This window comes from Mesoplodon mirus, assembly GCF_964341445.2.
Source record: "Mesoplodon mirus genome assembly, chromosome: X".
NCBI classification, from domain to species: Eukaryota; Metazoa; Chordata; class Mammalia; order Artiodactyla; family Ziphiidae; genus Mesoplodon; species Mesoplodon mirus.
In genome coordinates, this window is record NC_138981.1 from 111,867,796 (window position 1) to 112,011,974 (window position 144,179).

Here is a 144,179-nt window from a genome sequence, read left to right on the forward strand (position 1 = left end):
TTAATTTTCTAGATGACTAATAATGTTCAGCACTTTTTCATATGCTTATTGGTCATTTGGATCGACTCTTTTATGAAGTGTCTTTCAAGTATTTTTCCGATTAAAAAAATGAGTTGCCTGTCTTTTGATCACTGAGTTTAGGAGTTATTTATACTGGATATGAGATGTTGTGGGATACATGATTAAAAATCTCTTCTCCCAGCCTGGAGCTTGCCTTTTTGCTCTCTTAATCGTGTCTTTTAATGAAAATAAAAATGTTCTCAATTTAATTTGTTTTTTCCCCAGTTTTATTGCGATATAATTGATGTAATATTGTATTAGTGACGTGAACTTCACCTCAATTAATAAAAAAAGGTATTCTGACTCCAAATAAAATTCTCTTTTCATTTTTTAAGACCAGATGTTTCTCTTGGGAGAGTAGAAAGATGAAAGCACGTTTTGGTTCAACATAAGTGAGAGTGTTCAGAGTTGTCAAAGAGTGTAAGGGGCTGACTTGTGATCTATACTTACACTGGAAGCATTCCAGCAGGGACCGGACAACTGTCTATAATGAATATTGTAGAAGGGACCGCTAAATCTCCTTCCAACTTGAAGATTCGAGGATTCTATTCTCTTGAACAGCTTATCTCTTGGAGAGATCAGAATTTGAGCATAACACAAGACAGAGGCTAATCAAATATTGGTCTGTGTGGTAGAGACTACAAATAGAAGGCGATAATGTTGGAAACAAACTAAGCAAACTGAAAATGTGTTAAATAAAAGTGTGCTATGTGTTTATAATGCTATTTTTAAATTCATCTATTGTAGATCTTTTAAAATAAGTCATTTGAAAACAGTGCTCCTTTTTAACAAAATTTACCTAGGTGGTTGGTGAGATTAGCTGGTAGTGGCAGTGGCTGAGGAGACAAAAGTGCAGTGCAGTCTCATAGAAAAGCTAAGATAGTGATTTGGTCACAAAGAGAACCAAAATTCTACAAGGTTGAGCAACGTGGATGTGAGGGACAGGCCCAGGCCACAGCCACAGCTGGACATACAATTCATGTCACTGGAGAGAGTATAGTCCTTCCAAATAAGAAAGACTCTAAGCTACAACCCCCTTAGTGTGGCTGAAAGGGAGTACTTTGCTGAGACGTAAATTTAAGGGTATTTGCATTTTGGAATGCATGTATGGGTTTCTCTCATTATCTCTATATTTAGTAAGGAAGTTTCTGAAGGTAACAAGGGTATTATTAAAGGTGTAAGCAGTATAGCAGTGGTTAAGAGCCTGGGCTCTGAAGTCAGAACTGAATTTGAGGTCTTAACTTCTTAAGACCTCAGTTTTCTCATCTATCAAAAGGGGGAAATAATAGCACCTGTCTCATAGGGTAGTTGTGCGCACATGAAGCTCTTGGCAGCACCCTTGGTAAGCATTCCATAATGTCAGCTAATACTATGTGTGCTGCCTGAATAGATTCTTTTTGTAGCCATGTGTTAGCCACTTTAATATAAAATGTGATCAAAGGTCAAAATACAAGAGTTCAAAAGGCATAGAAAAACCAAAAAGTTTCAATTTTATTACAAGTTTTAAATTCTGGGAATAGTTTTTTAAAAAAAGAAACTTATGCTAATTTCAGCCCAGGGCTAATTTTTTTTACAGCCAAACTAAGAATTACTACAAGGGAACATCAATGCAACAAACAAGTAAAATTTGCAAACCCAAGTCACAAACTTGCTAACAAAGTTAATGACCATGGTAATGGATAGCACCAAAGAGCAACTGATGCCTCAGTTAAATTTGAAAGAAACAATGCCTTCTCTAGGGCAGAGAAAATGCAAACAGTTCTGCTTCAAGAAATTTGCATAGAAATAGAAAGTGCTAGAGCCTTTACCACAAATGAAATTACAAAGCCTCAACACGTTAAATTCAACCCAAGGAGCACCAAATGCTAAATTGGAGCCAAGGTATGACACAAAACATTTAATTTCCAGCTATGCAACTAGCAAGGTCACAAGAATTTCAGGTGTGGAAAGGCACCCTAGGCAAGCTCTTGAAAGACCTGAATTTGATACCACGTAATCTTAAAACAATGCAGACATTCCTGTAAAATTTAAATTTTAGAGGGCACCATAAGGCATCAGGGTCTCTTCTCAAAGTCACTCTTGATATTCTGTCAGCAACAATCACATCTTTATGATCTCATTAATGACCTTTCACAGATCTCTAGCCTCTACACATACAGCGGAACCCCCAATATCGTGGGAAGCCCTTTCAGTTTCGCCCTGCTTAACGTATTTGTAGAATGACTTTTAAGCCCAGCTGTGGCCTAAATGGTGTGAAAGGGACTACTCCCTGGGCATCTCAACACTTCTCTTCACCCTGAGCTGTCTCCCAGGCCCCTCTCTTCCACACCTGCCCCCGTGGTAAGACTCCAGAACTCTGGGATTCTGATCCAGACCCCAGGGAACCTCACCGACACCCACCTTTGGAAGCTCCACTATTCCTCATCTCCAGCTCCCCCTGGTGGGGTTCAAAGTGACAGCTTGGTGCAAAGACTTGCAGAAACAATGATTATTTACAAATTCGTATTTTGTAGACCTTTCCTTAATTGAACACCTGTGACTTTTACAGTCGCTCTCCAGACCCTTTCCCGAGGTGTAGAATATGCGAAGCAAAAGGACATTTTATTTCTACAGGAAGAAAAAGGATTAACATACATAGTAACTGTGTCCATCAAGAGTAATTTGTAATCAGAAAATGAAAAGACAAATGCCCCAGAAGCCTGCATCTTATCGACACTGCCACTTTCCCAAAAAAAAGAACCTCAGAAACAAGTCACTGGATCTGCTTTCAGTGAATCAGGAGTTCCCACATTTGTATTCCTCCATCTTTGAGAAAAGTACCAGATGAAACTGACCCACCCCTTTTTGTGTAAAATAGTAACTAACTGAAATCACATCTCCACGCCCTCATCCACCTGTTCAATGTCAAACAGTAGCCAGTTCCCTTGAAGGAGACTTATACATTTTGGTATTTCTACCAAAAGAATTGAAATTTTCAAGCAGAAAAAAAAGTTTAATTACAAGTAAGTGAGTGGCAGCCCAAGTGAAGCCCTTTTACTATGATTTCCAATTTTCTGTTCAATCCACACTGCAGAGATACAAGGAAAGCCACCATTTTGTTTCCTAAATTTTATTTAAGAATTCATACAAAGTACTCCAGATAACTGAGTTTCAATCCTCATCTTCCTCCTCTTCTTCATCTTGATTAATCTGGAAGTAACGTAATTCGTAACTTTCTTTGCTGTTAGCAACTACGCGTAACCAATCACGGAGATTATTCTTCTTCAAATATTTTTTGGTGAGATATTTCAAATACCTTTTGGAAAAAGGCACCTCGGAAGTTACAGTGATCTTGCTTTTGCTTCTTTCGATTGTTACAACACCTCCTTCGAGATTCCCAGCTTTTCCATTCACTTTGATTCTTTCCTGAAGAAACTGCTCAAAATTGGCCGCATCCATGATTCCATCTTCTACAGGATGGGTACAGTCAAGAGTAAACTTCAGGACCTGCTTCTTTTTTTTGTCCCCCTTCACCACAAGCTTTTTCACTGGCGCCATCCCCGCAGCGGAGGCAGAAAAGCTGAATAGATTTTTAAGTGGGGGAAAAAAACCAAGATGTGAACTAAACTGAGAAAGATCCTTTTGGAACAAAGGTATTCCCAACATTTATTCATTTAACAAATAATTATTTAGGGCCACAGGCCTTGCATTGACTTACTTTTACTTATACTCAACGTCTAAACCATAGTATTTTGTATTCTTGCGTGATTACGGAACCTTCATGCGACAGGCTTAAAAACATAGCCCATTGGTTAACATAATCACCTATGGTGCTTTGAAGTTATTCCTTCTGGCTCCTGGGGTGGGGCTAGAGCCCGAAGCTGGTCACCAGGCCCTCTCATCATCTGCTGGCTGATTGTGAGGTGCAGATTAACTCGGATTCCCCCGTTAGTATTTCTACTCTTCATTTTCTTTATCTTGAACTTTTTATGGTCCCTTTTCTGCTTCTAACTTGCTCTTTCTCAACCATGTGCTTTGAGCACCTGGCGACCTCAGACCTGGTGCTGAGGTTATTTGCTTATTTGATCTTTATTTCTTCCCCCACCCTGTCCCACTCCTCCCCCCCCCGCCCCACTCCCCCCTAGCTCAGGCACCTCTCTAAATACCGCTCACTCCCTTTCCCTCATTTTCCCACTTTTGTTTTAAGCATTTGCCCTGCCCCCTCACTTTCCCTCCTTTTTGGTACTCTGCTCGCAGGCGCCCCGCTCCGCCCTTTCACTCTGCTGGCTCCGCCCCTCGTACCCCGCCCCTCCTTTCCCTAGTCCTTGTACGCGCGAGGTGGGTGGTGATGCGGTGACGGGGCGACATCTCTGCACCCACGTTAGCTGCAGAAGCTGTCAAATTTCTCACGTCTTAGCCTCCTCTCCCAGCACCTCCCTAAAGTCAGATTGCCCCGTCTGGGCCTTTGCGCCTGCAGCCTGCCCGACTCCCCCGTTAAGACCCTTGTCATTTCCGCCTCTTATTTCGCGCCTTCTCTTTTAGGCTTGGAGGGGGCGGAGTTGGAATGGCTGTACCACCGTTGCCGAGGCGACGACTTGGTTACTTCCGTTGGTACCAATACTTCCGGGTTGGCGTTGCAGTGGCGCTTCCGACTGTGGGAGCCTCGGCTTCCCAGTCGTCCGATGAGCTCGAGCAGGTGAGGGGGAGCTCCTGGGCTTCCAGGCTGGGGAGCGGGGCTGGGCCGCGCCAGGCCGCGCGGGGCCGGGCTGGCCTGGTTCCCGGCCTGGGAGGGGCTTAACGGTCCTTTGGTCTCTCTCTCCCCTCAGCTGAGTCCCTTCCCTGTCTTTCACTCTTCTGGCATCGGTGGTTTTACTTCTTCTTCGATTGAACCCTGCTTCCTCGACCCCCCAGGGAGGCCGCCTCCTTCAGGCGCCTCCCTTCTCTCCACGAACTCGCTCTGACAGCTGAGGAACTGGCAAGATCCTGCTACCCAGAGGGTGAATGGGTATCTTTCCTGGAATAATCCTAATTTTTCTAAGGGTGAAGTTTGCAACGGCGGCCGTGATTGTAAGCGGAGTAAGCAAACACCTCCATTGTATTAGTGTGACGGATGCTGTTGAAAGATGCTCCCCTTCAGTTTCTACCCCCTGCCACTCCTTGAGGTCAAGGCATTGAAGGCATCTATTAAAATGCAGTTCAGCTAACTAATTGGGATGACAGCCATTATTAACATGAATTAGTTTCTCAGACAGGGTAACAGGGACATTTGTAGTGTTCTGTCAGTGTTTCCTTGGTTTTTTCAGGCTGGGGATGCTTCAAGTCATCATGAACTCTTCCCTCGCCTTCATTCCCTACATCATCAAGTTCCTTTGTGTCTCTATTTTAGAAGTTTATCTCTAACCTCACTGCCAACAAACATCTTGTCTGCTTTACTTCACACCATCCTAAGCTAGTTTCCCTGCCTCTCCTGTTTGTAATCCACTGGTTGTCTGCAGCCCTAGTAGGCTAACTAAATGTGGTAGATTTCCTCAAGTCACTTCCCTATTCAAAAATTTACAGTATCCCTCCCACCCTGCCACACACACTTTGGTTTCAGGACTTTCAACTTAACCTGTTCCTTATCATACTTTTTGTCTGATATTGTTTCAGTCAGATAAAATAATTCTCTGTTCCAGTTAGATTGCACTCTTCCTTCTGAGAACAAACCATACTGATGCTTGCCTCCACATGCTGTGTTTTTCCCCACATTTGTATCTATCCATCCTGTTCTCCTCCCCGCACCCTCTCCTTACCTATACCTGTTGAGATTCTACCTGCCCTCTGTCAAGGCCCACTTTAAGTTCTCTCATCTCCATAAGTCTTTTCACGGATTGTCTCCTTTTCCATGCTTCTCCTGCTCTTATAGTTTGTGCTACATAGTTTGGCACTTATTTTTTTCTTTAATGAACTACTCTGATTTCTTCCACCAGTTTATAAGCTCTTGAAAGGCAAGAAATGTATTTCATACAACTTTTATCCCCATACCCATCTCCTTAATTATCCAGGAAACATAAATAATGTCCTGGCGTTAGAACATATGTTATGTGTGTGTGTTTGTTTTAAACATCACGTTTATACCCATAGCACATTTGGGCATTTAGTATGCCTTCAATAAACATTTGCTTGACTCTCCATTATTACCTCCTAAATCTGAGAATCTCTAACGCCTACTCTTCCTTAAAGGAGAAAGCAAGAATGGCACCTGCATTTTTCTGACCAGATCTTTGGAGTAGTGTAACAGGGTTATGCAATTTGTGTTCTAGATATTCTTCTCACTCTTTAGGCTATAAGATTTCCCTTAGTCAGACTTCAGAATACGTGTCTGCATTTTGAAGGCATTTTTCATTGGCTTCTTAACACGATAAAAACATTTAAGGTACTATATTTCTATTTCAACTCATATATGACTCTTTTACCCATATCTGGGGATAGCCCCCACAAGTCAAAATCATTTTTAGAGTGCTTGGGGTATTTTACACAAGTAATTCTCTGCAACAAAAGCCAGGGGAGAGAATTAGTAGGGAGAGAATCTCTGAGGATCAGCAATGTGTCATGTACAGTGTGTAGCATTGGTCAGGTCCAGTAAGTTAACTTTCAAATTTTCCCTGTAACCTTTTACATACAGGCTGTATACATGCATAAAGGACATCACACTGGAACCAACCAAGTATTTATCAATAATGGGTGTGTACCCAGTTCTGTGCCAGCTATTGTAGGGGTTATAAAAAGCATTGTGAGACATGGTGTCGGCCTTCAGGGATCTTACCTAGTTAAGAAAGAAAATAACATGGGCAACCAGAAGATAAACCTCATCCTAGTCATTATTTGTATGCCTGAGATTTAAGATATAGAAGGGATAAATGAAGGCTCAAAAGGGCATTATACAGCTGTGGAATAGGTATGACATAACATGCATGCATATATACAGCCTTATGTAAAAGGTTTTAGCTGACATTTGAATGATTCAGTAGTGTGATGTGGCCCCCACAAAAGTGACTGCAATTTTCAGCTGTAGTAATTGAAGTGTAATATAGAGAATGACAAAAATGAGCACAAAGTAGGGTAGCCAGTCTTATTTTGCCAAATAAGAACACTAAACAGTATCAGCTACCAACTACTAATACATTTCATACAAGAGAGGTGATTTTAAAAAAATGCTCCAGGAGTAGGAAGAACATGATCTTCTAATAGTCCTTTACATTAAATACATTTAGCTGAAGAAAAAGGCACTAGGTGCCCTTATTTTCTTTAGTTCAACCCAGAATCGTGAACATTTTCATTAAAGAACCACTGGGCTAACGGACCTGAGATTGTGACTGGTCTTTCTGGCCCCTGCTGTGGCTTTGCCCCCTGCCTTTAATTGATTTATTATTGTTCCCTGAACCCTGAGCACATCTTCTTTATTAAAAGGCTGGGTAGCAGGTAGTCAAGACAGGCTTCTTCTGTGATGAAAAGAGTTGAAAGAAGTTATAAAGAGAAAGTGTTGGAGACAAGTATAGCAGCCATTTGAAATGTTTGACTGTTTTGGGCAATCTCTAAATTGGTGAATGGAAAGGGCATTCCCCCTTGCCCCAACTTAAGAGAAGGGATATGCCATGGTCCTTGCTTTTCCATGCCTACCCTCTCATCATTTGTGTCATGTTTTACTATCAATTGTAATCTTAAAATATGGGCATAGCTGAAAATGTTCATAAGGTAGTATTTAGTACCCAAGACTTATCTCAAGCTGCAACTGATAATTGAATTGCTTATTCCTACTTTGCTTTTTAGAGTTATTTTCAACAGTTTTCCTCCAAAAGAGTTGTCTATTGCAGACTCTGTCAGATGGATTGGCTGATCATACTATGTTTGAAAGGAAGTTTCCATAATTATTTCTGTGGCCTCTAAAACATTTGTCTGCATGTTAGCTATCCTCTCTGGAAAATTGTTCTTCTGTGCTTAGTTACAGAGAATTCCTTATGTGGAAACAAAACAAAACCTTGTCTCCCCTAAAAAGAGACTGTGATTCAATGGTGCTAACCCCAGATTGGGCAGTAGGGGAGGTGGGCAGTAAGTATTATCTGTTAAAATGTATATTTGAGTACTTAACTATTCAAAAGTGTAATAATGATAATAGTTAATAGTTGAACTAGGTGCCGGGTACTTTTCTAAGTGTTTTACATACATTATTTAATTTTCACAACAACCCTATAATATAGTATTTATTATTATTCCCATTTTACAGTTCAGAAAACTCAGGCACACAGTGGTTAAATAACTTGCCCAAGGTCACAGAACTAATAAGTGGTGATGTCAGGATTTAAACCCAGGCAAGTCTGACTTTAGAGTCTTCATTCCTGACTGTTAAACCACTTGAAGTTGCTTTTGAAATTCACTAGTATGCATACCATGAAGATCTGAAAAAGGAATATTTAAAAGAAATCTGAGAATCCATCCTCAGGAAATAGATTGCTTCCAGCTGGACCAGGATTTAGTAGACAATGCCTAGAGTAGTAGTTCTTAAAGCGTGGAAGTATCAGCATTTGCAAATTTGCAAATTCTCACGCCAGACCCAGACCACCAATCAAAAACTCTGAGGGTAAAGCCCAGCAGTCAATGTTTTAATCTGCCTTCTAGATGATTCTGGTGCACATTGAAATTTGAAAACCACTGATTTAGAAGGCAGAACTGTGGAAAAAATAAAATCCAAGAGAGAAATAGCTAGGAGTGGCTGGAAAAAAAGGCTGAAAATATTGAGGGTGACAGGTCTAATGGGGGCAGGATGGGGAAGGAGGTGAGTGGGATGGGGAGTAGTATGCATTGTTAAAGAACCCAAACATCAAAGAAAAACAATATTTGTATATATGTGCTTTAAAAGGCCAGGGAAAAGGCGATTCACTAATGGATGTATGTTAAATGTCAGAGAGAGGAGAGACATCATCCGTATTGCTGCCATTCCTCAGGGAACCAGAAGGAAGGTGAAAATGTGCTTAACTTACGCTGGGCCTAGTGGGGGGAGGTTGTGTGTAGCTGGAAAGTAGCTAGATGAAATAAAACCCTAAAATTTAGTGGAGAGATGAGAGAACTAAGAATATGAGAGGGTAGTGGTGTCAGTCTGCCTTGCACCTGAATCAAGCTAACTGAATACCATGAACTGCTTTTATGAGATGCCTCAGCCTATATAATTTAAAGTCCAGGCTCCTTCACTTGTAATTGTCTAGTTGTATGTCTAAATTGGGTGTGCTGGATGGAATGAAACCTCTTCTTTGGGTGGGGATGGGAATAACATTAAAGAAACTAGAGAACGTGAAGGGCACAGGTTGATATTTGAGTGAATCGCACACTTACCTCTACAGAATGGCAGTAAAGAACGCATTCATGATCATCACATAAAACAGGAGCCTTCATTTTTTGTCATTCCACTTGGTAGGGTTTTTTCTCTACATTTGTTTTATTTGCAAATTTTGTTGATATAAATTATGTGATCATACACTAACAGATGCTCCTCACTCTTGTGCCTTGTTCTGATTTGTGTTTATTTTTAGCACCAGGAAAGTGCCACTGTAAGCCATGAGATGTCTGGTCTGAATTGGAAACCCTTCGTATATGGCGGCCTTGCCTCTATTGTTGCTGAGTTTGGTAAGAATGTGAAAACTGAGAAACCTGCTCCTTAGGGTATTGATATGGTAGCGTTATTTTTGGTAAAAACTAGAGAAGAAGCAAAAAGAAGCTTGCCCTATTTTTTAAAAAAATTTATCATAAGAAAGTAATGTACTTTAAAAAATATTTATTTATTTATTTATTTGGCTGCACTGGGCCTTCGTTGGAGCACGCAGGACCTTCGTTGCCACGTGCTGGATCTTTGTGTGGCATGTGGGATCTTTAGTTGTGGCATGCAGGATCTTTTAGTTGCAGCATGCAGGATCTAGTTCCCTGACCAGGGCTCGAACCTGGGCCCCCTGCATTGGGAGCACAGAGTCTCAACCACTGGACCATCAGGGAAGTCCCGCCCTATTTGTTTTAAAAACTGTTGTCTCAAAGCTATCAAGTAATATTTTCTTTATATATGGAATCTAAAAAGAAAATGGTTCTGATGAACCTAGGGGCAGGACAGGAATAAAGACGTAGATGTAGAGAATGGACTTAGGGACACGGGGAAGGGGAAGTGTAAGCTGGGACGAAGTGAGAGAGTGGCATGGACATATATACACTACCAAATGTCAAATAGATAGCTAGTAGGAAGCAGCCTCAGAGCACAGGGAGATCAGCTCGGTGCTTTGTGACCACCTAGAGGGGTAGGATAGGGAGGGCGGAAGGGAGATGCAAGAAGGGGGAGATATGGGGATATATGTATACATAGAGCTGATTCACTTTGTTATACAGCAGAAACTAACACACTGTTGTAAAGCAATTATACTCCAATAAAGATGTTAAAAAAAAAGATGTACACCTTAAAAAAAAAGTACTACAAACGTTATGGCAAGTGAAGTTAAGAAAAGTCAATTTTAGGAAGCTGTTTTGATAGTTTAATTATTTGTTAATTTGCTAGGCTTAAGAAACACATGAAAATATAGAGGGAGTTAGATAAGATAGGGGTTTCTGTTATAGTCTTATACAAGTGGCCTTTCTTTGTGCTCAGTTGTTTATAAATTTCTTAGTAAGTATTCAGATTTCCGTTTTCAAACCTCTTTCCCATTTTAGAAGATTGACCAAGATCAAACCAGATTCTTCTCTATTTGATTTTAATTTTGAAATACTTTTACATTGTGTTTTTTCATCTTCCAAATTTTTTTTTTCTAAACTGTTCATAAGTGACCCCAACCCAATAGTTTTTATTGACTTTCTTGGCATATTGTCTGGTGTTATGATATCATGGTCATCAGTGACCAGAGCTGCATAAACATCTTGTTAGTTTTAGATCTTGAAATAGTCCTTGAAGTATATTTTGCCAATGTAATGACCACTTCTCTGTGTTGATATAATAAGAGAAAGAAGTTTGGTTAAAGAAATTTTCCCACTAAGCACTGTGCTTGTGTTAGTCCTGAATTACCTAAGGAACCCAGATGAGTAGGCCAAATAGGACTTTGCCATTATCTTTCATAATACTAGAAAACTATTTCTCATAGACAGGTAAAAGAAAAAACCCACAAAACTTTGTAATAGTATTTAAGAGTATGTGGAGCAGCAATCCCATGCTTTCCTATTTTCTTGGTGAAGATTTGGGGAGATTTTATGAGGGAGAAGTAGGGAGACTTGAGGTGGGAGCGGGGCAGAAGGAAGAGACAGATAAATGCCAGATTGTATGTTAACAGATGAAATTAAAACATTTAAGTATTTTGCATTTATAGTGTATTAGAACTATCCTAAAGCACTTTATTATATCACAGTTTCAGTTATACTGTGGGTCAAATCCTGCTGCCTAGATATAGTACATTTCACTTTATCACATACAACTCTTGTCCTCTGATAGTGATATTTAAGTAGAGACCTAGGTGTTAGAAGAAGAACTTTGTCTTATGTTTTAAAAATTACCACTGGCTTAAATTCATCCAAAATTTAACTGTGATTCTTTGGGAAAACTTATAAATGAGTGTGTTCCTTCACAGGAACTTTCCCTGTGGACCTGACCAAAACGCGACTTCAAGTCCAAGGCCAAAGTATTGATGTCCGCTTCAAAGAGATAAAATACCGAGGAATGTTTCATGCCTTGTTCCGAATCTATAAGGAAGAAGGTGTATTGGCTCTGTATTCAGGGTGAGACTGGACTCTTTCCTTACGTCACAAATAGAAAGACTTTTTTGAGAAGCCATGTATTTCAGCTGTCTGGTTGTTTGTGCCCTTTATATTCACCATTTCAACTTATAATTCAATGTTGATGTGCCAGTTTATATTTCACTTGCTTGTAAATCTTGAGCTTTGGATTTTGTGTTCATTTGGCTATAAGCGATACATTTTAAAATGGATATCTCATTGCAGCATTGGCTTTTTCCTGTTTTCCTGAGAGTCATCCATAGCCACCGTGAATAGCGGCACCAATTCGCAGTATATATTTCTGTGATAATCTTCCTGAGTTGCCAAATATTGACTTGTAAAAAAATGTTTCCTCTTTAAAGAAATACTATTCTGGCAGTTTAAATAGAAAATGCAAAATGAAAGAGCGGGAGACCCATCATTTTTTGGGGGGCGTCATCTTTTGGTTATTCATAAGTCGGTGGTTTATTGTCCAGTGTGTTGTTTATCTGCTGCCAATTTACTAGTCAACTCCTGCATCTAGGGTACCAGTTTATTGCTCAGAGAATGGATATCAGTTTTATTATTAACTTATGTTAGACTTAATTTCAAAGATAGTTTACTTGGGGGAAAAAATCAAGTTTTACATCCTTAAGCAAGTGAATCATGGATCATCTGTTTCACCTTGTTCTTTTATCGGCACAGATGATCACAAGATTATTTTTTTCAGATAGCAAGCAATAAAGTCAGAAATATGCATGTTTTGTCATCATTTTAAAATCTTAACCGTTTGAGCTGCTGCTGTCTTTCTATTTATAACTGCTAAAGTATAGTTCTGCAGTTTGGAAGAATCTCAAAGGAGGTATGAGTGAGAATGTCTCCAGTTTATAAGCAGAACTTAAATAGGGTGAAATCTTGGCTCTGGTACCTCCTTGATAGGTTGAAGATATATCTGCATCTGCTAGGAAGTAAGGTTGATTTTAAAAAAAATCTATGAAGTGGGTAATGGTGTATACTTTTTCTACATTACTGGATTCAATATGCTGATATTTTGTTAAGGATTTTTGCATCTAAGTTCATGAGAGATATTGGCTTGTAGTTAGTTTTCCTTTTCTGTACTGTTTTTTTGGTTTTGTTAACAGGGTAATACTAGCTTCATAAAATGAGTTGGGAAGAGTTCCCTCTTCTGTTTTCTGGAAGAAAGATTGGCATTCATTTATTAAATATTTGGTAGAACTCCCCAGTGAAATGATCTGGGTGGGCCTGGAGAGTTCCTTTTTGGGAACTTTTAAATTATAAATTAAAAAATTTTAATGATTATGAGATTATTCAGATTATCTATTTCATCTTGATTGAATTTTGGTAGTTTGTAGTTTGTGATGAATTAGTCCATTTCTTCTAAGTTGTTGAATTTATGGGCATAAGGTTGTTTATAGTATTCCTTTATTATTCTTTTAATGACTGCAGAATTGTAGTGCTATTCCCCGTTTCATTCCTGTTGGTGACATTTCTCTTTTTACTACTGGGACCCTTGCTAGAGGTTTATTAGTTTTATTGATTTTTTCAAAATAACTTTTTGTTTCATTGATTTTTTTTTATTTTCCTGTTTTCAAGTTTATTAATTTATGCTCTTTATTATTTACTTCCTTCTGCTCGCTTTGGGTTCATTTTGCTCTTTTTTTTCTAGTTTCTTGAGGGTAGCAACTTAGATTATTGATTTTGAGACTTTCCCTCTTTTCTAATGTAAGCATTTTGTGCTATAAATTTCTCTCTCAGCACTGCTTTAGTTGCATCCCACATATTTTAATAGGTTGAATTTTCATTTTCATTCAATTCTATGTATTTAAAAAATACACCCATGTCACCCATGGATTGTTTAGAAGTATCATTTAATTACCAAGTGTTTGTGGATTTTCCTTATTGATTTCCAGCTTAACTCCATTATGGTCAGAGAACATATTCTATATGATTTCAATTATTTTAAATTTTTTGAGGTTTGTTTCATGACCTAGATGTGCTCTCTTGATGAATGTTCCATGGGTGCTTGAAAAAAATGCGTATTTTGCTGTTTTTATGGAATGAGGGGGGTGATGGAAGTGAGTAGGCTGTCTAGATATGTATAATCTGTGAGTGCATGTTAAGTATAACTGACTTTCTTTTTCTTTCCTTCTTTCTGGCAGAATCGCTCCTGCTTTACTAAGACAGGCATCATATGGCACCATTAAAATTGGCATTTACCAGAGCTTGAAGAGATTATTTGTAGAACGTTTAGAAGGTCAGTATAAGACTCCTCATTCTCTTTTAAAGTAACACTCAGAGGGATTGTTGAAATCATGCTTAATGAGAAGTGTTCATCACAGGGTGCCTGAGAATGGGTAGCAGTCATATCAAGGACAAAATAAGCTTGTACTGATTTGGGATTAATCCTTGCAGAGGTGATGTATAGGTTAGAGGGACCTGCTCTTCAAGTTTGTCCCTTTTCCTATCAAACGAACAAAAAAAGGCTTCTGGTCATCATAGAGAGAACATGGAGCAAACTTGTTCAGAAAATTAATGCTGTCCTCATCTGCAAGAGAACTTCAACTATAAGGAATCCTCTAGGTGTGGGTTTTGATAAGCTTTGGTCAGGTAGAGTAGTTTTATATATATACAAAATATGGCCACCTTAACCCACATTCAGCATTACCATATGTCTCTCTATTTGCTGTTGTAGCTTTTTCAGCTGGATACTATACTAAAATGGTTATTTTACTACAGGCCTGAGGCTGTTGCATAGTTGGGGACAGCTGGAGAGCTTTTCGGTTAGTAATGTCCTTTGAATTGCTTTATTGTCTAAGTCAACTTTTTCTGGAGCCTCTTCTTTGAGGATCCTGAAGGATTCTAGTCCTAAAATAATTTCCTTTCACAGATTCTTCACTTGGGTTTACCTAGTTTTTAACTTGTAGGCTCGCTATTGTGAGGAGGCGTGGTGAAGATTGAATTTTGGTTTCTTTGTTCTTTTTTTGCTGAGAGGATTTAGTTCCAAATGACTAGTTTTTCACATTTAACTACAGAAATCTTCTGTCAATAAATAGAGGCTAATAGATAATATGGTCAATTAAAATTAATATTTAGGTATTTTTTTCCTATTAGACATAAGATTTTATCCTTTAACATTCGGTTCCTGAGTCTTTAGAGTTGATGATTCTCCAGAAAAAGATTTAAATTTTTTTTCTTTAGATGTTTGAAATGATTGAAGGAGAAATAGCACATTCTGAATTTATATGGAATATTGGCAGTTATACAGAATAATAGGATATATTCCAGTGTGTTTTAGAAATATTTATTTTAATTTTATATGTTTCAGTACTTATTTGGAACCTAGAAATATTTGAGTTTCTTTATTTTCATAAGCTTTGTGGTTCATTTCTGTAGTCAGTTCTCTGACATGGTTCCCTTTCTCTGATAGCTCAGCACTCTGTTCTCAGAAACTGGTGCCTCTTACAAGCAGACCTTTCTTTTTTTTTTCATTTTTACAGATGAAACTCTTTTAATTAATATGATATGTGGGGTAGTGTCAGGAGTGATATCTTCCACTATAGCCAATCCCACCGATGTGCTAAAGGTAAGAGAAGTCTGGCAGCGTTGGATGTATGCAGTGTGACATGAAAAGAGCATGAGCTTTGAGTCAGATTTGGGCTCAGATCCCCACTCTGTCACTTGCCAGCTGTAAAACCTTGGGCAAATCACTTAACTGCTTTAAGCCTCAGTTTCCTCATTTGTAAAATGAAGATAATTCAGTATGTATTGCATAGGGTTGTTAAGGATTAAAGATAATATATGTAAACTGTTTATCATTGTACTTGGTAGGTAGTTGATGCTTAATAAATAGTAGTCAATTTATTGTGATGTGCATTAATCCACTGGTCTTCAAACTAGAGTATGCAAACCTTTATAGGTTCTTTCCAAGGGGGCTATGCAATTTTAAGGGAATCAATTTCCAGATCCCTTACTTTCTTTGTACCCTTCTCAAAAACTGATCTGAAAATGAGCTTGTGTTTAGAACAGCCCTTGCCCCACTTTATAAAAGAAAGGCACATTCCCCCACCCATTCCAAATCATAGTATGGTATATTGACCTGTGGTGTAACCTGGAGTATCAGACAGAGGGATAAATTGAAATACAGTTTTTAGAGAAGCCTCCTTTAATAACTAATTGAAATACCGTAAATCTATAATGTCGCTATCTTTTCCTGTCTTATCCATATTTCTATTAAGGATGAGATTTGGCTTTAAAATGATGTATTTTGGCCTATTAGAGATATTCTGAATTCAGAACCAGAACAGTATAGGTTAGTGGTGCTGAGTTTTTTACAACGTAATTGAATTTCTTACAGATTTTATCAAAATTCAGAATGAAACATTTATTTAATAATATCAATAATATCAATCTATATCTTATTTAATCTAATAATCTAACTTAATCTAATAATAGCAATCTGCATCTTATTTTTGAGATAAAATGGTTAACATTTTTTACTTATTAACTCATTTAAACTTATGATAATTAAATATATGATTAAAATGTGTAAGAGGATCCCAAGTCTTTAAAAATCATTTTAGGGGGAATGTGAGAAAGAAAAAGTAAGAGAAAGTATGTTTTATTTATTTGAAACCACAGGTGGCTAGGTTGGTGGAGGGGAGATCTATTGTGATTCAGAGTTTTGAGAGAGTGACTTGAAAAACAACACACATGAAAGAAACTAGTGGTGGTTGATGAAGAAATGATATGAAATGATATTTCTGGGTTAAATTGAGAGTACTTTAGCTGCAGAATTTTTATATCACTTTAGATTTACAGAACAAGTATTTTGAAGATAATTGACTATATCCTAAAACTCTAAATTATTTGCAATATACTTACACTGGTTAGAATGTGCTTTTCAAGAACAATAATATTTAATTCCCTAAAACTTCCTTTGTTATCCATCAGGATCCTAAACTTAATCATATAAGTGATTCACTTCAATTTCCTGTTGCTCTGACCAGTCTGGTACAATTACAACCATTGACCAATGCTACAATCTCCCTTTTCCTTTCATATCCTTAGGTAGGGCTGAGTGGTGAGTGGTGCTGGGACGTGGAGGGTCGGGGGTAGTCACAGTCCTATATAGGAGTTATAATCACAGTTGGGCTGTTTAATCCTTTCATTTATCCTTGAATAGATCTTTCTCTGAACTACGTGCCGCTTCCTTGCCTTTGTGTATGTAGTTCTCTTTTTGCCTGCAATGCCTTTTCCCCCTTTCCTCATGAATTTATCCTTGAAGACAGCTCAGGAACAGGGCCAAGACTAGGACAAGGGAGATACTCCCCTTGGGTGCAAAATGTAAGGGTGTGCCAAAATACTCAATAATCAAGAGAAATAACATTTTTATGCAATATTTTTCAAAAATTAAAATGAATGTGAAAAATTCATGATGAACAAAATAGCAATATTTTGTACAATCCATCTCACTCACTGTAATCCCGCCCTGTTGGATCCTGTCTTTAATTACAGTTTTGATACTTGGTTCATCTTGGGTTTTTGTGCATTAATTTTGATTTTTAAAAATATCACATTAAGATATTATTTATCTGGATTACTGAGGTTTTTTACATCCCCCCCACTACATTTTGTGCCTGAGGAAAGTGCCACACTTGCCTCACCCTCATCACAGCCCTCAGGAATCACCTGCATAAAGAAGTCTTCTACTTATCATAGGATATTTGTGGTTTCAATTTGTCTTTGTGACAGTTTCTATTCCATTTTTTTTTTTCTGTATGCGGGCCTCTCACTGTTGTGGCCTCTCCCATTGCGGAGCACAGGCTCCGGACGCACAGGCTCAGCGGCCATGGCTCACAGGCCCAGCCGCTCCGCGGCATGTGGGATCTTCCCGGACCGGGGCACGAACCCGTGTCCCCTGCATCAGCAGGCGGACTCTCAACCACTGCACCACCAGGGAAGCCCTCTGTTCCATTTTAATTTGGTTTAGGTTTTATTTCAAAACTCTTAGTAGTAGCAGTTGACTTTCCGCATAAAAACATGCTGCTGTAACATGATTTACCAAGAGCCATTTATTAAAACCTAGAGTTGTGCTTCATGAAAATCAGGCCTACATTTGGGCCACTAGTACTTAGTGACTGACTACTATGATCTATATGTGCAGTCGGTGGGAAATTGTACCAAATCTTTTACATGGCCTTTTAATGCTGTATCTCCTTTCTTGTGCCTCTCAAAAGCTACTTTGCAGAATACAGTATCATGCTTTTTACAAGTAAAACTCAATTTAAGGTCTTGTAAGCATTAAATTATATTTTTAAACTTTTTTTCTGCTTTTTATACTTCAATAAGCAATGCATGTTCAATGTAGTAAAAAGTGGAAGGCAGAAAAAACCACAAAAGAGAAAAATGCCCACTTGGAGCTTCATCACTTAGACATAAGCCACTGTCAACATTTGGGTGTGTATGTTCAGTCAGTCTCTTTGTTGAACATATGGATTTTTAAGTCTACCTGTTTTTGATAAAAATGATATACCATACATACTGCTTTGCAACCTGCTTTTTCTATTTAGCAATTAATTTTTGACATTTTCCAATATCCACAAATATTATTCTACAATAAAATTTTATGGCTGCATAGTATTCCCTTAAATGGATGTATCATAGTTTATGCAACTAATCCTTTGTTGTTATTTTTGGACCTATAGGTTGTTTATAGTTTTTCACTAAACTAGTCATAGTTTAAATGGATTCTTTTCTACCCCTACAGAGTACTCATTCTTTCTTTTCCCCAAATTTTCTTCCAACTCCAGAAATGACGGACTTAGTATGAGGAATGTGAGGCTGATAAAAATCGTCTTTATAAAATATACTTTGACACAAATTACATTCTTTCTATATGTAGCTTAAATCATTAATTTCATCATAATAGTAAGCTGATTTTTAATTCCCAAATACTGTTTTCTTCATTTTAAATGAGTGAAACATCTCATTTTGGTTCTCTGTCAAAATAAAATGTTCACCTCTTCCGATTTTAGATTCGAATGCAGGCTCAGGGAAGCTTGTTCCAAGGCAGCATGATTGGCAGCTTCATTGATATATACCAACAAGAAGGTACCAGGGGTCTGTGGAGGGTGAGTACTCTTTTCTTGGTATTATTCTTTACACAGTTGCTAGAATTTGCAAAGATTACCTTTTATATAAAGCCATAAAATTGTGAATTGTCACCTTATACTATGTAAGATTCTTGGTAACCTAAAAAATAAGGTAAGAAGCTCCTTATCAGCTATGAAAGGACCAAAACTTATCAGTCGTCTTTATTTCTGCTTAATGTTTGGGGATTGTATGTGTGAGAGAAGTTATATTGTTTGAGATAGCCATTTTGGTTTGTTCAAATTCACAGTGAGTTTAATTTTTCAATATATATTTTTGCCAGTTTTGTATTAACACAGCAATGTATGTTTATAGTAGTCTCTGTAGTGCTTATGATCAAAAGTTATTGCCTAAAACAACTTTTTTAACATTATAAAAGGTAAAAGATGTACTATAAAATGTTGAGAAAGTATATAAAAGATAAAAATGTCCAGTAGTCCCACTAGCTAGAGATATCACTGTTAACATTTTGTCGTATTATCTTCCAGTCTTCTATCTATACTTTTTAAAATATTTTTGTTCCTGTAATTTTTATCCAGTTTTAATCACTTAGTTTCATAATATTAAATAAGACTACTAGTAGTAGAGAGTAGAATGGGAAATCCGTTAATAGACTCTTAAAAGAGAGAGCTTTGCTTTTATTATTTCTTTATAATTTTCCCTAACTACTTACTATAAAAATTTTCAAACTCACAGACAAGTTGGAAGAACAGAACAATGAACACCTACATAGCTGGATTAAATGACTCAAAGTTTGGCCCTATTTGCTTTATCTACTTATGTATATACACACATGCACACACATACCCGTACACACACACACACACACACGTGCACACTCTCTTTTTTTGTTTGTTTAAATATCTAATGAGTCTCTCTCTTTCCTTTTTTTCCTAAACTATTTGAAAGGAAGTTGCAGACATCGTGTTACTCCCCTAAGTACTTCATTACGCATCTCCTAAGAATAAGGACATTCTCCTACATAATACCAATACCATTGTCACACGTAAGAAAATTAATAAGTCCCTAATATCTAATACCTAGTCCATATTCAAATTTCCTTTATTGATGAGGTTAGGTCAGTTTTCTTATATAAAATGTTTCCTTGCATTTCCCCTGTATTTCCTGTAAGCTAGAAGTTAGATCTGTTGGCTTGATTAGATGCATGTTAAACATTTCTGGTAACAGAACTTCATAGATGACACTATTTCATATGCATCACAGCAAGAGACACAAAATGTTAGTTTGTCCCAAAATTGGTGGTGCCAAGTTCGTTTACTTGTTAAGATGATGCCTACCAGGTCTTATCATAGTAAAAGATACGTTTTTTTCCCCTTTTGCAATTAGCAAGTAATTTGTAGGGTAATATTCTAACAACGTGCATATATCCTATTACTTAATGACCTTTCACCAAATGATCTTAGCATCTGTTAATGATCCTTGCCGTTTGCTTTTTGATAAAAAGCACTTGGAGGTACACTTTCTTTTCCTTGTTCTTTCTTTCTTTCTTTCTTTTTTTTTTTTTGCCACACTGCACGGCATGCGGGATCTTAGTTCCCTGACCAGGGATTGAACCCGCAACTCTGCAGTGGAAGTGTGGAGTCTTAACCACTGGACCGCCAGGGAAGTCCCAAGGTACACTTTCTTGATTAGCCTAATTTAAAACCAGAAAATGGAACTAGCTAGAACTTTTTTCACAAACTAAGGCTAAGGAAAAGACAAAGACAGAACAATAAATAGAATTGGAGATTTTGTCAGGGGAACATAGCTACTTTGTTTTTAATTAAAATAATCTTTTAATTGTGTTAAAATACATATAAAATATCACATTTTTATACAACCAGTCTCCAGAATTCTTTTCATCCTGCGAAACTGGAACTCTGTACCCATTAAACAACAACTCCGCATTTCCTCTTCCCCTAGCCACCAACCTTTTATTATCTCTCTATGAATTTGATGGTTCTGGGTACCTCATATAAGTGGAATCATACACTGTTTGTCTTTTTATTACTGGCTTATTTCACTTAGCATAATGCCCTCAAGGTTCATTCATGTTGTCACATGTGTCAGAATTTCCTTTTTAAGGCTGAATAATATTCCATTATATGCGTATACTACATTTTGTTAATCCATTCATACATTAATGGGCATTTAGTTTGTTTCTATATCTTGGCTCTTGTGAATAATGCTGCTGTGAACATGGATGTGCAGATACCTCTTCAAGACTGATGTCAATTCTTTTGTGTATATACCCAAAAGTAGGATTGCTGGATTGTATGGTAATTCTATGTTTAATTTTTTGAGGAACTGAACATAGCTACTTTTATGATCCAGGCTATTTACTTCATCCAGGCATGTAAGGAGAATTGAAGTATATTGTGTTATGTATTCTTTTGACACAGGCATGTATTATTTACATATTAAAACATGGGAATCTTTTTTTCATTTCAACAAGAAAATATGTTTACATTTTTCTTCAAACACGTGTCTGTATTTTGTTTTCCTGCTTTGATTATAACATGGGTACTGGAAACATTTCACTTTCACTGGAAACATTTCACTTTCTTCCAAACTCCATTGTAAGAAATAACAACAGGAGTACAGTAATAAAGAGTAACTGGCACTTAGGTCAGAGTTGGACAGACAGTAGAGTAGTGAACTGGAGAGCACTTGCCCTGTTCATTGCTGTCATGCACCATGTGAGTCCAGTGTGGCCAAATTTTCTGGGCTTTCAAGAGAAGCTGGAAATTTGCATTCCTGTGTGAAATATCCATTTCTGTGGTTTTGTTTTTGTTTTTGTTTTATGTTGAAAGCTAATTCAGCCTTCTAAGAAACACTGTGTAGGCCACACAAAACATGTCTGTGACCTGAATTCAGCCCGTGGGGCCTTACGGTTCACCAAATTAGTCTTCTTTTTTTTTTTTAATTTATATATTTTTTTATTAGTTTCTGCTTTATAACAAAGTGAATCAGTCATACATATACATCTGTTCCCACATCCCTTCCCTCATGCATCTCCCTCCCTCCCACCCTCCCCATCCCACCCCTCCAGGCGGTCACAAAGCACCGAGATGATCTCCCTGTGCTCTGCAGCTGCTTCCCACTATCTATCTACTTTACGTTTGGTAGTGTATATATGTCCATGCCTCTCTTTCGCTTTGTCACAGCTTACCCTTCCCCCTCCCCTTATCCTCAAGTCCATTCTCAAGTAGGTCTGTGTCTTTATTCCCGTTTTACCCCTAGGTTCTTCATGACATTTTTTTTTTAATTCCGTATATATGTGTTAGCATACGGTATTTGTCTTTCTCTTTCTGACTTACTTCACTCTGTATGACAGACTCTAGGTCTATCCACCTCATTACAAATAGCTCAGTTTCGTTTCTTTTTTTTTTTTTTTATGGCTGAGCAAATTAGTCTTCTGAGGCCATCTTCTAACAGAGTTGAGCAGGTGAAAGGATCAGAGAGGAAGGTACTGCTGGGCCAGCCAGCCTGATCAGCAGAATCAAACATCTCCTGATGACAGTACAGCTACATCACTTCCACTTTATAAATGGAGTTTGGGAATTTAGAGATGATTGAACTCTTTAATTATAACAGGTATCACAGAAAGCAGTTGTTCCCCATGGTATATTATTTTCAGTTTTTAAAATGATATTTAAATTTAAACACAATTGTAAAAGTAAAACATTCCTTGTGAACATTTTTACAAAAATTTGGCATGTGTGTGTATACCTTTTCCCCTAAATTTAGAATAATACTGTAAGTAATTTTATATCTTACCTTCTTCAGCATTGTAGGCATTTTCTCGTGTCATTCATATGCTTCAAAAACAGGACTTTTAATGCTCTGGAAGCCCCATGTTGTAACGTGAGCTGTGATAGGAATACTGTACTAGTGAGTGAAAAGCTGGTAGTGTTATCACAGGAGGACTCATAAGGAGGTACTCCTTTGCCTTGGCCTTCTCCCTATAGCTGCATCATACTTTTGCTGTCATCCTAGTGTGTCCTTTCTGCACATCCTAAATTCTGTGAAATAAAGTTGAAAGCTCTCTTCTCCCTACTGACTTTTGCTTCATGGTTTTATCTTTAATAACATCTTTATTGAGATAATTCATATACCATAAAAATTTGCCATCTTAAAGTGTACAAATGAATGTTTTTTGCACATCCACAGACTTGTGCAACCATCACCACTGTCTAAGTTCAGAACATTTTTATCACCACAAAAAGAAACCCCATATCCATTAATGGTCACTTCCCATGACCTCCAACCTTCCCAGACCTAGACAACCACTAATCTAGTTTCTGTCTCTATAGATTTACCAATTCTGGCATTTCATGTAAATGGAATTATACAATGTGTGGCATTTATGACTAGCTTCTTTAGTTTAACATACTGTTTTTTAAGTTTCATCTATGTTTTAGCATTTATCAGCACTTCATTTCTTTTTATGGCTGAATAATAATTCCATTGTATGTATTTACCACATTTTGTTTATCCCGTCATCAATTAATAAGCATGTGGGTGGTTTGTACTTTTTGGCTATTATGAATAATGCTGTTATGAACATTCATGTACAAGTTTTTGCATAAATATATGTTTATAATTTTCTTGGGTATGTATCTAGATGTGAAATTGCTGGGTCATGTAGTAATTCTATGTTTAACTTTTGAGGAATTGCCAAAGTGTTTATCACAGTGGCTGCCCTATATTGTATTCCCACCAGCAGTGTATAAGTGTTTATCTTCTTTGGGGAAATGTCTATTTAGATCTTTTGCCCATTTTTTAATTGGGTTGTTTGTCTTTTTATTGTTGAGTTATAAGAGTTCTTTATTTTGGATACTAGTCCATGTATAATATATGATATATACTAGTCCAGATATATGATTTGCAAATATTTTCTCCCGTTGTGTGGGTCCTCTTTTCACTTTCTTGATGGTATCCTTTGAATCACAAAAATGTTTAATTGTGATAAAGTCCCATTTATCTATTTTTTCTTTTGTTGCTTGTGCTTTGGGTGTCATATCAATGGTTTTATTTTTTAGTACAGTAAGTGAATTGGAATTTTATAAATGTTCCAGTATTAGCTATTGATTTGAAGGAGTAATAACCCCTATACTTCAGACTTGGAATTTTTCTGTTATTTTTTAATTCCTGACTTACTTTGTTCACTTTTAAACTTATGTCACTACCAGTGTATTTCCTTGGTGTCTCATGTCACTTATGTTTTGTAGGGTGTTGTCCCAACTGCTCAGAGGGCTGCCATCGTTGTGGGAGTAGAGCTACCAGTCTATGACATTACGAAGAAGCACTTAATATTGTCAGGGGTGATGGGAGACACAATCTTAACTCACTTTGTGTAAGTATGATAGGTTGTACTCATTCCATATATTGAGTACTTTAAGAACAAAAAGCATCTTTCACTGAAGTCCTCATGTAGAATTGATAATGGGTACATATGGTCTAAATACCTTTTTCTCTCTCATCACCAGAACTTCAAGCCTTCTGATACAGGTACAGAGATTCCAGATGCTATGGGCACTTTGGTACTTGGGGGCAGTGTCTAATACAGTAGCCTATCAGATGTATGTAGGATTTGCATTTGTTCATACACAGCCTCTGTATCTAATAAACTCATCTATTATTTGCTTTGGTTAATTTTGGATCAGAAAGCAAATTTTCTCAATGAGAAACAATAAAAGGGTGAAATTTTATAGGGCCTGTGAAACAAAACCACAGTTTTGGGCTGAAGACTGTTGCTAATTTCATCCTATGTTTTCTTCATCTTGCAACTTTTATGATATTTTACTACTCAAATGCATTTGGCATATGATGCTGTGGTTTGAAAAATTTACATAACTAATAGATGATGCATAATACTTCCTGCTTAGGGAACTTGCTAGACTTATATAAACTGTCCCCTTAAAAAAAAAAAGGCTATCTGAATTTTGGATTGAAAAGTGAAGGGGACAACTTTTGAATAATGTAAAGATTAGTAAAGATTTCCTTTCTTTTTAGATTGTAATGAAAGGGCAAGTGCCAGGTTTTATCTGATGAGTCTGACTCATTGTACATTTATGTTTGGACTAATTTCAGTTTAAGCGGGCAGAGGTGGAAGTGGGGCAGTCTCGCTTCTTAAAGTTTTTATCTTTAGTTCCAGCTTTACGTGCGGCTTGGCTGGGGCTCTGGCTTCCAATCCAGTTGATGTGGTTCGAACTCGCATGATGAACCAGAGGGCAATTGTGGGACATGTGGACCTCTACAAGGGCACTTTGGATGGTATTTTAAAGGTACGCACACTGTGAACTTGGATTGTATTTTTAATTTTCTTTGATGCCTCAGACCTTCTTGCAGTCTTTATTCTTAGTTGCTGCATTTCATTCTGCAGGTGGAAGAATCATTATGTCTAATTTTAGTAGCCTCTCAGAGTAACTCCTAGGTAGGAAAGCTGTCTCCTTGGTAATCTGCTGATGCACAGTGGTCCTTAATATTATTATTCCAGTTTGAATGCTTAAGACTGCAGGGTACTTTTATCAATAGCACCATGTAGAATTACTGATAGAAAGGACTTAACATATCCCACATTTGCCCATTTCAGACAAGGCAGAGATGCTATAATAGAAAATCTGGTACTTGGTTTCCGTTCAGCATTGTACTACTGTTCACGGTTTGGCTTTGAAAGTTTCTGTTCTGTTATGTTTGTAGGAAGCTGAATATCATACGTGTATTATGTATTATATAATCATTCGTGATAATACTTCTACAAAAAACAAATTTGGAGCTAAAATATGATATTGTCATATGGTTTCTCAGTTTAGTTTACAACTATTATCTATCAGGCACCATTTTAGTACATACAGAGAAATTACAGTGTACCACATGTATACAAACAGATAATCAACACATCTTGTCAAGTGATAAACTCAGGGGTCTGTGGGAGGAAATTTTAGTCCAATTTGGAAGTTTGGGATAGGTTTCCTGTAGATGGAGGCATCTAAAGTAATAGTAACTCACATCTGTTGAGTGCTTTACTGTGTATCGGGGACTGTCCTAATGAGACTTACATGTATTCATTCATTTAATCCTCACCATTACAGCATACTGAAGTGCTAAGAGATTAACTAACCTGTCCAAGCTTTCACAGCTAGTAAGTGGGAGAACTGGGATTTCAACTTAGACCATTGGCTTCAACCCAACATTCTTCACACTGTGGTGCCTTCCTCATGTTGGTGGCTGAGGGTTAGTTAGGTTATAAAGGATATTGAATGCTATGCTGAGATGCTTGGACTTATTCTTTTACTTGATGAGGAGCTATTGAAAGATTTTAATCAGGTCAGATTTACGTTTTAAATAGATCACGCTGGCTTTGTGGAGACAGTTGTTCTCAATCTTAGATGCACACTGCAGTCACCTGGGGAACATTCACAGCTTCTGCACCCACCTTAAACCAATGACCTCAGAACGCCTGGGGTGGGAGCCGGGTTGTCAGTATTTTGAAAACTCCTCAGGTGATTGCAATGTTCGCCCAAGGTTGAAAACCATTAATCTAAGGGGATAAGCCTGGAACAGTGGTTCTTAAAACTTTAACATGCATCTGAACCACCTGGAAGGCTTGTTAAAATTCAGGTGGCTGGGCCCCATCGCCAGATTCTGATTCAGTAAGTTTGGAGAAGAACCTGGGAATTTGCATTTCTAACCAGTTCCCAGGCAGTACTGATGCTGCTAGTCTGGGACCACACTTTGAGAACAACTGACCTAGAGATAGGGAAACTGATTAGAAGCCTCTTATAGTAGTCTGAGCAAGAGATGATGAGAGCCTGAACTTGAGCATGAATAGTGGGGATAGAGTTGAGAATAATTTAGTTGATAAAGTCAACAGGATTTTGTTGACTTGATGTAGAGAGGTGTGGGAGAAAGAAGGTGTCAAAGATAACTTCCGAGTTTTTGGCCTTGGTGACCATGTAGTGACATTCATTGACAGAGGCATTACAGGAAGAGGAGCAGGTTTTGTGGGAGACATCACAGTTTTGGATATTTAGTTTGAGGAACACCCAGTGAATATATTTGGATATCTTAGTCTTAACTTGGGGGAGAGTTCACGGGTGTAGATAAGAACCTGGGGAAGCAGTAGTGTACAGGTGTTACATAACTGGAGGGAGAGGCCAAGGAGAGCAGGTAGAGGAGTTCACAGCTTCTTTGCTTTCCTAGCGCACTGGAGTATTATAAAACTCCTTCCATTCATTAACAGTGATTCACAGAAGCAGTGATTCTCATACCCTGGAGAGTAGAGTTTGGCAAAAGACCCCCTTTCTATTTCTGACATGCTCACCCTTCCACTTGACAGTCACTGGTATAGAGAGAGGAGGGGGCCAAGGAAAGAACTCTGGGGAAATACCAACTTTTAAGGGCTTGGCAGACGAGGAACCCAGGAGAGACACCAAAAGGTAACGCTTCAGGGAATTCCCTGGTGGTCTAGTGGTTAGGACTCTGTGCTTTCACTGCTGAGGGTGCAGGTTCAGTCCACTGTTGGGGAACTAAAATCCCACAAGCCATGTGGTGTGGCCAAAAAAAAAAAAAGAGAGAGAGAAGAAAAAAAAGATAACAGTTCAGAAGATACGAGGAAACTTACCAGGGAGTAGTGTCATAGAAGCCAAGGGAGTAATGAGCTTCAAGAAGGGATGAGCAGTTATTTAATGCTAAATGGAATAGAGAGATCCAGTATAAGGACTGCAAAGTGTCTGCTGGATTTAATATTTTCTAGAGGAGGTTTGCTGGATTGGTGTTTGTAAAAGTCAGATTGCTGTTCATTGAAGAGTGTGTTTAATCATTCATTCATTCATTACAAAAATGTTTGTGTCTTCTGTGCTAGGTACTGTTCTAGGTTGGTGAACAAAAAAGTCCTGGCCTTCATGACATTTTAATTCTAATAGGAAGAGACAGATAAACACATAGGAAGTGAGGATAAGTAGACAAGTATAAAATACTCTTTCAAGAAGGTTGCCTAAGAGGTGATAGAGGGTATAGTAATATAGTAATAGCATTTATTGAATGCTTATTATGTACCACACACTAGAGTATATCCTTTAACTCCCAGCAACCCTATAGAGTGGATAGTATCTTTGCCATTTTATACAGGAGAGAATTCAGGTTCAGAGTAGCTAAGTATTTACCCAAGATTATACACCTAATAAGTGGCAGATCTGGGATTTAAATCAGGGTTTGTTTGATTCCAGAGTTTATACTTGTAACCACTATGCTGTATGATATTGTCAGAAACATATTTTCATGTTGACAGTAACCTTTAAGTACTTACATTTACTCACTCATTCACTTACTTGCCATTAAAATTCTTTAAAACAACTTTGCTCTTTATTGTCATCATACTTTTTTATTTTATCTATAAGAGTGCCATAACACTTTGGTGAATGGAATTATGCATTCATCTCTGATGTAGAAATGAGCAGCTGCAAATCTCATCCTGTTACCTCTATATTAAAACCCTTGAATGGCTTCTCTCTGATGCAAGGTCCATATGATTTGACCCCTTTTTACCTCTACAGCCTTATCTTTGCTACCTTTATTCTGTATTCCAGACATACTGAACAAGTTCTAGTACTAGACTTTTCTTTCATTCCCAAGTTTTCACCCATGCCATATACTTTGTTAGACAGCTAGCTTCTACTCATTCTTCAGATTGCATTATTTTTTCATAAAGGCCTTCCCTGACTATTAAACTGTGTATGTGTATGTAGTTTTTTTTTTTTTTTTGAGGTATGCAGGCCTCTCACTGTTGTGGCCTCTCCCGTTGCGGAGCACAGGCTCCGGACGTGCAGGCTCAGCGGCCATGGCTCATGGACCCAGTCGCTCCACAGCATGTGGGATCTTCCCAGACCGGGGCATGAACCTGTGTCCCCTGCATCGGCAGGCGGACTCTTGACCACTGCGCCACCAGGGAAGCCCCTATGTAGTTTTATATACTTGCTCTGTCATAGCATTTAATATATTTAAAACATCTTTTTTGATGTTTTTTTAACTTCATAAAATTCATAAAATTCACCTATTCAGAGTGACTAGGCCTTTGGTATATTCACAGATATGTGCAACCATCATCACCACAGTCAATTTTAGAACAATTTCATGACCTCAAAAAGAAACCCTGTGCCCTTTAGCTATTACCGCCCTATCTTCCCCGCCCTAAGAAACTACTAATGTACTTTTATCTCTGTAGATTTGCCTATTCTGGATATCTTATATAAATGGAACCATACAATATGTGAGCTTTTTGACTGGCTCATTTCACTTATCATAATGTTTCAAGGTTCATCCATGCTGTAGCATGTATCAGTACAGGCATACCTCAGAGGTATGCTTCCAGACCACCGCAATAAAGCAAATGTCACAATAAAGTGAGTCATATGAACTTTTTGGTTTCCCAGTGCATGTAAAAATTATGTTTACGCTATACAGTAGTCTATGAAATGTGCAATAGTCTTGTCTTAAAAAAAACAACTTACATACCTTGTTTTGCTAAAAAAATGTTAACCATCATCTGAGCCTTCAGTGAGTCATTTCTTTGCAATAGTAACATCAAAGATTACAGATCACCATAACAAATCTAATATAATGAAAAAGTTTGAAATATGACGAGAATTACCGAAAGTGACAGAGAGATACAAAATGAGCAAGTGCTGTTGGAAAAATGGTGCTGATAGACTTGCTCCATGCAAGGTTGCCACAAACCTTCAATTTGTTAAAAATCCACTATCTGCAAAGTGTAGTAAAGTGAAGTGCAATAAAATGAGGTATGCCTGTACTTTGTTCCTTTTTATGGTTGGGTAATATTCTGTGGTATGGCTGTATCACATTTGTTACATTTTATTGTATAGTTGACCCTTGAGTAACATGAGTTTGAACTGCATGTGTCCATTTATATGCAGATTTTTTTCAAGAGTAAATACTACGGTACTGCACAACCTGTGGTTGGTTGACTCTGTGGATGTAGAGGGCTGAAAATAAGTTATACGAGGACTTTTGACTGCATGGAGGGTCAGTGCCCCTAAACACCTGCATTGTTCAAGAGTCAATTGTAATTGCTTTTAATGGCTGTCTGCCCAGTAGACTCTAAGTTCCGTGAAGGCAGGGCCATATGCATCTTGTTTATCACTTTATCCACAGCAAATTATTTGTTGAATATATGTATAACTTCATGAAGTAGCCTCTTGTCTCTGTGTATCTACAGAAGTTCTTGCTTGTTTTCACTCAACTGCCTCAAGACAAAAAGTGTGCATCCCAGTTCTAATGTTTGGAAGAAGTTAGTCCCTGTTTTGGAGCTCTACAAGGATTCATATGGCTCATGAGAGTGCTAGAGGCTGTGTGTGTGTGTGTGTGTAAAAGTTTGTGTGTTCATTTACTCAACAAATATTTATTCAAATATTTAGTGGAGACTTTACTGTGCCAGACAGTGTTACGTGGTGGGATAGAATGGTGAAGAAGACCAACATGGTCCCTGCTTTCCTGGACATTACATTCTAGTTGAGGGAGACAGACAATAAACACACAGATAATAAACACTGTAATTTCATTATTCCAAATCTTTTTTTGGTCACACTGTGCAGCATGCAGAATCTTAGTTCCCCGACCAGGGATAAAATCCATGCCCCCTGCATTGGGAGTGTGGAGTCTTAACCACTGGACCACCAGGGAAGTCCAGTAGACAGTATAACTTCAGATGGAAGTAAATACTATGAAGAAACTAACACAGAATAATGAGATAATGACTTGGTGATAGTGCTAGGGAAATACTTCAGCTAGGATGGCCAGGGAAAGGCTCTGAGGAGGTGACATTTGAGCAGGGGTCTGAATGATGAGAAGAAGGTGGCCACGAGAAGATCTGAGAGAAAAGAATTTCAGAAAGAGGGAGTGGGTACAAAGGCCCTGAGTTGGGAATGAGTTGCACATGTTCAAGGGTTAAAAACAAGGCTGGTATGGCTGCATGTGATGAATGAAGGAAAAAGTAGTAGGAAATGAAACTGGAGAGAGAGTCAGGGGATAAATCATGTAGGTCATTAAAGAAAATTTGCAGTTAGAATGAAATCCACCGGGAATTCATTGGAGAGCTTTAAACAGGAAAGTGACTATCTGATTTATAATTTTAAAAGATTGCTTTGGCTTCTTGGTGGAGATTGTAGACCAGTTCCAGGTAAGAGGTGATGGGGTTGGGTTGTATCTCTCAGGTGCCTTATCTTAGCAGTCTATGATTCTAGGTTATCTGTATACAGGATTTATTTTGGTTGATTTTCACAATTTTCCAACATCAATTTTGGTCTGAGACCTATAGCATTTGTTGATGATCCATTGGGGCAAGCATATTACCACTATGTTTGCATAAATAGTGCCCTTATTATGTTACTATTTGCTTTAAAAATGATTAATAAGGATAATCATATTGAGTGTTCTTAATCTATAGGATGGGATAAGGGATATTTAGAAGTCTGGATTCTCATATTGTTGTCTTATCCAAATATATTCATTTTTTATTATAGTGGTGGGTTTCACTTCACCAGTGGGAAGGCAAAATAACATTTTTTTCAATGTAGAATACAATGCCTAACACAGGAGTTACTTAATAGATATTTATGCATTAAACAGGAACTGTTTCTGTTAGTGGAATTCAATACACATCATCAATTTATGACCTTTGGTATGCATTATTTGTCATTTAATTATTTTGTTTTTGAATTTTATTTATTTTTTTATACAGCCGGTTCTTATTAGTCATCAATTTTATACACATCAGTGTACACATGTCAATCCCAATCGCCCAATTCATCACACCACCACCACCACCACCCCCTGCCACTTTCCCCCCTTGGTGTCCATACATGTGTTCTCTACATCTGTGTCTCTATTTCTGTCCTGCAAACCAGCTCATCTGTACCATTTCTCTAGATTCCACATATATGTGTTAATATACGATATTTGTTTTTCTCTTTCTGACTTACTTGACTCTGTATGACCGTCTCTAGATCCATCCACGTCTCTACAAATGACCCAATTTCGTTCCTTTTTATGGCTGAGTAATATTCCATTGTATATATGTACCAAAACTTCTTTATCCATTCATCTGTTGATGGGCATTTAGGTTGCTTCTATGACCTGGCTATTGTAAATAGTGCTGCAATGAACACTGGGGTGCATGTGTCTTTTTGGTTTTGTTTTGTTTTTTTTTTAGTTTCTGCTTTATAACAAAGTGAATCAGTCATACATATACATCTGTTCCCATATCTCTTCCCTCTTGCATCTCCCTCCCTCCCACCCTCCCTATCCCACCCCTCCAGGAGGTCACAAAGCACTGAGCTGATCTCCCTGTGCTATGCGGCTGCTTCCCACTATCTATCTACCTTACGTTTGGTACTGTATATATGTCCATGCCTCTCTCTCGCTTTGTCACAGCTTACCCTTCCCCCTCCCCATATCCTCAAGTCCATTCTCAAGTAGGTCTGTGTCTTTGTTCCTGTTTTACCCCTAGGTTCTTCATGACATTTTTTTTCTTAAATTGCATATATATGTGTTAGCATACGGTATTTGTCTTTCTCTTTCTGACTTACTTCACTCTGTATGGCAGACTCTAGGTCTATCCACCTCATTACAAATAGCTCAATTTCGTTTCTTTTTATGGCTGAGTAATATTCCATTGTATATATGTGCCACATCTTCTTTATCCATTCATCCAATGATGGACACTTAGGTTGTTTCCATCTCTGGGCTATTGTGAATAGAGCTGCAATGAACATTTTGGTACATGACTCTTTTTGAATTATGGTTTTCTCAGGGTATATGCCTAGTAGTGGGATTGCTGGGTCATACGGTAGTTCTATTTTTAGTTTTTAAAGGAACCGCCATACTGTTCTCCATAGTGGCTGTATCGATTTACATTCCCACCAACAGTGCAAGAGGGTTCCCTTTTCTCCACACCCTCTCCAGCATTAGTTGTTGGTAGATTTTCTGATGATGCCCATTCTAACTGGTGTGAGGTGATACCTCATTGTAGTTTTGATTTGTATTTCTCTAATAATTAGCGATGTTAGCACCTTTTCATGTGCTTCTTGGAGATCTGTATGTCTTCTTTGGAGAAATGTCTGTATAGGTCTTCTGCCCATTTTTGGATTGAGTTGTTTGTTTTTTAATATTGAGCTGCATGAACTGTTTATATATTTTGGAGATTAAGGCTTTGTCCGTTGATTTGTTTGCAAATATTTTCTCCCATTCTGAGGGTTGTCTTTTTGTCTTGTTTGTAGTTTCCTTTGCTGTGCAAAAGCTTTTGTTTCATTAAGTCCCATTTGTTTATTTTTGTTTTTATTTCCATTACTCTAGGAGATGGATCAAAAACGATCTTGCTGTGATTTATGTCAAAGAGTGTTCTTCCTATGTTTTCCTCTAAGAGTTTTATAGTGTCCGGTCTTACATTTAGCTCTCTAATCCATTTTGAGTTTACTTTTGTGTATGGTGTTAGGGAGTGTTCTAATTTCCTTCTTTTGCATATAGCTTTCCAGTTTTCCCAGCCCCACTTATTGAAGAAACCGTCTTTTCTCCACTGTATATCCTTGTGTCCTTTGTCATAAATTAGTTGACCATAGGTGCATGGGTTTATCTCTGGGGTTTCTATCCTGTTACACTGATCTATATTTCTGTTTTTGTGCTAGTACCATATTGTCTTGATTACTCTAGGTTTGTAGTATAGTCTGAAGTCAGGGAGTCTGGTTCCTCCAGCTCCATTTTTTTCCCTCAAGACTGCTTTGGCTATACGGGGTCTTTTGTGTCTCCATACAAATTTTAAGATTTTTTTGTTGTAGTTCTGTAAAAAATGCCATTGGTAACTTGATATGGATTGCATTGAATCTGTAGATTGCTTTGGGTAGTATAGTCATTTTCACAATATTGATTCTTCCAATCCAAGAACATGGTATATGTCTCCATCTGTTGGTATCATCTTTAATTTCTTTCACCAGTGTCTTATAGTTTTCTGCATATAGGTTTTTGTCTCCTTAGGTAGGTTTATTCCTAGGTATTTTATAATTTTTGTTGCTGTGATTTATGGGAATGTTTCCTTAATTTCCTTAATTTCTCTTTCAGAGATAAAATCTTTCAGATTTTTCATTAGTGTATAGGAATGCAAGAGATTTCTGTGCATTCATTTTGTATCCTGCAACTTTACCAGATTCATTGATTAGCTCTAGTAGTTTTCTGGTGGCATCTTTAGGATTCTGTATGTATAGTATCGTCATCTACAAGCAGTGACAGTTTTACTTCTTCTTTTCCAATTTGTATTCCTTTTATTTTTTCTTCTCTGATTGCCGTGGCTAGGACGTCCAAAACTGTGTTGAATAATAGTGGCGGGGGCTTCCCTCGTGGCGCAGTGTTGAGAGTCCGCCTGCCAATGCAGGGGACACGGGTTCGTGCCCCGGTCCAGGAAGATCCCATATGCCGCCGAGCGGCTGGGCCCATGAGCCATGGCCGCTGAGCCTGTGCGTCCGGAGCCTGTGCTCCACAACGGGTGAGGCCACAACCATGAGAGGCCCAAGTCCTGCAAAAAAAAAAAAAAAAAAAAAAAGAGGCGAGAGTGTACATCCCTTTCTTGTTCCTGATCTTAGAGGAAATGCTTTCAGTTTTTCACCATTGAGAATGATCTTTGCTGTGGGTTTGTCATATATGGCCTTTATTATGTTGAGGTTGGTTCCCTCTGTGCCCACTTTCTGGAAAGTTTTTATCAAAAACGGGTGTTGAATTTTGTCAGAAGCTTTTCTGCATCTATTGAGATGATCATATGGATTTTATTTTTCAGTTTGATAATATGGTGTATCATATTGATTGATTTCCATATATTGAAGAATCCTTGCATCCCTGGGATAAATCCCACTTGATCATGGTGTATGATCCTTTAAATGTGCTGTTGGATTCTGTTTGTTAGTATTTTGTTGAGGATATTTGCATCTATATTCATGAGTGATATTGGTCTGTAATTTTTCTTTTTTTATAGTATTTTTGTCTGGTTTGGATATCAGGGTGATGGTGGCCTCATAGAAGGAGTTTGGGAGTGTTCCTCCCTCTGCTGTGTTTTGGAAGAGTTTGAGAAGGATGGGTGTTAGCTCTTCTCTAAATGTTTGATAGAATTCACCTGTGAAGCCATCTGGTCCTGGACTTTTCTTTGTTGGAAGATGTTTAATCACAGTTTCAATTTCATTACTTGTGATTGGTCTGTTCATATTTTCTGCTTCTTCCTGGTTCAGTCTTGGAAGGTGATACCTTTCTAAGAATTTGTCCATTTCTTCCAGGTTGTCCATTTTATTGGCATAGAGTTGCTTGTAGTAGTCTCTTATGATGCTTTGTATTTCTGTGGTGTCCGTTGTAACTTCTCCTTTTTCATTTCTAATTCTACTGATTTGAGTCCTCTCCCTTTTTCTTGATGAGTCTGGCTAAAGGTTTATCAATTTTGTTTAGCATCTCAAAGAACCAGCTTTTACTTTTATTGATCTTTACTATTGTTTCCTTCATTTCTTTTTTAATTATTTCTGATCTGATCTTTATGATTTCTTTCCTTCTGCTAACTTTAGGGGTTTTTTGTTCTTCTGTCTCTAATTGCTTTAGGTGTAAGTTTAGGTTGTTTATTTGAGATTTTTCTTGTTTCTTGAGGTAGGATTGTATTGCTATAAACTTCCCTGTTAGATCTGCTTTTGCTGCATCCCATAGGTTTTGGGTCATCGTGTTATCCTTGTCATTTGTTTCTAGGTATTTTTTTAATTTCCTCTTTGATTTCTTCAGTGATCTCTTGGTTATTTAGTAACGTATTGTTTAGCCTCCATGTGTTTGTGTTTTTTACGTTTTTTTCCCTGTCATTGATTTCTAATCTCATAGTGTTGTGGTCGGAAAAGATGCTTGATATGATTTCAATTTTCTTAAATTTACCGAGGCTTGATTTGTGACCCAGGATGTGATCTATTCTTCAGAATGTTCCATGTGCAGTTGAGAAGAGAGTGTAATCTGCTGTTTTTGGATGGAATGTCCTATAAATATCAATTAAACTTATCTGGTCTGTTGTGTCATTTAAAGCTTGCGTTTCCTTATTAATTTTCTGTCTGAATGATCTGTCCATTGGTGTAAGTGAGGTGTTAAAGTCCCCCACTATGATTGTGTTACTGTCGATTTCCTCTTTTATAGCTGTTAGCAGTTGCCTTATGTATTGAGGTGCTCCTATGTTCGGTGCATAGATATTTATAATTGTTATATCTTCTTCTTGGATTGATCCCTTGATCATTATGTAGTGTCCTTCCTTGTCTCTTGTAACATTGTTTATTTTAAAGTCTATTTTATCTGATATGAGTATTGCTACTCCAGCTTTCTTTTGATTTCCATTTGCATGGAATATCTTATTCCATCTCCTCAGTTTCAGTCTGTATTTGTCCCTAGGTCTGAAGTGGGTCTCTTGTAGACAGCATGTATATGGGTCTTGTTTTTGTATCCATTCAGCTAGCCTGTGTCTTTAGGTTGGAGCATTTAATCGATTCAGGTTTAAGGTAATTATCAATATGTATGTTCCTATTACCATTTTCTTAATTGTTATTGGTTTGGGTTTTTTTTTAAACATCTTTTTTGGAGTAAAATTACTTTACAATGGTGTTGGTTTGATTTATAACAAAATGAATTACCTATACATATACATATATCCCCGTATCTCCTCCCTCTTGCGTCTCCCTCCCACCCTTACTATCCCACCCCTCTACGTGTTCTCAAAGCACCAAGCTGATCTCCCTGTGCTATATGAGTTCGTTTTTTAGGTCCTTTTCTTCTATTGTGTTTCCCTCTTAGAGAAGTTCCTTTAGCATTTGTTGTAGAACTGGTTTGGTGATGCTGAATTCTCTTAGCTTTTGCTTGTCTGTAAAGCTTTTGATGTCTCCATCAAATACAAATGAGATCCTTGCCAGGTAGAGTAACCTTGGTTGTAGGTTCTTCTTCCCTTTCATCAGTTTAAATATATGGTGCCAGTCCCTTCTGGCTTGTAGAGATTCTGCTGAGAAATCAGCTGTTAACCTTATGGGAGTTCCTTTGTATGTTATTTGTCGTTTTTTCCTTGTTGCTTTCAATAAGTTTTGTTTGTCTTTAATTTTTTCAATTTGATTATTATGTGTCTCTGCGTGTTTCTCCTTGGGTGTATCCTGCCTGGGACTCTCTGCGCTTCCTGGACTTGAGTGGCTATTTCCTTTCCCATGTTAGGGAATTTTTCAACTATAATCTCTTCAAATATTTTCTCGGGTCCTTTCTCTCTCTCTTCTCCTTCTGGGACCCCTATAATGCAAATGTTGTGTTTAATGTTGTCTCAGAAGTCTCTTAGGCTGTCTTCATTTCTTTTCATTCTTTTTTCTTTATTCTGGTCCACATCAGTGAATTCCACCATTTCTGTCTTCTAGGTCACTTATCCATTCTTCTGCCTCAGTTATTCTGCTATTGATTCCTTCTAGTGTATTTTTCATTTCAGTTATTGTATTGTTCATCTCTGTTTGTTTGTTCTTTAATTCTTCTAGGTCTTTGTTAAACCTTTCTTGCATCTTCTCAATCTTTGCCTCCATTCTTTTTCCAAGGTCCTGGATCATCTTCACTATCATTATTCTGAATTCTTTTTCTGGAAGGTTGCCTATCTCCACTTCTTTTAGTTGTTTTTCTGGGGTTTTATCTTATTCCTTCATCTGGTACAAAGTCCTCTGCCTTTTCATTTTGTCTGTCTTTCTGTGAATGTGATTTTCCTTCCACAGGCTGCAGAATTGTAGATCTTCTTGCTTCTACTGTCTGCCCTCTGGTAGATGAGGCTATCTAAGAGGCTTGTGCAAGCTTCCTGATGGGAGGGATTGGTGGTGGCTAGAGCTGGCTGTTCCTCTGGTGGGCAGAGCTCAGTAAAACTTTAATCTGCTTGTCTGCTGCTGGGTGGGGCTGGGTTCCCTCCTTGTTGGTTGTTTGGCCTGAGTCAACCCAGCACTGGAGGCTACCCGACTCTTTGGTTGGGCTAATGGTGGACTCTGGGAGGGCTCACGCCAAGGAGTAATTCCCAGAAGTTCTGCTGCCAGTGTCCTTGTCCCCACGGTGAGCCACAGCCACCCCCTGCCTCTGCAGGAGACCCTCCAACAGTAGCAGGTAGGTCTGGTTCAGTCTCCTATGGGGTCACTGCTCCTTCCCCTGGGTCCTGATGCACACACTACTTTGTGTGTGCCCTCCAAGAGGGGAGTCTCTGTGTTTCCCCCAGTCCTGTCGAAATCCTGCAATCAAATCCCGCTAGCCTTCAAAGTCTGATTCTCTAGGAATTCCTCCTCCCATTGCCAGATCCCCAGGTTGGGAACTGACATGGGGCTCAGAACCTTCACTCCAGTGGGTGGACTTATGTGATATAAGTGTTCTCCAGTTTGTGAGTTACCCATCCAGCAGTTATGGGATTTGATTTTATTGTGATTGCACCCCTCCTACCATCTCATTGCAGCTTCTCCTTTGTCTTTGGATGTGGGGTATCTTTTTTAGTGAGTTCCAGTGTCTCCTGTCTATGATTGTTCAGCAGTTAGTTGTGATTCCGGTGCTTTTGCAAGAGGGAGTGAGCGCATATCCTTCTACTCCGCCATCTTGAACCAATCTCTGTGTCATTTAATTCTAATAACCACTCAGTTGGCGTATGTAGGACCTCCGCTGTATAAAACAGAAAACTTAAACTCAAAGCATTTTACACTATTCCTTATCTAATCCTCTGGTCATTCACATGAGGTCATCCACGGCATTACATACACAGAATTTACAGTGATGAAACAGATTCAGAGAAGGACAGTGACTTGCCCAACTCCTCTTCCCCTACTCTGCTTTAGTTGTCTTATTAGTACTTATTATTTGTGGATATAATATATATCAATTTATGTATTCGTTTGTCAGCTCCACTAGAGTATGCACTCCATGAGGACAGGGAATGTATGTTATCTGTGCCTGTGTAACAAATTACTCCAAAACTCAGTGCCTTAATACAACATGCATTTATTATGTCACAGTTTCTGTGGGTTAGGAATTCAGAAGCAGCTTAGCTGAATGATTTCAGCTTAGGCTCTCTCATGAGGTAATAGTCCAGATGTCAGCTAGGGTTATAATCATCTGAAGGCTTGACTGGGGCTGGGACATCTGCTTCAAGGATCACTCATGTAGTTGTCAGCAGGAAGGCTTTGTTCCTCTCTGGCTATTGGCTGGAGGGCTTAGTCTCTCACCACATGGGCTTCTCTTCATCACATGGCAGCTGGCTTCCTCCAGAGTAAACGATCAAAGACAGAACAAGGCAAAGCCTTATTATATACAAAACGTCTTTTATAGCATAGCATTGGCGGTGACGTACATTCACTACTGCCATACTCTATTGGTGACACAGACCAATCCTGATATGTTGTGGGAGGGACTACACAAGGGTGTGAATAACTGGAGTTGGCTTTCATTGGGGGCCATCTTGGAGGCTGGCTACCACAGACACTTTCTCTCTTGTTTACTATTATTACTATTATCCCAACATGGAGAAGAGTACTTTGCATATTGTAGGTCCTTAGTAAATATTTGTTGAATGAGTGGGTGGGTGGATTTAGAACACAAAATGTATGTCTTTAGAAAAAGGACCATTCATGGATCCTAAGTTGTTGGGGAGGGGCATGGAAGATGAGTACTAAAATAAAAATAATTGTCAGATGTAAAGTGTAAGGAGAATTCACTCTTATTTTTTTATTATATCTTTCCCCCAGATGTGGAAACATGAGGGCTTTTTTGCACTCTATAAAGGATTTTGGCCAAACTGGCTTCGACTTGGACCCTGGAACATCATTGTATCCTTTTGGAACATGAGAATGAAAGTACATGCTTCAGGCTCCCAGGTAATTCTAAGCTATAGGAAGGAAAATTTGATTATTGAGACCTTTAGGCAAGTGAGAATCTACTCAAGCATTCTAATGGTGACCACTGCGGGTGGAACTAAGTACAGAAATGGCTTTCAGTTGGAGTCTAATACAAACTAAAGGGATTAGAAAAGAAATTGCAAAGTTTCTTTTCCTCTTTAAAACAAACAACAACAACAAACACAGCCAAATCTGGAAGGGGCTAGGAAGTTTTGGGAAACCCTGCTAGGAGATGTCCACAGGAAGGTCCATGCTGAGGTAGTCCATATTTCCTACCCCTAAGTGTATGACTAAAATAGCTGGGAAAATAATAAGACAGAAAATACTCATAGAGCAAAAGAATCCAGAGCGAAGCAGGGCTGTTTCCTCATGGATGACCCTCCTTCCTTTAGCTGTGTTTGAGTGCCTCATATGGGCAGAGCCATGAGTTGGATAGTGTGTGTGGTGGTGTTTGTACAGTGGTGAGCACTTCAGGGTTGAAAAGTAATCCTTGCCCTTGTGGAGTCTATAGGTTAAGGGAGATGGTATCTCCCTCTCTCCTTGGGATTCCTCTGATTGCCTAATGTCCGTAACAGTTACTCTAGCACTGAATTATATGTCGTTGATGTTCTTGGATATTTGTGTGTGTGTGTGTGTGTGTGTGTGTGTGTGTATGTGTGTGGCCTGTTTGCCCCTGAAGAATATAAATATGTTAGAATTTTAATATGTTTATATTGCTAAATGCCAACAATCAAAATTGGCACATGGTGGGCACTCAACACATGCTTGATTTGCCAGATATTGTTTTAAAAAAGACTTTTAAGCAAATGCAACTTAGAATAGCACAGACTAAGTACCTCAATTTAAGAGAATGCAATGCACAATTTTAGAACCAGGTTTGACTTTCAGTATCATCCCAGTGATCTTCCATGACTTACTCTTCAGTTTTTTATTACATACGAGCAGCTCAAGAGGCTTCAAATCTAAGGACTGAATTATATGTGAGTCAAGCCCTGCCAACCTTTCTACTCTTCTTTTCCCTTTTTCTGTGTTCTAATGTATTTTGACAAAGTTGTAAGTGTTTACTGAACCACTGGTCTCCCAAGGCCCTCCTGATGGAAGAACGATAGGATGGTTCAAAATTGCTCATGTGTTTGTGTTGCCATGTGAACTTTTCCCTGAGAGGAAGTATTAACATTGAGACTCTGGCCCCAGATTGGTATCTTCTGTGAAGATGGATACTGATAGATGACACTCAAAATGACCTTCTCTTCAAATGTGGGTTAAATGTAGTTTGTTAGCCCCAGACTTGGGCTAGAGCAGAAGGCATAGGCCAGGGCAATTACTGCTATTTATGTTACAGACCTCGGTTCTCATTAAAGTATTTATTGGCAGAATAACTTTGGCTTTGTCTTCATTTACTGTTTTCTCATTTGCCAAATCTTTAATTTATATTATATTCTCCAGAAAGCAATAAAGAGAAGGTGACTATGAAGTTGAGTGTGGACTCCCAAAGCACATTTATGGGAATAGACTAAGTACATTGTGCTTTCCCATTGCCATTCATTGTCATAATGCCACTTGTAAACATCAGACAAGTGGTTCTATCCTAAAGAATGAATAAACAAACAAGGGGCTCATTTGGAAGTTTCCACAGATAAAATGCTGAAAGAGGCTTAAAATAGAACCCTGGACACAGGGTTCTAATTGTCTTACAGGCAAAAAGTTCTGGCTACTTTCTTGTACCATAATAGTGCCTACCACATTGTAGGCACTCAAATATTTGTGAGATGAATACTTTAGTCCTTCATCTTTATCCATTCATTCATTTGTTCAACAAACATTTATTGTTATCTCTTATGTCTTAGATGCTGGGTATGTAAAAATAAATTAAAACATAGTCCCTGATTTCAAGGTCACATTATAGTAGGAGAAACAGACATGTAGGTAGGTACTAAGTACAGTACAGTAGTTACTAAGTACTGTGTGAGAGATGAACTAAGTGCTGTAGAAGCACAGAGGAGGGAACAGCCAAGTACCTAGGGGATTGGCCAAAGGCTTCATAGTGGAGGTGACAGTTGTGCTAAAAAGCAGATGTTACCAGATAGATAAGGCAGGGAAGGACATTCCAGGCAGGGGAATGGGGGAAATTTCAGCGTGGCTGAAATAAAGGGTTATGGTTTTCAAATACCACCTGAGGCAGAATCACCTGGAGATCTTGTGAAAATGTAGATTCTTGCATCCTGTCACCTGAGATCCTAACCTTATTTGGGGCAAAGGCATTTGCTTTTGTCATAGGCACTTGACGGAGGGTGATCCTTAGATTACACTTTGAGAAGCACTTGTAAAGAAACATGAGCTAGGGGCTTCCCTGGTAGTCCAGTGGCTAAGGCTCTGCCCTCCCAATGCAGGGGGCCTGGGTTCGATCCCTAGTCCGGGAACTAGATCCTGCATGCATGCCACAACTAAGAAGTCCATATGCCACAACTAAGAGCCCACGTGCTGCAACTAAGCCCTGGTGCAGGGCTTCCCTGGTGGCGCAGTGGTTAAGAATCCGCCTGCCAATGCAGGGGACACGGGTTCAAGCCCTGGTCCAGGAAGATCCCATATGCCGTGGAGCAACTAAGCCTGTGCGCCACAACTACTGAGCCCGCGCGCCACAACTACTGAAGCCCACGTGCCTAGAGCCCATGCTCTGCAACAAGAGAAGCCACCACAATGAGAAGCCCGCACACCGCAACCAAGAGTAGCCCCACTCGCCGTAACTAGAGAAAGCCCGTGTGCAGCAACGAAGACCCAATGCAACAAAAAATAAATAAATAGATTAATTAATTAAAAAAAAAAGATCTGGCATAGCCTAAATAAATAAATAAATATTTTTAAGAAATAAGGTGATTTGAAAACAGAAAAGTAATGTTAATTAAAAAAAGAAATATGGGCTAGAATGAAAGGAAATTAGAATAGTGTGGCCAAAAGGGTCAAATTGTGAAGGGTCTCTATATACCCTAAGAAAGAGTTTGGCTTTTATCCTGGAGGGAGGGGCCAGGCAAAGGAAGTTTAAAGTAGGGAATAATATAACCAGCTTTTATTTTTTAGGAAGATAATCCTTGTGTGGAGGGTAGCCTGGAAGGGACCAACCCAAACAAGGTTAAGCCCCACTGAGCTCTACTCCCCTTTTTGTACAGGTAGACAAAATAGGGTCCAGAAAAGCTAAGAAAATTTGTCCTAAGTCACATAGCCTGATTATGGCAGATTTGAGGCTAGCACATAGTTATCAGATTCCTCCTCTGTCTCATTCTACCACCCCACAGTGTCTTCTTAATTGTCAATCTAAAGTACTACCTTTTCAAAATAAATTTTAATAGACTTAATTTTTTTAGAGAAGTTTTAGATTCATAGCAAAATTGTGTGGAAGATACAGAGATTTCCTGTGTACCTCCTACCCCCGCATACATGCAGCTTCCCCTTGATCAAAATTCCTCACCCAGGGTGATTCATTTGTTACAGTCAATGAACCTACATTGGCACATCATTATCACTTCACATCCATCATTTATATTAGGGTTCACTCTCAGTGTTAAACATCCTGTGGGTTTTGACAAATGTATAATGACATGTATCCACCATTATAGTATCATACAGAGTAGTGTCACTATCCTAAAAATCCTCTGTGCTATGCCTATTCATTCTTCCCTCTCCCCCAACCCCCCAGAATCCACTGATCATTTTACTGTCTCTATGGTTTTGCTTTTTCCAGAGTGTCATATAGTTGGAATCAAACAGTATGTAGCCTTCTTAGGCTTATATGGGCTATACTCTATATAAGTATATATCACTTAGTAATATATACTTAAGGTTCCTCCATGTCTTTTCATGGCTTTATAGCTCATTTTCTCTTTTTTATTTCTGGATGTACCACAGTATATTTATCCATTCACCTACGGAAGGACGTCTTGGTTGCTTCCAAGTTTTGGCAATTATGAATAAAGCTGTTATAAATATTCACGTGCAGGTGTTTATGTGGACACAAGTTTTCAGCTCATTTGGTTAAATACCAAGGAGTACAATTGCTGGATTGTATGGTAAACGTATGTTTAGTTTTGTAAGAAACTGCTAAACTATCTTCCAAAGTGGCGTATAAAGCTTTTATGTGCCAGATACTATTTTAAGTGTATTATGTTTATAAAACTGTTTACATCCTTTCAACGACCCTATGAGATAGGTACTATTCTTATTTTTCAGGTGAGGAACTGAGGCACAGAAAGGTAAAAAAACTTCATTCCTAGGAAATGGCAGAGCCAGGATTCTAACCCAGGCCATCTGGGTCATGAGCCCATGCTTATAATCACCATGCTAGAGGTGTACTGACTCAGCCTTGTCCAGGGTCACTTAAAGTTTATGGCAGGTGAGCAGTAAAGAATACTGATTTCATTAGTTCCCCTGCCTTTATAGCACCCTGGGAGAAAGAAGGTCAGTGGTTGTTGTGGTTGATCACTCTTTGACACTTAACTGTAAGACTAGATTTAAATTACTTTCCTGGAGACCTGTGACTGCAAGTATATCATTTTCTTCTTATTCTCCACTTTCTACTTCTTCCTTATGTTTCCTTTGTTGGCCTTTCTTCTCCATGACCTCCTTCCTCACTAGCCCCCTCTTCCTCCCCAGTCTAAGTGAGCATACCATACACACAGGAGTTTGTTCTTGTAGGTAATACTATTTATTGAAGAACTTAGAAATATTGATACAGATGTCACTGATTTCTTCTTTTTTAAGTCTTTATTGAATTTGTTACAATATTGCTTCTGCTTTATGTTTTGTTTTTTGGCCCCGAGGCATGTGGGATCTTAGCTCCCTGACCCACACCCCCGCATTGAAAGGTGAAGTCTTAACCACTGGACTGCCAGGGAAGTCCCAGATCTCACTAATTTCAAATTGAGTAATTTGGACATGGGACTAGACTTCTCACCCTCTTTCCTCCCATGCAAAGAAGTCTGTTGTTAGGCTTATAAATTTATGGGAGGAATGATTAAACTTCTAAGAACCTGATTATAAATACTTCTTTTCTATTCACTAAAACATATCCCTTAAGGGATAATATTTTTGATCTTCATATCTTCTCAGTTAGCATGACCACTCGCATTAATCTTAATTCCTGAGGTTTCAGTAAAGGATATCTCTTCTCTCTATCCAGTGTCTCGGCATCAGAATTCAGTTGTATTTGGGGCTGTGCCTAACTCATTATAAACACTCTTCATGCATCCTTGGCTCCCGTTTATTTAGTAAATAAGAAAAACAATTTAACACATCATTGCGTAAGATTACTAAGGGACCTGGTAATCTTAAAGTGGTAGTTGGAATTTTGGATCATGAGCCCGTTTTCCACATTTGAAATAACCTCACAGCCATTCAGCTCTAATTTCTTGGTTCAGTTTTCTTACTTTTTAAACCACGTCTGAGATGACAGAGATGACTGAGATAACATCAGTTTGCTCTTCCATAGGATGTGCTTTAGTATTTGTCGAATGGCTCAGTGGGCAAATCTGCAAAACTATTATGAGTGGTAAAAGCACAATGAACAGTTTTGTGAGACAGCATGGCATTTTACTGGGCCAATGACTGTTATCTCAGCATGTTCATCATGTTTTTAATGCCATAGTGTCAACTCAGTTGAGATAGAACTGGAACCAATATGGATTTATTATATTAAATGGGAAATATAATTCAATCATGGAACTATTGGGTAACATACACCAAATGAAAACAAACCTAAAAAAATAGAGAACCACCCAGCCCCCAGGTTCTTGGTCTGATTTTAGTCCCTCTGGAGCTTTGGAGCAAATGAATTCTGCCCGCCCCATTGTGTAGAAGGCATTTTGAAAGAAACAGGAGCTGCTTTGTGCATTAAAACAGACTCTGAGACCCTTAGCAGCTGCATTTGTTGTTTCTAGGACTCCTCATGAGAGGGCTTTTTGAGCTCAGTGGCTGCTTATGGTCCCAACAGCTTGTAAATCCAGTGAACATATGGCTGGCTAGTAGCATGTTAAGCTCTCCCACACTTCACCCTGCCACAGTGGATCCATTATGTGGAGCACATCTTTCCTGGTCAGCAAGGCTGCGAGACTATGGCTTCGAGGCTTCAGCTGCATCAAGACCTGGCTCCTGGCTCCATATGATCATATTTTCATATTCTCGTGCCTATTTAGCAATTTATGGTATTGCACAAAGCCACTATCAGAAGATTTTAAGAGTGAAAACACACTGAAATTGGTATCTGTATATCACACGATGGTGTATCAATGATGCAGTTGTCCTGTGAGGGGTGTTGATAGACTGCTGTGTCCCATTAGTCCAGAATTCTGGATTTGCAGATTAACTCTAGCAGTAGGGCATAGCAACAGGTTTCCTTTTGTTAAAAAATAAACTGGTCAGCCCCCTTGGTATGGTTTATGCTTTCAGGAAGCCATGCACTTTTTTTTTTTTTTTTTTTTTTTTTTTTTTTTTTCTTCTTTTTGCGGTATGCAGGCCTCTCACTGCTGTGGCCTCCCCCGTTGCGGAGCACAGGCTCCGGATGCGCAGGCCCAGCGGCCATGGCTCACGGGCCCAGCCGCTCCGCGGCATATGGGATCCTCCCAGACCGGGGCACGAACCCGTATCCCCTGCATCGGCAGGCGGACTCTCAACCACTGCGCCACCAGGGAGGCCCCAAGCCATGCACTTTTATTTCTTTGAGATATTCATATCACTGTGGTCTGTTCGTTTATGGCTCACTTTTGACTCCTCATAGCAAATATCCTAGGGAAACATTACCCTTCAAGAAAGGCCAGCAAAAGTATGAATCAAAATTCTTGTAAGTGTTTAATGCTCCTTGACCTAGTAATACTACTTTGAAGAATTTTATCTTAGGGGATTAAACAGACATGTCAAAGATTTATATACAAGGGTATTTACAGTGGTATTATAACAGTGAGAAATTGGAAATAGCATAAATGTACAACTATAGAAAAATGGTTAAAATATTATATACTCATGTTGAAAAACATGCAACCCTTAGAACTCATGTTTTTGAAGAAAGCTTAATGACATAGGAAAATAGCACAATATAATATTAAGTGAAGAAAACAGATGAAGGAAAATAACAGTGATCATCTCTGGGTGCTATAATTATAGATACCTTTATGATTTTCTGTATATTCAAAAATTTCTAAAATGAAAAAAATTGCTTTTATAATCAGAAAAAAATAATGAACATCATGTATACATCAATATATAGCTCTAAAAGAAATCCAGGAAAGCTGGAGTAGTTTTAGCACCTAGCCCTCAATAAATGCTTGTGGGGTAGGTAGATGGATGGACAGATGAATGAATGAATGCCAGCTGACACTTGTAGGTACCATCATTGAGTTTATATGACTGCAAGAAATAACAAATGAAGATTTATTAATTAAAAGGAGAAGATTCCAGACCAGTCAGCCATTTGAAGGATGACATGGAAGGTACTGAAGGAGTCACAAAATAAGTGAGTGGCTGATGGCAGCAAGGGGTTGGGTCTGGCCTTGGGCCCATTGCTGTTCTCATTGCCCAGCTGTCAACACCATGTTTCCTCTTGTTCTGTGTGTTCTTGAAGTATCTCTTGAGCCTGCTGTTTTCACTGGTCTCTGTTTAGTTTGGCCAGTGACTGAGCAAGTGAGTCACAAGTTCATTTCCCATGTGAACCAGTAAACACTTCATCATATAGGAAGAAGATATCCCAAGGCCAACTCTGGCTGGCCAACTCTCAGAGATGGGCTTTTTGGTCATGTGGACAAGCAGGAGAGTGTTGGTGGATCAGGGCAACCTGCCTCTAACATTTGTGAAACCACTCAAAATGACCCTGTCCAGAGGGCTGTGCGTACTGTTCTTGAGAGTAGTCCTCTGAAACGGAGGTGTGCTGTACATAACATTAGCTACCCAAGGAATTAGTATAAAACTTAGTCATGTCACAATGTTTTTTAATGGATTCACAATAAGCTTTTCATAGAAATTATAGATGGGCCCAATTGATCTACATTCTGTCCTACAAGGTCTTAACATCTTTTTGGCTATTTTGATCAAATTGCTGAACAGGATCTGGCTTCTCTGCAAGTCCATCAGGAGATGACATTGGATGTGTGAATGAAATCTAAATGTCTCCACTCCAGTGCATTGCCTTATCTGTACAGGAGCCTGCATCAAAGAAAGCCATTAGACTCTTTAGCACAGCATTCTGTATCTCTGCTCTTGGCGGCTTAGTAAACACAGTGTTCTTAATTGCAGTTACTCTTAAACCCAAGAATATGATAACAGTGCCTTGTTTATATCTGCTCTGTCTTGATCCTGCTAAAGTATTAGATTTATGTTTGTCTTTTCCAGCCTGAGTCACCTCTCATCACTCATTTTTCCTAATGTCTGCAGATGTGACGGATTCCCTTAAATTGGTCAGCTGGATGTTGTATTCTTTAGGTTTTTTAAGGAAGAGGAAGAGAACATTTTCTGAGTACTAACAATGTGCTGTGGTGTACTAGGCATTTTCCTATGCATTGTCTGAGTTAATCGTCACTATAGCCAAATAAGGTAGGCATTATCATCCCAATTTTACAAACGAGGAAACTGTGGCTTTGAGAATTTAAATGACTGAATCATAATTTGAACACTGGTCTGTTGGACTTCAAAGCCTGTGCTTTTCCCACTGCGCACACTGACTCCCAGGAATAGCAGCGTTTTTTAGACTGAACCTCATAACACAACAATCAGCTGGCCTCCCCTCAGCTCTTGCCTTTCTTCTGTAACTAGCTTCCATTCCACTTCGCTTGTGTTACCTTGGGAAGATCAGTCCTTTGCAGCAAGGCCAGGAAATTAAGCTTTGAACCACCAATAAGGAGGGCATTGATTTGAACCTGCTTTCAATTTTGTCCCCAAACCCAGTTACTATTTGTGTTTGTGTTTGGTACCAAATCCCAGACAAATCAATTCATACTGTTTTGGTTTCTTCTGCCCTTTTTTGTTGTCCGCTCAGCAGCTTTCTAGGGAGATAATCTAGTTGAGGGCCTTAAGAGACAAACTCTCTAGGAATGTACTGTGGAGACCAGGAGGTTGTGGAAAGGGTTACAGGAAAGCTCAGGAAGGCTGAGCGTGGTTCCTGGGTTTCTTCCCCACTCTATTCTTGTAGTTTCTGCTGCCAGGGTTGCCCAGGGGGAGCCTGAGTATAATTCCCAGTTGCCAACAGTCATTTTCTGTACCTACAAGAAAGCAGGATAAAGCTGGTCTCCTGGGCCATTTTGGAGACATCCTCTTATGCAACTGAGTTTCTTAGGAAAATGCAAATTTGGGAGTAAGTGGAAGAAGGTCAAGCTCTGAGGAGCAAAGTGGGTCCAGTGTGGAGGGCTTGGCAGTGCCTTTTTTGGTACCTACCCCTTTTTTCCCTTTCTTTCCTTTCAATGTCTCAGAATTTGTGGTTTGGCATTGTCATCAGCAAGTAGCTACAAGTGACATAAGAGGCCAACTGAGGGGAAGGGGCACCACAGAGTTAGGAAGGTGGTGGGTTGGAGGGGTAACAGCAGAAATAATCACAAGACAGGCGATTTGCCAAAGATACACTGTTTTGAACACCATGAAGTGTGGAAAAAGACAAGCTTTAGTATCTAATTCAGGTTCCTACATTTATACAACCTCACTACATGAAATGTCTGATTTACATCAGGGAGGGCAGGACTCCTCATTTCACCAAAGCAAATCACTGTAGTACACAGTTAAAAAGAACAGAACCTCATTTCTCCAGTGCTGTGCTGTCTAATATGATAGCCACGGGCCACGTGTGGCTCTTGAGCATTTGGCACATGGCTAGTTTGAATTGAGGTATTCTGTAAGGGTAAAATACACACCAGACTTCAAAGATTTAGCATTAAAAAATAGGGTAACAATCTTTTATATTGATTACATGTTGAATTAATGTTTTGGATATATTGAGTTAAATGAAACATTATTTTCACCTGCTTCCTTTTTTTTTACCTTTTTAATATGACTACTAGAACATTTAAAATTACATAGGTGGCTTGCATTAGACTTCTATTAGACAGTGCTACTCTAGTGTATTCAAAAATAAGATTTGAGTTTAAGCATCTTTCCAGTAGTACACTTCTTGCTTTAAGTAAGTATACCTCTACAGGAGAAACAGACTCATTGCAAAAGAAGGGCAGGGAGGAATGGAGATTTGCAAATGGGGAAGCTGATTATAGAGGGAAGTCAGCACCCTGCCTTAGTTACCTCTCAGTCTGAGGTAAGGAGGTGCAGGGGGTGGTCAGTTGCTGGAAGCAAGTGCTCTCTTTTCCCTAGATCCACCTGGTCTCCTAGCTGGGGCTCTGAGAAGGGAGAGGGGGGCACTTTGAAACTTGTCTGCCCTTACCATCTTAGCCATTAAGCTCTGAGTGGGAGACGGTGGTGATGTGACGGGCACTTTCCCTGGGCCCCTGTGGGCCACTATCCCTGGCCGAGAGAAGGAGGAGGAATGCGGCGAGCCCCTTCTTCATTCCCAGGGCCATCTGGGAGAACTGTTGCCGTATCTCCTTCTGCCAATAGGCATAGATGAGTGGGTTGAGCAGGGAGTTGCCCACACCAAGCAGCCACAGGTACCGTTCCAGCACTGGGTAGAGGTGGCACTCCTGGCAGGCCACCTGCACAATGCTAGTGATAAGGAACGGGGTCCAGGACAGAGTGAAGCTGCCAATGAGAACGGCCACAGTGCGGACAGCCTTGAAGTCACTGGGGGTCCGTGGGGGCCGGTGAGCCCCAGCCGGGGCTCCTGCATGCTCCGTCTTGCGGATCTGCTGGCTGTGCATGGAAGCAATCTTGAGCATGTCACAGTAGAAGAAGACAAAGAGGAGCAGGGCTGGGAAGAAGCCAACGCAGGAGAGGGTCAGCACGAAGTGCGGGTGAAACACAGCGAAGAAGCTGCAGGGCCCCTTGTAGGCGGTCTGCTGGAATACGCGGACCCCGAGTGGGAGGAAGCCAATGAGGTAAGACACCAGCCACAGCCCGGCAATGCAGGCCCCGGCCATGAGCCCATTCATGATCTGGAAATAGCGGAGGGGCTGCTTGATGGCAAGGTACCTGTCAAAGGCAATCAACATGACCGTGAGGACAGAGGCAGCTGCAGAAGAAGTGACAAATGCCATCCGAATGCTGCACAGGGTCTTCTGTGTGGGCCGAGCCGGGCTGGAGAGCTGGTCTGTGACTAGGCCAGAGATGGCCAGGCCAAGCGAGGTGTCAGCCACAGCCAGATTCAAGGTGAAGCAGAGACCTACACCATCATTCTTGTGGATCAACGACAGCACAGCCATGGCCACTAGGGCATTAGCAGCAATAATGAGGGAGGCCAGGATAGCAAGGATCACTCCGAATGAGAAAGATGACTCCATGTCTTGAAGTGGCAGTATTTCCACTTACCAAGGCATGCTGGCTCTCCAGCTCAAATTCTCACGGGGGGCGGCAGAGCGGTGGGTTCAGAGCTGCAAGGCAGTGCCGGCCATCGCTGGCAGTCCAGGCCGGAAACTTCCTTTCTTTGGGGTACTGCTGGTCACTGAGAATCACTCCCCGTCTCGTTTTCAGTCCTCAGCCTCTTGCCTCTCCAACTCTCTGAAGGCAGCAATCCAAGCGCAGACGTCTCCCTGGGTCCTGAGCTAGTCCCTCCTCCCACCACCAAGTTACTAGACAGCTCCCAAGTACCTGCTGCCCGTTGTCTCGCCAGGCTCTCTCCCTTCACTGATGTTTCAAGGACTTTGTTTGGAGAGACTCGGACATTCATCAGGTCTTCCGTCTGGCAGAATATATAATTGACTCTAATCACACTTTTTCTTTCTCCATAGCTTGATCTTAGATGTCCACTTCTTTTCTTCCTAAGCCTCAAGTTCTAGCTTAACAACTAATCTCAGTTTAATTAAGCATTTGCTTAATAACGAATTCTCAGTTACTATTATGACTGCTTTTAATCGAGCAAAATGATCATAATCAGTTGAAGTGGGAAGTGGGGCAGGCAAGCTATTTTAGGGTCCAGCATACTTTCAGGGGAGTTACCACATGCTTAGGCTGTTTCTTTTTTAACATCTTTATTGGAGTATAATTGCTTTACAATGGTCTGTTAGTTTCTGCTTTATAACAAAGTGAATCAGCTATACCTGTTGTTTCCTAACACCTCAGATTCTAATTTTTTCAAATAGGGTGTGCTGGTCCCCTATTTCTCATTCCTCAGAACTTGATTAGTTGAGGATTCAGAAGGGCAGGAAAAGCAAAACAGAATTGTTACTAGCTGTTATTCAGTTTAGAATAGAGCCTTCTCCCTGTCGAGAGCTGCTGTCTATTGGGTATACTCACTGAGAACTTTCTCTGCACTATGTTGGACCATGTCTCTGGTCATGAGTTGTGGCTGCCAGTCTTGTACTTTCTTTCTTTCTTTTTTTTTTTTTTTTGAGGCCACACCGTGAGGCATGCAGGATCCCTGACCAGGGATTGAACCTGTGCCCCCTGCAGTGGAAGTATGGAGTCCTAACCACTGGACCACCAAGAAATTCCCTGCCTTCTACTTTCTCGATCCTGTAGCTTTGCCTTTCTTTTTTTAAAAAAAATTATTTTATTGAAGTGTAGTTGATTTACAATGTTGTGTTAATTTCTACAGTACAGCAAATTGATTCAGTTATACATATATACACGTTCTTTTTCATATTCTTTTCCATTATGGTTTATTGCAGGGTATTGAATATATTGCCCTATGCTGTACAGTAGGACCTTGTTTATCCATCCTACATATAATAGTTTGCACCTGCTAATCCCAAACTCCCAATCCCTCCCTTCCCCACCTTCCCTCCCCCTTAGCAACTACAAGTCTGTTCTTTATGTCTGTGAGTCTGTTTCTGTTTTGTAGATAAGTTCATTTGTGTCATATTTTAGATTCCACATATAAGTGATATCATATGGTATTTGTCTTTCTCTTTCTGCCTTACTTCACTTAGTGTGATAATCCCTAGGTCCATCCATGTTGTTGCAAATGGCATTATTTCATTCTTTTTTATGGCTGAGTAATATTCCATTGTATGTATATACCACAGCTTCTTTATCCATTCATCTGTCGATGGACATTTAGGTTGCTTCCATGTCCTGGCTATTGTAAATAGTGCTGCAGTGAACATTGGGATCCATGTATCTTTTCGAATTAGAGTTTTCTCTGGATATATGCCCAGGAGTGTGATTGCAGGATCATATTAGCCTTGTTTTTCTTGATCCTTTAGACTTGAGGTATCTCTGGAACAGGAGAAGGGGAGGTGAGCTCCATTCTGGAAAGTATCTACTCTAATGTTTGGTTGTGGAATTTTCCATTTTCCAGGGATAGAGTTAGGCCAAAGGGCGGCAGTGTTGCTGAGGCAGGTGAGATGGGCCCAGGGAGGGCGGCTGTGTAGCTCACTGCTATTTTAGATTGTATATCCATTTGCTCAGGTACATTAGAACTAACCTTTTGCCTGCTACTCTCATCTTGGATACCAAGAAGAGAGGGGTGGGGAGAAGAGTGGTTAGAAGCTTGTTTACTCAGTTCAGGTCAGAGCACAAATGGGAAAGGTTAGTGTTTTAAGTGAGGGAGTGAAGAGCAAGGTGCAGAGTTGGAAGCAAATATTATATTCCAGGATGTTTTGACAGTCTGAGAGGGCCTTTGGCAGATGTCTCTCTTACAAAGGATCAGAAAGGTTGTGGCGTGGGGACTTGGTATTCTGGTTGCCAACCTGAGAACTGTTTTTATTCTTTGGTACATCCATTAGGAGGCTGGTTTCAGTCGCTTAGCACCTGGCCTAATTTTATACCTGGATCTAAGGTGTGCTTTTGTTTTCCCAGCCCTTGACTCTATGCGTGGAGTCAAGGTGGCCCTTTTCAAACCCATGCTAAAACTCAAGAGTGCATCAGAATCCCCTGGAGGGCTGGTTAACACCCAGATTCTTGAGCCTCACCTCCAGAGTTCTGAATGTGTTAGTTCTGGGGTGGGCCCAAGAATCTGCATTTCTAACAAGTTCCCAGGTGATGCTGATGCTGATGCTGCTCTAGTGAAATGCTCTAGTGAAACGGTTCTTAACCTTTGCTGTGCAGTGGAATCACTTGTTGATTCCAAAACTAGTGATGTTTGGGTCACACACCAAGGGATTCTGATGTCATTAGTCTGGGATTTGACCTCTGCATCTGGAGTTTTAAAAGGTCTGCAGGTGATTCTAATATTCAGCCAGGGGTGGGAACCACTGTCAAATGGCAGAAGCACAGGCTCTGGAGTCAGGGCACCTGGGGGCCAGCCTGACGCTATTTCTGTGCTTTTGTGTGGACAAATGACTTCACCTCTCTGATTTAGCTTTGGCTTCCTCATGTGTGACATGGGGACAATAATACCTACCTCTCAGTGTTGTGGGTATGATAAAAATGAGATATGATGGATGCAAAAAGGCTTTATGAACAGTAAAATGTTACACAGGTATTTTTCTTGATTTTCTTATATCCTCTTGTTAATCAAAGGGTGTATCAGATCAGGAACATTGGTATGACCTGACAGCTTGGTAGAAATGCAAATCTCAGGCCCTGCCCAAGACTTACTGATGCAGAGTCTGCATTTGAACAAGATCTCCAGGTGATCTGTAGGCATGTTAAAGTTGTCCTTTCCTCTCTCCTACTGTCAGGTGCCTGGTTGTATTAGTTTCATTTTGCTGCTGTAACAAACTACCACAAACACAGCGGCTTAAACCACACAAATTTATTATCTTAGTTCTCAAGATCAGAAGGCCCAAACTGGTCCCACAGGCTCAAATCAAGGTGTTGGTAGGGCTGCATTCCTTCGGGAGCCTCTAGCAGGGAATAATTTCCTTGTCTTTTTCAGCTTTTAGAAGCTGAGCATATTCCTTGGCTCATGGCACATCACTCAGACCTCTGCTTCCATAATCACATCTCCTCCTCTGACTCTTACCCTTCTGCCTCCCTCTTTTAAAGGACCCTGTGATTACTTTGAGTCTACCCAGATATCCATGATATCCTCCCCATATTAAGATCCTTAATCACATCTGCAAAGTGCCTTTTGTCATGTAAGGTAAAATACTCATAGGTTCTGGGGATTAGGATGTGCACATGTTTGGTGGTGTGGGGACCATTATTCTGCCTATCACACCAGTATTCTCTGCTGCCCAGGTCTCTTTTCCCTCCATCCCCAACAGATGCTCTTCTCAGTCTACTCTTCCTTTGCTCATATCCTAGACAGTTATTTGTTTTCTTTTAGCCATTAACACTTTCCTGTTTTCTGTCTCAGGAACCCACACGCTGATTCAAACTAATTTAGGCATCCTTGGAAAATAGTGAGCTCTCTGTCATTGGAAGTATGCAAGTAAACGATGAATGCCCACCTGCCAGGAGGGCCTTAGAAGGAGATTCTGCAGTGGTGCAAAACATCATTATTCCCGCTGAATTGTCTTTCACTCCCTACACAATCTGTTTTTGATGGGCCTCCAAGAGTCTCCCTTAGCTCTCTCCCTTCATTCTTAGCTACCCCCATCTCTGTGTTGCCCTTGGTATTTTCCACCCCCTTTCCCACATCACCACCTGGTCTCAGCTGTGTGTCCTAGGTCATAGCCACAGAGAACATGGTTCCTTCCTGGGAGGTTGGTTGCTGGTCCTTAGAGTCCTGGAGCAGACTGAGGACTCTAAGTCTCCAGTGTGGAGCATTGACAAGGCAAACAAGCTTGGGTTGAGAGAGGGAAGAATGAAAGGGCTTATTCTCTGGTCAAACTATCCTATAATGAATGCATTAAAGGCTGGTCACAGTGAGCTGTCACCAAGGATGCAACAGGGCGCTTTATCCACCCCGAGGGAATGGGACAAAGGGCCACAGGTTTCAGCTGGAATGGGACTGCAGGAGATGCCAGGCTTCAACAGAGCCTGGCTTTGGAGCCAGACTCGTGGGAGAGGAGCTCTAGGAAGATATTCAAGACAAGTCACACCTGATTTCTCATGGTACCTAGACCAGCCATCTGCCGGTGATGGTTTAGCTGCATCTTGCCCAGGACTTTAATATCTCTTCCTGAATGAGTAGACTGGTACATCCATTACTGTGAAATATTATGCAGTGGTGTGAAAAGAATGGGATGGGTTTATTTGTCCTGACACAGAGAGACCTCCAAGACTTGGTGTTGGTTGATAAATCAAGTCACACATCAATATGTAGAGTCTGAACCCACTTATGAAAATAAAACCCCAAACCTCAGCTAAATGTATAGAGAGGAGATTGTTAACAGTGAGTGAATAACTGTGAGGTGGGGAGTGGGATTGATGGGGGGTGAAGAGAGACCATCACGATTTACTTTGAGTACTTCTTACTTGTTATATATTCTCACAGTGAGGATGTATTCATGTAATTTCAAAAGAAAAAACCTCCTCAAAACTCCCCCTTCCTATTCCAACTCAGGCACTAGTTTGCAAAGGCCTTTTTCAGACTATACAGAAATGCACACACACACATTCTCAGACAGCCATTTCCAACTCTTTCCTGAGGAAGATCTGGGGGTAAGATTTGGGGGTTGCAGAAGGGGTGGGGGATTGTAACAATGCCTGGGGGTATGTGGAATCTGAGAAGATTATTGTTAATATTAGTAATACCTACATTTTATCACAGACACTTTACATGGGTGATCTCATTTATTCCTCACAATATCCCCGTGAGATGATATTATCGCCAACGCACATGGAAGTTCATTGAAGCTAATTAAACTGCTCAGGGTTCCACAGCTAGCAAGGGGCAGAACTGGGGTTTGAACCCAGGTCTGCCAAGCCTCGGAGTCTACATTCTTGTAACTCTGTCAGCTGGTCTCTTCAGAATTGTAATGTTATTACAGAAATGTAAATTGCTGACCAGAGAAAGGGTGAAAGCTGTGTGGCATCATCTGAAAGCTTTGAAAACCTGTGCCCAGCCTCATGAAGGATGCTAGCCCTCACCACATACAAGAAGAATGCTGCCAGCCTACATGCAATGTCATTGTAACTTGAGCCAAGACAGGCCCGTCCTGTGCTTCTTTTCTGAGGGCTTTGCTTGCCCCTCAGCTTGTCTCTCTGATCGCCCATCTGATCTAGTCTTTTCAATGATGTGTCTCAGTGATCTGGCTTCTCTGCCCTGTGGCCCACCCACTCCTTTCCCTAATCTGCAGACTGTCTCCTACTCTCTGGATCAGTGTTTCTGGATCATTCCTGCTAACTAGCTTCTTCACCTTGGTCTCGATATGTCATTCTGTGATATGGCTCAGCAACAGAACACCCCAGAAAAAGTCTGGCTCAAATAGTGAAAATGAGGGCAGTAAAAGCTGATCATGCAGGGAACATTTTGGAGAATAGGGAGTGGAGCACTAGTCATTGGGTTGGAGATTGACCTGAGTAGGCAGGCTCCTGTCATCTCTCAAAAATGCTTTTCCATTCAGCTCCAGTTGGATTGGCCCAGCTCTGTTCCTCACCCCATCTGGTATGATTGTCCCATTCAGTTCAGTTCAGCACACACACTCCATAGGCCTGCATGCCAATGGGGATTTAACATCATGGATTTAGAGTAAATGTGATTTGTGATTACAGGGGGCTCCTCTTGGATCAGAGCCATTTACTCCCCCAGCAATTTCTTCTTTACTTTCTCACTTTCTTCTCTGGAACTGGATTCTGCTTTCAAAGTCAGCTTATCAGAAATCTTGGTTGCTTCTGAAATTTGTGGTGCTTGACGTGTGGAAAGCTGCTGCTCTGGGCAGTGGAGGAAGGGGAAAATGACAGCCGGGTGGTAAAAGGACATCTGTTGTGTGTCTTCTAGAAGGCATACTCACCCCTGGAAGCAACTTGGCCTCTTGCTCCTCAAGAGTTCGGGATTCTCTGTCCAGTTACTTGGGATTCTACCTAAAGCATCAGACTGCCAGGGGCCAACAGTTGTGCTGAGCCTGGCGGGGAGCCCATAGGGGTGCAGTTGTGTTTCCAGTTCACCAATACCTGACTCACATAACTCATGCCAGTTCTCCTGCAACATCTTCTTGCTAAGCTTTGCAGACTGCTCTCAATTATCTGTGGATGACGGTATTCACAGATAATCAAAGGTGCTTATCTAAGGCAGTTATCCTTAGCTGTTATTGTGGTATTTTTTAAAAGCTGAAGTATAGTTGATTTACAATGTTGTGTTAGTTTCAATTGTAGAGCACAGTGATTCAGTTATACATACATACATGTATTTATACACATATATAATCTTTTTCAGATTCTTCTAAGTTATTACAAAATATTGAGTACAGTTCCCTGTGCTATACAGTAGGTCCTTGTTGTTTACCTATTTTGTATATAGCAGTGTGTATATGTTAATCCCAAACTCCTAATTTATCTCCCACCCACCTATCCCCTTTGGTAAAGGTAAACTTTTTTTTCTATGTCTGTGAGTCTATTTCTGTTTTGTAAATAAGTTCATTTGGATCATTTTTTAGATTCCACACATAAGTGATACATGATATTTGTCTTTCTCTGTCTGACTTACTTCACTTAGTGTAATAATCTCTAGGTCCATCCATGTTGCTACAAACGGCATTATTTCATTCTTTTTGCATGGTTGAGGAGTATTTCATTGTATATATATACCACATCTTCTTTATCTATTCATCTGTCGATGGAAATTTAGGTTGCTTCCATGTCTTGGCTATTGTAAACAGTGCTGCAGTGAACATTGGGGTGCATGTATCTTTTTGAATTATGGTTTTCTCCGGATGTACATGACCAGGAGTGGGATTGCAGGATCATATGGTAACTCTGTTTTTAGCTTTTTAAGGAACTTCCATACTGTTCTCCATAGTGACTGCACCAATTTACATTCCCACCCACAGTGTAGGAGGGGTCCCTTTTCTTCATACCCTCTCCTAGCTGTTGTTTTTGAATCATAGAACCTTTTAAAAATCTGATGGAAGCTGTGGACCTCCCTCTAAAAAATGCACATGTTCATGTACATACAGATCATACAAACAAATTCACGGACTTCATAGACTCCCTGAAGCCCACGCATGGATTCAAGTTAATATCCCAGGAGGAGATGATAAGATCCTCTGTTAACACAATACATCATTTCTTATTCCCTTTAGTCCTCCAGGAAACCTACAAATCAGGACCAGATCTTTTAAACAAATACATTTAAACAGCTTTCTTTAAAAAGTGTGGCCTGCATCCATTGTTTTAGGCTTCTGTTTTGCTTCCATCAAGCAGCATTGCCCCTAAGTCTCCAGTGTGGGAGCAGGTAAGTACAGGATGGCATGCTGCTTAGATTTATGGGTCCTCTTGAGTCACCTTCCTGATGGTGACATTGTTTCTGGATCAATTGAAATAAGTGGATGAAAACACTGAAAAATTAAAGGTGCTTCTACCAAGAGACCTTTTCTGTAGTGTCTGACAATGTTGATCACCTTTCACTCTTCTTGAATCCTACTTTCTCCTGCTGCTTCATCTTCATCTGTCATCCTCCTCCTCATCTCCTTTCTTGGCTTCTCAGGCACTTTGACTCAACAGTTTACCAATGAATTCATAATCTTTCTCCCAAACCAGTCTTCCTCCCTGACTTTCTTGCCTCAGCAGAATGTCACTACCCAGCTAGTCTTGAACCAGAAACCTAAGCGTCATCCCTAGATGTTTCCTCACCACCCACATTTACTTCAATCAACATATGGTACCACGGAAGTCTGTTGACTTTGGTCCTGCACATCACAGCCAACTGCTCTCCCAACATAAGAACTTGTGCACCTTCAGTCTATTCTCCATAGTGGTTCCAAGGTGATCTAAAATAAAATTGACCATTTCATTCCCAGGGTTAAGGGAGAATACCGGGATTGTATTTTTTTCCCTCCACATATGTGTTTTCCCTTGAGACCGAGCATGTTCACCTTTGTATTCTCAGTACCTAATGCAGTATGTGTGTATAGCAGGTCCTCAACAAAAGCAGCTGCCTTGTTGGTTGGCTGAATGACTGAATGACTGAGCCATATGATCACCTCTCATTGCCTACAGGCTGGAATCTGACTTTTTTTTTAAACATCTTTATTGGAGTATAATTGCTTTACAATGGTGTGTTAGTTTCTGCTGTATAACAAAGTGAATCAGCTATACATATACGTATAACCCCATAACTCCTCTCTTGTGTCTCCCTCCCACCCTCCCTATCTCGCCCCTTTAGGTGGACACAAATCACCGAGCTGATCTCCCTGTGCTATGTGGCTGCTTCCCACTAGCTATCTATTTTACATTTGGTAGTGTATATATGTCCATGCCACTCTCTCACTTCGTCCCAGCTTACCCTTCCCCCTCCCCGTATCCTCAAGTCCATTCTCTATGTCCTCTGCATCTTAATTCCTCTTCTGCCCCTAGGTTCTTCAGAACCACTTTTTTTTTTAGATTCCATATATATGTGTTAGCGTATGGTATTGTTTTTCTCTTTCTGACTTACGTCACTCTGTATGACAGTCTCTAGGTCCATCCACCTCGCTACAAATGACTCAATTTCGTTTCTTTTTATGGCTGAGTAATATTCCATTGTACATATGTGCCACATCTTTATCCATTCATCTGTCGATGGACAGCATTTTTCACAGAACTAGAACAAAACATTTCACAATTTGTATGGAAACACAAAGGACCCCGAATAGCCAAAGCAATCTTGAGAAAGAAAAATGGAGCTGGAGGAATGAGGCTCTCTGACTTCAGACTATACTACAAAGCTACAGTAATAAAGACAGTATAGTACTGGCACAGAAACAGAAATATAGATCAATGGAACAGAATGGAAAGCCCAGAGATAAACCCACGAACATATGGTCACCTTATCTTTGATAAAGGAGGCAAGAATATACAATGTAGAAAAGACAGCCTCTTCAATAAGTGGTGCTGAGAAAACTGGACAGCTACATGTAAAAGAATGGAATCTGACTTTCTTGGCTTCATCTACAAGGCCCTTCAAAAAATGGCCTGAACTCTTCCATCTTCATAGGATGCCCTGCCCCCCATTCCATCCCCTGGTCACACCATACACTTTTTAAAAATTGAAGTGTAGTTAATTTACAACGTTGTGTTAGTTTCAGGTGTACAGCAAAGTTAATGATATACATATATATATATTCTCTTTCGGATTCTTTTCCATTATAGGTTATTACAAGATATTGAATATAGTTCCCTGTGCTTGTTGTTTACATATATAATATTTGTCTTTCTTTTTCTGGATTACTTCCCTTAGTATGATAATCTTAGTATGGTAATCTCTTAGTATGATAATCTCTAGGTCCATCCATGTTGCTGCACTTGGAATTATTTCATTCTTTTTATGGCTGAGTAGTATTCCATTGTGTGTGTATATATATATATATATATATATATATATATATATATATATATATACATATATATATATATATATATATATATATACCACATCTTCTTTATCCATTCATCTGTTGATGAACACTTAGGTTGCTTCCATGTCTTGGCATTGTAAGTACACCATACACTTTTCACACTTTGATGCTTTTGCCTTTGGTGGTTCTTCTTCTGCTGGTTCCTCTGCTTGAAATGCTCTTTCTGCATGGCACCCATCCCCTATCTTCCACCTGCATGGTGATTGCCTTCAAGGTCCAGCTCAACTGTTACCTGCCTTTCTGTATCTTTACACGACAATCTGCTTTCCATCCCCAGCTCCCTCTGACCCCAAGCAATCAGAATTAACCGATTCCTTATCTAGTTCCAATAGCATTTCACTCATGTCTTCATTATGACACTCATCCTTTTGTGTTATATTTATTCACATATGTAACTGTCTGGCAACATTGTGAGCTGGTGTCTTGTGGTCTTGTTCACTGTAGTATCCCCAGCATCTAGCCCAGCACCTAAACACTCGCAAATACAGGATATGACTTTATGTTGGTGTTAGATGTGTTCTTATTTATTTTTTTAATATATTTTTTTAGCTTAAAAAGATACCAGGGGCTTCCCTGGTGGCACAGTGGTTGAGAGTCTGCCTGCCGATGCAGGGGACACGGATTCGTGTCCCAGTCCAGGAAGATCTCACATGCCGCAGAGCGGCTGGGCCCATGAGCCATGGCCGCTGAGCTTGTGCGTCTAGAGCCTGTGCTCCACAACGGGAGAGGCCACAACAGTGAGAGGCCCGCGTACCGCAAAAAAAAAAAAAAAAAGAAAGAAAAAAAAGATACCAGCATGGAATACCACCTCCTTTGCTGTCACTCTGAGACAAACCACCAACATCTTTTGCCTGAATTATTGCAGAGCTTCCTAACTAGTCTTCCTGCTTCTACCTTAGGCATCCCCCCCCACTTCCCCGCCCCTGGCCACTTCCAATCTGTGGCCAAAGTGATCCTGCTAAAATGTAAGTCAGACTAAAATCCTTCAGTGGCTTCTCACCTCACACTGAGTAAAATCCAAAGTTGCCACCCAACATGGCCATGCCTGATTTGCTCCCCTGACCCCCACTTATCCTGTGCATAGTGGCTAAGGGTACAGACTTTGAAGCCACACTATCCTGGCTCTCCCATTGTGTGACCTAGGGTAAGTGACTTAACCTCTCTGTGCCTCAGTTTCCTCATCAGCAAAATGGGGATTACAGTATCTCCTTCATAGGGTTGTCGTCAGAAGTAAATGAATTAATATATGTAAAGTACCTAGAACAATGTCTGGTACATGGTGGGTATTTAATTGGATTTTGTTAAATAAACAAAAATCTGTCATTCTTTCCTTTGCCTGCTCCTCTCCAGTCACTCTGGCCTCCTTGTTGTTTCTCAAACACACTCCTGTCTCAGGACCTTTGCACGTACTGTTCCTGCTACCTAGAGCAGTCTTCTCCCAGATACACCCATGGCTTGCTCCCCATCTTCTTGCAGATCTCCGCCTCCATGTCACTTTATCGGGGGGGGGGGCTTCTTTGACTGACACCCTTTATAAAATAGCAATACTCTCTCACTCTCTGCCCCCTAATGCTGCTTTATTTTTCCTTCATAGCAGTTATCAACATCGAATGTATATTTATGTCTGTTTTCCTTCTTCCCCAACAAGAATGTAAGGACAGGAATTCCACTTGCCTTGTTTACTGTTATAACCCCAGCACTTAGAACAGTGTCTAGCATATAATAGTTGCTCAATAAATATTTGTTGAATGAATGAATAAAAGACAAAAGCAAGAAAATTAAGATTATACTCTTTCTGCCAAGATAACATGACAATAAAAAAGTGTGATAAAGGTAAGATAGCTGGATAATGGTAAGAAAATTCTAACAGTATAGAAAGGAACAAGGGGAAAATAAAAGCCTCTTTCCCCCACCTTCATCTGTTTCCCTAAAGGTAACCATAGTTGTGTTTTCAGTTTCATTAACCAATAAGTGTATTGTGTGCTTGCTATGTGTGCAGGAAAGTGTTTGAGGTTTGAGGTGCTGAGAGCTTAAAGATGCAGTCTTTACCTTCTAGGATCTCACAGTCTTTCTGGGGGGAGAACATAAAAGAGCGGCGAAGTGCTGCAGAGTTCAGAAGCGAGAGCCATCACTGTAGGCTGGCAAGGTCAGGAAAGGTTTCCTGCATGAGAGATGTCTTGATGAGAGTTTGGAGTTTGGGCAGGTTTCAGTTAGAGAGAGGCGAGTGGCCCAGGGATATGGGGCTCTCTCAGAAGAGGTATTTGGATTGGATAATGAAAGGGGCCTTTGAGGGAATGGATAGAAGTGGAGCCTGGCTGAAGTTGAGGCATCATGGTGAGGTGCAGTGGGAGAAAAGACTGGAGAACAGGGGCTGGGGCAGTTATAAGAGTACTGAAAGAGCTGGGAGCCATGTGACAATGACTTGGAACACCACTGAGAGTAGACGGAATGTATTTTATAGACACTGCAGTGCCACAATTATTAGGAATTGGTGATTGGATATATATATATATATATATATATATATATATATTTTTTTTTTTTTTTTTTTTTTGCGGTACGTGGGCCTCTCACTGTTGTGGCCTCTGCTGTTGTGGAGCACAGGCTCCGGACGTGCAGGCTCAGTGGCCATGGCTCACGGGCCCAGTTGCTCCACGGCATGTGGGATCTTCCTGGACCGGAGCACGAACCTGTGTCCCCTGCATCGGCAGGCGGACTCTCAACCACTGCGCCACCAGGGAAGCCCTGGATATATATTTTTGGGTGAGTAATAGGGAAGACTGAAGCATGACATCCCTGTTTTTGAACCTGGGCAACCAGGAAAATGGTGATAACATCGCCTGAAATTGAGAAGTCAGGAGGGAAGACCGTTTTGATGTGAGGGAAGGCTGTTTTGGGATGTGGTGTGGTGGTGGGAAGTGGAGAGATGAATTTGGCTAGACATATTGTTCAGCTTTTCCTTGAATGTGGGGACTGCCTTCAGTTTCCTTAGTATTACGCACTGAAACTAGAAATGACCTCTGCATACAGTGGGTGCTAAATGAATGTTATTGGTGGAGAAAGGAGTAGAAGCTGGGAGAGCTAAAAATCTTCCCAGTTTACCTGGGACACCTCCATGGATGTGCTTCCAATTGGTAGGAATTGGTAGGTAAGATATGCCTAGAGATTTCCATAAGTCTGAGTGGAAAGGGGATGGGAGTCCAGAGGACCCTCTGAATTTACTGTCTGAGAGGAGGACCAGCATTTGCCATCCAAGGTGGCTATTATTTCGTTCATCTTATTCTCCTCTTTTGCTTCATCTTCCTTTTGAACTCTGATGACTGAGGCCCAGGTATTGCTCCAATTCTCTCATTTCACAGTTGCCTGATGAATCCAGCCAGATAATACTGCATGCTAGTTTACCACTCTGCAGTGACTACTTCAACCCTACAACTAAGCAACCTAAGGTTTCTAGGAACAGATAAAACCCATATGCAATCTGTCACTGTTTAGTTTTCATTGCCAAGGTAATTCTACAAAGTTAATGAATAGCTGGGTTGGAGTAGGGGAGGGGAAGAGCCACAGAATGAATAAAGAGAAACTGTCATTTATGGGCAGCCTCTGTTCTGCTTCTTGGCAAGTCATTGGGTACATCGTGAACCACTGAGGGTACAGTTGTCATCATCACCATCGTCACCAAAGTACTTTTTTGAAGTGCCTAGTTTCTGGGGCTCTGAGCTAGGCCTACACAGAGAACTACACAGCTCTGGAATTTCACTTATAGACCATGCATGATCTGAGACCAGATACTGATGTCCACATATGCAAGATGGATTCAAGTCTTCAATATGGTTTATTCACACATTATATGCCACCACCTCTTCTACATGTTCCTGATTATTTCTGGAGTAAAATATATCAAGTAAATATACCGTGTCCCCTCGATGATATTATAGCTCTTTGAAGGCAGAGAACCCAACCTTACAATCCTGTCTACAGACTTTCTGTACAGGACAAATACAGGTGCTCAGTAAGGACTGATGAATCAGCCAGACCTGATAGGTAGAGAGAGAGTGCCTTTCAAGCTCTTTAACTCCTTTAAACCTCAGTTTCTTCTATAAAATGGGGAGCATAATTGTATCTATAGACTTCACGGGGTTGTTACTAGAGGGCCAATGCATGTAAATTGATTAGCCCACAATCTAGCATTTTCTGCTCAACTGTTAGCTATTAATTTAACAATATGAATTTCTACCTCCCGCTTGAGTAGGAGAGTGACTATGGAAAAGGGGTAGCAGCTTTCACACAATATCTGGGTATTCAATTCAGCCTATGGAGGCACACTTGTCAGTTGCCTATGCATTGGGATTTGAGAGACAGAAAAGATTTACCCCCTCACGTATCTTCTTCACTTTTCTGCCGTCACTCCTGAACAGGGATGATTTGATGGGGGTGTGCATGTGAGTAATCGGCTAGAGTGAAGGATGGAGTGGGAATTAGCCCTGGGAGCGAAGGCTGGGACTCAAGTCGCCGTATCAGGCACCTTTTTCAGTCTTAATTCAGCAAACCTTTATAGCTAACCCAATCAATGCCAGGCGTCGTCCAAGAGCTAGAAGTCCTGTAACAGACCAGGCTCGCACTCTTGCCCGATTTCACAGAGGAAGGAAGGGAGGGACCAGAGAAAAACTCTGAAGGAACGAGTTCACCAAACCAGGAAAGCCGCTTCTCGTCCTAGTGCGCAGGCGCCGCGTCCGCAGCACGGCTGCGCTCTTCCGGCGCGGCGCAAGCTCCGCGGAGACCAATGGGCGCGCGCCTACGTTTTTCCGGCGCGGCGCAAGCTCCACGGAGACCGATGGGCGCGCGGCTGCGCTCTTCCGGGGCGGCGCAAGCTCCGCGGAGACCAATGGGCGCGCGGCGCTGGGGCTGCGCATGCGTCTAACGGCTTCTCCTGGAAGTCGGTTCCTAGCATCTGAGAGTGAACCCGCAGAGATGAAGTAAGGCCCCAGAGCTTCCCTCTGAGGGGAGGTGTCGGGGACGGGCAGCCGGAGGTGGCCTACCGGGGCTGAGGGACGGGAGAGGCGGGGAAACTAGAAAATTAGTCCCCCAGATTTGCTCTCCTTTACCTCAGGCCGGGCCGCGCTTACTTGTGCGCTTTTCCGCTCCCTCTGCAGCCCTTTAACTAAAGTTAAACTGATCAACGAGCTGAATGAGCGTGAGGTCCAGCTGGGGGTAGCGGAGAAGGTGTCTTGGCACTCCGAGTACAAGGACAGCGCCTGGATCTTCTTGGGTGAGGCCCACATCTTTCTCCCGTAGGGCTCCTCATTCTCTCCTGACCTGCTCCCTAACATTTCAGCGTTCCCGCCCTTCAGTCCTCCCGACATTCATCACTCACTTTTATTTCCTTCCGCTCTCTGCCTGTGAATCCGTTTTCCATGTCTTTTTTCTCCCCCATTTCCAGTTTTCTCTCTCTGCCAAGTCAGTGCTCATGATAGGTATTGCTTGTCATTCACTATGCTAAGAATCGTGCCACTTGGTTTCTCAGAGACCATTTTTTTTTTTTTTTTTTTTTTTTTTTTTTTTTTGCGGTACGCGGGCCTCTCACTGTTGTGGCCTCTCCCGTTGCAGAGCGCAGGCTCCGGACGCGCAGGCTCAGCGGCCATGGCTCACGGGCCCAGCCGCTCCACGGCATGTGGGATCTTCCCGGACCGGGGCACGAACCCGTGTCCCATGCATCGGCAGGCGGACTCTCAACCACTGCGCCACCAGGGAAGCCCTCAGAGACCATTTTTATCACCCCCCGTCCCCCCATTTATACAGCTAAGGAAACTGAGTTGCAGAGAACTTAATGGACTTCCTTCCACATAGCTATTAAGTGGAACAGCCAGAACTATGGGATTCTAGAACTCATGGTCTTAGCCCCTATCCCATATTATTGCCAAGTCCCTCCCGCCCTATTCCCCTTCCCTCAGAATTTATTTTCCTCATCTAATTAGCTCCTGCCTTCTATCCATGGTCATATCACCATCTCTGTATTCACTTGTGTCACATCCAGTAATTTCAGTTTATTCAAAGAGGTTATTACACCAGACATTGTGCTAAGCATTTTATAAACATTGTTTTATTTAATTCTTATAACAATTCTGTGAAGTAAATACTAATATCCCCATTCTACTGATGAGGAAGGAAACATTTGCAGGGGAATTTATTTCCTATGAAATGCTTAACAATTGACTTTATAATCCTTAGTCTGTGTGAGTTGGGGTTAATATTTGCATATTTAAACTGATTTTGGATCTTAGCTGTTGAATTTGTAGATAAAGAGCACATGAGTTCAAGATATGTTTATGGAATCCAAGTTTTGTGCTGGAAACTATCTGCTTTGTCCAGAAGATTTTGGGTGTGAGGAGGATTAGTTTGGTTAGGGGTGGCCCCGATCTTTCCACTCAAAGTTAATCACTGTTTTTTCTGTACTACTGCTACATCTTCTATGTGTTTCTGTCATTGCATCAGACTGTGAGTTCTTTGAGGGCAGGCCCTGTTGTTTACTCTTCTTTGCACCCCCAGTGCCTGGCTTGATGCATGCATGGCACATAGTAGACACTTGGTAAATGTTTGCTGAACTGAAATGTGTTTTTTTTTCTTCTAGGAGGGCTTCCTTATGAGCTGACGGAAGGGGACATCATCTGTGTGTTCTCACAGTAAGTCCCCTTTCATTTTTTGCCTTCTCAGTCATCAGAATAGTTTGCTTCCATAACACATTTTATGGCATCACAAAAACCATTTATTTTAATTCTAGGCTGACTGGCCTCCCTGCATGGGGAGGGCTGGAGCTTCTGCTCTAGTTTAGATCAGTCCCAGGACATGGTTCTGGTACTCTCCCAATGTGGAAGATCCAAGAAGTTGGATGATTTAGGAGGCTGTCTTGGGGATTCTGGTCTATTTTTATTACTTTTTTACTGAGGCCTACACTGGAACATGCTGGAACTCCCAGGAAGGTACTGTGTTGGCCCATCTCTTTGGGCTCCTACAAACTAGTGGTAACTCATGATCATGGGGCCCTTCTGGGCCCACACCTGTGTGGCATTGTAGGATTAGGGCAAAGCACAGAGGAACTGGGAAAAAAGCAAGAGGTTTAGTCAATAGTTTGCTTGCTTTGTTTCTAGATTAGTGTAAGGTTAGTGAGCAGAGCCAGTCTCTTTAACCGGAGGCTGAGAATCACAGGCTGCTGAGGAATAAGAATGTATAGGAGAATGTTATATTCTTCATTCTGCTATGGGATGATAGCAGCAGCACTGGGTGGGAGAGGGTCTTGGCAGCTCACACTAGTAGTGGCAGCTGGTAGGAGAGGGGTTGGGCACAACCCCAGAGCTACATAGAGTAGTTAGTCCATAGGGCCAGAGGGCCTTGGCAGCTCACAGGAGCAGAGGGCCATGACCCCTGGGCTGTGTAGCCCTCAGGGGCAGAGGACCATGGTAAAAGGGGTTGGGCAAGCAAACACTGCTAGCACACCCTGGCAGAGTCATTTCCGTGGCAGGGCATGGTTGGGCCATCCAGTGGGCAGAGGGCCCTGGCTGAGTGGTTGGGCAACTTAGGGGGCAGCAGGTTCTGGCAGAATGGTTGGGGAGCATATAGGGCAGAAGGCCATGGGAAAGAAATTGGGCAAGAAGAAGGCCATGGTAGAGGACCCTGAGAGGGACAGAGGCTGCTTCCTCCAACTCCTGGGTATTGGGAAGTTCACAGCAGGTACAGCCTATAATTACCACCCCTTTGTGATACCTCCACCTGATCCAGCCTTCCATCTGGGAGCTGTTTTTGTCTTATTTGCATTGAGTGTGTTTATTTCACACAGCTAGTGTGTGTGTTTATTCCAGTTCTCTGTTCTGGCTATACACGTTGCTCTCCATGAAGATTGCCTTTGCGACTGATAACAGTGGCTTTCAAAAAGTACTTTGTTTTCTGGTTATCAGAGTAATGTATAGTCATTGTAGAACATTTGGCAATACCCTGAGAAAACCATAATTCAAAAAGAGTCATGTACCAAAATGTTCATTGCAGCTCTGTTTAAAATAGCCAGTACATGAAAGCAACCTAAGTGTCCATCGACAGATGAATGGATAAAGGAGATGTGGCACATATATACAATGGAATATTACTCAGCCGTAGAAAGAAACGAAATTGAGTTATCTGCAGTGAGGTGGATGGACCTACAGTCTGTCATACAGAGTGAAGTAAGTCAGAAAGAGAAAAACAAATACTGTATGCTAACACATATATATGGAATCTAAAAAAAAATGATCATGAAGAACCTAGGGGCAAGACAGGAATAAAGACGCAGACCTACTAGAGAATGGACTTAAGGATATGGGGAGGGGGAAGGGTAAGCTGGGACGAAGTGAGAGAGTGGCATGGACATATATACACTACCAAACGTAAAATAGCTAGCTAGTGGGAAGTAGCCACATAGCACAGGGAGATCAGCTCGGTGCTTTGTGACCACCTAGAGGGGTGGGATAGGGAGGGTGGGAGGGAGGGAGATGCGGGAGTGGGGAGATGTGGGGACGTGTGTGTGTGTGTAGTTGATTCACTTTGTTGTAGGGCAGAGGCTAACACACCATTGTGGGGCAATTGTCCTCCAATAAAGATGTTAAAAAATTTATAGTTTTTAAAAAAAAGAACATTTGGCAAAAAGAAAAAGTATAAAGAAGAAAATAGAATGTACTTTAAGGAAAAGCTGTTAACATCTTGGTGTTTTTCTTTATTGTCTTCTTTCCAAAGTTGGGCGTTATTTCTAACATTTTGCTGTTATAAATTATACTGCAATATACATTGTAATATATACATCTTTGTATGCATCCCTGATGGCTTCCTTAGTGAAATTACTGGATCAGTATGGTAGTATTTTTAAGATGTTTTATAAACATTGCCAAATTACTCTGAAAAGGTTGTTTCAATTTCCACTGAAAAGGTTGTATCAACTTCCACTCTCACTAGAATGCTCATTTGTCTGAATCCAAATCAGTAATGGTTATTTAAAAAAATATTTGCCATACAGCCTCTCAGTATTATTTTACTTTGCCTTTATTTCATCATCAGGGAGGTTGAACATCCTTTCATAGATTTACAGGCCTTTATTATTTCTTTTTCTTTGTAAATTGTCTATTAATATCATTTGCCTATTTTTCCCTATTAGTGTATTCCTCATTTTCTTACTGATTTTACAAGAGCCGTTCATGTGTTAAGGGTATTAACTTATTGTTGTAACACTTTATCATGTATTGTATTGCTGTGGACTTTTTTTTTATTTGATGTGTTATACTACATTGCCGTTATTATTATTTCTTGATGTTCAAATTGTCCCAGTTTGGTCTGTAGTAGTCCCTTCAAGCCAACTCCTGTATTCTTTTTTACTTTTACTTTTTATTTTGAAATAATTTCTGGCTTAAAACAGGCAAGTTATAAAATAGTATAAAGTATACCTGTACGCCCTTCACTCGGAGTCCCCAGATGTTAGCATTTTACCACATATGCTTTGTTATTATTTCTCACCACCTGTACATATTTTTTAACCTTTTGAGAGTCAGTTGCAGACATGATGCACATTTACTCCTAAATTCTTCAATGTGTATTTCCCAAAATACAAGTACATTTTCTTGTTTAACCTCAGTATAGTGATCAAATTCAGGAGATCAACACTGTTGCAGTATTATTATCTAATCTATAGACTTTATTCAACTCCACCAGTTGTCCTGATAATGTCTTTTATAGCAAAAAGAAAAAAATGGCTTTCTAGTCCTTAACCTGTGATATAAATTGCAAACGTTTTCTCCTAGTTTGTCATTTGACTTTGCTTATTGTGATCTTTATGATATGCAAAATTATTATTTTTTAATTTTTATGCATTCATTTATTCATATGTTTAAATTATGTTATGGTAACATTGACTTTTTAGGGGATGTACACCTACAGATTTTCTTGAGTGTGGTTTTAGCCACATCCCATAAATTTTGGTATATATTCCCATTTTTGTTATTTTCTAAATAGTCTGCCATTGATTTCTTTTCTTTATTTTGTTTTACTTTCTCTTTCATCCAGTTTGTTAGCTTGGAGAATAGGTTTCAAGTTCTAGGTAGGGTATTTTTTGTTTTAATATATTATTTCCAGCTGTTTAACATTGTGGTTGGAGAATATGGTCTGTGCTGTTTTTAGAGATGATTGAGGTTTACTTTGAGACCTAGTCTACAGTCAATTTTAATATGTGTTTCATGGATTCTTGAGAAGAAATTCTCATCCTTCTGTACAATCAAATATATCTGTACATATACTAATCTGATGTTAATATTTTTAACAATATAATTGTTATATTATTAGTTATATGTTTATTTGTATTTATATTATATAATTTTATATTAATTAATTCCTCTGGCCTGTTTTTCTCAATTTTATGTGTTATGAACTCAAAGTGGTGTGTTAAAATCTCTCATAACTTTCACTCTTACTTGCTCATCCTATTTTTAATTATAATTTTTGATTTGTTGATTTATGCATAAAATTTCATGACTTTTGTTATGTATTAGGACCTTTTTCAGAGCAAAAGAGCCCTCTTAGTCACATGTAAATGTTTTTTTTTTGTTGGCCTTGAATTCATCTTTGATTTTAATACTACCACCCATTTCTTTTTTTTTTTTTGCGGTACGTGGGCCTCTCACTGTTGTGGCCTCTCCCATTGCGGAGCACAGGCTCCAGACGCGCAGGCTCAGCGGCCATGGCTCACGGGCCTAGCCACTCCGCGGCATGTGGGATCTTCCCGGACCGGGGCACGAACCTGTGTCCCCTGCATTGGCAGGCGGACTCTCAACCACTGTGCCACCAGGGAAGCCCTACCACCCATTTCTTAATTGGGTGTTCTTGATATATCTTTGTCTAACTTTTTATTTTAATTTTTTAATTTTATTTTTTTTTTTGGCGTTACGTGGGCCTCTCACTGCTGTGGCCTCTCCCGTTGCGGAGCACAGGCTCCGGATACGCAGGCTCAGCGGCCATGGCTCACGGGCCCAGCCGCTCCACGGCATGTGGGATCCTCCCAGACCGGGGCATGAACCCTCGTCCCCTGCATCGGCAGGCGGACTCTCAACCACTGCACCACCAGGGAAGCCCTAACTTTTTATTTTTAACCTTTCTTTGTCATCTTGTTCTAGATGTGTCTCCCGTACAGACTATATTATTTGAATTTTGTTTTGTTATCCAATCTGAAAGTTTTTACATTTTAAATCAATAGTGTCTTACTCTTTTATAAAATAAATAGATATGGCGAAATTGTTAACATTAATTTGGTACGGGACAAGAAGACTGGGAAATCCAAAGGATTCTGTTTCCTCTGCTATGAAGACCAGAGGAGCACAATTCTGGCTGTTGACAATTTTAATGGGATCAAGGTGAGTATGCTTACTAAGCAGAACTTTTCCTTCATGTAGGGCTTCAGTTTCATTTCCCACCTGATAGCCACAGGCTCAAGGGCAGTACTGGTCAGCTGGGTGTGTTGTGAGGGTTGCAGAGGTGTGGGGACATACTGACCAGGAAATGATCCCAGGAAATAATTCCATTGGCTCATGACCCTTCCAGCACTTGTTCCTTTTACCCATCTCTTAGCAAACCATCTCCTCAGGAGCATAGGTACCATGACCCCCCACTCCCCTTCACCCGGCACCCAACCAGGCCTCCATTTCTCACCTTTCCCTCCTCACACTCCACTCTCATTTCTGGTATACTGGAGAACAAAGAGACTAGCAAACGCTGCTCTTCCATGCTGTCCTGTGTCAGGAAATTTGGGGCTCCATCATGGTTTCATGGCTGAGGACATAGCCATGTATGTCTGTCATATGTCTCCACTGACTTAGCAGTACTGGGCCCTGGAAATTCTCTAGTTAAAATCTGATGACAAATTCTATAAAAGTAACTCATTCTGAAGTTTTCCCTCCTCTGTTCCCCTCTCTCTTCCACCCTTGTAAGTGAGACGTTTGGCTGAGAGAAGGGGATGGGGCAAGTCAGGCTTATCTGTGCTCCACGTGGTCCCTCTGCTTGTTTGGGAAAAGCACTGCCGTTGAACGAGCATTGTCACAGGTCAGAGGGGTAACTCTTGACTTGGAGAGTTTGTCATTGACTGCACCGGTGTGGAACAACTGGAGATTATAGGACAGGGTGAGAAAAGGTTCTAGGCTTGATTTTTAAGAGAGCCAGCAGTCAAAGGGAGTCACCATAAAGGGAAGGTTTTCAAAAATGTTTTGAAATGGGGAATAGGATAGATGATAGAAAGTGCTCAGGCTTAGAGGTAAGAGTAAAAACTTGCTCTTGAATGGAACAGTAAAAGCCAGACATTTCAAATTTCAGATGGCTTTGTCTATAGAATAAGTCTGTATCTGCCTGAATGTTTTTGTTTCAAGTAAGGGGTCAGTTTTTTGTTGTTCACCTGGAGAGTTGTGCTTTGCAGCGATAGTATCAGTGTGAGCCAGTTGTTCCAGTATGGTGGGGGTAGAGCAAGGTGTGAGGGCTTAAGAAAAAAAAAAGTCCTTTCTAGATTCCTTCCCCCCTCCCAACTATTGGTCTGCTTTGGCCTCGTCCTAATTGCTGTGTCGAGAAAGCAGCTGTAGCATTGAGCTCAATTTCAGGAATTCCCTCTTGCTGCCAGGCTTTTTCATGGTGTGTTTCACTGTGGGTGTTACAGATTGAGGGTAATTCATTGTGCGTCTGAACTCTTACAGTTTTCCGTGCTGCTTGTGCTTTGTGGCAGTACTTCCCAGGCTCTTTTCACTTCATGACACACGTAGAACATGAAGATATTAGTATGGCACTCTGGGGTAAACTGATGAGGCTGCCTAGTACAACTGCCCTGGGGGCTCCAGCTGCCCCAGGCCCCACCTGGCTGCCCCAAGGGCTGAGTGAATTAATGTGTAGGGATATGTGCTGTGACACACCAGTTGGGCAGGTCTGCTTTCGAGATTTCCCGAGAAATAGAATAGCGGGAGGGTAATGGGTATGGTTCAAACCATGGATTTCTGCAGCTGGGTTCAAATAGTTAGATAGGAGGGCTGTCTTTGCTGAAGCACTGCCTGTCTGTCTTAGATCAAAGGAAGAACTATCCGAGTGGATCATGTGTCTAACTATCGGGCTCCTAAGGACTCAGAAGAAATGGATGAGGTGACCAAAGAGCTGCAGGAGAGGGGCTGCGGGGCTCACACTCCCTCACTGAGTTCATCTGAGGGCTCTGAAGATGGCAAACCCACCAGAAAACACAAAAAAGGTAAAGCATTAAGGCCCAAGAGAAGATTCTGGGTAGGCTTAGTGTTTGCTCTTCTTAGCATTCACTGAGAGTTGATAATCAGTTCTTAAGTGTGAAGGGGGAAGGTGTGGGGAAGCTTACTTTAATTGGGAAAGGAGAGGTATCAGCAGAAGGCTAATGGTATGGGCTGAATTCTGTCCACCAAAATACATATGTTGAAGTCCTAACCGCCCCCCCCCACCCAGTAACTCAGAATGTGACTGTATTTGGAGGTAGGGTCTTTAAAGAGATAATTAAGAGTGGGAGCTGCCTTATACAGCAACTCGACTTATCAAGGATGACAGACATCCAGCTTGGCTTCTCGGAGGCACTTTTCTGGAAGTAGAGACTGTGACTGCTTCACGCTGCTGCCAAGGATGCTTTCCTTTTGCATGTCCTCCATCTTTTCCATCTTCCTTTTCTTATTTTTCCCTTCTTTTCCTCCAGACAGAAAGGAAAAAAAGAAAAGAAAGAAAGAAAAAGAGAAGACTGACCAGGAGGTACAGGCAGAGCAGCCAGCCTCCTCTTCATCACCCAGAAGCAAGATGATAAAGGAAAAGGATGACCCTGGCTCTAAAAAGCACAGTGGGAAGAACTCAGAGAGGGGTCAGAAGTCAGAGTCCAGGGAGGTATGGAAGCCCCACCCCAGCTCCCCTGAGATCAGGATGACCTGCCGTGGTGGAACAGAGGACCGAGAGAGGGAGCCGAGGAAGGAGAAGCCCAAGCACGAACACAAGTCATCAAGCAGGAGGGAAGAGAGAGAAGATAAGAACAGAGATAGAGACAGAGGTCGAAGCTCAGACGCACATTGCAGCCGGCACAGTGGGCACTCTGAGGGGCGTAGTCACAGAAGTAGAAGTAGGAGTCAAGATAAATCCCACAGGCGTAAAAGGGCCCGGCACTCCCGGGACCGGGAGTCCTCTAATCCTAGTGACCACAGGCATCACTGAAGCCACAGCCTGTTCAACTGCATGGTAGAATTGGAAATGAATTGTGTTTTTTTGTTTGTTTGTTTGTTTTCTGTACATGGGCCTCTCACTGTTGTGGCCTCTCCCGTTGCAGAGCACAGGCTCCGGACGTGCAGGCTCAGCGGCCATGGCTCACGGGCCCAGCCCCTCCGTGGCATGTGGGATCCTCCTGGACCGGGGCACGAACCCGTGTCCCCTGCCAGGCGGACTCTCAACCACTGCGCCACCAGGGAAGCCCCTGAACTGTGTTTTTAAAATGCAATGAAATTCAGTTATGCTTTTACTATTTCTATACGTAAAATATCTGAGGATGAGTTCTTTTATTAACTCCCTTGAGTGTTAGAATCATTGAGAGAGCTGTAGTTTTTAACAGCTAAATGTGCTGGATTTTTGAGCAAAATCCATTGTCCCTGGGAGTATACTTGGTACTTTTGGTACTTAACCAGAGTATGTATCCTAAATTTGGGTTCATAAATATGACCCTTGAATTTGTGACCCTAATTTATGATGAAATGGCCAGGAAGGGGAAATACCAGGCAATTCTAGAATTCCAGTCTTTGTGAGATATTTAGAACCCTTGCAGTAACCTTTCCAGTTGGCAGGTATAACCATAGAGTAGAGAAGTGTGGCTTCACTAGGCTCAGACAGCTTGCGGTGAATGTGGTAAGGATTCTTAACATCAGCCTGCTCCCTTCCTACCTCCCCTCCCCCCCGCCTTTTTGAAATTTTAGATTTTTTTGTTTTTGTTTTTGTTTTGGTTGATATGTCTCCACATCTTTTCCTTACAACTTTATTTTATTGAGAAGAAATTAACATAAAATTAACCATTTTAAAGGGAACATTCAGTGGCATTTGGTGCATTCACAGTGTTGTAAAACCACCAACCCTATCTACTTCCAAAACACTTTCATTATCCCAAAATGAAACCCTGTACCCATTAAGCAGCTACTCCCCATTCCCTCTTCCTCCTTGTCCCTGGCAACCACCAGTCTGCTTTCCATTTCTGTAGATTTACCTATTCTGGACATTTCATATAAGTGGAATCATATAACATGTGGCCTTTTGTGTTCGGTGCCTTTCACTTAGTATAATGTTTTTGAGGTTCATCCATATTGTATCAGTACTTCATTCCTTTTTATGGATAATGTCCCATTGTATGGATATTCCAGATTTTGTTTACCCATTCCTGAGTGGATGGACATGTGGGTTGTTTCCACCTTTTGGCTAGCCAGTTCCCTTTTCATGTTCCAGACATACCAGACTGCTTCTGGGCTTAGTCTGCTTTTCGAGTAGCTGCTTTTGATGAGATGGGCACATTCTGTCGGCTCCATTGTGTATCTAGCTGGTCTGCTTGGTAGTTCTTTCTCATTTTGAGATTCTTTTTCTTTTTTCTCAGTCAATCCCTTATGAGTTTGGTAAGTAGTTCACAGGCCCTTAATACCCCTGCTGAATTATTAAAGTGGAATTTGTGACCCTGTAAAACAGAGGACTAGAGCTTTAATAGTGAATGCACTAAGTTAGATTACGTGGTGTGTTAGTACGGGTCCTAGATTAGATGTGCAAGAAATCTGGGGGTTGGGATGCCCATGAAGGAAAAAGGAGAGGGAACTGGAGGAGTCTGGGAAAGCTGTCAGACAATGATGTAGGTCTAACTTCTTGGAGAAGAAAGGGAAGGAAGGAAGGAAGGAAGGAAGTTGCGTAGGAAAAGTCTTACACCACTGTGGAGTTCTAAGAATATTTCAGCAAGACCAGTGGTGAGCCCTCGAGACAAAGACACCTGTCAGAGGAGTCCTGCTAGATGAGCCTTGGTAAGCAGGAATCCTTGCTGTTGGGCCTCCATCAGCCATTGTGGCCACTCTTCTTATGTGTCCATCATGCCAATTGTGTGGTAACTGAGGAAGGCCCCTGCACCTGGCTGAGTCATTGTATCTGCTTGGTGGTTCAGTGCCTCTTCTATGATGTTTTCTGATGGGTGTTAACATGTGATGCAGAAATCTTCACACTTTGCCTGAGGACCCTCCCTCAACCCCCTGTTTCTCCACTCTTGTCTTTTTCAGCTTGTAGATCTTGAGTGATACCCTTGTTGGCTCTCGGTATTGCTTCTAGGAACACCATGGTCCATTCGTGCCATCTCCACGAGTCCCTTTGGGTAAAGCCCCCTTGGCTGCCCTTCAGACCGTGTGGTTCATTTTGGTATTTGTGGCCTCCTGGCTTCTGGTGGATAAGCTCCTCTACCTGGGTGTCTTACTCTGGGGCTGCAGCTCTGTGATGGTCTCTTACTGCCATCCCTGGCCTGCAGAGGAGGCCACCTCTGAACCTAGTGATGCTGGTGCCCCTTTCACCAGTGTGTTCCTGATGGCCTCGGTGAATGGGATGTCTTCTGGGCCCCCCTGTGGAACACTACCCTCTGGTGAGGTTTTTGACCTCATGTAATCTCTTCACTCCAGCATACCTACTCCCCTCGGCCTTTTCATTCCTTCCTTGGTCCCTTGCCAGGACAGCTCAGGTGTTTCTCCTTTGCTTAGTGGTGGCCAGCACTTTCGCCAGTCCTCTAAGAGCCACCTTAGTAGAGACTGCTCACCCCCAGCAGTCCTTGCCAGGGAGGGGGTTAAATCCTGTATACTGAGAAAGTGCTCCCAAGTCTAAATTCTTGCTTTTCTGGCCCTCTTTATACAGCACCCTTGAAAGGCAAACCCAGTGTTTCCTTGGTTCCTGTCAGTACCTGCCAGTTAATTCTTGCAGCTTTTTGGTGTATACTTTCTCCTTTATTAGGCCCGGTACTTCCCCAGCCAGGTAAAGCTGGAATTTAATCCTAGTTATCAGTTTGGTAGCCAGGAGAGAGGCTGGACACAGCTCCTTGGGGGAGGGGGTGGGACCGATTGCCCGGTGTGGGGAGCAGCCGCTGTAGCATCTTCCAGCATGGGGTATGCTAGCTCTTATTTGGGAAGAGTGGCTCCCTCTACAAACTGAGGGCTGGATGGGGGTGTCTGCAGAGCCAACACTTTCAGGGATGTCTGGCCAGATGTTCCTACCCCATGTTTCAGGGCCTCAGGGTTTCCAAGCACATGAAGTCATGTGGCCCTGACTGCAGCAAAGCAGACCTGCCACATGTTAAATATTGAGTATTTAATCTCCCTGGAGTTCTGCAACTCTTATGACCTCTTGGTTGCTCTGCTGTGTCCACTCCTCCACTGCAGGAACTAAGGACCTTTTTGGAAGCTCCACAGAGGCCCTCTGGCTCTCACACTTGGCCTTTAGCTACTTATTAACTCTCATCCATTTCTCACTACCCTGCTGCAGGGCATCAGTACAACTTAACACTGTCCAGCCATTTCCACTGTTTCTGTAGGCCTTATTCCTACCCTATTTTCTTTTTTTTTGGGGGGTGGGTTTATTTTATTTTATTATTTTTAACGTTTTTATTGCAGTATAATTGCTTTACAATGGTGTGTTAGTTTCTCCTTCATAACAAACTGAATCAGATATCCCCATATCTCTTCCCTCTTGCATATCCCTCCCTCCCACCCTCCCTATCCCACCCTTCTAGCTGGCCACAAAGCACCGAGTGCTATGCAACTGCTTTACACTAGGTATCTATTTTACATTTGGTAGTGTATATATGTCCATATATACACTACCACTCTCTCACTTTGTCCCAGCTCCTGCCTCCCCTGTCTTCAAAAGTCTGAATCGCTACATCTGTAAGTCTGTTCTCTTGAGTTTTCCCAGGTCATATCCAGAGAAATCTTTAGCAGTTGGGTGCTCCATGCCTGGGACTATCTATGCCCCCTACCCCCTCAGGACAGTGTCCATTTTTCCCAGCAGGCAGTGACTGAAGCAGTCCTAGACCCCATCTTACACAGCCTGTTTTCTTGGACCACCACGGGCACCATTTGTGATAGTTTAGGTTCTCTGAGAAGCAGGTGCCAAGATGGGATTAAACACATGAGAGATATATTAGGGTAAATGCCTGTGAAGGAGAATGGGGAGGGAGTCAGGGGAGAGCTGTCAGACTAGGTGCAGGTGTAACCCCAGTGGAGGACAGAGGGGATGAAGGAGTGGTGGGTAGGAAAATTCTTAAGACTATGAGGCGCAGTTGTAAGAACATTTTGCAGAGCGAATGTTTCTTTCAGGAGAGGCAGTCCACCATGGGCCCTGAGCATCTGTGCTTGTTCTTGGTGAAGGTCTTTATTTTTTTAATTTTTTTAAATTTTTTAACATCTTTATTGGAGTATAATTGCTTTACAATGGTGTGTTAGTTTCTGCTTTATAACAAAATGAATCAATTTTACATATACATACATCCCCATATCTCTTCCCTCTGGCATCTCCCTCCCTCCCACCCTCCCTATCCCACCCCTCTAGGTGGTCAGAAAGCACCAAGCTGATCTCCCTGTGCTATGTGGCTGTTTCCCACTAGCTAGCTATTTTACATTTGCTAGTGTATATATGTCCATGCCACTCTCTCACTTTGTCCCAGCTTACCCTTCCACCTCCCCATATCCTCAAATCCATTCTCTAGTAGGTCTGCATCTTTATTCCCGTCTTGCCCCTAGGTTCTTCGTGACCATTTTTTTTTAGATTCCATATATATGTGTTAGCATATGGTATTTGTTTTTCTCTTTCTGACTTACTTCACTCTGTATGACAGACTCTAAGGCCATCCACCTCACTACAAATAACTCAGTTTTGTTCCTTTTTATGGCTGAGTAATATTCCATTGTATATATATGTCACATCTCCTTTATCCATTCGTCTCTTAATGGACACTTAGGATGCTTCCATGTCCTGGCTATTGTAAATAGAGCTGCAGTGAACATTGTGAATTATGGATTATGAATTATTTTTGAATTATGGTTTTCTCAGGGTATATGCCCAGTAGTGGGATTCCTGGGCCGTATGGCAGTTCTGTTTTTAGTTTTTTAAGGAACCTCCATACTGTTCTCCATAGTGGCTGTATCAGTATACATTCCCACCAACAGTGCAGGAGGGTTCCCTTTTCTCCACACCCTCTTCAGCATTTATTGTTTGTAGATTTTTGGATGATGGCCATTCTGACTGCTGTGAGATGATATCTCATTGTAGTTTTGATTTGCATTTCTTTAATGATTAATGATATTGAGCATTCTTTCATGTGTTTGTTGACAATCTGTATGTCTTCTTTGGAGAAATGTCTGTTTAGGTCTTCTGCCCATTTTTGGATTGGGTTGTTTGTTTTTTTGGTATTGAGCTGCAAGCTCATACATTCTTAATGTATTTTGGCCAGCAGCCTTTGAACAGCTATGGTAGGTGCCTTTCTTACTACTCTGCTGCTCACCTTTTGACATTTAGTTCATTAAACAAAAGAGCATTTTAAAAAATGAGGACTGACTATTTGAAGCTACGAATGCAGCCATTGAAACAGACCCAGGCAGTGCCATCAGGACATAGTAGCTGTCAGATAGCATGTGCACATTCTCTCTCTCCTTCCATTCTCACCTCCCTCCCTCTCTTCCTCTCTCTCTGTTTTCCGCCTTTTTGAGGGAGGATGTTCAATTATACTTCTTTCTAAAGTCATACGATAATACACTTGTTATCCATAGACTATCTCGAGAAGGGTACTCTATCCATTGGTAATAGAAATTGCTTCTGGAGAGGAGAACCAGGTAGCAGCTGGGAGAGGAGAGGGAAGGAGCCTTACTTTGCACTTTACCGTTTGTAACTTTTGAATTCCAAACTGGATTGGTATTACTTTTTAATAAAAACAAAGCCACATGTAAGACCAGTGTTGGTCATTATTGTGGACCTTTACAAACTAACTTTAAAACTTATGCTGCTGCCTGTGATGAACTTCAGTATGTAAGGGCAGAAATGAGCGAGTAGATGAAGGCAGCCAAATTTGGGTATATGTGATACTTGGGCAGAACTGCCTGCCATTCTATTTACTAAAGTTCAGTTAACATAACATTTATGGTCTACAGGTACAGCATAAGAGACATTTACTTGCCTTGAAATATTTCCCTTGGGCATTTTGTATAAATATGAGACCTTCCACTGGCCTAAATTCCTGGATAAAGCCTTGGTATGAGAATGACTAGTGAGTGATCTTCGTCATGTGTTTCTGTCCCATGGAAGCAGTTATTAGCCAAGCAGTGTTTGAGGCCAGCTGGCAGGTGAGGTTCCGATTTGCTATTTGTGATTCCTTGACTTTGCTGTTCTCAGTGGGGCCTATCCTTTCTCCATCAGTTGAGTTTTGGCAAGTACAGGGGCACAAATATAATTGGAAACCGTGAACTTCCCTCTGGCCACATTGGTGGTTCATGTCTCTTAAAGGGACCAAGAGGATGCCTAGAGGCTTCAAAGCCCCCACCCTGAGGAGTCAGATCTCTACACTGCTTTAGGTGTTTGAGGATAGACTTTGGAAGTGAACTTCCAGGGAATCCCTCAACCTAATCAGAATTGGCTGGTGGCCCTGAGGCCATGTACCAATTAGACTTGCACTGTCCAATAAGGGAACCAATAGCCCCATATGGCTATTTAAATTGAAATAAATCAAAATGAAAAACTGAGTTCCTCAATCATACTAGTGACAATAGCCACGTGGGGCTAGTGCCTCCTATATCAGACTGAGCAGATATAGACCATTTCTATCATCGTAGAACATCGTATCGGACAGTGCTAACTAAATCGTTCAGGCCTGGCAGCACTGTATGCAGCTATGTGACCTAAGGGAAAAGCCTTCCTGGTGCTTTCCAAGCCTGTCTAATCCTACTGGTCCTTTGAGGATTGCCTCAATTCTAGTTCCTTCAGGAAACTTATCCTTACCACTCCAGCTCACAGCAATGACTCCCTTCTTTGAACCCGTACGGCACCTGAAATATGTGATGACACGTTGTTTTATTGGTGTCACACTGTTGCTTCTAAGTTAGTCTCATCTTCTCAGCAAGGCTGCAGGGCCCTCGAGAGCAGAGCTTAAACCCCACACTGCCTGTTAGATGCATCTATATGTGAGGCACAGCTTCTCTTTTCATCCCAAAATGCTTATCAAAAGTATTTATCAAACCCTCCTTTTCTCCAGCTGCCTTTTTTGCTTTCTTTGCTCTTGTTTTCAGTATTTATAAAAATCAGCGTGTAGGACACAATGTCATGCTTCAAAAACCATTTATTTTTTGAGGAGGGTCAACATGCTAATTGATATCAGGTGTAGCAGCCTCAGCTTGTGTCTTGGTGAGAGGGTTAGGGTGAGGAAGGTTTGGGAACATTGGCATTAGATCTTGAAAACACTTTGGAGAGAGCTGATGATACCTTCCTCATCGTTTCAGACCCCTGTTTGGAAGTACTGGGCTTATCAGAGTCTGTGAACAAACCAAAAGAGAAATGTGGTCAGTTATCAGGCTTTCCAATTGAGGCTGTCAGGCAAGGGGAGTGATAATTTTGGATTCAGAAAGAAGTATTTATATAATAGCTTTTGATTTTTAAAGTGCTTTCACAAAGAGTATTTTTCTCCTTCTGACAGCCCTGGGAAGGAAGCAGGAAAAATTCAGTGAGGTCAGATGCCTCATCTAAGGTCACGTGGGTAGAAAGTGGCCAGATTTGCCCTAGGGCCCAGGCTTTCTGATGTGCAGGCCAGCTCTGCACTCCCTGCACCCTGATGCTTCTTGAGCCAGCTCAGCAGTGCCTTGCCTCCCTCGTGCTAGCAGGTAACTATCCAAAAAAGCCTGATGAGCTAATTCCACATGAAAAGGTAACTTTCAACTCTCAACAGTACTGGTGTCCATTTCAAAATATCCAGGCAGAAGCAGCAGTGCATTTAAAAAGGCTATCGTTTCTCACTCACTTTGGGTAAATTTTCAGTTGACTAGCCCCAAGTGATCTGTTTGTTGTGTGAGCTATAAGGGACTTGTGTGGCCAATAAGAGTCTCCATTTAGACCCATTTTTCTGCACCACTTGTTTTATGCAAAGGGCTCTTATTTAAAGTATATCATAGTTTATGTTAATGAAATGATTATTGTATCTGTAAGGACAGAAATGAGCAGTTATCTATGTTGCTGATGCATCATGACAGGATGTCATGAAAAGACACAGGGCAATAAAGCACATACCTTCTTATTTCTAGTAAAAGACAAAGTTCTCCTATACCTCTTGCAGTTCCCTAGTTTTTATCTTCTCCAGCAGTATAACCGTAGGAACCTCAAGGATCTATGGTTAAAACTAAGGTAGCAGATAGCAAATTTACCCCCAAATAAGGGGGAAAATAGTTCAGGTTTTCAGATTAATAATGCAGTACTGGAATGTGCTGGTAGTTTAAACAAAATAAGAACAATGAAGAAATTAATAAGGAAAAAGCCAAAATCTGCAGAGGGAAAGATAAAGGCTTGAATGGAGAGATCTCCTCTGAAAAAGCAAGACAAAGACTTAGTTACAGGATTGAGACGTGTACCGCAAAGCCACATTCTGAAAATGTTGAGGGGAAAAATGAAGCTTTGTTTTTGCAATTTGTGGGTCTTGTTAAAAATGCAGATGCCTGGACACGATTTCCCTGAGATACTGACTGTGCAGGTCTGGAGAAGGGCCAGGATTCTGCAAATAAGCATCCTGGGTGATGCTGGTGCAAGCAGTCTCTGAATGACACTTTGAGACACTGCCCCTAGTTTGCAGTCACTAATAGATTCTGCATATTGTTCAAGATTGGCACTGGCTAGAATAACAGCACACACAAAGTTCATCCCTAGGGGCACAATGAACCCTTTGGCTAACAAGTCATATTCCTTTCAAAGCAAAGCTGCTGAAAAGAGAAATCAAGTAGTAGGTGTGGCATTCTTAGTGTATTGGAAGTAGGAGTTAGATACGTCAAAATGGAGCCAGGTTGGTGAGACCAGCTCTCCTTCAAGATACCCTGATGTTGCTCACATCAGCTTGTGGGCAGCATAGTGGAGTTCTCCTGGTTGGCACTGGTCACTCTGAAGAGAGAGACATGTCTGGGGTGTTTATGGCAAAAGTGGATGGGCCGTGATGCATGCCAAGTGCTATAGAATAACACTTCTCACCATGAACTGATTTAGATTCCCAATAAAACCCTATCTGTAAAAAATACACCATAAGCTATAATGGGCATGTGTTGGTCCAGAAGTCCCCCCTTTTTTGTGGGTTTTCATAAACAGGCATCATTGTAATTTCTAATAAATTATCCTCTATGGGGCTTTTACTACTTTGAGCATCTTAGCACAAGGTGTACATTTCTGCATTTCTTCCTCCAAAAGCCCTTATCAGAGCAAAAATATGTTATTTGAATTTATAACTGCTTCCCAGTGAGTTCCTGTAATATGCAGAATGCAGGGGTTGGGAGGAGGTGTCTCTGTCAAACTAAAGGCACAGAAGAATGATTTTACTCTTTGATTGGACATGCTAGTTAGAAACCTAGATGGGATCTTTTCTACTTGCCACTGAACTCTGCAGGCTGTCCTTGGTCACTGCTCAACTCTGAGATGCAATTCTGAGATGTGGTTTATCACCCTCTATCAATGCGAAAGTGCCCTGGCCAGCCTATATTCTTCAAAACATGGCACTTCACGTACAACATATTTATCATTTTATAATAAAGCTCTCAATTATGTCATTTTGAATACAGGAGTTTTGATCAGATCTTTATGATTTCTTCTGCTAACTTTGGGGTTTTTTGGTTCTTCTTTCTCTAATTGCTTTAGGTGTAAGTTTAGGTTGTTTATTTGAGATGTTTCTTGATTCTTGAGGTAGGATTGTATTGCTATAAACTTCCCTGTTAGAACTGCTTTTGCTGCATCCTATAGGTTTTGGGTCATCGTGTTTTCACTGTCATTTGTTTCTAGGTATTTTCTGATTTACTCTTTGATTTCTTCAGTGATCTCTTGGTTATTTAGTAGTGTATTGTTTAGCCTCCATGTATTTGTATTTTTTACAGATTTTTTCCTGTAATTGATATCTAGTCTTATAGCGTGGTCGGAAAAGATGCTTGACACGATTTCAAATTTCTTAAATTTACCAAGGGTTGATTTGTGACCCAAGATTTGATCTATCCTGGAGAATGTTCCATGAGCACTTGAGAAGAAAGTGTATTCTGTTGTTTTTGGGTGGAATGTCCTATGAGTATCAATTAAGTCCATCTTGTTTAATGTATCGTTTAAAGCTTGTGTTTCCTTATTTATTTTCATTTTGGATGATCTGTCCATTGGTGAAAATGGGGTGTTAAAGTCCCCTACTATGATTGTGTTCCTGTTGATTTCCCCTTTTATGGCTGTTAGCATTTGCCTTTTGTATTGAGGTGCTCCTATGTTGGGTTTATAAATATTTCCAATTGTTATATCTTCTTCTTGGATTGATCCCTTGATCATTATGTAGTGTCCTCCTTTGCCTCTTGTAATAGTCTTTATTTTAAAGTCTATTTTGTCTGATATGAGAATTGCTACTCCAGCTTTCTTTTGATTTCCATTTGCATGGAATATCTTTTTCCATCCCCTCACTTTCAGTCTGTATGTGTCCCTAGGTCTGAAGTGGGTCTCTTGTAGACAGCATATATATGGGTCATGTTTTTGTATCCATTCAGCCAGTCTGTGTCTTTTGGTTGGAGCATTTAATCCATTCACGTTTAAGGCAATTATAGATATGTATGTTCCTCTTACTATTTTCTTAATTGTTTTGGATTTCTTATTGTAAATCTTTTCCTTCTGTTGTGTTTCCTGCCTAGAGGAGTTCCTTCAGCATTTGTTGTAAAGCTGGTTTGGTGATGCTGAATTCTCTTAGCTTTTGCTTGTCTGTAAAGGTTTTAATTTCTCCGTCGAATCTGAATGAGATCCTTGCCGCGTAGAGTAATCTTGCTTTTAGGTTTTTCCATTTCATCACTTTCAATACAAACATACACTGTTAAAGAGATGATTAAATCCTAGTAGCATGGGCTGTAGTCCACATATAGATGTGATAAACCCTTATTTCCTAGATATTTCCCACAGGAGCCTGGTAATTGTAAGCTCATAATTATAGTCACACCACATACTTTCCACCAAAATTATTAATGAAATATTATTAGTGTTTCAGAAAAAGCAAACTAGTTGGCTCATGTTAACTAGTTAACTGACCCAGTACTCCCCCAGTGTAGATCAGCCTACTGGAAGGCTCAATATTAACTTTAGGTTTGACAGGAAAATTCATCAATTCAATGAACAAAGTCTCTTTTTAAATACTATCTAATTTGAATTTAAAAAAATCAATCCAACCTTCTGATATTTCTGTTATTTTATTATTACTCTTTATGTCCTCGCAAATGGAGTCTTGAGATCTATATTCCTGCAAAATATTGCATATAGAGGAGTGAACAATCTTATTGACCAACATTTTATTGATTGATGGTATTTTAGCCATAAAAGGTGCCTGATCTGAAGAAGGTATTTTAGTTGCAGGTGCCATGTCATGCATGGGTGTTATATTATCCATAATTGTCTTTTTCTTGGGAGGTCTTTTTTCCACAGACAGTTCTTTTTGCCTGAGAGGTACTTTATGAACTGATGAAATGTTATCTTCAGATGGTAGGAACCTACTTCCTTGATCTGGGTTTAATACTTTAATTTGAGCATCTGAAAACTCCTTTAACAGGGAATCAATCAGTTTCATAGCCGTGTCATAGAGCTCAGCTTGATTTACACCTTTGCTTACATTTTGACATGCATCATCTGTATCCGAAAAAATCAATTTGTTAACTATTTCAGAGATAACATCTTCTAAAAAGTTAGCAGGGAAAATCCCGGGCTTATTTTCTGGTGGGTTCTGAGGATTGTCCCGTTGACTAGGTGTACTTTTAATCTCTTTATCTTTACTTTTCTCATTCTCTTCCTCTTTTGCAGGAGCATTCTGTTTAGCTGAATTCATTGAAGCAGGTTTTGCAAAATCCTTGCCATCCACTTGAGTTAATATGCTGCTTTATCACCTAGAGGATTTGGGGATTTTGAGTCATCCACTGGTCCTTGGAAAGAAGATATTTCTAAAACATTTCTGTAAATGATTCCAGTGACATTTTGGGCATGTTTAGAATGCAAGATCTGTTTGTCATCTGTAACTGCGTAAGCTGGAGAATCTCGTCTCTTCTTTTGGATCTCTCTGTATCTCACCTTAGATTTCAGAGATGGTAATTCAAAAGGTCTATCCCCTTTTCCTAATGAACTTTCTTTTTTCTTGTCACTCTTCTTTTTATCATCTATTTTAAAATCTGGTTCCAGGACAACCTTGTTTTTTGTATCATCGATAGCTGGTGAAAGATTTTGGTATACCTCATCACCTCGCCCTTTCTCATCTTTTCTAGCCAAACGGTCTTTCTTCTTGATTTCATTCTTTGTAAGCGCTGTACCCAAATCTGGCCCCTGAGTATCTTTACTTTTCACACTGGTTGTTGTTGAAGTGAGTTTTGATACCTTCTCATTATCTTTTCCAATTAAACTTTCCTTTTTCTTTTCATCCTCTTTCTTTTTCTTTGGCACACCTCCAACTCACCCTGATGCTAGGGTAGTTACTTCGCTCTTCATAATGCTAATATATTGGTACATACTGGCTTCTGGATGCTGCCTGTTTTCATTGATGTCTTCTCCTTTTTGAAGTTCTCTTTTCCATTAAGTGCTCTTCCATCTATTTCCAAAGTGTCCATTTTGTCTTTCAGGTCTGAGGTTAGAGGAATAAGTGTAGATAATTGTTCTAGTGAAGAAACTGGGTTCTCCTTCAAGCTTCTCTTTATCTTTGTAAAGGTTTTATATGGTAGGTGTTGAACTCTTTGGATGATGCTATCCACATCTAGAAATGAAAAGAAGGTGGAAGACCAGCTTCCCGAAAAAAGTGGTTGAATCTGGAAAGCAGAGATTGCCTTCTTGGCCAAAACAGCAATCATCTCTATAACAATGTTACTTCTATCATGTTTCTGAACATTTTTAGATCCATATATGTCTATGACCTCATCATACACAGAATCAGATACTTTATCGACTTGTCTCTTTATCGGTGGAAATGAAAACATTTTTTCAGCATTTGCTAGAACTTTAGTTTCACTTTTCCTAAATTCCCCTATCAGGGCATTTTCAAATTTTATAGCTAGGCCCATGATACCTCTTTCTGATATCTCTTTGTCCTTAGGATTTTCAGCAATACTTGGTAGAGTATAAAATTTGTGAACAAGGTCAATTACAACATCTTCCAAAAATGCAGCAGAGTATACAGAAACCTGTGGGAAGGACTGTATTTTTTCTTTCATGGGATTCAAGAGTTCAGTGACATGGTCATTTTGGGGTAAGTCACTGGGAAATGATTCTTCCTCACATAAAAATGGCTGCAGATGGTGGTCCACAATTACCTTCATAATGAAACCAGCTATTCTCCCGAGAAATGAGCCTCCTCTTTTGCATGTATCTTTCTGTACTTCATCTTCAAACTTAATTTTTTAAATAATATTGTTACATATGGAGTCAACGAAGTTATCGATTACCCCTAATTGCCAACTCTCCACATGCTCCTCTGCCTTGACAAGTCTAATCTCATGTTCAGAAATTTCTGTTATGATATCATCAGTCAGTTTTGAAGCACTGTTCACAAACTCATAATCTGGTGGCACCTCTTCCTCATTTGGTTCTGTTTCAGTCTCAGATGAAGGGAACATATGTGCTAGAAGCTCGTAAATCATATCTTCTAAAAGAGAACGAGGCAATACAGTGATGCATGATGGCAAGTCATGGCTATCATCATTGATGGTGTCAAGTACATTTCTGATGATGTTCTCCTCTTGGAGGGAGGAATAGGAAGAAGTTGCTAATTCTTCTGTAACTAGTGACTCCACCTGATAATCATAAATTTCTCCTAACAGCAAATAATACATTTTTCCCCAAATTGACAGCATCATTTTGTATAGCTCTATAAACATGAACCAGAGATTGATAATCATCTAATATTTTTTCAAAAATAATGTTGACAGTTTTTTAACCATTTCTTTATATCCTTCTGAAAAATACAGATTTCATCCAAGTGATCTGCAACTAAAATTTGTGATGTGGTGAACTCCAGCACAATAGATTTTACTAATCTTGTAACAATATCAGTAACATTGGCTTTTGCTTTACATGGGTCTTCGGCAGCCAGGACATTATGTGAGAATACATAAAGGATTTTGCATAAAATCTCAGAAATTACTTCCTCCAAAAAGACGGCCGAATTCACAATGAAAGATAATTCTCTTTGTTTAGGATCTATTGCTCTCTGTTGATAAGTTTGATCCACTGTACCTGAAGGAAGAGTTTTATCTCCAGATAAGAATGACTCAAGATGGGGGCTTCCCTGGTGGCGCAGTGGTTGAGAGTCCGCCTGCCGATGCAGGGGACACGGGTTCGTGCCTCGGTCCAGGAAGATCCCACATGCCGCAGAGTGGCTGGGCCAGTGGGCCATGGCTGCTGGGCCTGCACGTCCGGAGCCTGTGCTCCGCAACGGGAGAGGCCACAACAGTGAGAGGCCCACGTACCGCAAAAAAAAAAGAATGACTCAAGATGATGGTTAAATATTTCCCTCTTAATATAACTTGCTATTTTTGTAACAGGTGTATTACTTATGCCTTTTTTATCTTTTGAAAGAGACTGGTATAGATTTGAATGAGAAATGTCATTATAAATGGCATCAACCATAGCCTGGATATCTTTTTCTGAAATCACATTTTGTTTTTCACTTCCATCTTTAATAATGCATATTGCACGTTTAGAAATTATTGACATGATTTCATCGATCATTCTCACAGCTGTGTCGCTGAAGTGTGACTGAGAAAGGTATGGGTCTTCTGCACTGCAGTTCAATGGACATATCTGAGATAAAACCCGAGTGATTGGGTTTCCCTGGTGGCGCAGTGGTTGGGAGTCTGCCTGCTGATGCGGGGGACGCGGGTTCGTGTCCCAGTCCAGGAGCATCCCACATGCCGCGGAGCGGCTGGGCCCGTGAGCCATGGCCGCTGAGCCTGCGTGTCCGGAGCCTGTGCTCCGCAACGGGAGAGGCCACAGCAGTGAGAGGCCCGTGTACCTCAGAAAAAACCCCCAAAAAACCCGAGTGACTATTTTTTCCAAATGTGTATATGATAATATGGTGGTATGTATTGTACAAGTCTGTCTTCAGAGTCTTGATTTACTGATCGCATAATGAACTCTCTTTATCAAAACATCAGCATTGAGTTTTGAATATGATTTAAAAGGCAGCTTTGCTATGAAATGTGGAGGAATTCGGAAATCAAAAACTTCAGCCAGGATAATTTTAGTTACCCTCTCAGCCAGTGTCTTGGTGTGACCGAGAAGGCCTTTATTAGGTTCCAGTTCACATGCTTGTAAAACTTTGCTATATGCCGTGTCCATAATTTTTATCACTATGTCTCTATCTACTAGGGGCAAGCACAGTTGTTTCTTAGCATTTTCTAGGATGCTAACTTGAACTTTTGAGAATTCTTCCATTATCAAGTATATGAGTTTTTCAGCTGTTTCCAACAGTTCTTTTTCTGAATCTCTTAGTGATTTTGTTTGCACAGTACCTAATACCCTGTGGAATATTTTGCTTAAAACCCCAGAGATCACATCTTCCAAAAAGGCTGAGGAGTAACCACTGGCAAAAAAACATTGCCTTCTTCTCGTACTATCAAAGTATGCATATGATGAGGGAAATGACAACTTTCCATACACAAATGGATGAAGATGTTGTTGACAGATAATTTTAATGATAAAACCTGCTACTCTATCAATAAGAATATTGTCACTGCTTGTGTTATCGTGCTCAACTGCTTCTTGAGACCCAGAGTTTTGCAAGATATTTCTGAATGTGGAATCAACGAGATGCTGAGCATCATCCTCTGAATAAACAGATTCGGTTTCATCTTCATCTTTTGAAGATCAAATTTCATGTTGGGAAATTTTCATCCTAGTATCACTGATTAACTTTGAAGAGATTTCACTGTGATTAATTCCTGATCTATCTTTTGGAGTTTCACTGTATAGAACCATGTTAGATGAAGAAGGAAAGATTCTAGATAATAATACTCTGATTATGTCTTCTAAAAATGTGTATGGCAGCAAGGTGTTATATGGAGATAAATGCTGGCTTGGCTGTGTAGGTTCAGTGATGCCACTAAAGATGTTCTGAATAATGTTTTCTGCTGTTAAAGTAGCATTGGAAGAAGCCGACAAATCCCCAGAAAACAGTGGGTGAAAAAGATAATCAGAAATAGCTGCTATGATTAAATTGGTAATGTTTTCCGTAAAAATATCACTGTCTTTGAGTTCTTTATTATCAGCCTCAGGGGCCAGCCCATGCTGTTTCAGAACATTTTCATAAACTGGATTGACAAGTTCATCCACAGTGTCTGTATCTACAGTGGGGAATGGCTGCTCTTGGTCTTCATGAAGAATGCAGATTTTAGCTTTGTTAAAATGGTTGTTTATTGAGTTTACTATTTTTTGTTGCACTTTATCCAAATCACACTCAGTGTTATATTTTGGATCGAAGAGCTTTGAAAGTAGTCTGGCAACAATTTCTTCTACAAATGCATTAGGATAAAAGTCCATACCTAGTGATGATGGCTTCTGGGGTCTGTGTGACCCTGTGACTTCACTGAGAACCTCTTTAACCATATTTGATATTTCATCCAATGGAGTCGTTGAATGAGGTAAGCCCTCTTCACACAAAAAGGGTTGAAGATGATTTTCAATAATCTCTTGAATAATAAGACTGGCCATTTGGTCCACTATTATTGGTCTTTGGCTTTCTATACTTTTCTGTATTGATGCAAGCAAGCCAGACATCTGCAAAATATTATTATAAACAGACTCCACCATATTTTGAAGGTTGTTTTCTGTATATAGATATTGACAGTCGTATTTAGTGAGCCAAATCTTATGCTTTGAAATGGCTAACAAAACCTTATTTACTATATAGGTGGCCATCTCATTAAAATCTGAAGTCATTAAGTATTTCTTTCCCAAGCATGAAGCTTCGCTGGGTGGAGGAATGAGCTGAGATAATAGTCTTCTGATGACATCTTCTAAAAATGCGTGTGTTAGGATGGTAGTATAGCCTGTTGAATGTTGACCTTGGTAATTAAGTTCACTCAGGTTGTTTTGAAGTTTCTGTAGTATATTTTCAGCTTTGAGAGGGTAATATGAATTAGGCATGAGCTTTCCAACAAAGCACAATGGGAGTTGGTAGTCTATACTCTCTTTCAGTATGCCATTAGTTATCTGTTCTGCTATTGATGTGGCAGCATGTGCCAGATGATTGCCACAGGTAACTTGAAATGCATAGTCCCACAATACATCATTATAAACAAGAGTCAACAATCTTACTAACAGTTTCTTTATAGATTGGTGGAAAACATATCCTTTCTTCAACATCCTGTAAAACAGTGACTTGAGCATTATTAAACTCATTCACCACAGAGTTGACATCTAATATATTCCTCTCGTTGAGCTGGGCTTCAGTGATATTTACATTTTTGCCCTGCACTGAGGTGGTGACATTAAGAAAAATGTCTGCAATTATTTCCTCCAGAAATGTGGCAGAGTATACTCCTGTGTTTATGCCTCCTGGATATTGCATGTTAAGAAAGTCTGTTGCATTCAATTCCTTTTTACCTGGTCTTCGAAGAGGAGGTAGAGAGGGAATTTTCCTGAAAATTGCTTATGAAATGGGGTTTGCATTTTGGAATGAATCACCCTACGATTATTCAATGGTCCTGTCAGAGGCTTGCTGTCATAACTCATGAATCTCTCAGAGTCTTTACCCTGTCCTGATTCTTTTAATTCTGGCCTTTTTGCTTTTGGGAAACTAGGTCTCTCTCTTGTCCTATATGCTAAATGCTTGTTTGTAAGTGGTAGACTTCTGGGAGGTTGCTGTATACCGCATGACAATTTTTCCATTAAGGATTTTACCAAGCTATGGGAAATAATACTAAGCATAGATTCTTGATCTATTTCCACCAGATTTTCCAAAAGGTCTAATATGTCATATCCTTCAACTGGTAAGCCATAGTCCATTGTTCCCCTGCAATAATCCTCTACATTTTGAAGTATGTTGAACAGTTGACATTCTGTTGATATTTCATCAGAAAGGGGACCATCTGTAAGGAAGTTGTTGGTTGTGCATTCTTCCAAGAGTATTCTAATAAGTTTCTCTCACACAACATTCAGAAGAAAAGCTGATTTGGGGGAGAGCCCTAGGTTATTTCTAGGAATTCTATGATTTTGCTGGTTATTTGAAGATAGGAACATTTCTCTTGGTATTTTACCAGAATCTGTATCCCAATTTGGGCATTCATCTGGCAAAAACAAATTGAAAACAATATTGAAAATTTTGTTGACTACTTCTTTGAATTCATGAGTTCTTAGGCTGCCAACCAGAATGTCTAACTTACATGCTAGAGAATTTAGTTTATTTTTCTGTGCTAGTTGATTAATTTGGTGAGTAGGAGCTGATTTCCAACCTCTGGCACCTATCTGTCTTTTCATAGTTTTGGTTTTGTTGCAAATGGGCAAACTATGGCTTTTAGGTGTGGATGGTGATTTGTTTCTTCCTTTGCTATCAAGGTGATGATTTATTCCTATTTCTTTGGACAGAACATGGGTTACTCCTATTAAGAGATCCTGAAAGAGATCGCTGAAGTCAGCCACAGCTGGTTTTGGGCAATAAATGTATTTTGCTTTTACAGAAACCACTTGTGTAACGTCTGCCTTTAAAATGTCACTATTTAAAAGGCTTCGAATAATTTCAGAAATGCTTAAAGCAAGTCCTCTGATAGAAATTGACCGACTCTCAAACACTTGGGAATGAACTAAAATAACCTTGCTAAAAGTTGCATCTTGGTTTTCCAGTGATTTCTGTATTGTTCCACCATCTTTGGTGCAATCAGAAATGCTTGAAATTATATAGGAAATAACCAATTCAGTGAGACGTTCACAAAGTTGATTAAGTGAAGAATCACTGTTTATGCTTCTTAGAGGCTGTTTTGATTCGTATTTTTTGCTTAACATCATGGAAATAATAGACACTTTTTCATCAAGAGGACCTTGAAACAGAAAACATTGGTATTATTAACATGCATTAAGGAAAAATGTTGACCATTCAAAATACTGGCAATATTTTACATATGAATTTCACTTTGGGTGTACCTCACTCAAAAAATAGGAAAATCTAGTCAAGAAAGGAGCTGGGTTTTCTTCAAATCTCTATTTCCCACCTGTGGAATCTTTACTTCTGCTGGGAAGCCCATTTAGAATTCAAATCGCTAATTGCTGGTTTCTTCCTTGGATAGCTATGTTGCTTTAAGAAGCTTAGGGCTTCCCTGGTGGCGCAGTGGTTGAGAGTCCGCCTGCCGATGCAGGGGACACGGGTTCGTGCCCCGGTCTGGGAAGATCCCACATACCGCGGAGCAGCTGGGCCCGTGAACCATGGCTGCTGAGCCTGCGCGTCCGGAGCCTGTGCTTCGCAACGGGAGAGGCCACAACAATGAGAGGCCCACATACCACAAAAAAACAAAACAAAACAAAACACATTAATGGGCTTCCCTGGTGGCGTAGTGGTTGAGAGTCTGCCTGCTGATGCGGGGGACGCGGGTTCGTGCCCCGGCCCGGGAAGATCCCACATGCCGCGGAGTGGCTGGATCCGTGAGCCATGGCCGCTGAGCCTGCGCGTCCGGAGCCTGTGCTCCGCAACGGGAGAGGCCACAACAGTGAGAGGCCCGCGTATCGCAAAAAAAAAAAAAAAAAAAAAAAAAGCTGAAATCCTGGGGCAGAGAAATGACTTCTAGCTTTTAGTGTTACAAGGCCCTAGAGTGATTCCAGTGATATCTAGAGATCTCATATAATTCTTGAAAACATTTTTGGCTATTCAGCTGATTATCCCATTTGGGACTAAATAGTATATAATAAATAGAACAGAATGAAACTGCTGATGTTTGACATATAAAAATGGCTATTTCATATGGTTCAACCCAATATATGCAAGTAAGCATTCATAGAAAGGGAGTGCAAATATCATACTCGTAAGCATGGGTTTACAGTATTATACCTAAAAAGGATTTAGGTCAGAACACTGGAACATGAACAGAACAAGAAGTTTAATGCCACTGTTCTTACAAGCTATCATCAATAATTGTAAAGACTTTTAACTGTATACCTCAAAAAGAAGTTGGATCATTACAGTCAATTAACTATTCATGAGGTCTGACTATAATGTAAGAAGTCTTTTTTTAAAGAACTTTAAAAAAACCCTCTTGGAACTTCTGTTTGGGAATTGCCTTTAGAGCAGTTGTATGTCCCAAGCAAAACATCATTTCATAGCCATACCTCATGCCCAACCAAAATATCCCACCTTAAATTATGCCCATTTAATCTCATCTGTAGATAGGGAAAACTGAAAAACACTCCTCCATATAAAAATTATGTAAATGAGTAACATTTTTTCTTTTAGCATACTGACCAGTTGAAAAACACACAAGTAAATAAACAGCCAACCCAAATCTAAGGCTATTTTCAGAGAAGCAGTGAATGTAGCTTCTTGCATGTGAGGGTTAAAAATAAAACTCTTAAAATTATCAATGAGTTTTTTTCCCTAAAATGATGCCAACTCTTTATAAGTCAGTCCTCACTCACCTCTAGTTTCAAAGTTCTTGGAATGTGTGACCACAGATATAGTAACATATCTTGCTACTAGGTGGATTTCATGTGGTCCCAGTTCCTGATCTGCAAAAGCAATGACCTCAGCCTCTTTGAGAGTTGCTATTTTCTCTAACTTTGGGTACTTATTTTTTCACTTTTCCAGTAAAGTGGAATCTTCTCCACTTGCCACAAATCTTTTGTTTTCTTCTTCAATTCCATAGCTGTTTCTTTTTCCCCATATTTTAAGCAAGCTTTTCTCATCCTTTTGTTCTTCACACAGAGAAAGGTGTTTCCTTTGATACAAAAAATGGCTTCATACTTTCCATACTTTAGTTAGTGTGTGGGGTTTGACTTGAAAGGCCATAACTCAACAGCATGGTATTGACAATATTTTCTGCAGCTAAACATATTTTGAGTGGAGAAATGGTTGTCTGTATTTGGTTTGGATTAACAACTGGTTTGGGGGGATCGTAGTGAAGCACTCTTTGATTTTCACCTTCTTCCATTTCTCTGAAGGACATGGGGTGCTCTAGTGCTGCTTGTGCAGAGTCACTAGATTTCTGAGATGGTTTTTGTAAGACAGTGCCTTCGAGGAGAGAGCAGTATCCTTTCACAGCTTGATCAAAATGGCTGAAGACTTGAGCTTCACTTCTAGAAGATGATGGTTTAAGGTCTGATTCGAGCCCTTCCATTGGCTCTGTGGTTTTAGTTGAATTTCCTGCAGAGTATCTGACATCTGAAGGTATATTTGAGGAAGTCTTGTCCTTTATTTTCATATCTTTCTCTGAATAAGACAAGGCAGGGATTTGTGGAGGATCATCCCGGAAGCTAATTCCCTTTGACTTTGAAGTGGACATTCCCATTCCAGTTGCAAATCTGGACCAATTAGCAGTGCAGGCATTTTTAGCTCCTTGGAGCAGATTTTCCTTTGGGTGGCTTTTGCTCATCAGCTCATAGAAATAAGTGCACTGGTCCATCAGTGTGCTGATGATCTGACTTGCTACAATGTTTTCTTCAAACATGCTAATTGAAGATGGTTCCTCATGGCATTTTTCTTTGTCTAGTTTGTTCTTAATTATACTAAGCATGTCATTGACAGTATTAACAGTATAAGTAAGCAGTTCTGAGTGGAATGAGTAAAGCTGTTGAAGGGTATTCTGTATGTTTTCCTGGGAAATCATACTACTTGATTTAGATTCAACAGGAAATTTATTCAGTGTTTGTAACTTGGGCAATATTGTTTTCATTAATGGTTTCCTTTGCACAGCAAAAAAGTTTTCAGTAGGTGTTCTCACAATTTTAGAAAAAGCATATGTAGAGACATGTTTAAACTGTAGGTCTACAAATGACTCAGGTGTTCAGAACCCCTTCCAAGATCTCTTGAGCAATTTGGTGGCCAGAGCTCCCCAGTTTTCTGTCTTTCAACTTTGTGTTGTAAGTTGGTACATAATTGAGATTGTTTGTTCTCAAGGAGCTATGTTTACTTGTAGCAGCAGTTTCTTTCTTGCTTTCTAGTGTTTATTTACTATCTGTTGTGAACATCTGAGTCAAGAAGCACAACTCTAATTTTTCGAATAGTTTTTCAACAATTTCCTGGCCAAATGTATTAATTTGTGTTTGGGAATCCTCAACTCTAGAAGCAGCTCTTTTAAAATTATGGTGCCTGCTTTCACAAGGCTCAAGAACTGACAAACTTAAAAGTGAAACAGATTGTTCTAATTCTTTTGCTTTCATTGAAATTTCATTCAAAGCAGCCTCAGCTATCGTCGATAGCTTATTTTTTTCGTTATCCATGTCACTTGGTTCTGTTTGCTATTTATCAAAAATTTGTTTAAAAATATTTTCTTTAGGAAAGATTTTTTCTAGTTGTGAAGGAACATTCTCCAAAGACAAATGGGCTTCTGGATTTGCAAAAGAGATTGTACTAAAATATCCCTGTGAAAGTTTGAGATCATCTGAGTATGAGCCTTTTATTGGATGGGCCAAATTATTCTTCATACCGTATAATCCTTGCAAAACTGCATCAACTATTTCACTTGCTATCTCAATTTGATCAGAAGGTAAAGTGTTTGCATTTACCATTGCTCTATTTTGCCTCACCTCTTGAAATTCATTCACAGTTGTTTCCAGAATATTACTTACTATATCCCTGGAATATATTTTTAGCTCCACAGTGGGGAATTTTGCTCTCACTGAGGGATTTTTGGCATCCCCTATGGACAGCAGGCCTGGTAGCCCAATGGAAGTTTTGGACTGGTTGCCTCTTAGAGTCTTCTCTCTAAGACCTAACTTGGTTTTGCTTTTGGCTTTAGCTCCACCAGGTCCTAGCTGTGGTTTTGTTCCAAATTTAGCCAAAGAGGTAACTTTTGATCTTGTTTTAAAATTTGTTTTAAAACTTGCCTTAGGGCTGCCCTTGGGGCTAGCTTTAGAACTGCGCGGCCTCAGATATCGAATTTCATCAGATTGACCTTTAAGAGATGAACTCTCTTCTAGATTCAGCAAAGCAAAATCTGTGATCTTTTTGAGAACCTTTTGGACCAATTGTTCTCCCAGTTGCAATGGAGAAAATTGCAATAAAATGTTTTCCAATGAAGTGACACTTCCAATACCTGTGTAAGGATAAACTTGTGGTATCACAGGTTCAGGGGGAACGCTTCTTTTTTCTGCTTGTTTCAATTCTCTAAAGCACGATGGATTCATCAACAGTTCATCATTGCCAGATGCTTCCAATTCTCCCCTGGTCTCACTGTTTTCATATAAAGATGTCATAATTATTGAGAACATTTTTCTGAAAACACTTTCAACTATGTCATTTGCGACACTGTTTATATGTGACTGGAAGGCTTTTTTTTGTGCTGATGTTTTAATTTTAGAATCAGATGTAAAGTGGGGGAGTTCATTAAATGGAGGCCAATGGTCTGTATCTTCCATTACCCTTTGATATACCTTCTTTAAAATATCCTTAACTACACTTAACAAAGAAGTTATTTTTTCCTGTCCAGATTCTCCATTTCTAAATATTTCTTCCAAAGTCCTTCTCTGGTTTTCTGCTTCTGGTATAATTTGGTTTTGATCTGAGCATTTTGAAAAGAGAGGCAGTTGAGTGTTGTCTTCCATTTTTCTTTGACCAGGCAATATTTCATTTTGTACAGTTAGTTGTATAAAAAGACCAGGGTCCTGCTTTGAGTAAAAGCTACTTGCCTTTAAAGATATTTTATCATGTAAACTGTTTAAGATGTTGTTGACAGTTTTACTTGCAATGATGTTTTCTTGGAATGAAGTATTGTTTTGATATGTATACATCTTTTGGATGTCTAGGTATATGTCATTTTTTATGTGTCAAAATGGTACTGGCGATTATGTCAGCATATTCCTTAAGACTAGCTTGTGATACACGAATTGCAGGTCCATGTTTTCCTCTGAAATTAGCAAATACGTAATTTGTGACTTGTTGACTGAGAACGGTTTTAGCTGTTGATATTTTCAGGATATTCATATCTAATGGCATTTGGTTTGATTCAAGAAATACGCTGTCATCTTGTTTACAATTTGTAAATTCTGATCCAACATACGGTTTTTCTCTAGTCTCCGTATCAGGAATAAGTAGCAAATCTATTCTTTCTGTGGCAAAAATTTTAATCTATTCAAAATAGTTTTAGTAATGAAATGAGCATTTTCCTCACATGGCTCAGGAGCAGATTTCTTGGCATCTTGTTTCTTTCTTTCTTTTTTTAAAAAAAATTTTTATTTTATTATTATTTTTTGGCTGTGTTGGGTCTTCACTGATGCACACGGGCTTTCTCTAGTTGTGGCGAGCGGGGGCTGCTCTTCCGTGCGGTGCGTGAGCTTCTCATTGCGGTGGCTTCTCTTGTTGTGGAGCACAGGCTCTAGGTGCCCGGGCTTTGGTAGTTGTGGCACGCAGGCTCTAGAACACAAGCTCAGTAGTTGTGGCGCACGGGCTTAGTTCGTCTGCGGCATGTGGGATCTTCCCCGACCGGGGCTCGAACCCATGTCCCCTGCATTGGCAGGCGGATTCTTAACCACTGCGCCACCAGGGAAGTCCGGCATCTTGTTTCTTAAGTACAGCTGTCTGATTATCATCAGAATAAGCTGATTTCAGCTGTACATCTCTTTCCTTTCTTGCAAATGGAAATCTCTCCCTTTTCCTTTTATTCATTGAGTCTATAACAGGAGATTGTTGACCTCTGCTATGGGAAATGCGTCAGAAAATATCAGAGGAAGTCTTGGAGAAATAGAATCCTTTGCATTTACTGCAAGCATGATAGCAGAAGTGAGATTTTGAAGAACAATATCCACCATACCGTTGGAAATCATAGCAACATACTCCTTAGGAACTAAAAGCCTAAGAATAGCCTTATTTGCATACTCAGGGTCCCTTTCAGAGTTTGTTTTTAAATGTCTCCCACTTACATTACATTTAAGAGTGGATACAGCAAGTGGGAGATTATTCTCATCTATTGTTTCCTCACAGATGTCAATTAAGATACCTTCAATGGTATCTAGTATTTGAAATTGAAGTTTTTCTCGATAATCACTTTTATTGAACAGCTTTTCAACAATATCTTCTGGCCGACCTGGATCAGTCTCTCTGTCAAATATATTCTTTTCATATTTGCCTTTAGTAGGCACAATATCTGACATTGTGTTAACAACCTGACTTGGAATACTTTCAGAAGCCACAACATTATGAGTTAAGAATGGACGTTTTATTTCTTTATCTAACTTACGTTTGATTCCTTGTAAAATTTGTCTAGCCACTTCTGTTGCATATATATTTAATTTAGAGTCACTCAGTTGACATATTGAGGTGGTCTTCCCTGATTTATTATGATCCACTGAGCAACAAGAAAATTGGTCATCAGAATATGAATCTTTGGTTGATAAGCATGGTTGGCTTGAAGCAGTCTCATCCTGCTGTAAAGGTAAAGCCATTGGAACGGTGAAATTGATAAGAGGACAAAAGAGGGCTTTTACTTTGGTACTAGCAAATGTTTCTAAATTTGTTAATACTGACTGTATAATATCTTCAACTACATTTATTTTGGTCAGTTTACCAATATTGAATGTGGACTGAAGTGTACATGGATTTCTGTCCAGTATGGTAGAATAAATGGGACTTTCCTCTACTGGTATGTTCAGTAAAAGAGATATTTGCTGGAACGGTGATAGTATTATACCTATTTTCATTTTCATTTCTATCTGTCATAGCAGCAGAATAAAGTTTTTGAAATATGGTTCTAACAACATTATCTGCAACAATGGTTACATCCGCTTCAGACACTAAAGGGCCTATTGTTTTATCCAGGGGTTTAACAGATGTTTGAGCAAGTGGCTCATCACCAGCATGAGGAATGTCACATAAATGGGACTGGAGAAGAGGAAGCACATTTGGTTGATCAATTAAATCATTCTGAAAAATTTCATTCAAAATATTTCTTATAATGGGCACGACTGGGGACGTTTGTAGCTCTTTGAGTTCTACTTCAAATTTTTTTAATGTTCTTTCGAGTTCCCGTTGCTTAAGAGAATCTGATTTAGTTTCTTCTTCTGTTGGTCTTTCCTCTTCAGTACTTTCTTTCTCTGTTTCTGCAGGGTCTTCTAGATATGACTCTGGGTCAGCTCCTCCAGGAAGAAAATTTCCATAGTTTGGCCTGTATCTATAATTTTCAATGCCTCTCTCTTCTGGTTCAGTTTCATTAAACATATCGGAGAAATTGCATCCAAAATGAAATTGACTAAATTCTTAAGCGTTTGTTTCTCTTGTAGTGGCTTGCTTATACCTGTTTCCAAATCTGGCAAGCTCACGTTTAATTCAGTTTGAATAGCTTTCAAAATAGTACTTGACACTTTCTTTGCATGCATGTATAAAGTCGACTGCGATCATTTTTCACGTGTGTTAGCATAAATGTTGGTATTTTCACTTTCCCAGTATGTCCTGCTGTTCTTTTTATTTCCACTGATTATAGCGTCCAGAGTTTCTAAATTTCCATTGGCAAACCCTTCCAATTTAGCAAAAACCATTTTAGGGATATCTGAAGCCATGATTTTCAGTTTATTTAGATGCTTTTCTTTTGTGGTTCCTGTTTTGGGGGCAGTAGTTTTTCCCTTTTTGTTAGTCACCTCTTGGCTACCTGGCCAGGTCACATTGGGCACCATGCTGGAGATTATGTCAGAGCCTCTGCTCATTTCCTCAAGAAGCAAAGCAAATGACAGGCTGTCAGTGTCAATATACTCTGAGATAGCTTTAAATTCTGAATTTTTGAAAATGCAATCTATCTCAACACCACATAATTTTGAAACAATACCTTCTAGAATTGTATGAGAAATTAGCTTAATATTGGACTGCAGTGTACTGGTTGTTCTCAAATTCTCATTGATCCCTTCTGTATTTTGCTCATCAGGTAGGGGAGAATGTGGATGGTCTCCTATGAGCTTGCATAACATGTCATATAAGGTATCTCCAATTCTATCTAACACTTGAAATCTAGTACATTGGTGAACTTCCTCCTGCATGTGCTGGCAATGAGAAGGCAAAAGTTTTTGTTGATCAGTGCCACCAGTTCCATATGAGATTTTAGACCTTAGTTTATCTGAAGGGAGTAAAATATTGCTTTTATCTGTGTTTCCACTTAATACCTCACAAATGCAAGTTGCTAATGAACTTGTCATAATGTCATTACTTAGCTTTGTGACAACAGAGTCTAATTTATTTTCGGTGTCAGTGAAAAATCCTCTATCTGTAAAATTCTTGGGAGGGCTACTCTTCCTAAGATTTAGATTTTTCTTATTATATTGTAGTTCTTCCTGGATAGCATCCAAAACAATTTTTATCACTTTAATTGTATAAACACTAAGGTGAGATCGAGACAAAGATTTCTTGTCAGGCACAGGCTTTGAATGGGCAGCATGGCTTTCTGGTTTGAAGCAGTTTTGTAATTTTGGACAAACAAATGAGTTCAACTTCTTAAAAATTGTGTTAATGATCTTATCATTAATGTGATCTACAGGTTCAGATGTCGAGCCACTTGCTCCAGGTTCTAACTAGGTATGTTTTGTAGAGTCTACACCAAGTGCAGATAAAAATTTCTTCCTTTTACTATCAAACCATGTTGCTAATGGCTCTTTATTTGGTATGTCAGCATTATCTAGAGAAGTTTGATGTACTGATGAAGAATGTCCGATAATGTGACTAGAAGCCATGTGAAGTATTTTTAATACAGCATCTACAATATCTTGAGCTACCATATGGATTTCTGACACAGAGAACATCTGGTCCATCCATTCTTGATGTGACAGATCTTGTGGTTTTCCTGAGGTAAGAAGTGAAGCCTCTCTACCATTTTTTACAGTCTAAGTGTTCAGAGAGCCCAGAAGATATATCTTTGAGCATCTGTGCTAAAATACTTCTAACTATATTTTCTGAAGCTTTTTGTATTTGATACGTTTCATCTTGGCTGAAAAGTAAAATGTCTTTATTCACACCAGGCTTGTCCTTAAAAAGGTCCTTATTATTAAAAGTTGGAAGGTCAGTATTTAATCCCTGATCATGAAATGCTACTTTGTCTTGATAAGCAGGCTTTGTAGTTAAGTTCATATTGCTTTTGTATTTAAAACCAGCATTTTCCTTTGTTAACCAGTGATCAGGAACCTGTTCTTGTAATTTTGCTTTTTCATCTTTGATAGATGAAATCAATACATTTTCTACAGTTTTGTCTATTTCTTCATTTTCATCTTCAGAATAAAGAACCATGCCAGGAACATTAATAGGTGGAAATAGGCACACATACCTAGGAGCATTAGTTACTCTAGTGCTGGTGAGTCTGTTCTCTTCTTCAGTGCCAGAAGGACTGCTCATTCTGGAGTGTCTACTCTTTTGGACATCTGTTTTCACTGGTGTCTGATGTAGCTGAGCCAAGATATCATCAAGTATCATCAAGTAGGATGATCACTGTTTCTTCAGTTGCAATGAGCCTTTCATTATTAAGTCCAATTTGTATATAGCCTAGTATAGTGCTGATTGCTTCCTCTATATAACCAACCAGAGAGGACTGGGAAAAAATATTTGACACTAAATTTTGTATTCTTTCCTTGCCAATCAAGTTGGCAGCATCAGGTTCAACACTGGATTTCCTTTTGCTGGCTCTTTGAAGGAATGTATATATTGGATCTTCCCTGTGTTGCTGATAAGCCAGTTCAGTTGTGATTCCAAGATGAACAAGTTCACTTTGCTTAGAAGATGCAATAGCCGTCAGCTTTTTAAAAATCACATGAACCATATTCTCTGCAATATCATTCATGTTTTCCAAAGCATAGGGCAGTGAAGCTTTTGAAGTTTTTTCTTTTGGAGAAATGAAATGTTCTCCACTGACTAAGTTTGATTTAAAGTGAACGGATACATTTTCTTGTGAAAATTCCTCGGTACATTTTTTCTCAACTGCAGACTGTAGCTTCTCAAGCACATTTTCCATAATTTCAGCAGCTGCTGAGGAAATATCAACACTGGAGAGCAAGTCTCCTTTGTCAGTGTCAGTTTGGTCAACTAAAGCTTCGGCTGTAACAAAGGAAAGGGTGGGGATGGTCTGGGTTAATTCAGACACCATTTCATGAAAAATGTTTTCTAAAATCAACTCAGTTTCCTTTTTTAGGTGATATTTAAAGTTAACTAAAACATCATTTAACTCCTGCATCTCATTTACAGCTTTTGCTTTTTCATCAGGAGACAGTGGGCGTTCTAAGCCATCTGTTTCAGTGGTAGCATCTTTTTTTTTTTTTTTTTTTTTGCGTTATGCGGGCCTCTCACTGTTGTGGCCTCTTCTGTTGCGGAGCACAGGCTCCGGACGTGCAGGCTCGGCGGCCGTGGCTCACGGGCCCAGCCGCTCCGCGGCATGTGGGGTCTTCCCGGACCGGGGCACGAACCCGTGTCCCCTGCATCGGCAGGCCAACTCTCAACCACTGCGCCACCAGGGAAGCCCAGTGGTAGCATCTTTACATTTCCTTGTGCCTGTTTCAATCAGTGCAACAAGGTGACTATTGGATTTACAGGTTTTAAGCTTGGGGGGGGGGTTCAAATTTCTCATTATATTTAGGTTCGGGGGTTTTAGGTTTCTTTTCTGAGTGTTCTTTCCTGTGATGTGTTCTTTCTACATCTGTTCTTTCTTTATGGGCAGAAGATGATTTTGACGGTGCCACTGGTTGCCCTATTGACTTGTCAGCTGCCTCTGCACAGGGCTCTGCCTGAACCATCTTACTTGTTTCATATAGAAATGTTTCACGGCATGTGCTACAGCAACTCTCACTATCAGAAGAGAGGGTAGAGTCATCAGGCATTGGGTATGTAATATTTCGCGACCTTTCTTCATATTTTGTGATGGCTGGATATAATACACTGGTCACTGCAGCCACAACGCATTATATATTATATTTTGAATTATACTGTTCAGTTCTTCAGAAGTTATCTGGAAAGGAGGTGAGCGGGGATACAAGGGAAATCACATATGAATTTACTCTATTTAAGGACAGGGACTAACCTTTAATTCCTTTTATCAAACAATGCATAGCTACAATCCAGCCACAGTGTATAGAGAGAACATAGGAAATCTATTTAGAACACCAGATTAGTTTCAAGTTGGTTTATTCACTGTGGCTGTGATCTATTTTTTGAATAAGATTTTCTTTGATTCAAAATCCCTTGGACCCTATACTTGTGCTCCTAAGTGTATAGTTTTACCACCACCTAGATTGTCTAATTGTTGAATATATTGTGTAGTGTTAAATACATTGCACCCTTAAAGCTGTCTGTCCATTTTATCTTTGTTTCAAAAATCTGAACATATGGCTAGCATATACTTGAGCTCACTGTTGGTGAAATTTAAATGTTAATAAAATAGTACACCCATTAAAATAAAATAAAGCAGAAAAAAACCTCCAAATCTCTTGGAACTATAAAAGTTTATTGCTGGGCTTCCCTGGTGGTGCAGTGGTTGAGAGTCCGCCTGCCAATGCAGGGGACATGGGTTCGTGCCCCGGTCTGGGAGGATCCCACATGCCACAGAGCGGCTGGGCCCGTGAGCCATGGCCGCTGGGCCTGCGCGTCCGGAGCCTGTGCTCTGCAACGGGAGAGGCCACAACAGTGAGAGGCCCGCTTACCGCAAAAAAGGAAAAAAAAAAGTTTATTGCTGAGGTTAAATGGCTTCCTGGTTAAAAAAAAAAACAGCCAAGTGGGTGTCTAGGCTCATAGAAAACAAATGCCCTGGCAAGAAGTAAGACTGTGTTTATGACCCAAGCAATATTTCTTAAAAATACAAACCAGGTTACCTCTAACAAACTATTTCATGAAACAAATTTGCAGTTCAAACATTTATGTGCCTTTGTGGATATAGCCTCCTTTTACTTAGGCATCCATTTAGCTAGGAGATGAGGGTAAAAAATGAAGCCCCATAGTGGAGGGGTCAGCCTGTGGGTTCTGTGGCTGGCCTGTTGCTGCCTTCCTCTGTCAATTGACTGTGTTTGTATATGCAAATGACTACAGCTAGTTGTTAAAGTTTAATCAGTGGGCAACGGTTATCACTGATGATTTAAGGGAAATGAACAGGCTTAGGTCCAACAGAAGATTATCAGTGCAAACTGTCTTGGATTGGGAGGCAGAGGACAGCTGAAGAAATAAAGAAATAGGGCTTCCCTGGTGGCGCAGTGGTTGAGAGTCCGCCTGCCGATGCAGGGGACGAGGGTTCGTGCCCCGGTCTGGGAAGATCCCACATGCTGCGGAGCGGCTGGGCCCATGAGCCATGGCCGCTGAGCCTGCGCGTCTGGAGCCTGTGCTCCGCAACGGGAGAGGCCACAACAGTGAGAGGCCCGCGTACTGAAAAAAAAAAAAAAAAAGAAATAAAGAAACACATTAATTTCGGAAGGAAAAAAGGTTGAGCCAGAACTCATATTCAGAGAGCCAGAAGGCCAAGCAGTGGAGGGAAGTTGGGGCTCTTTTAGTATGAGCTGAAGTAGAAACCCAGGGACCAGACTTGAATGGCCATTTCCTCATGGTTAATTATGCTCACTATTACAGCTTAGACTGGACCAGGGGCAGATGCAAAGTGCACCTGCCAAACTCTATAACTGTTTATGTATGTGTACTTATTGCCGATATATTTTGGGATCATAAAAATCCTTTTGCCTATAATAAAACAGTATTCTTTTTAATGTTGTTATCCTCAAGACAGCCAGACCAGGAGTGTGTACCTTCCACAGGAACTCTATTTCTCAAGGCTGTGGCTACAAGTCAGTGGCAGCAAAGGCTGGATGCCTGGCATTTTAGCTGTGCATTGTTTGATGTCCTGGCATTTGGGCACCCGATTCCCTATAATGTTGTTGTTGCCTCAGAATTATCTCCAAAGGTAGCCCCATGTTGTTCAGGTATAGGCCAACAATCAAAGTTAACACCTTGCCGTATGTAGCATATTCTCTCCTGACCCATTAGAGAAGGTTTGAGGGACACTTCAAGGAAAAGCTGTTTTATTCGAGTCCATTTCCCAAATCTCCTAATGCATTTTTTTATTGTGATAAAATACACATAACGTAAAATTTACCATTTTAAAGTGTATAGTTCAGCAGCATTAGGTACACTGACAATGTTGTACAAACATCACTACTATCTAGCTCTCATAATGTATTTTTTTCACCTATTGTGCAGACCAGAAAATGGCTACTGAGTTTGAAAAACATAGTTTGAAATGACAGCATATGGTTGAAAAAGACTTGTTTTACTTATGTAAAATGTCCTAAATCAAACACTTCTAAGAATAATGTTTAAACATTAATAAGTAAGTTACTCACCTTCTTGGTCTAAATTGATCTAAATCCGTTCCAATACATATGAATTAAAAATTTCAATATATATTATTTTCTTATCACCAGAGATAATGTACAGCAGACCTACATTACTACTCTTAGCGTAGCTGAGAAGAAGCACGTCCAACTTTGACATATAAAGTTGGGACATTCATCAAGTTTTTAATGAAGCGAAATGCGATAAGTAGAATCTGATTATTCAGCTCATTTTCACTATACTGTTAAACCAAGAAATACCATTTTGGTGCCAGTATGTCTCAGCCTTTGTGTTTGTTGCACATTCTATGAATTGATCAGGTGTATGTGTGAAAGAGTGTGTGAGTGTGCTACTCCCCTGAACCCCTTTCTTGTTCATGATTCCTCTGTCTAGCCCCAGAGTTGGGGCTTTTCAAATTTACCCTCTTCTCTGCCTGGCCCAAGTTGCAGCTCTCTTGTGACCAGGTCCCTTCTTTTGATGGAGTAGCCATCCTAAGACTCTTCTTACTCCAAGGAGAATTAAGAGACAGATCTAGGCATCCTGGCTCACCTGCCTGAGGGGCAGGATGCTCAGCCCTGAGCCAGATCTGCAGGGGTCTGCAAAGTTATTTCCCTTAATGTCTTCCCATTATGGAGTGGGTTTGTGGTATTTGATGCTTTCCCCGTGATGATTAAACCTCCTAAGCCTCCCCCAGTCTACCCTCCTGAGCTCCCTGGGCAAAAGACCAATAACAGTAACTTTGTACCCCCCTTAACAATAACTCTTTTAACAATAATTTTGGACCTCTGCAAAACTCAAGATTAACTGAGAGTGAAAGGCAAGGAAGAGAAAAAGGCAAAGAGGGAAACTGACTAATATCAGCAGATGATTTTGCTAGTTGTCTGATTCACAGATTTTTCTCTAATAACATATTAGAAAATATCCTTAATTGCTTTATCAGTGAGTTTCATCGTACATACTTTTTCTTGACAGTGATTTTGATGGTAGTCTTGTTGCCTGAAAAAGTAAAAAGAGATTGATTTTATTTCTTATGGTTAATAATTTATGTAACTTTCCTCCAAATTCCTAGTCATTGAATCAGATTACCCACTTTGTGCTTGGGAGTTTTTTTTCCTCCCCAGCAATTCACAGAGAAGAATAAGCTTTATTTTTTTATCTAACCCTCCTATTTAGCCTCTTATTTAGAAATTGGCCCCTGGGTGTAGGACATGCTCTATTAATTACTCAGAGGAGTAGAGTAATTGCTGCATAAAGAGTAGAATAATAGGTGCTGAGTAAACTAACACCTATCTGATATAACCACTCTTGATCCACCTTAGCCATGTTTGTTCTGTAGTGAGTTGAGAGGAGCACGGATGGGGTTGGAGAGAGAGGGGATGGGCTAGTCCTTTTTGCCTGTCCTGCTTGGTCAGAGCTTTCTGATAATTCACTTTCTACCCACCTCCTCAAAATTCCTAATCTCCTCTCCTTGCCCCACAGTAGGAAAAGATCTATGGATGATCCACTGACAATGATAGATTAAAATAACGGGTTTCAGATCATATGCAATACCAAATTAGATAGAGCCCTTTTCTAGGTATCACAATATTCTATTCTGTGTTCTAATCAGAATTATTTGTTATGACCTACTACATGGAACCAAAATTATATTTTACTAAATTGTAGCAAGAGAGCAACAAAATCATGTAAATTATAGAATAATAACAAAAAGTTTTAAAAAATCAAGGCTTAAGACTAATTATGATTTACTTTCATATTTTTCTGCCTCCATGGATCCCTTGCCTCTCTTCTTCTTGACCTTCTTAAAGGAAACATGGTGCTTCTATTTTCATTTTTACTTGGCCTGCCTTTATATTATCAAATTTACTTTTTCCTCCAAGGCCTAACAATTTAATTTTGAGACATACAGTCAGACTGTGAAATTACAACCTAAATCCTAGCAGGAAAAGGTCTCAGTTAGGGTTAGGCATCAATAGCCCATCCACAGACTAATACCTTTTTGTAATATAGAACCTAGAACATGAATGCTCACATCAGTGACATAATTCCTATCCTTTGGCTTCATTCATTTTTCTAAGACCCAGTTTCTTAGGCCAACTCCAGCACAATTTCTTTTTTGTAGATCCTCTGCAGTCCAATGCACCCAGATTCTTTTTTTCTGCTCTCCCTATCTTATACCACAGGCAGCAAGTGGAGTCCTGTGTGTGTTTCTACCTGTCCCCACAGACTTTCTGTCCCAAAGGCATGCATTTAGATAAAAGGAAATAGCACAGAACTAAGAACAAAACTAACCATATAGATCAGAAAAGCCTTATATAAGACCACTAGAAACTAGTTGTAATATTGGATACAAATCTGCAATTTGCAATGAATTATCAGCTTCTCTTTGGAGTCAACTGAGCAGAAACATGCAAATGAACTCACTGTTATGTTGGAAAGTTCCACCACAATTCTAGGAGTGCCATAATATTCCATCCACTTTTCCCTAGTCTTAGGTTGTTTTCCCTAATAGGCTGATGCTACTAAAGCATCTAAGGTTTAGGTCATTTGTACTGCCAACTCTCTACTTCTTAAATAAAGAGGGTGGTGATATTAATGAAAATTAGTTTAGAAGCCCCAAAGATAAGGCGCAATTTTTCACCGTTTAACTTGCTATGTCATAAAACTATAAATATAACCTTTCTCTTCCTAACCTTCTCCTCCATACAATCTCACTTTAGTCCAAAAGATAACTGGCCAACCACCCCTTGAAGATTAATGTGACAAGACTGAATTTTAGTCTGTCTGCCTAATCCTTCTGAATATCTATGTTTTAGTGTAACTGGTGGTCCTCTACTGGTACCTCAGGCCCACAGCTTTGGAGTGATGTCTCATACCTCCTGATCATACATACATGTAGTCCATTCTATTGCCAAATCCGTTTACTCATTCCAGTGTGAATGAGATTTAAAAGCAGCACCTCTGTATCCTAACATCCGTGGTCCAATCTGATAAGCCAAAAACAGGGTAGTTCTATGGGTGGCCCTCCCTTTGCCTAACATTTTATCCACTGTCCTGCCCTCAATTCACTCTCTGGTATTGCTCATGTCTCCCTGTCTTTTCTCCTGGTGCTTTGTGAAGCACAGATGAGGTCAGGTGCAGTGCTTTATTCATCTTGGTATCTGTCTAACAGCCAGCACTATACTTTGAACATAGTAGGTTCTCAAGAAAGTTTGGTAAATAAATTTCCATTTAACATATTTTAGCTCTTTGTGTACAAATGAAGGCCACTGTGCAGGCTACAAATCATTAATGGACTTCTGCAGCCAGCACCTACTTAACTGTCTTCAATGTGTCATATATGATGCTATCAGGGGTGTTCAGCAAAGTTACTGATTTGATAATATTACATCTCTCCTCAAAACCTTAGACTGTCACTCAATGAGTGAAATACAAACTTCTGAGCACAGTCTTCAGGACAACAAACTCACTGCCTTCTTTACTCTGTTTCTCCTCTCATCTTCTATCCCAATCATCAGAACATACTCAGTATCTAAATGCAAAGCTTAATAATTACAACTGTTTACCACATCGCTATCTTATCACATTTGCTTCCTCATGTCCTGACTTCTTTGGTTCCTAATTCTGTTTTATTAAGCTTACTGTGTATGTCCTTTCGTTAGCATTAGAAAAAACAGAGAACCAAGGAGTTGGAGGAAGAGAAGAGAGAGGAGGTAAATGGTGGAACAGACATGATGTGTCCACAGTTGAGTCTTGGGAAGCAAAGAGCTACATTAGAACAAGAAGACTAAGCCAAAGGACTTGAACCTGGGTTCTTTTCTGTAAGGTAAAGGAATGTGACATGGGTGCAATGGGCAGAGCCATACCAGATGTGTTGTAGCTAGGTTTTCTTGTGCTGTGTCCTGGAATTGTCCTAGGTATAGCTAAAGGTATTTTAACCCTGTGTATTTGAGAGGAATGGGAGAGAAGCTCCAGGTCATATACAGAGTTCTTCATCCTAGCTGATTTTTAATAAAAGGGTATCCAGAGCATTTGCTATTGAAAAGACTCAAGTGATTCTGTAGTTCTGTAGTCTAGGGTGGGAGTTGGGCTGGAGGAAGAGGGAGGCAGGAATTAACACTATAAAACTACACATAATCATTATTCTCTCACTTTTATTTCTTGAAACTACCTTGATACTGAGCTAGTCAGTTTCCTTCCTTCAGCATCCTTGTATCCCATGAGCCCTCAGCAAATCAGACAAGCTGACTGCTATCACTCCTACCCCCAAATCCTTTTCTAAGAAGCTTGGTCTGAACATCAGTACCATTTACCACCACACATTACTTCACTTTACCCAACCATTTGCATCAGAGTTTGGGATTTATAAAAACTATCCTGAACCTCATTTGGTTTGTTGAGTGTTTAAAAGATGATGGTGTTGGGTATGTGTGTTCCATCAGGAGTTATTTTATGTGCATGAACTATTATTCAAGTTTGAGGGGAATAGGACATCAGCAGAATGGGTGGCCACCAAGGTTTGAGGGGTGAAAGGCTCCCAGGCCAAAGAAAAGTTCTCCACTGGCCTTTATTTTGCATCATGAGAGACTGATTACTTCGGATTACAGTGCAAATATCCTTAGGGGGGTAACAGGTTAAGTCATTAATACTATATATATAACACATCATTATGAAGCAATTATACTCCAATAAAGATGTTAAAAATAAGTAAGTAAGTAAGTAAATAAATAAATAAATAAATAAATAAATAGTAAACTAATTTATCATCATTAGAAAACCAGTAACCTCAAAAGGCAAAAGTAATGTAGCATTTTTGAGTGGGGACAGGGGAAAAGAATAGATCCAGATCCCAGAAGTAGTGCTCCCTGAAAGGGGAGTGAAAATACTGTCTGTCAGGGGGGCACAGGACTAAAGGGAGAACAGAGAGAGGAGGTGGAAGAGCGTGAACAGCTAGCTTTGCCTACTTTACAATTTTAGCTTAGTCCTGAGAGGTTGCACAAGGGGAGAGTTTTACTACAGACAAGTAAAACTACAAGAATGGAGGATTCAAACAGCACTCCTGTGTAATTATTTAAATATTAATTTAAAGCAACAGATTACTTTATTAAGTTTTCTTAGATACTTAATTGATGAGTCGTGAGAAAAGAAGACTCTGGGAGCTGCAGGTGAATTTTCAGAGAGAAAAAGAAAATTACTATTTATTGGTATCCTTCATGGGCTACTTGTAAAATGGTAATTAACATATCTTAATAGGTCTTTTATTCCCTGCTGTCAATGCTCTGTTTAAACCCTCCAGGGACTACCAGTCAGGCATCAAATACACCTTAAGATCTGGGATGATTACCTTCCTCACCAGCCTCATCTCTGGTCACCATTCTACATATATTCTATGCTCCAGAGACACTGAACAACACGCAGTTCCCTTTGCCTCTGCCCTATTTCCCTTGTAACTCTAGTGTCCTTCTTAAATTTCTCATTTTTAGGACCCATTCGGCTTGTGTCACCTCCTTCAGAGAGCCTCCCTTGATATCTGCCTAGATAGACGCATTCTCTGTCAATGCTCCTGAAGCACCCTATACATCCTTCTGTTATAGGACTTACTATGCTGTATTGTGAGTACTAGATTACAGTGCCTGGCATATACTAAACACTCAAGAACATTTATTTGTTGAATTAATTCTTTTTTTTTTTTGGCTGCACCACGTGGCATGCAGGATCTTAGTTCCCCGACCAGGGATTGAACTCGCGCCCCCTGCAGTGGAAGCGCCGAGTCTTAACCACTGGACCTCCAGGGAAGTCCCTTGAATTAATTCTTTAACACATGCGTTGGCTCAGTGTTTGTTCATTAGTCTGCCTGTCATTAATCTCTTCCCACTCAAATACTGTCTAACATGCTTTGTATGCCATCTAGCAAATTTCTATAAGTGGATTTTAGTAACTATTTCTGGATAATGATACTAAAGCAAGTCTTCACGTAGAATACATCCATAGGAATACTGGGATGGTGTATGTCAGTTGTGCACAATCATGACTAAACAGTCTTAGACAATAGAAAGTATTAGAAAGTATTGGTAGTATTACCAATTAAAGCCAGTTCAAAGTCAAGGTGAATATCTATTTATTTTTCTCCCAATAAATGTAAAGTGTATTGTGAATAACCAATAAATTCCAGCGATCTGCATAGAAGTTTTACTTAAATTCTATGTACCTTCTTGAGTTTCTTTGTGTATGAGTATGTTTTTGAGTGTGTACAGTTTTGGAAAGGAAGGAGCTGGAATTAATAGTGAACAAACCTGAAAAAACGTGTGAAGATAATACTGTTGTGGTGTTTTTGAAATATGTCTACAAATTCTTTCATAATACTCCCTCCTGTGGTGGAGGTTAATTCTTTTCTCCTAAGTGTGGGTTGGACTTAGTGACTTGCTTCTAATGAATATATAGTGGAAGTGATGGTGTATAACTTCTGAGACTAGGTTGTAAAATGTAGTGTGGCTTCAGCCCGTTTCTCTTGGATTGCTCACTCTGGGGGAAGCCAGATGCCATATCATGAGGATGCTCAAGAGATGTATGGAGATGCCCACATGGTGAGGAACTGAGACTTCCTGCCAACAGCCATGTGAGTGAGAAACCTTGGAAGTGAATCTTCCAGTCACAGTCAAGCCTTTAGGATGACTGCAGCAGCCCTGGATGACATCTTGACCATAACCTCATGAGAGACCCTGAATCAGAACCATCCAGCTAAGTTGCTTCTGTATTCCTAACCACAGAAACTGTGAGATGATTTTTTTTTAAGCTGCCAGGTTTTAGGGGTTTTTTTTGGTTATTCAGCAATAGATAAATAATGGTGCGGTTAAAAGAATAAGGGACTCTTCTATGGTTTCTAGCAACATGGTGCATTAAATATCCTAAAGAGCCTAACTGTGTAAAACCTATTAGAAATGCAATGGGAATTTGATAAAAATACAATTATAGTGTAGAACTTCCATACACCTCTTTGATGGCTGGACACATCTAGCAGACAGTAAGAAAAGAATCTAGTAGACAAAAAAATCAGTAGAGACATAATAATTGAATAATATAATCAATAAATATAATTTAAAATTCATTTAGAGCCTTATATCCTTTAAATAGAGAATTATACATTGTTTTGTATGTCCATGGAACACTTTCAAATATCAGTCACATATTTGGCCACAAAGAAAACGTTAACAACTTCAATGTGTTAAAATTCTACAGGCTACATTCTCTGAACCTGACTTTAAAAATGTGGCCAAAATATTAATTTCCTGATAATTAAGAAACATACTTATGGATAACTCTTAGATCAAAGAGGGAATAAAAAGGAGAAAGTATAATCTACCTTAAAAAGAACACTTTATATCAAACCTATGGGAACAGCTTTTATTATTTCCCATAGGTTTTGATATAAGGTGTTCTTTTCACTGCTTCTCGCATGCATCCCAGACCAATATCTACAACTGCCTCCTTGACTGTTCCACTTAGATGTCCCACTTGGATGCCCTCAGGCATCTCAAACTCAACATATTCAAAGCTGAACTTATTTTTTCTCTTCCAAACTTGTTCATCTTTCTGTATTGCCTGTCTACTGAATGGCACCACTATTCACTATCCATTAAGTTGCTCAGACTAGAAATCTGGGAGTTGTCTTCAATTCATTCTTCCCCCATATTCAATCAGTAACCAAATCTCATCCATTCGACCCTCTTAGTCTGAGTCAAACCTGTGCCCAGCTCTTCATCCTCACTGCCACTGACTTTGTTCAGGACTCATTTCTAGCCTTCACTATTGTAATAGCCTCTTAATTGTAATAAGAGGCAGTATGGTATTGCAGTTAGGATTGGTTGAGTAAGATAGACCTAGGTTAAAACCCTGGCTTTGCCACATATTATGTGAAATCTTGGGCATGATAATTTACCACTCTGAGACTTAGTTTACTTATGTGTAAAATGTTAGATAAAAATACTTTTATTGTTGGGAGGGTTAAATGAGAGAATATAGTTTAGTATAGTTCCTGGTACATAGTAAGTGTTCAATATGCTAACAGTTATTTTTATTGTCTCATTGCCTCCAGTCTCTTCATGTCTACTTCCACTTTCCTTTCTTATAAAAGGCAAATTCTTTTTTTTCTTTCTTTTTTTTGGTCATTTTTTGAAGTCTAGTTAATTTACAATGTTGTGTTACAGGTGTACAGCAAAGTGATTCAGATTCTTTTCCAGATTCTTTTCCATTATAGGTTATTACAAAATATTGAATATAGTTCCCTGTGCTATATAGTAGGTCCTTGTATTTTATTTATTTTATATATAGTGGTGTGTACCTGTTAATCCCAAACTCCTAATTTACCCCCCCCGCTCTCCCCTTTGGTAACTGTATGTTTGTTTTCTATGTCTGTGAGCAGAAAAGGCAAAGTCTGACCATATTATGCTCCTGCGAATATTCTTGAATAGTTGCCCTTCGATAACAGGATAAAAGGTAGATTTCCTGGCACAGCTTACCAGAATCTTAATGATCCAACCCTTATCTACCAGTCAAGCTTCATCTTCTGTAATTCTCTAACTTGAACTTTTAGTTAAAGCAATTCTGAAAAAAAACCCTATTTCCACAAACCCACTATGCTCTAATGTATATATCTTAGTAGATGTATTCCCTTCTCCTGGAAGGTTCTCTTTCCATTTGTCTGCTTAAAAAATTCTTTCTCATCCTTCATGTCTCAGCTCAATAGTGGCACCTTCTGTAAAAGCTTCCTTGGCTTCCCTATGGAGAGTGGACTTTGTATATACCTCCTTTATTGCACTTATCATACTGGATTGTGATTACTGGCATGACTGTTCTACCCTAAACTGTAAAATCCAGGATAGGGACCATGGCTTCTCTACTTCGTGTGTTCAGTAATTAGCATAGTGCATGGCATGTAGCAAAAGCTCAATAAATGTTAGTTGAATGAATGCATTAATGGATTGCAGGATTTCCTTAATAGTTATTGTTAATGTTTACCTGACTCATAGTCTAAGCTTGATTTCTTGGCCTTTTCCCCATTCACATCAGCATGTGTCACCTATACATGCCACAAGAAAAAACAAAGAAAATCCTCAAATGAGTTTTCAAAGAATTTGAACATCATCTATTTCTCACAGAAATTTAATAAAGTGATTTAAAAAGTCCATTTATAATATACACGTGTTTCATTTGGTTTACATTACGTACATTACTTACAGAATTCAAAGGCTTATAGAATTCATTAGTATATTAAAATTAACTAACTGAGGAATGCACTGATCAGCATGGAAGGTAATCAGTTGAATAGCTAAAAAGAGTATGTGTGGTTATTAAAGAAAGTTAACTATAGGGAAAATGTTTTGAGAGAGCTAGAAAGCACAGAGCAGGTTTTCTGCACACAAGGGATGTGACTCTTTGATTTGGCCAAGAGCTCTGCCTGCTTAGGTAATTATACAGGAAGATAAATCCAACAGAGTAGACTTTATTTGTTTTCCAGGCCTGAGAGCTGAACACAAGCCACCAGAAGTACATTTCCTGACACTGATGGGATGGGTGAAATAAGCTGAAAAATAGCATTGGATTCTATTGTAATAAAAGTGGTCATGCTATTTCTCAAAATAAATTAGGTATTTGTGACCATTTGATTTACTCATATTGTCCAATGTATTTTAAAGCCTTCTTTAGAAACAGATGGTCTAAATTCGTTTATTGGGTTTTTTTGATAACATATGTAGTACTAAGTTTGCCGTCCATTCTACACTCAGAGAATACTTTTTTTCTGACTGTATAGTGAGGCTAGTGAAAAAAGTTATTAATTCCTGATGTGCAACTACTAAACTATCTTAAAGTAGTTAAGAAGATTCTTTAATCAGGTACTAAGCATGCAGATTATGGATGTTAGCACAGTAGCACAGTGCCCTGGACACAGCAGGTGTTTTATAAATATTTGTTTATATAGAGAAGCATATTGTGGCTAACATGCTACATTTGAAGAGTTATATATAATTGAGTCTGTCACTTTCTATGCATTTGACACAGAATATGGCAAAATATGTTAACTTTAGAACAGATGAGCCAGTTAATGCAGTGCTAACGGAGCCAAGGAGGTACATTTGATTCTTATAATGAATGACAAATTGGCAACCCACAGAAGTAATATATGTTGTGACCAGGTACCCTGAATGTCTGTTGCCAACTTCCCGCCATCAGATGAGTGATCACTGGTCACAAAGGGGATAGGGCGAGGCAGTATGGCTGTCTCTGCACAACCCATCAGCACTAGAAGAGAAATGATTCACAAAAGCCCAATATGTTGATTCTTCTGCAGGGCATAGGTATGGACCTTGAAGCTCTTGAAGCTCATCATTTAGGAAGACTATAACCTAAGGGCTAAGTGGGAACACTCAAGTTGTTTCTGGTAAATCTCTATTAAGAATTGAGACAAATATTCAAATTTTGGATCTATTTAACACACTTAAACTCTCAGGCTCACCATTTTTCTTTTGTTAGCTTACAGCTTGTTACTGATATTCCCTACACTTAGAGTATGGCAACACTAACATAACTGATAACCATGAGTGCTGGAAGTCTGAAGTAGCACAGGATTATTCCTGTGGGTTCACATTTCAATTTTTATGAAATCTTACTATAGGGTGTTTAATTTCAGGGAATAAGGCTGTTCTGAATTCTCATTTAATACATGAAACTGTGTTATGCCAATCTTGATCATAATTTCATATTTCATTTGTTCTTTATGTATCTGGGACAAAAGAAATATTACTTGCCTCTTGTTTTGAAGTATCCTGTAGAGAGTGTCTATAGACATTTGCTGTTTTTGCAGAAACACCTGGAGTTTGAAGTGAAGTACTACTTGTAATTTCTGGGGGAAAGAAGAGGTACCTTTAAATAAGAAAAAAATGATATAGCTCTCCTTGTTGGGCTGCCATAATGTCTAGAATTACCATAGTCAACGATGTATTTATTTATGGAAGTTAAGTCAATATCTCCAAGTAAAAAGGCCTTTTTTTGAAGTCCCCTGCTTACCAGCTTCCAGTGGCCCACCACTGCCATCAGGGACAAGCCTGAACTCCCTAACTTCTGGCCCTAAATTACTTTGCCAGCTAAATCTCCCACCACTCTCCTGCCCTAGAACGAACTGTTTTGCACTTCATTCAGTAGGCAAGGGGGAACCACTGAGGACTTTTTGGTAGAGGAATCATATGTCCAAAGCTGTATTTCAGGAAGATTACATTCACAGCAAAATGTAGGCTAGATTAACAGGAAGAAGAGATTGGAGGCAAATTATTGCAGTGCTTAAGGGCATGGGTGGCACGAATGGAAAGGAAGGGAAGATTATGAGAGAATTTAAGGTGGTGGATTGGACAGAAGGTGGCAACTTTTGGATGTAGAATATGAGCAGTAGGAAAGAGTCGAAGATGACTCAGGTCTTGTGCCTGAATAAAATTAGGAGAAGCAGAGAACGGGTTTGGGGGTGACTAGAAGATGATGAATTTGGTTTTACACACATTGGGTCTGAGGTGCTTGTGGGCTGCCCAGGTGGAGATGTCCTAGTGCTCTTGGTGAGTGTGCAGGATATGCGTGGGAATCTTTTGCAGAGACTTAGCTAACCTCTAGTCCAGTCCTGGGAGATGGGAAACAGGATGTATTTTTATGTCTGGGGAGAAAAGATGGCATTAGAGGGTAGAGACTTTCATGGGGAGAATTCTCTGCACTAGGACTCCCTAATGGCAGCATGTTGGGAATTTATATAGGCAGCCACAGCAGAGGGTCTAACTTCCCCACGCTTTCTTTGCCAATTCCAAAGAGCCTATTCACCCAGCAATCACTCAAAAATGTGTGATACTAATATTTACAATCATGAATAATTTTTATATCTTCCTTTATCAAATTAATCATAGATTTTATAATCAGGGAAAAAAGCATAACTTGGAAAACTATATGATAAAACTAATTAACTGGAAGATATCAGAGCAATTGCAAATATTGTTTATTTTCTTACCTCCATCATTTAAAGGATATGATGTCTTAATTGTTTCTGTATCTTTCTGTATGGTTTAACATACAAGACAAAAAATTAATTAGTACTCAGCCTTCTAAAAGAGACTTTTGCTAACTCTAGAGCAATCAAATTAATACAGTATCTCCCCTTTCCCCTCATCTCCTACTTCTCTCCTAAGCTCTGGTCTCAATGCTAATATCTATTATTAACCTCTTAACTGGATATCTTTTACAGGTACCTAAACTTAACTAGTTTAAAATGAAGCTTATCATGTACCCAGGTACTCCCATCTTTCCAAACTTGCTACTTCTCTGTCTTCCATATTCTGGTTAAAGGCATAACAATCCATCCAGCGCTCCATTCCAGAAAGCTTAGAATTGTTCCGTTTATTTCAGATAAGGCTAGTTTAATCCAATCTGATGCTTATTGAGTACATGGCTTGGAACTGAAATAAGATACATAATTCCCGACCTCAAGAAGTTTGTCAACCAGGGCTTCCCTGGTGGCGCAGTGGTTGAGAGTCCGCCTGCCGATGCAGGGGACACGGGTTCGTGCCCCGCTCCGGGAAGACGCCACATGCCGCGGAGCGGCTGGGCCTGTGAGCCATGGCCGCTGAGCCTGTGCGTCTGGAGCTGGAGCCTGTGCTCCGCAACGGGAGAGGCCACAACAGTGAGAGGTCTGCATACCGCAAAAAAAAAAAAAACAAACAAACAAAAAAAGAAGTTTATCATCCAGTAGAAAACACAGACAGACAAATATGATGGAGTATAATAAGTTCTGAGATAGAGGTAAGCCTCAGCACTATGGGAGCACAGAAAACCCATACACAAAAATTAAATCATCATCATCATTGTCATCTCCCTTTCTCTGGTTCTACTCATCTATTGAGTCACCAAATCCTGACATAGTCTGATTCTGAAATATCTTAAATCTGTGGCCTCTTGTTTACCCTCATTATCACTGCTTTAGTTCTGGCCTTTATCATTTTTATCTGGACTATCCCAGTAGACTCAAAACTATCTTGCTTCTAATCTCTTCTCTCTATGTATCTATCTCACACACTGCAACCAGATTATCTTTTTAAACCCAAATCATTCTTATTTCACACCCCTACTCAAAACCCTGCATCGGCTCCCTACTCCTGAGAGAATAAATTCATACCTCAGCAAGGTATACTAAGTTCTGGCTTCAACCTACCTTTTTAGTCTGCTTTCCTCCTCTGCCATGGTTTTGTTGGCTTGAACTTTCATGCCTTCACTTAACACTTTAAGCCTGTCTGCAATACGGCCTCACCATATCCTCACATCTACTCATCTGGAAACTTCCCACTCATGTTTCAAGACCTAATTCAATTAAGCCCTCCTTTTATAAAGCATTTTTAGATTTCTCTTGGCAGCACTATTCTCTAAATCTTCTGTGCTTCTACATTTTGTACAAATCAAAACTCTTCTCTCCTTTGACTGTAAGGACTTCTGTTTATGTGTGTCTGATCCCTGGAAGATGAGTCCTCAAGAACAGTGATATGTCTTTTCCATCTTTGTATCCTATGTCACCTACTTTCCCCCCTTTTCCTTCCTTCTAGCTTAGCACAGGACCTGGCCCACAGCAGGTTCTCAATAAATGTTAGCTATCATCATCATCATCATCATCATCATCATCATCGAATATTTGTTAGTTTCTGCTCAACTACATGGTACATTTAGCATGAAGCTGACTCAGAACCTTCTCTGCCAAGGAGAGGGTCCAGACCTGTGTAGAACACCATTATTTCTAATCAATCAGTACCATGCCAGTGAAGGGGCTATCCCATAGACAGGAAAGTTAACCAGATAAATAAATGATCAATACAAAGCACCCGAGACATACAGCTTTCTACCTTTTGTTCTGTTGTGTTACTCTGTACATCATGAGGAGAAGATAATGAGGGTGATGTTTTTTTCAGGAATATTTACAGAACTATACAAATGGTGAGATGGTCCTATAGCAAATGAAAGAGAAATCATTTAATTTTTAAACTTTATTGAATTATAATTGAAGTACAATAAACTGCACATATTTAAAATGTACCATTTGTTCAGTTTTGACATGTATATAAACCTATGAAACCATCACCACAATCAAGATAAACATTTACATCACCCCCCAAAGTTTCCTTGTGCCTCATTATAGTTCACCCCCTCTCTACTCCTGTCCCCCACGAAATCACTGATCTGTTTCACTATAAATTAGTTTGCATTTTCTAGAGTTTGCTATAATTGGAATCAAACAGGATGTACTAATCTTTTTTTGGGGGGGGCGGTGATCTGGCTTCCTTCATTCAGCATAATTATTTTGAGATTCATCAATATTGTTGCCTGTATTAATAGTTTTTTCCTTTTTATTACTGAGTAGTATCCCATGGTATGGATGCAGTACAGTTTATCCATTTGCCCGCTGAAGGACATTTGGGTTGTTTCCAGTTTTTTGGCTATCATGAATAATGTTGCTATGGACATTGATGTACAAGTCTTTATGTGGACATATATTTTCATTTCTCGTGGGCACATACCTAGGAGTGGAATGACTGAATCATGTGGTAGATGTAAGTTTATCTCAGGCTGCCAAAATGTTTTCCACAGTGGTTGTACCATTTTACATTCCCACCTGCAATGTCAGAGAGTTCTAGTTGCTTCACGTCCTTGCAAATACTTGGTATGGTCAGTTACTTAAATTCTAGACATTTTACAGGGTGTATAATGTTATCTCATTGTGGTTTGGTTTATATTTCCCTAATGACTAATAACGTTAAACAGCTTTTTGTGTGCTTATTTGCCATCTGTATGTCTTCAGTAAAATGGTTGTTCATGCCTTTTGCCCAAGTTTATTAGGTTGTCACATTACATATGTTGCATGTTTTTCTATATTTTACACTTTTTACAGTGATCATGCCTTCTACATGTAGGTCTGGAGACCATCTTTTGCTGTGCTCACTTTTGGGGCTTGACAGATGCGAAACAGCCATTATGCAACAGGGCTATTTTTTAAATTGTATATTATTTTTTTCATTTTTGACTCTCTAAGTACAAGACCTCTACCCTAGTCTTCCATAGGCATCCACCTGCCTGGGGGTGGAGCTAGAGGAGGGGAGGTTAGAATTTTTAACAGGAGGAATGCCACAATAAACACCCAGGTAATATTCAGCACCTGTCATCCCAAAATATGATGACACAGCCAAGACAGTATGACCTGCAAGCCATGCAATTGTCTCAAGAATTTCCCTAAATTTTATCTTCTTTTTTGTGTAGCAAGAGCCTGGAAGACTTAGAAAATTCTCCTTTAGTGTACTGGAGATACCCTAAGCCCACCAATAACAGTTATCTGGGCTCAGAAAGAAGGGATATGACTTAAGGAAAGTTAGGGGGAAAAAAGTCCACTCCTTTAGCAGCTCAGAGATGGTGGGAAAATGGAAAGGTGGTGGGAGAGGCTGGAGAGCAAAGAAATCAGATGGGGCTTCACATTTGGGCCTTGGTGCTTCAGATAATTGAGGTTAATATGGAGAGAAAAGAAGAGCTATTGCTCTGCTCTCTGTTTTGGACTCTAGAAAGAGATTTCTTCGGCTACCCCCACCCCTGCCTCCTCCTCCTCACCTGGGGCATGAACCAGAAACCTTGCAATACAGTGTGGTCAGGCAGAGCAAGGCTCTCTCTGAAGTTTTGCTTTAACTATCTTACAACTGACATAAAATTGTAAGATAGTTAAAGTATACATTGTGGTGATTTGATATATATGTATACTGTGAAAGGATTCCCCCCATTTAGTTAATTAGCACCTCACATATTTACATTTGTTGTTGTTGTTGAAAACATTTAAGTTCTACTCTCTTAGCAAATTTTAATTATACAAAACAGTGTTTTCAACTATAGTCGCCATGTTATACATTGGCTTCTCAGAGCTTATTCATCTTATAGCTGAAAATTTGTACCCTTTTACCCACCTCTCCCTATTTCCCCTTGAGGTTTTGCTTTCTTAAGCCACTCTTGGTTCCCACGTGGTATACACATGGCCCAGAAAGGGCTGAGAGTCTAGCTGGGAAGCTTGCCATGGGGAGTCACTGGGCTGGGGGTAAGAGGGCTCCATCCCGAGTGTTAGTGGAGCAGCCAGCCAGAACTGAGGTGGAATGGGAAAGCCAGAGGATTCTACTAAGCCAAGCGAGACTAGACCATGAGTCATGGCAGTGATGGCCAAATCAGCTGTGAATGGCAACAGGCCAAGCACTATCTCAGTGGAGATAAGGGCATCTCTCTGAAGACCAGAGAAGGCAGAGGACAAAAAAGTCATCCAAGCCCCCTTACTTTATTCCACCTCCATGAGGTCATGGAAGCCAGTGTTTCCCGAACTGTAATGTGCATATAATACACTGGGGATCTTATGAAAATGCAGATTCTGACTCAGTAGGTCTGGGGTGGGGCCTGAGAATCTGTATTTCTAATAAGTGCCCATACTGCTGACACTTAAAGGAGTAAGAACATAAGCCACACCTCTTGCCCCAGACAACATCTTTGGGAAAGAAGCAGAACAATGGGGAAGCTCTCTGAAGGTTTGAGCCATTTTGGGGACCCCACAAAGGCAGAATCTAGAGGAGTATGTTAGAAAAATCAATGACTGAGCCAAAAAACAAAAGAAAGGAAGGCACTTAGATCCAGCAAATAGTGCTAGCCCTACATGTGCTAAAGAAGCCAACTCAAGAAGTAGGTTGAAATGTTAAAATGGCAACAGCTACTACTCAGTTGGGCAGTTCTAAAAGGAACAGGGGAATAAGAGTGGTGACACTGGGGCTTCCCTGGTGGTGCAGTGGTTGAGAGTCCGCCTGCCGATGCAGGGTACACGGGTTCGTGCCCCGGTCCGGGAAGATCCCACATGCCGCTGAGCGGCTAGGCCCGTGAGCCATGGCTGCTGAGCCTGTGCGTACGGAGCCTGTGCTCCGCAACGGGAGAGGCCACGGCAGTGAGAGGCCCGTGTACCGCAAAAATAAAAAAAAAAAAAAGAGTGGTGACACTGATTGCACGCGCCACTGCTGCAGAGAAATATGTGGCAGAATGAAATATGTCTGCTGCTAGTAAAGTGAGAAGTTACTTCAGGCCTGAAAAGTCCAAAGCCTAAGGAAGGGCAGGGTTTTGAGAGAAAGCACTGGTCTGGGTCTTGATCCTCACGAGGTCTTTAGGGCCATAGGCTTCAGAAACATCAGTAGCAAGCACCTCCAGTGAGCAATTTGCAAGGATGATGCTCCAGGTGAAACCAATGAGCTTCCCTAGGAGGCAGAACTGCTGAGCAAGGTATGGGAGCTGTGGTGGCAGCAATCAGTGAAGCACAGCCTAAAAAAATGCTTTGGGATCTTTTTGGGAATGGAGAATTACAGAAATGAGATCAGGAGCAGAGGCTGTGTGTGGAGGGGACAGGGCTCTGCACTGGGCTTGCAGAGTTGTCAGCTGCAAAACGTGGGCTGTCCTGCTCAGAGGCATGTGGAGACAGTGACTCCAACTGAGTAATTAGGACCGCAAGAGTGTCTGTAGCATTGTTGGTAAGAATTACTCAAAATCCGTCATTTATAACAGAGGACAGAGGATTTATCCACATTATAAGCAGAAGCAATCAGTACCAAATCCAGTCTTTACACTAATTACTATTTTAGTATTTCTAATCATAATATTACAATTACGTTTTTGCCCTTGGTGTAATTTCTGGTGACCGGCAGTGATGCTCATTTCCTTGATCTTTGGATAAGAAGCTTAAAAAAACACAATAAGATTTATTTTTAATAGTGGCGATGACAAAGTTATTCAAGATAGGTTCTATTAATCCTTTCATGCCCAGCAGGAGGGAGCCATAGCCTAATCTGTATATGGGGTTGTGGGGAGGACTTAGAGAGGATAGGTAGTGGGTCTCAATGGGAGGCAATTTTGTACCCCAGGGGATAATGGAATTTGGACATGTCTGGAGACATTTTTGATTGCTACAAATTGGGGAGGGGGATCTGCTCCTGGCATCTAGCAGATAGAGCCTGGGGATGATGCTAAACATCCTACAATGCACAGGATGGTCCCCACAACAAACAGTTATCCAGCACAACATGCCAATAGTGGCGAGGTTGAGGAATGCTAGGACAGACGTGATGGGGAGGCAGGACAATCACTTTTATAATATTATCTTGTGTAGTTAAAGTTATACTTGGGGGGACAGAGTTGTCTTCTGGCAGAAGGGAAAAACTCCATCCCTCTGTCCTGCTCAAGAAGAACATGGCTTTTTCTTTGTGTGTGGATGCAGACCAGCATAATGACTGTGCTGGAGGCCCTGTAGGCCATGTGCTGGAGACCCCGCAGTGGCCATGACAATTCTTGGTTGTGCCTCAGAGCCTGACTGAGGTAACCATATATATATACCCGATTTGTGAAAAAGGTGACTACCGTTTCTGTTTCTCATCATTTAGAAATAGACAAGAGGATTTCAAACTATATGTGTGCTAATTGGGTTTTCATTAGAGTTTTGTGTATCCCGTGGTGTCCACGTGGTAGAAAATGATGGGCTTCTTACAGTGGTGTAAGTCAATTTCATATGTGAAATAGACATCTTCATTCTCTTTTCACCTCTGTAATGCTGTGAACATAAATCCTTATTATATTTTCTTTTTCAAAAAGCATTTGAGGTGGCCACTGTTTAAGATGCTTACCTAGGGGCTTCCCTGGTGGCACAGTGGTTGAGAGTCTGCTTGCCGATGCAGGGGACATGGGTTTGTGCCCCGGTCCGGGAAGATCCCACATGCCGCGGAGCGGCTGGGCCCGTGAGCCATGACCGCTGAGCCTGCGTGTCCGGAGCCTGTGCTCCGCAACGGGAGAGGCCACAACAGTGAGAGGCCCACGTACCGCAAAAAAAAAAAAAAAAAAAAAAAAAAGATGCTTACCTGAAACTTTCTTCCTACTGGAAGGAGAAGTTAACAGTTGAAGATGGAAGGAGCAATCTGGCTGCTAAAGTGATGTACTGTCCCAGAGGCAGAAGGTTACAGGCTCATCTTATCACTGAACTGAACTGTGAGCTTTTCTTACTGACTCCTCCTTCACAAACTTCATTCCTTCCTCCCTCTCACATTGTCTACGTTTACTGGCTGGTCCTTTTTAAACGTTCTCTCGAACGCATTCTCTCACTCATTTTTTTAAAAAGGCCTTTTATGCTCTCCCTTAAAACTTCTTTTTCTCTGTTTCTTTTCCCTTCCCTCTTCCTCTTCTGTCCCCTCCCTCCCCGACCCTCTTGTCTCCTGTCCTCTCTTTTCTCTTTCTTTTTACTCTCTATTTACTGACCCACTTTAAAAAGTTTTCATTTCTTCTCTTTCCAACTCTCTACCTTTTATGTACTGACTTCTCACTGGTTTCTTCTTTTCCAAATCAGTTCTATCTGTCTTTGTGTCTGTCTGTCTATCTATCTATCTATGTATCATCTATCTACCTACCTATCTACCTATCTATCTCCTTACTTATCTATCCCTCTACCTACCTATGTATCCGTTTTTTTTGTATTGTCTTTTAAAAAAATTGACTTCTACTTTATAAATCCGCCCCCCTCCATTGCACACAATTGTACTTGATTTTCTTATTGGCTCCCCCCACCCTCACTCTCACATTGTCTTTTTCTGCTTTATGTAGCACTTTTCCCTACTAACTCATCATTATAAACCTCTTTTCTTTCTTATTTCCTACTTCTGTTCCATCATCCTTCCCATCTTCCTTCCTTCCTCCCTCCCTCCTTCCCTCTAGTCTTCCTTCATTCCTTTCTCCTTTTTTTCCCTTCCTTCCTCTTACCTTCTTTACTCTGTCCCTCATTTCTTCTTCCTCCCATTCTCCTTTTACTCTCTTTCTGCTGGCTCCCCCCTTTTTTTTTACATCTTTATTGGAGTATAATTGCTTTACAATGGTGTGTTAGTTTCTGCTTTATAACAAAGTGAATCAGTTATACATATACTTATATCCCCATATCTCTTCACTCTTGCATCTCCCTCCCACCCTCCCTATCCCACCCCTCTAGGTGGTCACAAAGCACCGAGCTGGTCTCCCTGTGCTATGTGGCTGCTTCCCACTAGCTATCTCTTTTACATTTGGTAGTGTATATATGTCCATGCCACTCTCTCACTTTGTCCCAGCTTACCCTTCCCCCTCCCTATGTCCTCAAGTCCATTCTCTAGTAGGTCTGCGTCTTTATTCCCGTCTTGCCCCTAGTTTCTTCATGACCATTTTTTTTTTAGATTCCATATATATTTGCTTTTACCATTTGTCCTGGCTCCCCTTTTAACACTTTTTTCTTCCTGCTGTAACTCTCTCATTCTCTCTTTTTCATATAGGCTTTCACTCCTTACTGGCTTCCACTTTTAAAATTATCTACCTACCTACCTTGCTACTTACCTATGATCTGTATAACTGCCTACCTACCTATCTATGCAGCTATCAATCATCTGTCTTTCTCTCTTTATTTTTGTCTTTGTTTTTCTGACTCCTGCTTTTAAAATCTCTGTCCACCACCACATGACTATTCTTGATTTTTGTAACGGCTCCTGCATTTTCACCCTACATTCTCTTTCCTTCTTTAACTCTTCTTCTCTACTGACTCATCCTTTATAAACTTAGTGCCTGCCTGTCTTCCTCCTTCCCTCCCTACCTCCCCCTACTTCCTGCCTTCTTTACCTCCTTCTTCCCTTCCTTTCTACTCCTTTCCTTCCTCCCTCCCTCTCTTCTTCCCTCTCTCCCTCTTAGACTTTTTTTTGAAACTGGTTTCCTCTTTTAAACTTTTTTCTTTGCTTCACTCTCTCTCCTTTTATCTTTTTAATATTGACTTTTTTTAAACCAGATCTTCCATCTAAAATCCTGTCTGCTTACCTATCTATCCATCAGCCTACCAAACTACCTAGATGTCATCCATCCATCTATCTTTATTTTATTGGATTTTACCTGAGTTCCTCTTTTTTAGATCTCTCTCTCCCTGCTCTCTACTTCCTCCCTTCCTTCTTTCCTTCTTCCTTCCTTCCTTCCCTTCCTACCCTTTCTCTGTCTTTTCCTCACTCCATTTCTTTCATGGTCTCTGTCTTTCTCTTTTCTTTCTCTGCCTGCATGCATGCCTGCCTTCCTCCCTCCCTTCTTTCATTCCTTCTCTCATCCCTTCCTCTTCCCTTACTATCTCCTTCCTGCCCCTTAATCCTTTTACCTTTCTTCATTTCTTTCTTCCTTCCTCCTGCTTCCTCCTTTCCTTTCACCATCCATCCACCCACCCTTTCCCTCTTGTCCTTTTTCATTCATTTCTCCCTCCTGCTGTCCATTCCTGTCTCCTCCTCCTTTCATCCCTCTTTCTATCCCTCTTTCTTTCTCTCTCTCTCCCCTTTCCTTATTTCTTCCCTTCCTCCTTCCTTCCATTTTTCTTTGCTTAATTTATACTACTCCTCTTTCAAAGCATTTCCTTTCTTTCCCTCTCCTTTTCTTTATACCTTTTTCTTTTGTCTTTACTACTGCCTTCTCCTTTAAAAATCAGTTCTACCTATCCACCTGCCTAGCTGGCTGACTCTGTATCCAGCTATCAGTCACCTTCTTTCTGTCTTTATTTTAATGATTTCTACTTTTTTTTTTTGCGGTATGCGGGACTCTCCTGTTGCAGAGCACAGGCTCCGGACGCGCAGGCTCAGTGGCCATGGCTCATGGGCCCAGCCGCTCCATGGGATGTGGGATCTTCCCGGACCGGGGCACGAACCCATGTCCCCTGCATTGGCAGGCGGACTCTCAACCACTGCGCCACCAGGGAAGCCCCCCCACAACACTTTTTTTTAAAAAATATTTATTTTTGGCTGTGTTGGGTCTTCATTTCTGTGCGAGGGCTTTCTCTAGTTGTGGCAAGCGGGGGCCACTCTTCCTCACGGTGCGTGGACCTCTCATTATTGAGGCCTCTCTTGTAGTGGAGCACAGGCTCCAGACGTGCAGGCTCAGCAGTTGTGGCTCATGGGCCTAGTTGCTCTGCGGCATGTGGGATCTCTCCAGACCAGGGCTCGAACCCATGTCTCCTGCATTGGCAGGCAGATTCTCAACCACTGCGCCACCAGGGAAGCCACCACAACACTTTTTGAGACGGGCTTCTCTCTACTTTGGGTAGCATGTTAAGGGCTGTGGGACAATGCCCTTTTTCTTTTTAAATTGAAGTATAGTTGATTTACAATATTATATTAGTTTCAGGTGTACAGCATAGTGATTCAGTATTTTTGTAGATTATACTTTATTTAAAATTATTATAAAATATTGGCTATATTCCTTGTGCTGTACAATATATTCTTGTAGATTATTTATTTTATACATAATAGTTTGTACTACTTAATCCCCTACCTCTATCTTGCCCCTCTCCTCTTCCCTCTTCCCACTGGTAACTACTAGCTTGTTCTCTATATCTGTAAGTCTGTTTCTGTTTTGTTATATTATTCATTTGTTTTATTTTTTAGATTCCACATATAAGTGATAACACAGTATTTGTCTTTCTCTCTTTGACTTAAGATTCACTAAGAATAATACCCTCTGGGTCCATCCATGCTGTTGCAAATGGCAAAATTTCATTCTATTTTTATGGCTGAATAATATTCCATTATTATTTATAATAATGTAAATAATATAATTTATAATATTAATAATATTTATATTATTATAAATAATATTATATAATATTATTATATGAATAATATAAATAATATTATTTATAATGATATAAATAATAATATTCCAAGATGCTTCCATAAAGAAGCATGTTCTTTATCCATTCATCTGTTGGATGGACACTTAGATTGCTTCCATATCTTTACTATTGAATCAATAAATATTGCTGCTATAAACATTGAGGTGCATGTATCTTTTTGAATTAGTGTTTTTGTTGGATATGTGCCCATGATTGGAATTGCTGGATCATATGGTATTTCTATTTTCAGTTCTTTTAGGAACCTCCATACTGTTTTCCATAGTGGCTGCATCAATTTACATTCCTACCAACAATGTACTATGGTTCCCTTTTCTTCACATCATTGCTAACATTTGTTATTTGTAGTCTTTTTTTTTTTTTTTTTTTTCGGTACGCGGGCCTCTCACTGTTGTGGCCTCTCCCATTGTGGAGCACAGGCTCCAGATGCACAGGCGCAGCGGCCATGGCTCATGGGCCCAGCTGCTCCGTGGCATGTGGGATCCTCCCAGACCGGGGCATGAACCCGTGTCCCCTGCATCGGCAGGTGGACTCTCAACCACTGCGCCACCAGGGAAGCCCTGTAGTCTTTTTGATGATAACCATTCTGACAGGTGTGAGGTGGTATCTCATTGAGGTTTTGACTTGCATTTCTCTGATGATTAGCCATGTTGAGCATCTTTTCATCTGCCTGTTGGCCATCTGTATGTCTTCTTTGGAAAAATGTCTTTTCAGTTCTTCTGCCCATTTTTAATTGGGTTGTTTGTTTTTTTTTTATGTTGATTTGTGTGAGCTGTTTATATATTTTGGATATTAACCTCTTATTAGTCATATCATTTGTAAATATTTTCTCCTATTCAGTAGGTTGTCTTTTTGTTTTGTTGATGGTTTCCTTTGCTGTGCAAAAGCTTCTAAGTTTAATTAGGTCTCATTTGTTTATTTTTGCTTTTGTTTCTTTTCCCTTAGGAGACAGATCCAAAAAAATATTGCTACGATTTATGTCAAAGAGTGTTCTGCCTACATACAATGACTTTTTTCTATTTGAAATTGTCTCTTAGGCACCAGCTTATATCTTTCTGGTGTCTTCACAAAGGGTCTTACAGTTACACTCTTAATCTTTGCTGGCTTGGAAAACTCAAAATGTGAAACAGTTTCATTTTCTGACCCAGAAAATCTTTGCCCTTCTATATTTCCTCTAAAATTCTTTTTGTAGATTCTGCTAAGCTCACCTCTCTTTCTGTACATTATGATGTGCAGCTAAATGTCAAATGACACTCTCAACATTCTTCATGACTAGACATTCTCCTTAACTAGATGCACAAGTTCATTAGGTACATTTTTTTCCATCTTCCACATTACCGCAGGTGACAGTTTTGCCAATTGTTTTGTTACTACATGACATGAGATGTCATTTTCCAACCTTCTATTACAGTTTCCTCACCACTTTTAGAGCTTCTACTTTGTTCACCCATTTCCCAGCCTTTACTAACATTTTCTTTGCTGCTTTTCTAGCCTCTACCCACCACTCGGTCTCAAAGTTAATGCACCTGTTTTAGTTTTTTTCTTTTCTTTCTTTCTTTTTTTTTTTTTTTTTACAATAGTACGTTAGTTTTAAGTACCAATTTCAGTGGTCTAAGATGGCTTTACTCACGTATGTGGGACCTTGGCTACGAAGGTTGGAATAGCTGGAATGTCTGGGCCCCCTCTCTCCACATGCCCTCTTATCCTCCTTCAGGATTCAGCCAGGGAAGTGGCAGAGCCACTACGTGTTCTGTGAAATAACATTAGACTTTACACAACTTTGGAAGGGTTAGGTGGAGAGTCAGAAGATGTGAGAAACCGTCACTAAGCAACCATGCTGAAGTGCTAGCATGGGTGGACAAATAGGTGTTTTCAGGGACATCTGAGAAGCTAAGCATGTTTAGTCTGTGAAGTGAGACAGTGATGGGGGAATTGGTGGAGAGGAGGAAAGCTGGAGCCTCTGGGTTATTACTCTTTTTGTGACTTCACAACTAAGAATATGTTGGTCCTGGTGGAACTTATAAATAAGTCAAGATGGAATCCTAAAATCATGTGCAAGTGACCAACAGAAAGGCAAAAAAATAGAAATGATGTAACAAGAAATGAAAACAGAGCTTCAGAATACATGAAGCAAAAACCGATAGACATGAGAAAAGCAATAGATAGATCCACAGTTATATGTGGGGAGTTCAACACTCCTCTCTCAGTAAGTGATAGAACAAGTAGACAGAAAATCAGTAAAGGACATAGGAGACCTGAACTAAACTGTCAACCAGCATAACCCAAGTGACATTTATACAACACTTCACCCAACAGCCCCCAAACACACATTCTTTTTAAGTGCCCATGGAATATAGGCCAAGACAGACAGACCATATTCTGGGCCATAAAACAAGTCTTGAATTTAAAAGCATTTAAGTGATAAAAGTATGGTCTTCGATAATGTTATTGGTTGAGTTGTGTTCTCCCAAGACATATGTTGAAGTCATACCTTAGAAGGTGACAGAATTTGGAAATAGGATCATTGCAGATGTAATTAGTTAAGATGAGGTCATCCTGGAGTTGGGTGCCCTTAATCAAATATGGTTGATGTCCTTCTAAGGAGACACAGGAGACATATGAAGGGAGAATATCATGTGACAACAGAGGCAGAGACTGAAGTGTGGCAGCTGCAAACCGAGGAATGTGAAGGATTGCCAGCAACCACCAGGAGCTATGAAGAGGCAAGGAAAGATTTTCCCCTATAGGCTTTAGAGGGAGCGTGGCCATGCTGGCACCTTGATTTCAGGCTTCTAGCCTCCAGAACTGTGATATGACAAGTTTCTGTTGTTTTAAACCATGCAATTTTTGGTACGTTGTTATGGCAGCCCTAGGAACCTAATACAGACCATAGTGGAAATAAACTAGGAATCAGTAGCAGAAGTTAAGATTTCCATTACTGGAAAGGTAGAATAGATATACTTTTCCCCATTCTTCCCACTAAGTATAGCTAAAAACCTTGTACCTTATAGATAAAACGAACACAAGAAGACTCTAAATGATCTTCTCTGATAGAGAAGAAGGAAGACCTGCTAAAGACCTGTAACCTGAGGTGAGTTCCCTGGGTTTCCTTTTTGCTTCAAATGTCCCAAACTGAATACTGGAGAAACCAGCAACCCAGAAATGCCAATGGGTACAAACAAAAAAAGTCTCAAGAAAATCCTACTTTCTTCAGCCAAGACCAGGAAAGGGGCAGCCTAGCAAGACAGAAAACTTTTTGACAACAACTAACACCCAAACACCACAGACAAAACTCTGGTTTCACCCCTACCCACAGCAGCTAAGGCTGAGTGGAGCACCTAGCATTCCCCCTTGACGGACTGTAATATATTGTCCCAGCCCTCACTGCTGGGGTCGTGTCAGAGAAGCTGACTCAGGAGCTGAGACTTTTACCCTCACTGGGCAGTAACAATCTTCTTTCCCTCTTCCCCCTTAACCTCCTCTTCCTCCACCTTAGTGGCAGTGGAGGGCACATAGGAGACGTGAACTTCCACCACCACTTGGCAGTAACAAGGCACTTTTCTCATTTTCTGCTAGAGTGGTGGCATGGGAGCCCTAGTGGACATTCAGGACACTCCCCACCCAACCCTGACATTAATGAGTCAGTGCTCCCTCCCTCATTTACCCCCATCCCCTTGCTAGAGCAGTGTCAGAGGAAGCCTCCGAAAGCAAAAGATATAAACAGGATTCAGATCTTATAGTACTTAAAATGTCCAGGTTTAAATAGAAAATTTCTCATCATACTGAGAACCAGGAAAATCACAATTTGAATATGACACCAACAGTGAGATGAATCAGATGTTGGAATTATCTGATAAGAATTTTAAAGCATTCATCAAAAAAATGCTTCAATAAGCCATTACATATTTTCTTGAAAGAAACAATAAATAGAAGAATCACAGCAAAGAAATAGAAGCTAAAAAAAGCACTAAATGGAAATTATAGGACTGACTGAAAAATATGATAACAAGAAATTTAAAAAACCCACTTGTTGGTCTCAATAACAGAGTGAAAATGACAAAGGATAGAATCAGTGAGTTTAAAGACAGATCAGTAGAATTCACCCAATCTGAACCATAGAGACAAAATAGAGTTTAAAAAAATGAACAGATCTCAAAGAACCTGTGGTACTATAACAAAAGATCTAACATTTATGCCATCAGAGGAGGAAGATAGTGTTGCTGATAGAATATTTAAAGAAATATTGGGTGGAGACATCCCAAATTTGGTGAAAGACATAAACCTATGGATTCAAGAAGTGGAGCAACCCCCGCCCCCAAAGATAAACCCAAAACACATCATAATTAAATTTCTGAAAATTAACTACAAGAAAATTCTTGAAAGCAGCCAGAGATAATTGGCATATTACTTATAGGGGAATACCAATGTGCATGACAGAGTATTTATCATCTGAAACCGCAGAGGGCGGAAGGAAGTGGCACAGCGTTTTTCAAGTGCTGAAAGAAATGAATTGTTAATTATGAATTCTATGCCTAGTTAAAATATCCTTCAGGAATGAAGAAAAAGACATTTTTAGATGAAGTAAGACTAAGAATTTTATGCCAGCAAACTTATCTTTAAAGAATGGCTAAAGGAGTTCTGTAATCAGAAAAGAAATTAGAAGAAGACTTGGAACTTTAGAAAGGAAAGAAGAACATCAAAATGGGTAAAAATAGGGAAAAATATAACAGACTATCCTATTTTTCATGAGTTTCTTAAATCATATTTGATGGTTGAAGTAAAAATTATAACACCATCTGATGTGGTGGTTATGTATGTAAAGGAACTATTTAAGACAATTATATTTAAAAAGTGGACAGTGTAAAGGGACATAAATGGAAGTAAGGTTCCTATGCTTCACTCAAAGTAGGCTTTGGTAAGTTACCTATGTATATTGTAGTTCCTAGAGCAATCATTAAGAAAAGTATACAAAGTGACATATTTTAAAACATTATAAATAAATCAAAATGGCCTCCTAAAAATGTTCAAGTAACCCACAAGAAGGCAATAGAAGACAGAGTAATGAGAAACAGAGGAAACAAACAGAAAAGAAATCATAAAATAGCAGACTTAAACCCTAACATAGCAATGATTACCTTAAATATAAATGATCTAAACATAGTAATTAGGGAAAAAACAGTCTCCTCAATAGATGGTGTTGGGAAAACCAGTTACCTACAAACAATGAAACTGGACCACTTGCTTAAATCATTATACAAAAATGAACTCAAAATGGATTAAAGACTTAAATGTAAGACCTGAAACCATAAAATCCCTAGAAGAAAACATAGGCAGTATAGTATGCTCTTTGACATTGGTCTTAGCAATATTTCTTTGGATATGTCTCCTCAGGCAAGGGAAACAAAAGCAAAAATAAACAAGTGGACTGGATTTTAAAAACTCTTTCATAGTGAAGGAAACCATCAACAAAATGAAAAGGCAACCTACTGAATGGGAGAAGATATTTGCAAGTGATATATCTGATAAGGGGTCAGTATCCAAAGTATGTAAAGAACTCACACAACTCAATATTTTTAAAAACCCGAACAATCTAATGAAAAATGGGCAGAGGACCTGAATAGACACTTTTCCAAAGAAGACAAACAGAGAGCCAAAAGACACATGAAAAGATGCTCAACATCGTTAATCATCAGGAAATGCAAATCAAAACCACAATGAGATATCACCTCACACCTGTCAGAGTGACTATCACCAAAAGGACAACAAAATCAAGTGTTCACAAGGGTGTGGGGAAAAGGAAACCTTCATGCACTGTTGGAGGGAATGTAAACTGGTGCACACTATGGAAAACAATTTGGAGGTTCCTCAAAAAATTAAAAATAGAACTACCATACGATCCAGCAATTCAAGTTCTGGGTGTTTATACAAAGAAAATGAAGACACTAATTTAAAAAGATATTTAAAAATAATAAAATATTGTAAAATAACATAAAATAATCACAAGGATGTAATGTACAGCAAGGGGAATATAGTCAGTAATATTGCAATAACTTTGTATGGTGACAGATGGGTACTAGAATTATTGTGGTAATCAATTTGCAATGTATATAATGTTTTTTTTTTTTTTTTTTTTTTTTTTTTCCGTACGCGGGCCTCTCACTGCTGTGGCCTCTCCCGTTGCGGAGCACAGGCTCCGGACGCGCAGGCCCAGCGGCCATGGCTCACGGGCCCAGCCGCTCCGCGGCATATGGGATCCTCCCAGACCGGGGCACGAACCCGTATCCCCTGCATCGGCAGGCGGACTCCCAACCACTGCGCCACCAGGGAGGCCCTGTATATAATGTTGAATCACTATATTGCATACTTGAAGCTAATATAATATAGTATGTCAACTATACTTCAGTAAAAAAACTAGAAAAATAAATGAATTAAAAGACAGAGATTGGCAGAGTGGATTAAAAATATTCTCCAACTATATGCCGTCTATAAGAGATGCACTTCAAATACAATGAAATAAGTAGGTTGAATATACAATAATGGAAAAAATTATTGAAGCAAATATTAATTAAAAACAAGAGTGGCCATATTTATATCAGATAAAGTAGACTTCACTTGCTAGATACAAAGAGGCACATTACATAATGATAAAAGGATCAAACCACCAGGAAACATAATGATTCCAAAATGTACATTTACCAAAAAACAGAGCCTCAAAATACATGAAACAAGAATAATAGAGGTGAATGGAGAAAAAGACAAACCCACAGTTATAATGTGAGACTTACTAAATGCCTAACAGGAGATTGGATAAATAACAATTATGCTGTACTCATGCCTATACAGTAGCTTAAGTGAAAGACTTGGAGCTACATATATTAACAACATGTACTTTAAAAACATAATGTTGAGCAAAAGTCAGTAAGCTGCAGAATGATATAATTTATTTGAAGTTTGAATCACATTTATGGATAACCAGTTATGTAGTAGTAGTATAAAATCCTACATGAAAAAGAGAAAAATTTAGGATAGTAGTCCCCTGGGGAAAAAGGGAGGTGAATGAGATCATGAAGGAATGTGGAAGAGACTTTGACTTCATCTTTCATATTTTATTGCTTAAAACCAAGTCTGACTCTTCTTTTACCCCTTCCTTTCCTTCGCTTCCCATCTCTTCTATAAAAATTTATTCCTAAAGTAAATAGATGGGACAGAGCAAGGTAGGTGTCCATGCAGAGGAGCGGCTCTGGGTGGGGGTGCTCAATTGTGGTAAGGTGGAAAACCACAGATGAAGGCAGCCTGGAGTGGAGTCAGAGCCTGAGAAGAGTGAAAAGGTTTTTCTATGGGGGTTGGTTTGGTGTAAAGAATCAGAATCCAGGATGAGAGAAGAAGGCATCCACATTTATGAGCAATTTACAAGCAGCTCAGTGTGGAGTGTCAGAGCCCAAGTCGGTCAATGAGGGTATTTACATGGAAGGGTGATCTGGCATGGAGATTCAGAGCATGAGTAGGATGGGGGATTAGCAATGTGTGGGACAGCATGGAGTATCAGAGTCTGTATTAGTTTTCTAGGGCTGCTGTAACAAAGTACCACGAACTGGATGGCTTAAAACAATAGAAATTTGTTGTCTCAGAGTCTTAGGGGCTACAAGCCTGAAATCACAGGGTTGGCAGGGCCATGCTTCCTCTGAAACCTGTAGAGGAATCCTTCCTTGACTGTTCCTAGCTTTTGATGTTTGTAGGTAATCTTTGGTGTTCCTTGACTTGCAGCAGCATAACTCCAATCTCTGCTTTCATTGTCACATGGAATTCTGGCATGTCTCTGTCTTCACGTGCTTGTCTTCTTATAAGGACACCAGTCATAGTGGATTAGGGACCCACTCTAGTATGACCTTATTTTAACTAATTATGTCTGCAGTGATGCTATTTCCAAGTAAGGTCACATCCTGAGACACTGGGGGTGAAGACTTCAATATATACTTTTCTGGGGACACAATTCAACCAATAATGATCTGCTCTATGCCTTCCCCCCAAATCCATGTCCTCTCCACATGCAAAATACATTTACCCCATTCCAATAGCCCCCAAAGTCTTAACCCATTTTAGCATCAACTCTTATGCCCCAAATCTCATGTAAATATCATCTAAATTAGGTATGGGTAAGACATGGTCCATCCTGGGGCAAAATTCCTCTCCAACTATGGATCTGTGAAAGCTAGAAAACAGTTATCTGCTTTCAAGATATAATAGTGGGGCAGGCATAGGATAAACATTTCCATTCCCAAAGGGAGAAACTGGAAAGAAAAAAGCTGTCACTGGTTTAAAGCAGTTTGTAACACAACAGGGCAAATTCCATTAGGATTAATAGCTTTAGAATAATTCTCTGTGGCTCTGTCCACTGGCCCACCTCCTCAGCCCCACCATCTGGCAGTAGAGATGGCCTGGCCCTCTGGCTCTTGGTGGTGTCCTTGAGCCCTGGATGGAAGTTCTGCCCCCTCTGACCTGGGCAGCTATGCTGCCCTCTGCATCAGAGGAGTTAGCCCCTCCCTCTGGAACCCAGAAGGAGGCTCTGCTCTCGGAACAGGAGGAGGTCTGTACCTCTTAGCTCTGTCCAGAGACCCCAACCCCTGGACCCAGGAGGGAGCCCTACTCTCTGGAACCCAGAACATGGCCAGTCCCATTGGCCCTGGCTGGCAGCCTGCCTCCATCCTGGGTGGCAACTTTGCCCCCTGAACCTTGGGCAGTGACGTCACCCCTGATCTCTGGGCAGAGATCCCACCCTCTCAGGCCTACACGGTGACCCTGTCCTCTGGAACCCTGACGGTTGCCCCACTCACTTGGATTCTGGTGGTGGCCCCGTCCCCTAGCCCTGAGTAGCAGCTCCACACCCTCGTTCCTTGATGATGGCCCTACACACTCATGCCTGGGCAGTGGCTTTGGCCTCTAGAAGGAACTGGTGGCTCTGCCCTCTAAAACCGCAAGTTTGGCCCAGGTGTTTGCATCCATGGCTCTTCCAGTTATTCTTCCTTCATTTTGTCCCTGTCTGTTGCTTCCAGTCCAGGTTGGTAGTGTTTCTGAGGTGTAAAACTCAAAAACTCTGTAAGCGTCCCTGCAATTCACAGAAGTCCAAGCCATCAGAAAAGAGGGCTCTCCACAGATCTTTACTGGATTACTACATCTCTATTCCTAGCTTCTGCTGAGAATGTTGATTGGATCCTGACGTCATACTTGTAAGTTCTTTATTAAAGGTTGTCCAGCCACACCTTTGTTGTTCTCTCCAGAGCAACCTTTCTCATTTTTTTGCAATATAGTTAGGATGAGAATATTTCATATCTTCAAGTTCTGGTTCCTTTTTGCTTAAAAATTCATTCATTAATTTATCTCTTTCTTCTCTCTTCTTAGTATAAGCAGTAAGGAGAAACCAGGCTGTACCTTCCACACTTTGCTTGGAAATTTCCTTAGCTAACTATCTAAGTTCATTGCTTACAAGTTCTACTTTCTTCCCAACAGTAGAAGATAATTTAGCCAAGTACTTTGCCACGTTGTAATAAGGGTCACCTTTCTTCTAGTGTCCAACAACTTTTTTTCTCACTTCTATTTGGACCTCACCAAAAGCACCTTCCAGCGTCTACCCATTACCCAATTCCAAATTTTAAGGTATTTAAAATTTAAGGTACAGTTCCACATTTTAAGGTATTTGTTACAGCGGTACAGTACCCCACTTCCCAATACCAAAATTGGTATTAGTGTTCTAGAAATGCCTTAACAGAGTTCTGAAAACCATGTGGCTGGAGACAATAAACAGAAGTTTATTGTCTCAGTTCTGGAGGCTGGAAGTCTGAAATCAAGGTAACAGCAGGGCCATGCTCACTCTGAATCTGGAGGGGAAACCTTCTCTGCCTTTTCCTGCCTTCTTATGATTTGCCAGCAATCTTTATGATATTCCTTGGCTTTCAACTGCATAACTCCAATCTCTGCCTTCATCATCACGTGACATCCTCCCTGTACGTGTCTCTATTTACATGGACATCTTCTTATAAGGGCATCAGTTATGTTGGATTAGGAGCCCAATATGGCTTCATCTTAACTAATTATATCTGTGATGTTCTGAGGTACTATGGGGTAGGACTTCAATGAATGTTTTTTTTTGGCGGGGTGGCAGGAACAACTCAAACTTTTACAGAGCCTAAACAAGGTGACGAGGGTCTTCTTGTGTGTGGGTGGCCTGGCATGGAGAGTCAGAGCTGGAACAAGGTGAGGAGGGTGTCCACACATGTGAGTGGCATGGTGTGGGGTGTCAGCTCCCTAGGAGTGTGAGGAGAGCATCTATTCAGGGGAAAGCTTGATGAGGGGGTCTGAGCCCAAGCAGGACGAAGAGAACATCTGTGAGAGGTGTGTTGGGCTTCTGAGAGTGGGCAACCTTGTCTTGTTCCTGATCTTAGAGGAAATGGTTTCAGTTTTTCACCATTGAGGACAATGTTGGCTGTGGGTTTGTCATATATGGCTTTTATTATGTTGAGGTAAGTTCCCTCTATGCCTACTTTCTGGTGGGTTTTTATCATAAGTGGGTGTTGAATTTTGTCAAAAGCTTTTTCTGCATCTATTGAGATGATCATATGGTTTTTCTCCTTCAATTTGTTAATATGATGTATCACGTTGATTGATTTGCGTATATTGAAGAATGCTTGCATTCCTGGGATAAACCACTGGATCATGGTGTATGATCCTTTTAATGTGCTGTTGGATTCTGTTTGCTAGTATTTTGTTGAGGATTTTTCATCTATGTTCATCAGAGATCTTGGCCTGTAGTTTTCTTTCTTTGTGACATCTTTGTTTTTGTTTTTTTTATTTATTTTATTTTATTTTTTTATTAGTTTCTGCTTTATAACAAAGTGAATCAGTCATACATATACATCTGTTCCCACATCCCTTCCCTCATGCATCTCCGTCCCTCCCACCCTCCCCATCCCACCCCTCCAGGCGGTCACAAAGCACCGAGCTGATCTCCCTGTGCTCTGCGGCTGCTTCCCACTATCTATCTACCTCACGTTTGGTAGTGTATATATGTCCATGCCTCTCTTTCGCTTTGTTTGTGACATCTTTGTCTGGTTGTGGTATCAGGGTGATGGTGGCCTCGTTGAATGAGTTTGGGAGTGTTCCTCCCTCTGCTATATTTTGGAAGAGTTTGAGAAGGACAGGTGTTAGCTCTTCTCTAAATGTTTGATAGAATTTGCGTGTAACTCCATCCTATCCTGGACTTTTGTGTGTTGGAACATTTCTAATCACAGTTTCAATTTCAGTGCTAGTGATTGGTCTGTTTATGTTTTCTGTTTCTTCCTGGTTCAGTCTTGGAAGGTTGTGCTTTTCTAAGAAGTTGTCCATTTCATCCAGGTTGTCCATTTTATTGGCATACAGTTGCTTGTAGTAATCTCTCATGATCCTTTGTATTTCTGCAGTGTCAGTTGTTACTTCTCCTTTTTCATTTCTAATTCTGCTGATTTGAGTCTCCCTCCAACCCTGCTTTTTTCCTTGATGAGTCTGGCTAATGGTATATCAATTTTGTTTATCTTCTCAAAGAACCAGCTTTTAGTTTTATTGATCTTTGCTATTGTTTTCTTCATTTCTTTTTCATTTATTTCTGATCTTTCTGATTTCTTTCCTTCTGCTAACTTTGGTTTATTTTGTTCTTCTTTCTCTAATTGCTTTAGGTGTAAGTTTAGGTTGTTTATTTGAGATGTTTCTGGTTTCTTGAGGTAGGATTTTTTTTTTTTGCGGTATGCGGGGCTTTCACTGTTGTGGCCTCTCCCGTTGCAGAGCACAGGCTCCGGACACGCAGGCTCAGCGGCCATGACTCACGGGCCCAGCTGCTCCGCAGCATGTGGGATCCTCCCGGACCGGGGCACGAACCCGTGTCCCCTGCATCGGCAGGCGGACTCTCAACCATTGCGCCAGCAGGGAAGCCCCTTGAGGTAGGATTGTGGTGCTATAAACTTCCCTCTTAGAACTGCTTTTGCTACATCCCATAGGTTTTGGGCCGTTGTGTTTTCATTGTCATTTGTTTCTAGGTATTTTTTGATTTCCTCTTTGATTACTTCAGTGATCTCTTGGTTATTTAGTGGCATATTGTTTAGCCTCCATGTGTTTGTATTTTTTACAGTTTTTTTTCCTGTAATTGATATCTAGTCTCATAGCACTGCGGTTGGAAAAGACACTTGATACAATTTCAACTTTCTTAAATTTACCAAGGCTTGATTTGTGACCCAAGATATGATCTATCCTGGAGAATGTTCCATGAGCACTTGAGAACAATGTGTATTCTGTTGTTTTTGGATAGAATGTCCTATAAATATCAATTAAGTCCATCTTGTTTAATGTGTCATTTAAAGCTTGTGTTTCCTTATTTTTCATTTTGGATGATCTGTCCATTGGTGAAAGTGGGGTGTTAAATTCTCCTACTATGATTGTGTTATTGTTGCTTTCCCATTTTATGGCTGTTAGCATTAGCCTTATGTATTGAGGTGCTCCTATGTTGGGTGCATAAATATTTACAGTTGTTATATCTTCTTCTTGGATTGATCCCTTGATTATTATATAGTGTCCTTCTTTGTCTCTTGTAATAGTCTTTATATAAAGTCTATTTGATCTGATATGAGTATAGCTACTCCAGTGTTCTTTGGATTTCCACTTGCATGGAATATCTTTTTCCATCCCCTCACTTTCAGTCTGTATGTGTCCCTAGGTCTGAAGTGGGTCTCTTGTAGACAGCATATATATGGGTCTTGTTTTTGTATCCATTCAGCCAGTCTATGTCTTTTGGTTGGAGCATTTAATCCATTCACGTTTAAGGTAATTATTGATATGTATGTTCCTCTTACCATTTTCTTAATTGTTTTGGATTTGTTATTGTAGGTCTTTTCCTTCTCTTGTGTTTCCTGCCTAGAGAAGTTCCTTTAGCATTTGTTGTAAAGCTGGTTTGGTGATGCTGAATTCTCTTAGCTTTTGCTTGTCTGTAAAGGTTTTAATTTCTCTGTCGAATCTGAATGAGATCCTTGCTGGGTAGAGTAATCTTGGTTGTAGGTTTTTCCCTTTCATCACTTTAAATATGTCCTGCCACTCCCTTTTGGCTTGCACAGTTTCTGCTGAAAGATAAGCTGTTAACCTTATGGGGATTCCCTTGTATGTTATTTGTTGCTTTTCCCTTGCTGCTTTTAATATTTTTTCTTTGTATTTAATTTTTGATAGTTTGATTAATATGTGTCTTGGTGCGTTTCTCCTTGGATATATCCTGTATGGAACTCTCTGTG

General features: G+C 40.2%; 8 protein-coding genes and 2 pseudogenes across 14 annotated transcripts; 2 read left to right on the forward strand and 8 right to left on the reverse strand.

Moving 5' to 3' along the window:
- Positions 1–3,171: 3,171 nt before the first annotated feature.
- On the reverse strand, positions 3,172–3,597 carry LOC309796702 (large ribosomal subunit protein eL22-like; the record flags this gene model as incomplete). The annotated part of the gene is made up of 1 exon (XM_082609956.1): positions 3,172–3,597. One exon carries the CDS (start codon positions 3,595–3,597, stop codon positions 3,211–3,213), a length of 387 nt encoding a protein of 128 aa, XP_082466082.1. The 3' UTR covers positions 3,172–3,210.
- Positions 3,598–4,603: 1,006 nt separating this feature from the next.
- On the forward strand, positions 4,604–41,360 carry SLC25A14 (solute carrier family 25 member 14; the record flags this gene model as incomplete). 4 transcript variants are annotated; one of them, XM_082609175.1, is made up of 11 exons in its annotated part: positions 4,679–4,735; positions 4,866–5,115; positions 9,603–9,696; positions 11,664–11,811; positions 13,968–14,062; positions 14,545–14,588; positions 18,843–18,938; positions 24,192–24,316; positions 25,112–25,247; positions 39,756–39,836; positions 40,830–41,360. In XM_082609175.1, the coding sequence occupies 10 exons, from the start codon at positions 5,041–5,043 to the stop codon at positions 40,869–40,871; spliced, it is 936 nt and encodes a 311-aa protein (XP_082465301.1). In that variant the 3' UTR covers positions 40,872–41,360. The 4 variants fall into 4 exon arrangements, with proteins under 4 accessions (XP_082465298.1, XP_082465301.1, XP_082465299.1 ...); XM_082609173.1 differs by lacking the exon at positions 14,545–14,588 and adding an exon at positions 15,306–15,391; XM_082609174.1 differs by lacking the exon at positions 14,545–14,588 and adding an exon at positions 15,306–15,391 and having other exon boundaries at positions 4,866–5,106.
- An 8,945-nt stretch (positions 41,361–50,305) lies between these two features.
- On the reverse strand, positions 50,306–51,313 carry GPR119 (G protein-coupled receptor 119; the record flags this gene model as incomplete). Its single annotated transcript, XM_082610510.1, has 1 exon — positions 50,306–51,313. One exon carries the CDS (start codon positions 51,311–51,313, stop codon positions 50,306–50,308), a length of 1,008 nt encoding a protein of 335 aa, XP_082466636.1.
- A 14,878-nt stretch (positions 51,314–66,191) lies between these two features.
- On the forward strand, positions 66,192–105,503 carry RBMX2 (RNA binding motif protein X-linked 2). 2 transcript variants are annotated; one of them, XM_082609755.1, is made up of 7 exons: positions 66,192–66,330; positions 66,508–66,623; positions 67,983–68,034; positions 72,639–72,768; positions 74,453–74,630; positions 75,096–75,622; positions 105,460–105,503. In XM_082609755.1, the coding sequence occupies exons 1-6, from the start codon at positions 66,266–66,268 to the stop codon at positions 75,596–75,598; spliced, it is 1,044 nt and encodes a 347-aa protein (XP_082465881.1). In that variant the 5' UTR covers positions 66,192–66,265; the 3' UTR covers positions 75,599–75,622; positions 105,460–105,503. The 2 variants fall into 2 exon arrangements, with proteins under 2 accessions (XP_082465881.1, XP_082465880.1); XM_082609754.1 differs by lacking the exon at positions 105,460–105,503 and having other exon boundaries at positions 75,096–82,827.
- Positions 86,145–87,592, reverse strand: LOC309796528 (fibrous sheath-interacting protein 2-like). Its single transcript, XM_082609760.1, has one exon. The coding sequence runs from the start codon at positions 87,489–87,491 to the stop codon at positions 86,802–86,804; it is 690 nt and encodes a 229-aa protein (XP_082465886.1). The 5' UTR covers positions 87,492–87,592; the 3' UTR covers positions 86,145–86,801.
- LOC309796526 (fibrous sheath-interacting protein 2-like) lies at positions 88,024–90,038 on the reverse strand (annotated as a pseudogene). The gene has a single exon. The product of its transcript is annotated as a fibrous sheath-interacting protein 2-like (transcript).
- Positions 91,493–93,212, reverse strand: LOC309796278 (fibrous sheath-interacting protein 2-like; the record flags this gene model as incomplete). The annotated part of the gene is given in 2 exon segments (XM_082609321.1): positions 91,493–92,941; positions 92,943–93,212. Coding segments are annotated over 2 exon segments (1,701 nt in total). The 3' UTR covers positions 91,493–91,510.
- On the reverse strand, positions 95,695–100,336 carry LOC309796279 (fibrous sheath-interacting protein 2-like; annotated as a pseudogene). Its single transcript has 3 exons — positions 100,321–100,336; positions 96,263–99,993; positions 95,695–95,702 (listed from the first exon to the last, which is right to left on the reverse strand). The product of its transcript is annotated as a fibrous sheath-interacting protein 2-like (transcript).
- Positions 100,451–102,733, reverse strand: LOC309796281 (fibrous sheath-interacting protein 2-like; the record flags this gene model as incomplete). The annotated part of the gene is given in 4 exon segments (XM_082609326.1): positions 100,451–101,404; positions 101,406–102,001; positions 102,004–102,169; positions 102,173–102,733. Coding segments are annotated over 4 exon segments (2,277 nt in total).
- LOC309796282 (fibrous sheath-interacting protein 2-like) lies at positions 103,331–119,195 on the reverse strand (the record flags this gene model as incomplete). Its single annotated transcript, XM_082609327.1, is given in 5 exon segments — positions 103,331–103,636; positions 103,638–104,226; positions 104,228–105,047; positions 117,123–117,183; positions 119,169–119,195. Coding segments are annotated over 5 exon segments (1,803 nt in total).
- Between the last annotated feature and the right edge of the window lie 24,984 nt (positions 119,196–144,179).

Excerpts from the sequence above, each read along its gene's own strand:
- RBMX2 (XM_082609755.1), top strand. The coding sequence starts at position 66,266 with ATGCGTCTAACGGCTTCTCCTGGAAGTCGGTTCCTAGCATCTGAGAGT. Across the intron at positions 66,331-66,507 it reads AGTGAACCCGCAGAGATGAA|CCCTTTAACTAAAGTTAAAC; the intron begins GTAAGGCCCCAG and ends CTCCCTCTGCAG. Across the intron at positions 74,631-75,095 it reads CACCAGAAAACACAAAAAAG|ACAGAAAGGAAAAAAAGAAA; the intron begins GTAAAGCATTAA and ends CTTTTCCTCCAG.
- LOC309796528 (XM_082609760.1), bottom strand. The coding sequence starts at position 87,491 with ATGAATTCAGCTAAACAGAATGCTCCTGCAAAAGAGGAAGAGAATGAG.